General features: G+C 46.1%; 1 protein-coding gene and 2 non-coding genes across 4 annotated transcripts; all 3 read left to right on the top strand.

The window, feature by feature from the left end:
* Nucleotides 1–41,998: 41,998 nt before the first annotated feature.
* nop58 (NOP58 ribonucleoprotein homolog (yeast)) lies at nt 41,999–100,758 on the top strand. 2 transcript variants are annotated; one of them, XM_085980518.1, is made up of 15 exons: nt 41,999–42,126; nt 52,864–52,940; nt 58,975–59,027; nt 60,479–60,603; nt 63,302–63,438; nt 67,369–67,433; nt 71,933–72,067; nt 77,070–77,215; nt 82,995–83,121; nt 84,173–84,336; nt 91,216–91,350; nt 91,540–91,601; nt 94,734–94,885; nt 95,766–95,890; nt 100,421–100,758. In XM_085980518.1, exons 1-15 carry the CDS (start codon nt 42,082–42,084, stop codon nt 100,475–100,477), a joined length of 1,605 nt encoding a protein of 534 aa, XP_085836644.1. In that variant the 5' UTR covers nt 41,999–42,081; the 3' UTR covers nt 100,478–100,758. The 2 variants fall into 2 exon arrangements, with proteins under 2 accessions (XP_085836644.1, XP_085836645.1); XM_085980519.1 differs by lacking the exon at nt 58,975–59,027 and having other exon boundaries at nt 42,000–42,126.
* LOC147082035 (small nucleolar RNA SNORD11B) lies at nt 53,299–53,383 on the top strand. The gene has a single exon (XR_015076333.1). It is a non-coding gene; the product is annotated as a small nucleolar RNA SNORD11B (small nucleolar RNA).
* Nucleotides 77,556–77,640, top strand: LOC147082034 (small nucleolar RNA SNORD11B). The gene has a single exon (XR_015076332.1). It is a non-coding gene; the product is annotated as a small nucleolar RNA SNORD11B (small nucleolar RNA).
* Nucleotides 100,759–144,179: the final 43,421 nt, after the last annotated feature.

The raw sequence follows: 144,179 nt of genomic DNA, 5'->3' as shown, positions 1-144,179 counted from the left end.
GCTGCGATTGCTGATGATTTTTGGAGTTGCTAGTCTAGCCCTTGACTAGGCACGCTCCCCTTGTGCACAAGTAAAATAAAACTAACAATCTGACGGTACTGCTTGTGTGATAGAGTCTTACTCGGAGTCGAGATTTTGACAGTATTATTTGGAGGTTCCACTGAGATCGCTTACTACTTGCCGGTGAGTAAACGGACAAAAACACGGTGACTCTCTAAGGAAGGACCCTAACTGGCCAGTTATCGGTGATATTTTAGTCACTAAAGGGGCCCTTCCTTGGACGGTGTGCGAGTGTAGTCTGTTTGTCTCGGCAGGAGTACTGCGATCTGTAAGACTCATTTCAGGGTTGAGTTGAAATTTTTGTAATCACTTCCTCTTTCAGCTTGATGGTAAAAGGAGACAGATTCCGAAAACTTGAACCCTGAAACAGGCCGGGCAGATTATATAAGGGGAAGGTAAGAAAGACGTCGCCAGGTTAAGAAGGTCCCTGTTTCTTGTGTGATGGAAACAATTACCCTTGTGTGATAGGACAAAAATAAGAAGGGACGTGATCCTTGTTTGATAGGATCGATCCTTGTGTGATAGGATCTTAAGTTGCTGTGTTAAGGACTCAGTCTGTAGGGGCGTACAACGCAGACTGAGAATTGACTATATGTTTAGTTAGAGCATAAGGATTATGATCTGTATACCCCTTTGGGTTTTCGCGGTTTTTATTATCTTCGTAATATTATTATGTGCGTATTTTTGTGCGTCAATTGTCTGTGAGCTCGTAGGAAGACATAACAGGGAACTCAATAAGGGAGGTTGTGTCTCAGAAACACTTAAATTGGTGGCGAGTAAACAGTGATCGGTTGATCGACACACCCGTGGTCCGTGTCCAACAGTATCTCACACACCCAGACTGAGCCCGAATTAAGAGCCCAAATGGGTCACATGATGGCCAGGTGAAGTGCGCGTCGAGAACTCGGTTGGAACGGAAGGATTGTGATACCGAATACTTGTGATAACCTCAACCATTAAGAATGGGTGCCGGAGCAAGCAAAATACCAGAAAAAGGCACACCAGCCTGTTATATGCTCCAGAATTGTGGTCAGACATCAATAAATGACTTACCAAAATGGGTAAAATGGACCAAAAAGGGAAATAGGCCATTTCCACCAGATGGTACATTTAACCTCGACAGGATAACATGTCTCGAGGAGTGCCTCTTAAATAGAGACCCAGGGAGGAGTGGTAAGAAGAAGGTGAATTGGTCAGCATTTGGGGACTGGAAACGAGAAGCTGAGAAAAGACGTGAGCGAAGTATCGAGGCTAGTAATGCAGGCCGTAGAAAGAAAAAAAAAGCAAGTCAGGAAGGTCTTGGGGTTGTTTAATTACAGCAGGAATTTCATCCCAAACTTTGCAGCAATAGCAGAGCCAATTTAGAGACAGGTAAAAGGAGGGAACCCCGGTAATGCCGGGATTGACTGGGGACCTGAGCAGGAGAGCGCATATGGGGATTTGAAACAAGCCTTAATGGGAGCCCCCGGGCTGGGATTACCCGATATGGAGAAACCCTTCCATCTCCACTGTGAGAATGAGGGAGGATTCTACGCAGCAGTGGTGACCCAGCAACATGGGGACAGAAGACGCCCAGTAGCGTATTATTCTACGCAACAGTCACCAGTTGTGGCAGGACTATCACGGTGTGTGGCAGCACTGGATTGTGCGGCCTGGGCAGTAAAAGTGAGTGAACCAACTGTGATAACTGGGGATATTATTTTACACACTAAGCACACTTTGGTAGAAATGTTAAACAATAACAAATTACGGTCAGTGTCCAACATGCGCAGAGCGCATTGGGAGGCAGTCCTGATTCCCAGAGACTGAGTGCGAGGTCAGCAGAGAGTGCTGTGAGTTTGGGTAAGTGTGAGAGTTCTTTCATTGTTATTTCTCTTTAAATCATTCTTGATAAGATTACTTAAGCAGTTTAATTAAAGGGGAAAAGTTAAGTATTTGGGATTCTGTTGGTTTAAGAAGAGTAAAACAAGGTTATACTGCAGTAGGAGTAAATTGGCACAGCAGGCAGTGAAAACCAGTTTTCTAACCAATCAGCAGGGGTGACTCATTTGGCTGTAAACAAACAAACAGTATAAAAAGACCATTGCTAGTGCGAGCAAGCACTGAGTGCGAGGTCAGCAGAGAGTGCTGTGAGTTTGGGTAAGTGTGAGTTAGGGTAAGTTGGGTGTTAGGTGCTCTTTTCAAACTTTAACTCTGTGGGTTGTAGTTAATAAGGCCTTTCTGGTGCAGAGTGACTGTTGGTAAACCATTTAACTGGTGTAACTAGAGGGATTGATTTAATTTAAATCCAATTAATTAAAGGGGATACTAGCATCTAAAATCAGGCAGAGGGTGTCCATAACTAACAATAAATTTTTTAAATTAATTACATAGAATGGAGCAGGTGATGTGCTACTGTTGCGAGATGTGGGAGCCGGTGAACCCCATTGATGCTCACGGTGATTACGTCTGTGACAAGTGTCTGCTGCTACAGGAACTCCAGCTCCGTGTTGATGAGCTGGAGTCTGAGCTTCAGACACTGCGACACATCAGGGAGGGGGAGAAGTACCTGGACTCTGTGTATCAGGAGGTGGTCACACCTATGAAGTTAAGTAATTCAGATGTAGCCCATGGTCAGGGACAGGACAGTGTGACTACGAGTGAGGCAGGTACGGGGATCCAGGAGGTAGAGCTGGAGGAGCCGCAGCCCTTGCTCTTGACCAAGAGGTTCGAGGTTCTTACTCCCTGTGGGGACAGGAGCAGGGACTGCAGGGAGGATGAGCAACCTGGCCACAGCACCGTGGAATGGGGGGCCATTCAAGAGGGGGGAGTAAATAGAAATGTTGTAGTGGTAGGGGATAGTATTATTAGGGGGATAGATAGAGTTCTCTGCAGCCGAGAGCGAGAGTCCCGAAGGCTGTGTTGCCTACCCGGTGCCAGGGTTAAGGACATCTCCTCTGGGCTGGAAAGAAACTTGCACTGGGAGGGGGTGGATCCAGTTGTCGTGGTCCATGTTGGTACAAACGACGTAGATAGGACTAGGAAGCCGGTTCTGTTAAAGGAGTATGAGCAGCTAGGGGTCAAATTAAAAAACAGAACCTCAAGGGTAATAATCTCTGGATTATTACCTGAGCCATGAGCGAATTTGGCTAGGACAAATAAAATTAGAGAGCTAAATGCGTGGCTCAAAGACTGGTGTGGGAGAAATGGGTTTTGCTTCCTGGGACACTGGCACCAGTACTGGGGCAGGAGGGAGCTGTTCCGTTGGGACGGGCTTCACTTGGCCAGTGCTGGGACTAGAGTCCTGGCGGATCATATAACTAGGGCTGTAGAGAAGGCTTTAAACTAACTAGTGGGGGGGAGGTTCCTAGAGAGCAAATAATAAAAATGACAACAGAGAAGGTCATAGACTTAGGTAGCAGTGGGGAAATTAAAAACCAGAGCATGTCAGGAAGGGGCAGAAGGTATGGAGTAAAAGGTAAAGTAATAAAAAGGGCAAAAGCAGGAACTAAGTGTCACAAAACATATTTGAAAGTTCTCTATCTGAATGCACGTAGCATTCATAACAAAATAGACGAGTTAATGGCACAAATAACTACATATGGGTATGATCTTGTGGCCATTACAGAAACATGGCTGCAGTGTGACAATGCCATGGAATTAAACATACCAGGTTATTTAACGATCAGGAAGGACAGGCAGGAAGGAAGGGGAGGTGGGGTGGCTATGTTAATAAAGGAAGGAATCACTGTAATACAGAGAAATGATATTGGGTCAAAAGATCAGGATAATGAAACAGTTTGGGTGGAGATAAGGAATAATAAGGGGAAAAAAACACTAGTGGGCGTAGTCTATAGGCTTCCGAACAGTTGCAACTCTGTTGGACGGAGTATCAATCAGGAAATAGTTGAGGCTTGTAATAAGGGAACATCTATAATTATGGGGGATTTTAACTATCATATTAATTGGACAAATCAAATTGGGCAGGGCTGCCTTGAGGATGAGTTCATTGAGTGTATTAGGGATGGGTTTCTTGAGCAGTATGTAACTGAACCGACCAGGGGGCAAGCAACCTTAGATCTGGTCCTGTGTAACGAGACAGGATTAATTAAAAATGTCCTAGTAAAGGATCCCCTTGGAATCAGTGACCATAACATGGTTGAATTCCATATTCAATTAGAGGGTGAGAAGGTTGGATCTCAAACAAGCGTGCTAAGCTTGAATAAAGGAGACTATGAAGGTATGAGAGCGGAATTGAGTAGAGTGGATTGGGAAAATAGATTAAAGGGTAAGACGATACATGATCAGTGGTGTACATTTAAGGAGTTATTTTACAACTTCCAAAAAATATATATTCCACTGAGAAGAAAAGGGTGTAAAAGAAAAGACAGCCATCCGTGGCTAAGTAAAGAAATTAAGGATAGTATTCGACTAAAAACAAGGGCATATAAGGTAGCCAAATCTAGTGGGAGGATAGAGGGTTGGGAAAACTTTAAAAGACAGCAAAAAATAACAAAAAGATTGATTAAGAAAGGGAAGATAGATTATGAAAGTAAATGAGCAAAAAATATAAAAACAGATAGTAAGAGTTTTTATAGTTACATAAAAAGAAAAAGGGTGGCTAAAGTAAATGTTGGTCCCTTAGAGGATGAGACCGGGAAATTAATGGTGGGAAATATGGAGATGGCAAAAACACTGAATGAATATTTTGTATCAGTCTTTACAGTAGAGGACACTAAGAATATCCCAACACTGGACAAACAGGGGGCTATAGTGGGGGAGGAGCTAAACACGATCAAAATCACTAAGGAAGTGGTACTCGGTAAAATAATGGGACTCAAGGCGGATAAATCACCTGGACCTGATGGCTTATATCCTAGGGTCTTGAGGGAAGTGGCGGTAGGGATTGTGGATGCATTGGTAATAATTTTCCAAAACTCCCTGGACTCGGCAAAGGTCCCGGCAGACTGGAAACTGCTAATGTAACACCCTTATTTAAAAAGGGCAGTAGACAGAAGGCTGGAAACTATAGACCGGTTAGCCTAACACCTGTGGTAGGTAAAATTTTGGAGTCCATTATTAAGGAGACAGTAACAGGACATTTGGATAATCATAATTTAATAGGACAAAGTCAGCATGGTTTTATGAAGGGGAAGTCATGTTTGACAAATTTGCTGGAGTTCTTTGAGGAAGCAACATATAGGGTGGATAAAGGGGAACCAGTGGATGTAGTGTATTTAGACTTCCAAAAGGCATTTGACAAGGTGCCACACAAAAGATTATTGCTTAAGATAAAAAATCACGGGATTGGGGGTAATATTCTGGCATGGATAGAGGATTGGCTATCTAACAGAAGGCAGAGAGTTGGGATAAATTGTTCATTCTCAGACTGGCAATCAGTAACTAGTGGTGTTCCGCAGGGGTCAGTGCTGGGTCCGCAGCTCTTTACAATCTATATTAACAATTTGGAGGAGGGGACCAAGTGTAACATATCAAAGTTTGCAGATGATACTAAGATGGGGGGGAAAGTAGTGAGTGAGGAGGACATAAAAAACCTGCAAGGGGACATAGACAGGCTAAGTAAGTGGGCAGAGATTTGGCAGATGGAATACAATACTGGAAAGTGTGAGGTTATGCACTTTGGCAGGAAAAATCGTAGAGCAAGTTATTATCTTAATGGCAAGAAACTGGAAAGTGCTGAAGTACAAAGGGATCTGGGGGTCCTGGTGCACGAAACTCAAAAGGTTAGTATGCAGGTGCAGCAAGTGATTAAGAAGGCCAATGGAATGTTGGCTTTCATTGCTAGGGGGATAGAATATAAAAATAGAGAGGTATTGCTTCAGTTGTACAAGGTATTGGTGAGACCGCACCTGGAATACTGCATACAGTTTTGGTGTCCATGCTTAAGAAAAGACATACTTGCTCTCGAGTCAGTACAAAGAAGGTTCACTCGGTTAATCCCGGGGATGAGGGGATGGACGTATGAGGAGAGGTTGAGTAGATTGGGACTCTACTCATTGGAGTTCAGAAGAATGAGAGGTGATCTTATTGAAACATATAAGATTGTGAAGGGGTTGGATCCGGTGGATGCGGGGAGGATGTTCCCGATGATGGGTGAAACTAGAACTAGGGGGCATAGTCTTAGAATAAGGGGCTGCTCTTTCAAAACTGAGATGAGGAGGAACTACTTCACTCAGAGGGTGGTAGGTCCATGGAATATGCTGCCCCAAAAAGCTGTAGAAGCTACATCATTACATAAATTTAAAACAGAAATAGACAGTTTCCTAGAAGTAAAGGGAATTAAGGGTTACGGGGAGCGGGCAGGAATTTGGACATGAGTCTAGGTTCGGATCAGTCATGGCCCTGTGGGTAGCGGAGCGGGCCCAGGGGCCGTGTAGCCTGATCCTGCTCCTAGTTCATGTGTCTAATTCTGTTAGATTCAGGAGATGGTTCTGTGATAGTAGATTGGCGGTTAGGATCAGATCAGCCATGATCTTACTGAATGGCAGAGCAGACTCGAGGGGCCGATTGGCCTACTCCTGCTCCTATTTCTTATGTTCTTATTAAGTCAGTTTTGATTGTCCGCGATACAGGGGAAAACCCGGCGGAAGGTATGTTGGGGGCAGGCGACCCCCATAGATGCGCTGACGTAGACAAGGAAGTAGGGGAAGGAAAAATACAAGATGAACCGTTGGAAGGAGCACAAGTCACCTTGTACGTTGATGGGTCTAGAAAGTAGATTGAGGGGGCCCCACGTACAGGATAGGCGGTGGTCAATGGGCAGTTGAAAACCGAGGCGTTATCGGCGCAGGTAGTGGAGATAGTAGCTTTAACAAAGGCATTGGAATTGGCAAAGGGGAAAACAGCCAATATATATACAGAAGATAGTAGATACGCCTTTGGAGTAGTACACAATTATATGACCGCTTGGGGGAGAAGGGGGTTTCTGACAGCTGGGGGGGATTCCATCAAACATGAGGGACGGATAAAGGCTCTCTTGGAAGCCACAGAGGCTCCCTTACAAGCAGCCGTGGTAAAAATAAAGGCACACCAGAAGGTGGAAAGCCCAGAGCAAAAAGGGAATCAGGCTGCAGATTTAGCAGCAAGACAAGCCCTTGAAGAAGAACTAGTTGAGGAGAGAGTGTCAAGCGTCCAGGTAGAACACATAGACATCAGTGAGTTGCACAAAGATGTCTCTGAAGGAGAAAGACAAGAGTGGCATCGCGCAGGGGGCAGGCCAGATTCCGGGGGAATCTGGCGAAAGGATGGAAAGGTGGTGGCTCCGACATGTATCCAACAGATACTCCTGGAATTGCACCACGGGGATACCCACACAGGAAGGGGAGCAATGATTGAGTTATTAAGTAAAGAGTGGTGGTGGCCGGGTTTGGGAAAGGACGCGGCAAAGTACTGTCAACGGTGCCTGAGGTGTGTACAGTATAACCCAGGGCGACCGATAAAGATACGATTAGCCCACCAACCCCGACCACGGGGGCCATGGGAAAATATACAGATAGACTTCACGGGTCCACTTCCCACTTCCAGGGGACGAAAATATTGTTTGGTAATCATAGATCAATTCACCAGATGGGTTGAGGCGTTTGCGACTTGGGATTGTACAGCCACCACTGTAGCTAAAATCATGGCAGAAGAAGTAATTCCCAGATGGGGAGTGCCAGTACAGATCGATTCCGACCAAGGGACACATTTTACAGGAGCTGTAGTGAAAAAGATATGTGAATGGATAGGAATAAAACAAAAATTCCACATCCCCTATCATCCCCAAAGTTCCGGGATGGTGGAACGAATGAATCGAACGACGGGCTTATCCCCGTACGAATTAATGACGGGAAGGGCAATGCGGCTTCCCCATGGAATAATAACTGGTGGGGAAGAGGTAGGCCCCCTCAAGGACAAAATCCATAGATACGTATTGGAATTAAGTGACCAGTTGAAAGAAATGAGGCAACAAACTCGGGATCGGCAGGAGGAAAAGGACAAAGATTTGGAGTTAACTACGCTCCCGTGCATTCCTCCGGCGGGGACTAATGTAATGGTTAAAAATCTACCTGAGAAACCCGGATTTGCACCAAAGTGGTCAGGGCCATACCAAATTCTAATTAGTGGGGATACGTGTACTTGCATTGATATGAAGGGCATGGGACGATGGAAGCACTGGACGCAGTTGAAAGTCTATGACCCTTCATCAGCTTAGCAATGGCTACACCAGAACAGATACCCTTTACAGATAGCAAAAAATATATCAGGCAGTACAAAGAATGGGAATGGATGATAGTATGAACATTGGTTTGGATAATATGTATTATCCTAATGGGATACACCTTGGGGTGCATCCTGAAGTATGTATGGGAACAATCCCGCCGACCCCAACTAGCCCCAAGGTGGGAGGAAATCCCAATGGTTATGTTCAAGGACTTAAGCTAATGATGATATTTTATCCATCCCCACAGGAGAATAGAATCTACAAGCAACAAAGTTAGGGTTGGCGATATAGCCTTTGGGAAGTTGTTAACATAAAGTGATAAGAATTGTTCGATGTTAATGCAAGCGTAATGCATGCGTGATTTCCAATTCTTGTTAAAAAAAAAGGGGACAACTGTTGTAATAATGGAAAAAGGGATACTGCTGTTATGTGCGTGTGTAGTGGGTGCCTGCCTAATTGTTATGATGAGACAGGTCCCCGGACCAGAGAATGATAACAAACGACATAGAGAACTGAAGGTGAATACCTTTTTGTATATGTCCCACAAATATGCTACGGAAAACAATAAGGAAGGAGGTTGTTGGGTATGTACCCAAATCCCTATCCACTCTAAAGGAGGGATTCCTCTTAGACCTGTCCCACTTAATCTGTCAGAAGTAGTAGAGTGGTATATATACCAGAATGGCACACACCAATCCCCCAGGATGATAAGAGTTGCGTCTGTGGTAAAAGATGGAAAGAGAGAGGCATCCTCTACTTTGTCCTTTTACTCCATATCTGCAGAGCCCTGGGAAGCGGGGGGATATTATCTGAACACCTTCGAAGGGTGGTACCAACCAGGGTACGACTGTTCCCAACAGCCTCCCTTCCTCAGCCTCACCAAGGCCACAGGTATGGGAAGGCTACCAGGGACAATATGTTTAGTAAGGAATTTGACTGGGGGAATATTCGTAGGCACTATTCGGTGCGCGTATAATTTTACAGTAACTAGTACTGCTGACGGGTTTCCCCTTTATTCGTCCTCTCAGTATTATGGTTGTACACTGGAAGTCCCATATGCCAACCAGACAGGTACTTTCAACTACTCCCTGGTATCTGCAGGGTTTGATATTGATAAAACCACCTCGTACAATGGGACATACTTTATTTGTGGCCACAAGGCATACCCCTGGTTGCCACGGGGCTGGACAGGATCATGTTACCTGGCGTATGTGGTGCCATACATTTATCACTTGCCCTCTCTAGCGAATCATTATCATTATCGATCCAAAAGAGCTATTACTGAAACAGAACGATTCTTCGCTATCCTATCCCCCGGGTATGGAACAGCCAGGGCAATAAAAGAAATTCGGCTTGTAGCCTCGATTCTTGAGGAAGTAGCCAATGATACAGCTGAGTCACTGAGTAAAATTAACACCGAGATGGTGGCAATACGCACAGTTGCCTTACAGAATAGAATGGCTCTACATTATCTGCTAGCGGAGAAGGGTGGAACATGTGCCCTGATAGGATCTGAGTGTTGCACATACATTCCTGACAGTTCAGAAAATATAACTAATTTGGTCGAACATATTCGGAAGGAGGTGGGAAAACTTAAGACAACCACCTGAATCGACTCTGTGGAATTGGACAACCGGGTGGTTGGGATCAATCGGACCCTCATTGTTACATGGATTGATGTTGGTCTTTGTTATAATAATCCTAATGTACTGTGCATTCTTAGCGATAAAATGTTGTTGTGCCCAATTGGCAAAAGATGCTGTACCTGCCGCACCAGTCGGATAGGAATATTGTAACGTTCGAGGGAGAGCTTTGTTTATTTAGGAGTACAAACAGTTAGATGGAAAATGCTTATGCGCAGGTAACGTTTGTATGAATATTTGTATAAGAAATGTCTTAGAGATAGAGTAGGGTTCAACCAGTGGTTATGGCATAAGGCACAAGAAGAAACAGATAAACAGATGAAGAAGGAAACACGAACAAAAGAAAAGGAGAAAATGGATATCAAAGAGAAGGACATGTTTTCAACACATCAGATAAGAATGAAGGATCAAAATGGACAATAGCCAATAATGGCATAAAGGAATCATCAAGAGTGTCATAAACAATTGTGATCGTTGTTGGATTTCGTAAATGGATAACAAGGAGCTGCGTGCCGCCATTTTTACCCTGGTACATTGGTTCCCAGGACAAATCAAGTTTTGATCAGGGACCAACAGGAGGGACTGTTAGGGTGAAAATTATATTGCTGAAAGCAGCAACATAAAGAGTTAAAGAATGAACTTGTAAATAAGAAACAATGGCACAAGACAAAACAAACTCAGCTTAAGACGGGGCAGGAATTAACTGTTTGTGTCTGCTCCCATTAAAACCATTGTGCTTGACATTATTGTTGACCAGTTATTGAATGTGGGAAACACTAAATATTTCACAGTTATTCAGTGGTGCAGCCTTCTGCAAACTATTTGCTGGAAGCCCTTTGGATGTATTGATGGGTTACAGTAATTGGTAGCTGCAAAACTGCCCATTTTGTAATTAACCGTCCAAAGTTCTAGAAGGTTCCATATCATTCCTGTGAGGACAGGGGAGTTGTTGCTGAGGGAGCGTGATTGGCTGAAGAAATCTGTGTGTAATATTTTGCTATAATGTATAAAAGAAGTTTTAATACCTTGTTGCTGGGGGAACGTGATTGGATGAGGACAAGAGAATTGTTGCGGGGGAACATAATTGGATGAACACATTTGTGTGAAGTTTCAATATCTTGTTGCTGGTGGAACGTGATTGGATGAGGACAAGAGAATTGTTGCTGGGGGAACATAATTGGGTGAACACATTTGTGTGTAGTGTTTTGCCTGTATAAAAGAAGTTTGATATCGCTGTAATGGTGAGAAGGTGACCACTAGGTCTAAGGCTCTTCTCCCAGAACGTTCTGTTAATAAACTGTGTACTTTTACTTTAAGACAGACTCAAGTGAATCTATTTTTCACCAACAGATGGTGATGGAGGAGTTTGGGACATTGGCTGAAAGGTATGATTCTGTGAGTATGACTATGTCAGGCACAAGTCTCCAGATGTTGGTGAGGAGGACTTTGCAGGGTCAACTGGGTTGGATGTGCCGTTGCCATGTCCGTTGCCAGTGCAGAGGTTGATGCCAAGTGGTCCGCCCAATTTCATTCTTCTATGTTTCGTAGCGGTTAGTTGCAACTGAGTGACTTGCTAGGCCATTTCAGAGGGCAGTAGAGAATCAACTACATTGCTGTAGGTCTGGAGTCACATATAGGCCAGACCAAGTAAGGATGGCAGATTTCCTTCCCATATATCAAGTTTCTTTTTGAAAGTTATTATTGCCATGGTGGGATTTGAACTCACGTCTCTGGATCATTAGTCTAGGCCTCTGGATTACTAGCTCAGTGACATTACCACTACACTACCATTCCTGTCTGTGGAAAGAGCAACAGTGTTAACGTTTCAGGTCGATGACCTTTCGTCAGAACTGGAAAAAGTTAGAGATGTAACAGGTTTTAAGCAAGCAGAGGCTGTGAAAGTGGTGACGGGGGGGAAGGAAAGAACAAATGAGAAGGTCTATGATGAGGTGGAAGGCAGAAGAGATTAAAGAACAAAAAGGGATGATGGTGCAAGGCAAAAGGAGATGGTAATGGTCCTTTTGCCTTGTGCCACCATCCCTTTTGTCATTTAATCAAATCGCAGTGTCAGCCATGGCTCAGTGAGTAGCACTCTTGCTGCTTGAGTCAGAAAATTTTGGGTTCAAGGCCCACTCCAGAGACTTGAACACAAAAATCTAGGCTGACACTCCAGTGCAGTATTGAGGGAGTGCTGCATTGTCTAGAGGTGCCCTGTCTGCTCTCTCAGGTGGACGTAAAAGATCCCATGGCACTATTTCGAAGAAAAGCAGGAGAATTATCCCCAGTGTCCTTGCCAACATTTATCTTTCAACCAACATCACTAAAACAGATTATCTGGTCATGATCACAGTGCTGTTTGTAGGAGCTTGCTGTATGCAAATTGACTGTTGTGTTTCCTACATTACAACAGTGACTATACTTCAAAAGTACTTCACTGGCTGTAAAGCACTTTGGGATATCCTGAGGTCGTGAAAGGTGCGATATAAATGCAAGTCTTTCGTTTTCTCTCCACAGATGCTGCCTGACCTGGTGAGTATTTCCAGCATTTTCTGTTTTTGATCCGTTCACCACTATTCTCTGCCTCATATCCCTTGGCCAGTTACGTATCCAAGATACCACCGTCCCTTTAATACCATGTGCTTCTATTTTCTGAATAAGTCTGTTGTGTGGTACTCATTCATTACCTCAGTTATGCCCTCTGCCTCCACATGATAATTCCCTTTTTTGTCCCTAATTGGCCCCACCATTCCTTCAGCTATCCTTTTACTTTTGATATGTTTACATGTCTATTATGTCTACATTTATAATGTAAATTGCCTATGTAAATGTGTCACACTATAATGCCTTTCACCACCTACCCTAACTCTTCTCAAGCTACTGCTCAGTGTTCATTTTCCACTTCTTGGGATGATTTGCTGTAAGCGCCATATAAGTTAGGAACATAGGAACAGGAGTAGGCCATTCAGTCCCTCGAGCCTGTTCCGCCATTATGTGAGAACATGGCTGATCTGCAGAAGTATATGTTGCTGTTTTTCAAAACAAAATACTTATTTTTAAAGATCACGTGTTCCGAGATGGAACATAGAATCATAGAATGGTTACAGCACGGAAGAAGGCAATTCGGCCCGTCGAGCCCGTGCCGACTCTCAGCTAGTCCCACTCCCCCGCCCTTTCCCCGTAGCCCTCTCAAATTTTTTTCTTTCAGATACTTATCCAACTCCCTTTTGAATGATAAGATTTAGTCTGCCTCCACCACCCTTTCAGGCAGTGCATTCCAGATCTTAACCACTCGCTGCGTAAAAAAGTTTTTTCTTGTGTCGCCTTTGGTTCTTTTGCCAATCACTTTAAACCTGTGTCCTCTGGTTCTTGACCCTTTAACGACTTGTGTAGTGTATGTGCCTTTAAGAGCCCCAGGTGTGCTGTAATGCTGGTAATTGCCACTCGGGCTATATAAGCCTGTATATTGTGTATATCCGTTAGAACCCCCCCTAGAATTTGCTTAGTAAACACCTATGAACCAACTCCTGTCTTCAGTGTCTTTATCAACACACGGACACTACAGTGGCGACGAAGTGGAAACGGACTTACCTGCAATTCGGCAGCACCTCAAGGACATCAATTCCTCGGGCGTCCAGAAGACTCAAGAAAGTGAGAGAAGCTGTGGTTTCACCAGCTGGCCAAGCTGGTGGCAGGTACTGTGCTAATCCTTCCTGGGCGTCAGGCTGGGGCTCCAGCGGCGGGCTCTACAGCTGAGACAGGCAGCGAAATCGGAGGCAAACAATAACGAACTGGGAGGGAGCACTCGGGAGATGGCCGGCGCGGCAAGCAGGTCAGCGTTCAGACCTGGAGAGAAAGTCCGGCGGGAACGAGTCTCCAACTGTAAATAAATAAAAAATAAAAAAAAGAACGGAAACCGCGGGAAACAACGTTGTCATCGGCAGCAGCGGCGGGAAAGCGCGGGAAGCGCCATATCTTTGCTGCAGAAAAAAAAGAAAAGCGCGGGAAGCGCCATATCTTTTCTGAAATGCCTAAGTCTAGCAATATTGATGCTTTTGATAGCGAAATAGAGGATTGGACCACATACGTGGAAAGAGTAGAGGTATATTGCACTGCAAATGGAATAGAAGATGAAAAAAAAGCTTCAGTACTGCTGAACCTAATGGGCGCAAAGGCATACGGGCTGTTACGAAATTTAATCACTCCAGCCAAGCCAAAGGACAAGAATTTTAAAGAAATTGTTGATACCCTGCAGGAGCACTTAAACCCAACACCGCTGCTGATAGCGGAACGATTCAAATTCTTCAAGAGAAATCAACACAAGAATGAAAGTAACGCTGATTACCTAACCGAATTAAGAAAGCTATCAAAGTACTGCCAATTCGGGGCAGGACTATCAGATTATCTTCGAGACAAATTCGTTTGCGTTCTCTTAAGTGAAGGAACACAAAAAAGGCTGCTTTCTGAAAAAGATTTAACATTGGACAAAGCTTTCAGTATGGCTGTATCATACGAAGCAGCAGCAAGAGGAGCTGCAGAGATACAACAAAAGACACAGGACTTCGGCACCCATGAAATGACACAGGGTTTCGAAAGATGTTATCGCTGCATCAGATCCACCCATAACCAGAGGGACTGCTGGTTCAAGGACAAAGCATGCAGGCAATGTGGAAAGATTGGACACATTGCACGGGTATGCCGATCTAGACAAAATAAATCCACAGACAGAAAAAAAAAATCAATAAAGGAAAGTACAGGAAGGTACAAATGATGACGGACAGTAGCTCCGAAGACCAGAAGAGCGATAGCGACTCCGAAAAAAAGAGACTAAGCTGTCTCAAATTACATAATGTACTTGCCAAAGATGATTACCAAACCATTTGGGTTACCCTCACGATAGCAGGGTCCCCAGTTAAAATGGAGCTAGATACAGGATCAGCTCTAACCGTAATAAATCGACAGGGTTACGAGAGGCTATTTTCGCATATACCTCAAAAAGACACATCCATTATCTTAAAAACATATACGGGGCAGAAAGTATACCCCAAAGGAAAAATAAGGGTGCCTGTTGTATACAACGGCAAAGAAATACAAAAGTTGTATTTATACATTCTACAAGATGGTGGTCCACCGTTGTTGGGACGTGAATGGATCAGAAAGATACGTTTAGACTGGCACTCCATTCAGGCACTGACGGTGACCAGTAAGAAAAAAAACAATGACGACATCATACCTGAACGATTAAAAGACATCTTGGCCAACGCCAAAGAAGTGTTTCAAGAGAAACTAGGAACCTTGAAAGGCATCACCGCCTCAATAAAAGTGGAAGATGCAGCAATTCCAAAAATTTTTAAGGCTAGACCGGTGCCATACGCAATTCGTCCAGCAGTCGAGGCAGAGCTGGAGAATTTGGAAAAGGCAGGCGTATTATCCAAAATAGATTGGAGCGAGTGGGCAACACCCATCATTCCAGTCATGAAAAAATAATTGAATAATGATAAATCTGAAGAACAGAGAAAAATTTGCATCTGTGGAGACTTCAAGGTGACTGTAAACCCGGTCCTTCACACAGTACAGTATCCTCTTCCGAGGATAGAAGATATTTTCGCCTCACTATCCGGAGGGAAACGTTTCACCAAAATTGACTTGGCACAGGCATATCTGCAGATGGAGGTTGAGGAGGCCTCTAAAAAGTATCTCACGATAAACACACACAAAGGCCTGTACCAGTACAATCGACTGGTTTTCGGAGTAGCATCAGCTCCAGCTATCTGGCAAAGAGCTATGGAGCAAGTCCTGCAAGGGATTCCGGGGACTCAATGCTACCTAGACGACATCCTTGTAACAGGAGAAAACGACAACGAGCACCTTGCCAATTTGGAGCAGGTGCTCACTAGGCTGAAAGAACAGAGCCTATGAGCAAATCGCCCCAAGTGCGAATTTTTCCAAAATCAGATATCATATTGTGGCCACATAATTAATAATGAAGGGTTGCATAAGTCACCTGAAAAAATTGAAGCGGTCATAAAAGCCCCAGCACCTGAAAATGTTTCACAATTAAGGTCGTTCCTGGGATTAATAAATTACTATCATAAATTTTTACCGAACTTATCAACTCTTCTACACCCTCTTAATGAACTGCTACAAACAGGAGTGATTTGGAAATGGAACGAAGACTGTAAACGTGCCTTCCATAAATGCAAAGGCTTAATCACATCCGAAGAAGTTTTGGCTCATTACAACCCATCACTGCCAATCAGACTGGCGTGCGATGCATCCCCTTACGGCATAGGAGCAGTATTATCCCATAAATTCCCTGATGGCTCAGAACGGCCGATAGCTTTTGCGTCACGCTCATTAAACTCAGCTGAGCATAACTATGCCCAAATCGACAGGGAAGCACTCAGCCTGGTATGGGGAGTGAAGAAATTCAACCATTACCTACACGGACAAAAATTTACCTTGTTGACTGACCATCAACCCCTCATCTCCATATTCAACCCTAAAAAGGGTGTTCCCATTATGACAGCGCGAAGGCTACAGAGGTGGTCCCTTTTTCTAGGGGCACACCAATACAACATAGAATACAAAGGATCAAAACAGCATGGGAATGCTGACGGTTTATCGCGCCTACCGTTGCCAACGGTAGAAGAGGCACCTACAGTAGACCCAGTAGAGATGTTCCACTCTACCATAGTGGAATGTCTACCAGTAACAAATTCTGCCATTGAAAGGGAGACGAGAAATGACCCGACTCTCTCACGGGTCTACGATTTAACAGTGAAGGGATGGCCAGCACATGGCGAACTACTGTTGCCAGCATTCTCGCAAAGAAGAGAACAGCTGTCAGTGTGCCGAGGAACCTTGATGTGTGGATCCAGAGTGGTGATTCCACCCAAACTCCACGATAAAGTGCTAAAGGAGCTTCACGAGGGGCATCTGGGTGGAGTGAAAATGGAGAACCTAGCTAGGGCATTTGTATGGTGGCCAGGTATCGATGGAGACATCGAAGAAATGACCAAGAGCTGCCTAGGATGCCAGAAGGTCCAAAACGCTCCACCACAAGCCCCTTTACATCCATGGGAGTGGCCCTCATCTCCCTGGCAAAGGGTGCACATCGACTTTGCTGGTCCATTTATGGACTCAATGTTCTTAATCGCGGTTGATGCACACTCCAAGTGGCCGGAGGTAATAAAGATGTCCTCCACCACCACGGTAAAAACCATCACAGTATTAAGGACCATATTTGCCAGGAATGGGCTGCCGGAACAGATATGTTCTGATAATGGACTGCAATTTGTGTCCGAAGAATTCAGAAAGTTCTTAAAAAACAATGGGGTTAAGCACTACACGTCCGCCCCATACCATCCCGCCACCAATGGATTGACTGAAAGGTTTGTCCAGACCTTCAAGAAGGCCATAAAGGCCATGGGTAATGAAGACATAAAACTTCAGCACAAGGTGGATAACTTCTTATTCGCATACAGGAATGCAACACATATGGTTACCAACCAAACTCCCGCCATGATGTTCTTCAATAGAAACCTAAGATGCCGGCTGGATTTGGTCAAGCCCAACATCAGAAGGGACGTGGAGAACCGGCAGTTTCAAGGCATGAATGAAAGGACAACTAGAACCTTCCAGATAGGTCAACAAGTTTTGGCCCGGGACTACCGTACTGAGAAATGGCAGCCTGGAACTATCTGCACACGACTAGGACCACTGATGTATACCGTGGACATCGGAGAAAGCATAATAAGGCGCCATGCTGAGCAAATCATAAAGTCATCCGAAAAGGGACAACCTACACCACAACTCTATGGCCTAAAAATTCAGTTTGGGCCCGCCAGCTCGCTTGCGCCCAGAAGTTACCGCTGCGCGCGGAGCCACTTGCGCCCACCGGAAATTCAGTTTCAGCACCCCAAGTCGAAGCCGGCCGCTATTCAAGGGTGTGGCCGCCCCCGCTTGGGGCGCTGAAACTGAATTTCGGCGCGCTAGGTGACGCAGCGCCACCCACTGCGGAGCGGCAGGCTGCTGTACTGCAGGCCTTCCTCCCTCTGTTAAGGGGGAAGTGCCTGCAACAGCGAGATCGCCGCTCACTAGTGCCGGCAAATGAGCCCGGCACCACGGAGAAGTGCCGGGCTCCCGGAAAACAGCCGGCAATGCCGCAGGGAGGGGGGTGGAGGAGGCCGGGGAAGGAGGTGCGGGCAGGCGGCCGCTGAAAAAGCGGCCGGCCGCACCTCCGCCTTAACTCACCCCACTAAGGCTGCAGGACGGCCCCGTTTTCAGATCGCTGTTTGCGGCCGCTGCGGAAGAGGCGGCCGCAACTAAATATGGCGGTCGGGCCGGTAGCGGGGCACTGCGCACACCGATGACGTCATCGGTGGCGGCGCAGCGCTACTGGCTAACGCCGCCATTACCGCAGCGCTGAATATCGGCGCAATCTCAGCAAGTGGCGCAAAAGCCCTCTTTGGGCGAAAACTGGGCGCAAAGCCTACTGAATTTCTAGCCCTATATGTCTAACGATGAAGTAGAGATACCCATATCTACCTCCGATCCAGTGATACTGGGACCCGATGAACCCGACACTGGCATTCAAGCCGAATCAGCCTTGCCAAAAGAACCTACTACACCACCAGAAACTACTGCACCACCGAGGCGTTATCCGGACCGAGTCAGGAAGCCTCCTGAGAGACTGACTTATAATTAATTAACTACAGCAATGTGTATATTATTTTTCTTGTAACATGTAATTAATAATTACTTAAAATATGATGTACTGGTTGGCTAAAAGGGGAGGAATTGTAGTGTATGTGCCTTTAAGAGCCCCAGGTGTGCTGTAATGCCGGTAATTGCCACTCGGGCTATATAAGCCTGTATATTGTGTATATCCGTTAGAACCCCCCCCCAGACTTTGCTTAGTAAACACCTATGAACCAACTCCTGTCTTCAGTGTCTTTATCAACACACGGACACTACAACTTGTATTTATATAGCACCTTTAACATAGTAAAACATCCCAAGGCGCTGCCAATGGAACAGTTTCTCTCTATCTACTCTGTCCAAATACCTCATGATTTTGAACACCTCTATCAAATCTCCTCTCAATCTTCTCTGCTCCAAGGAGAACAACTCCAGCTTCTCCAGTCTATCAACGTAACTGAAGTCCCTCATCCCTGGAACCAGTCTTGTAAATCTTTTCTGCACCTTCTCGAAGGCCTTCACATCCTTCCTAAAGTATGGTGCCCAGAATTGGACACAGTACTCCAGTTGGGGCCGAACCAGTGTTTTATACAGGTTCATCATAATTTCCACACTTTTGTACTCTATACCTTTATTGATGAAGCCCAGGGTCCCGTAAGCCTTTTTAACTGCTTTCTCAACCTGCCCTGCCACCTTCAATGATTTGTGCACATATACCCCAGGTCTCTCTGTTCATGCACCCGCTTTAGGATTGTACCATTTAGTTTATATGTCCTCTCCTCATTCTTTCTACCAAAATGTATCACTTTGCACTTTTCTGCGTTAAATTTCATCTGCCATGTGTCTGCCCATTTATGTCTTCCTCAAGTCTATCACTCTCCTCACTGTTCACTATACTTCCAAGGTTTGTGTCATCTGCAAATTTTGAAATTGTGCCCTGTACACCCACATCCAAGTCATTAATATATATCAAGAAAAGCAGTGGTCCTGGAACCGACCCCTGGGGAACCACAGCATACGTTCCTCCAGTCCGAAAAACAACCGTTCACCACTACTCTCTGATTCCTGTCACTTAGCCAATTCCGTATCCATGCTGCCACTGTCCCTTTTATTCCATGGGCTTCAACTTTGCTGGCGAGGCTATTATGTGGCATTTTGTCAAACGCCTTTTGGAAATCCATGTACACTGCATCAACCGCATTACCCTCATCAACCCTCTCTGTTACCTCATCAAAAAACACGATCAAGTTGGTTAAACATGATTTGCCTTTAACAAATCCGTGCTGGCTTTCCTTAATTAATCCACATCTATCCAATTGACTGTTAATTTTGTCCCTGTTTACTGTTTCTAAAAGCTTCCCCACTACCAAGGTTAAACTGACTGGCCTGTAGTTGCTGGGTTTATCTTTACACCTTTCTTTGAACAATGGTGTAACATTTGCAATTCTCCAGTCCACTGGCACCACCCCCGTATCTATGGAGGATTGGAGTATTATGGCCAGTTCCTCTGCGATTTCCGCCCTCAATTCCCTCAGCATCCTAGGATGCATCCCAACCGCTCCTGGTGACTTATCTACTTTAAGTACAGCCAACCTTTCTAATACCTTTTCTTTATCAATTTTTATACTATCAAGTGTCTCCACTACCTCCTCTTTCACTATGTTTATGGCAGCATCCTCTTCCTTGAAGACAGATGCAAAGTACTCATTTAGTACCTCAGCCATACCCTCTGCCTCCATGCATAGGTCTCTTTTTTGGTCCCTAATCGGCCCCACCCCTCCGCTTACTACCCGTTTACTATTTATATGCCTATAGAAGACTTTTGGATTACCTTTTATGTTGGCTGCCATTCTATTCTCATACCCTCTCTTTGCCCCTCTTATTTTCTTTTTCACTTCTCTGACCTTTCGGTATATAACCTGATTCTCCGATCTATTTGCAACCTGACATTTGTCATATGCGCTCTTTTTCTGCTTCATCATATTGGCTATCTGTTTCTTCATCCAGGGAGCTCTGACTTTAGATGCCCTACCTTTCCCCCTAGTGGGAATGTACCTCGACTGTACCCAAACTATTTCCTCTTTAAAGGCAGCCCATTGTTCTACTACAGTTTTGCCTGCCAATCTTTGATCCAGTTTACCCGGGTCAGATCTGGTCTCATCCCACTGAAATTGGCCTTCCCCCAATTAAACATTCTTACTCCAGATTGCTCCCTGTCTATTTCCAAAGCGAATCTAAACCTTATGATACTTTGATCACTGTTCCCTAAATGTTCACCTACTGACACTTGCTTCACTTGACCTACCTCATTCCCCAGAACCAGATCCAGCAATGCCTCCTTCCTTGTTGGGCCGGAAACATACTGATCAAGAAAGTTCTCCTGAACACACTTCAGAAATTCTTCCCCTTCTCTGCCCTTTACACTATTACTATCCCAGTCTATATTAGGATAGTTGAAGTCCCCCATTATCACTGCTCTATAGTTCTTGCACCTCTCTGTAATTTCTCTGCAAATTTGCTCCTCCATATATTTCCCAATATTTTGTGTTCTATAGAATACACCTAGTAGTGTACTGGCATCTCTACTATTTCTTAACTCTAGCCACATAGATGCTGTCCTTGTCCAGGACATCCTCCCTCTCCAGCACAGTAACATTCTCCTTAACTAATACTGCCACACCACCTCCTATCTTTTCTTCCCTATCTTTCCTTATCACATTATAACCAGGAATATTTAATACCCAACCCTGCCCTTTTTTCAGCCAGGTCTCAGTTATTGCCACAACATCATATTCCCATGCGGCTATTTGTGCCTGCAGCTCACTTACCTTGTTTACTACGCTTCGTGCGTTCACATACATACACTGTAAACCCATCTTAGACCATCCTGTATTCGCTCGGAGTTGGACCTCACCTAATACCTTAGTATTTCTTACTTTAGTGCTATCTGTCTCTCCCAATCCTTTGCCCATTGTTTCTCCTGTCTAATGTTACATCCTGGTGCCCATCCCCCTGCCAAATTAGTTTTAACCCTCCCCAACAGCACTAACAAACCTCCCCGCGAGGATATTGGTTCCGGCCCTGTTGAGGTGCAACCCGTCCAGCCTGTACAGGTCCCACCTCCCTCAGAACCAGTCCCAATGCCCCAGGAATCTGAAGCCCTCCCTCCTGCACCATCTGTCCAGCCACGCATTCATCTGCTCTATCATCCTATTTCTATACTCACTTGTGCGTGTCACCGGGAGTAATCCGGAGATTACTACCTTTGAGGTCCTGCTTTTTAATCTCTTTCCTAGCTCCCTAAAATCTGCCTGCAGAACCTCATCCCTCTTTCTACCTATGCTGTTGGTACCAATATGGACCACGATCTCTGGCTGTTCACCCTCCCCCCTCAGAATGTTCTGCAGCCGCTCAGTTACATTCTTGACCCTGGCATCATGGAGGCAACATACCATCCTGGAGTCATGTCTGCGGCTGCAGAAACGACTGTCTGCTCCCCTAACTATAGAATCCCCTACCACTATTGCTCTCCCACTCTTCTTCCTCCCCCCCTGTACAACTGAGCCACCCATGGTGCTGTGGACTTGGCTCTGGCTGTACTCCCCAGAGGAACCATCGCCCTCACCAGTACTCAGAACCGAATACTGGTTGGAGAGCGAGATGCACTCAGGGGACTCCTGCAGTACCTGCCTGGTCCTCCTTTTCTGCCTGGCGGTCACCCATTCCCTGTCTGCCTGCGCACTCCTTATCTGTGGTATGACCTGATGCATTGCTGTGATGTCAGCTGCTGCTCAAGCTCCGAAACCCGGAGCTCAAGCTCCTCCAGCTGACGACACCTCCTGCACACGTGGTTGTCCAGGACATGGGAAGCATCCTGGATTTCCCACATGGCACAGAATGTGCATTCCGTGGGACTGAGCTGCCCTGCCATGCCTCTATTTAATAGACTATTAACTAACTTACACAAACTTAAGACTAAGATGTATTTGATTCAAGTTATTAATATAACAGTTACTAATTTCATATTGTAGGAACGGAGGTTCCTATCTGAATAAGGTATTCGACTCGATGAATCAAATCAACAAGTTTTAATGAACAACGAAGTTAACAGGGAAACTACAGGAGAAACGGTACACAGGTCTAATCAGCTTGCTGGGCACTCGACGACTACTGGAAGATTCTGGAAGCTGACGTCATGACGTCATCGCGTTCTTCGCGCCACTGGTGGTCACGTGATCGGCGTCATGACGTCATCACGTGGAGTGCAGGAAAACACAATACAGTACAGTTAACAGGCAGTTTAAAGGTGCAGTCCGCGGCTGCACTACACTGTAGTTAAAGGGATTATTACTAATTGTTCTGAGACCCTTGGTGGCTCCGCCACAATATAGTATTAACTGTTCTAATCTCCAAGTTTCCGCTTAATTCCTAGCCAGCTATTTAACCCGGGCCCCTAACTTAAAGCAAAAAAGCCGATGTGACCTTTATCAACCAATCAGTTACCAGCTATCCTGTGATGTCACTCCTGGATTTTTTTTCTTTTTTACTCTCTTCTCTGTTCCCGACCAGGTTTGCTGCTCTGCCAGTTCTGACGTTTACCTGTTTTTCCCTTCCCTCTTTGTTCTGCTCAGTCCTATAAAGTCTAACCATAGCAGTTCAAAAGTATGTAAAAAGAAAAAGATTAGTGAAGACAAATGTAGGTCCCTTACAGTCAGAAATGGGAGAATTTATAATGGGGAACAAGGAAATGGCAGAGCAATTAAACAAATACTTTGCTTCTGTCTTCATAGAAGAGGAGACAAATAACTTCCCAGAAATGCTAGGGAACCAAGGATCCAGTGAGAAGGAGGAATTAAAGGAAATTAGTATTAGTAAAAAAGTAGTGCTGGAGAAATTAATGGGACTGAAAGCCGATAAATCCCCAGGGCCTGATAATCTGCATCCCAGGGTACTAACAGAGGTAGCCATGGAAATAGTGGATGCATTAGTTGTCATCTTCCAAAATTCTATAGATTATGGAACAGGTCCTGCAGATTGGAAGGTAGCAAATGTAACCCCACTATTTAAAAAAGGAGGGAGAGAGAAAACAGGGAACTACAGACCAGTTAGCCTAACATCAGTAGTAGGGAAAATGCTAGAGTATATTATAAAGGATTTGATAACAGGACACTTAGAAAATATCAACGGGATTAGACAAAGTCAACACGGATTTATGAAAGGGAAATCATGTTTGACAAACCTACTGGAGTTTTTTGAGGATGTAACTGGTAGAATAGATAAGGGAGAACCAATGGATGTGGTGTATTTGGATTTTCAGAAGGCCTTTGATGAAGTCCCATGTAAGAGGTTAGTGTGCAAAATTAAAGTACATGGGATTGGGGGTAATACACTGGCATGGATTGAAAATTGGTTAACAGACAGGAAACAGAGAGTAGGAATAAATGGGTCTTTTTGGGGTGGCAGGCGGTGACTAGTGGGGTACCGCAGGGATCAGTGCTTGGGCCCCAGCTATTCACAATATATATCAATGATTTGGATGAGGGAACCAAATGTAATATTTCCAAGTTTGCTGATGACACGAAACTAGGTGGGATTGTGAGTTGTGAGGAGGATGCAAAGAAGCTTCAAGGCGATTTAGACAAGTTGAGTGAGTGGGCAGATACATAGCAGATACAGTATAATGTGGATAAATGTGAAGTTATTCACTTCGGTAGGAAAAACAGAAAGGCAGAGTATTATTTAAATGATGATAGATTGGGAAATGTTGATGTACAAAGGGACCTGGATGTCCTTGTACACCAATCACTGAAAGCAAACATGCAGGTGCAGCAAGCAGTTAGGAAGGCAAATGGCATGTAGGCCTTCATTGCAAGAGGATTTGAGTACAGGAGCAAGGATGTCTTACTACAGTTATACAGGGCCTTGGTGAGACCACACCTGGAGTACTGTGTGCAGATAGGATATACTTGCCATAGAGGGAGTGCAGCGAAGGTTCACCAGACTGATTCCTGGGATGGCAGGACTGTCGTATGAGGAGAGATTGGGTCAACTAGGCCTGTATTCACTAGAGTTTAGAAGAATGAGAGGGGATCACATTGAAACGTATAAAATTCTGACAGGGCTAGACAGACTGGATGCAGGAAGGATGTTTCCCCATGGCTGGGGGGTCTAGAATGAGAGGTCACAGTCTCAGGATACAGGGTAGGACATTTAGGACTGAGATGAGGAGAAATTTCTTCACTCAGAGGGTGGTGAACCTGTGGAATTCTCTACCACAGAAGGCTGTTGAGGCCAAGTCACTGAATATATTTAAGAAGGAGATAGATTTCTAGAAACAAAAGGCATCAAGGGGTATGGGAAGAGAGCGGGAATATGGTATTGAGATAGAGGATCAGCCATGATCATATTGAATGGCGGAGCAGGCTCGAAGAGCCGAATGGCCTACTCCTGTTCCTATTTTTCTATGTTTCCAAGATGCTGGAATTCCCTACCTAATGACATTGTGAGAGCGCCATCACAAGGACTGCAGCAGTTCAAGATGGCCCACCACTTCTTCTCAGGGCAACTAGGGGTGAGTAATAAATGCAGTATTGCCAAAGTCAAATACACGCCAAGAATAAAATAAAAGTCCCATCTTGAACATTAACCTATCTTTTCTTTTTCAAATGATGACTGACTTGCTCTGTATTTTCAGTAATTACAAACCATGATTTGTTTACCACCAATCACTGTGTTCCAATCCTTCAATGTGGCTTCTGCATTACGTACAGCACCAAGACTGCCCTGTCACTAATGACATCCTCTATGACTGTGGATGTGGCAATCATTCTTTCTCAACCTCTCCATGTACTTCAATCCATCCTCTTTTACTGCCTCACTTCTTTGGTCTATTACCATGGCATTACCCTCTCATGGTTCCACTGCCAACAGAATAGATACCATCTCCTGCAGTAGTTTCTTAACCACACCTGCACAATTACATCTGGTGTACCCCAATATTCCATCCTTGGCCCAATCATATACCTCATCTACATGTTGACCCTCAGTGACATTATCTGTAAGGATGACATCAGCTTCATATGTATGCAGATAACACCCAGGTTTCACTCTCACCCACAACCGTCAACTCCACAAGAATTACTGTTTGATTGCTTGACCGACATCAAATCATGGATGAGTTAGAACTTTGCCCAGCTTAACACCGGTAAGACTGATGCCATCTGCCTCTGTCCATACCTGACTCCCACCGTATTCATCCCCTAGCTTAATTTCACCAACGCTTTTCTCACCAGCCCTATATTAAGCTCAACTCATCCAAAACTCCAGCACCTGTATCTTATACCATACTAAACCCTGTTCACCTATCACCCCGTCTATGCCAACCTCCACTGGCATTCTGTCCCTCAATGTGCTTATTTCAAATTCTTCCTCCTGGTTTAGAAATCTTTCCATGGTTCTGCCCTACCTCTCCAATCTCCATCAGCCCTACGTGCCTGCTTGAACCTTCCACTCTTCCAGCTCTGGACTATTGCCTCTTCTTCCACTTCACCATTGGCAGCAGGCTTTCAACTATGTCCACAGTCTGAAATGTTCTTTCAAAACTTCTTAGATAGCCTTAAGGACCTTGGTCTATTTACTTTAGGGCAGCATAGACTTGGAGGCGAACTACTAGAGGTCTAGAAAACAATTAAAGGGCTGGATAGTGCCAGATTGGGGAGCACCAGGGAACATGAGTTTAAGCTATGTAAGAGTAGGAATAGACTTGATTTTAGGCAGTTCTTCTTTTCCCAGAGAGCAGTGAACCTCTGGAATGCATTGATGTGGTGGGAGCTGACTCTCTGCACGCTTTCAAGAGGAAGCTGGACCAGTTCTTGACTGGGGCAGAGATCGCAACATAGGAACAGGAGTAGGCCATTCAGCCCCTCAAGCCTGTTTCGCCATTCAGTGAGATGATGATTGATCTATATCCTAACTCCATTTAACCACCTTGGCTCCACATCACTTTATACACTTGACTAGCAAAAATCTATTAATCTCAGTTTTAAAATTGTTAATTGAGCATCTGCTGCTTTTTGTGGGAGAGAGTTCCACACTTCGGCCAACCTTTGCATGAAGAAGTGTTTGCTAACTTCTCTCCTGAATGGCCTGGTTCTGATTTTAAGGTTAGGCACCCTTGTCCTAAATTCCCCACCAGCAGAAAAAGTTTTCTCCAGCTACCTATCAATTCCATTCAAAATCCTAACATCGCCCTCCAAGTCACACACCATCCTGACGTTCCTTCATCATCGCTGGATCAAAATCCTGAAACTCCCTCCCTAACAGCACTGTGGGAGTACCTTCACCACACGGACTGCAACAGTTCAAGAAGGCAGCTCACCACCATCTTCTCAAGGGCAATTAGGGATGGACAATAAATGCTGGCCTTGCCAGCGACACCCACATCCTAAGAATGAATGTATTTTAAAAAGCCTCAATCAAATCTCCCATTAACCTTCTATATTCCAGGGAATACAAGCCTAGTTTATGTAACCTTTGCTCATAATTTAAACCTTGGAGCCCCGGTAACATTCTGTTGAATCTGCACTGCATACCTTTCAAGGCCAATATGGATTGGGGAACATTACTTAAAGGGTTGACGGTGGATAGGCAATGGCAAACATTTAAAGATCGCATGGATGAACTACAGATTTTGTTCATCCCTGTTTGGCATAAAAATAAAACAAAAAAGGCGACTCAGCCATGGCTAACAAAGGAAATTAGGGATAGCATAAGATCCAAAGAGAGGACATATAATGTGGCCAGAAAAATCAGCAAACCTGAGGATTGGGAGCAGTTTAGGATTCAGCAAAGGAGGACAAAGGGATTAATTAAGAGGGGAAAATAGATTATGAGAGTAAGCTAGCAAGGAACATAAAAATTGACTGTAAAACCTTCTATAGATATGTGAAGAGAAGAAGATTGGTGAAGTCAAGCGTAGGTCCCTTACAGTCAGAATCAGGGGAATTTATAATGGGGAACAAAGAAATGGCAGACCAATTAAATACATACTTTGGTTCTGGCTTCACAAAGGAGGACACAAATAACTTCCCAGAGATGTCAGGGAACATAGGGTCTATTGAGAGGGAGGAATTGAATGAAATCAGTATTTGTAGGGAAATGGTGTTAGGAAAATTGACGGGATTGAAGGCCGATAAATCCCCAAGGCCAACGACACAAAGCTGGGTGGGCGTGTGTGCTGTGAGGAAGATGCCGAGAAACTCCAGTATGAGTTGGACAGGTTGGGTGATTGGGCAGAAGCATGGCAGATGCAATATAACGTGGATAAATGCGAGGTTATCCACTTTGGTGTCAAAAACAGGAAGGCAGATTATTATCTGAATGGCAATAGACTGGGAGAAGGGGAAGTGCAATGAGACCTGGGTTTTGGTCACCTTATCTGAGGAACGATGTTCTTGCCATGGAGGGAGTGCAGCGAAGATTCACCAGGCTGATACCTGGGATGGCAGGAATGACGTATGAGGAGAGATTGGGTCGATTGGGCTTATACTCGCTGGAGTTTAGAAGAATGAGAGGGGATCTCATTGAAACTTATAAAATTCTAACAGGACTAGACAGACTAGATGCAGGAAGGATGTTCCCGATGGCAAGGGAGTCCAGAACCGGGGTCACAGTCTAAGGACTAAGGATAAGGGGTAAGCCATTTAGGACAGAGATGAGGAGGAATTTCTTCACCCAGAGTGGTGAACCTGTGGAATTCTCTACTACAGAAGGCAGTAGAGGCCAATTCATTAAATATATTCAAGAAGGAGTTAGATATATTTCTTAAGGCTAAAGGGATCTAGGGATATGGGGAGAAAGCAGGGACCGGGTACTGAATTTGGATGATCAGCCATGATATCATTAAATGGTGGAACAGGCTCGAGGGGCCGAATGGCCTACTCCTGCTCCTATCTTCTATGTATCTATGTATCCTTTCTAAGGAACTGTACACAGTACTCCAAATGTGATCTAACCAGAGCATTGTAGAACTGTAGCAAAACTTCCTCCACTTTATATTCTAGCCCTCCTGATATAAAGGCTAACATTCCATTAGCCTTTTTGATTATTTTTTGTATCTGACCACTATATTTTAATGATCTGTGTACATGGACCCCTAAATCTCTCTGGACTTCCACTGTTCCTAGCATTTCACCATTTAAATAATACTTGGATCTTTCCTTTTTTGGTCCAAAATGGAGGCCTCACGCTTACCTGTGTTGAAATCCATCTGCCACAGATTTGCCCACTCACTTAATGTATCAATGTCTCTTCATAATTTTATGCATCCTGTCTACACTACTTACGATATCACTAATCTTTGGGTCATCGGCAAACTTGGATATATGGCTCTCTATTGTGTTATCTAAGTCATTAATAAATAAACAAGTAGTGAATAGTTGAGGCCCCTTGCACACACCCTTGTGGGACACCACAAGTCACTTCCTTCCAAATCGAGTACATATTCATTATCCCAACTCTCAGTCTTCTCCTGCCTAACCAATCTCCTAACCAGGTCAATAATTTGCCTTCAATTCCATGAGCTTTAATTTTAGAGAACAGTCTCTTATGTGGAACCTTATCAAATGCCTTCTGGAAATCCATATAAACTATATCCATTGACATTCTCCTCTCTACTGCTTTAGTTACTGCCTCAAAAAATTCAGTTAGGTTCGTTAGACATGACCTATCCTTTACAAATCCATGTTGGCTCTCTCTAATCAGCTCAAATTTCTCCAAGTGCTCAGTCACTCTGTCTTTAATTATAGATTCCAATAACTTCCCCACCACAGATGTTAGACCAACAGGTCTATAATTTCCTGGTTTCTCTCTCTCAGATTTCTAAATAATGGAGTTACAGTTGTAATTTTCCAATTCCTGAATCGAAAGCGCTTTGGAAGATTATGGCTAAAGCATCTGCAATTTCCTCACCTACTTCCTTTAAAACCCTAGGGTGGAAACTATCAGGTCCTGGGGATGTGTCAGTCTTTAGTGCCATTATCTTTTCCAATACTGTTTTCTCACTTACGTTAACTCTAGTGACTTCCAGTCCTTGTTTCAGTATTCATTTGTCTGGAAGACTGACAAAGTAATTATTCAACAAGTTTGCCATTTACTGATTTTCATTTGCAATATTACCCTCACCGGTTTTTAAAGGACCCACATTAACCTTGATTACTGTTTTTCTTCTAATATAATTGTAAAAACAGTTTGTGTTAATCTTAATATCCCTCGCAAGTTTCTTTTCGTATTCCTTTTTGCAGCTATTACTTTTTTTTGTCTTCCTTTGCTGTTTTTAATATCTCTCCTGGATCTACACTGTTCTTTGCACTTTTGGTGCTCTTTCCTTTAGTTTTAGGTTATCTCTCACCTTTTTTGTCAACCATGGCTGTTTTATTTGCCAAGGAGCGTTCGTGCCCCTTAGGTTCAATATTGATCCTGTATTAAGCTAAATTCTTTTTGAACACCTCTCACCAGGTAACAGTTTTGACCAGTTCGCTATTGGCAATCTTTGTCTCATCCCGTTAAAGTTAGCCTCACCAAAACTTAGAAACTTAGTAATAAAAACAGAAAGTGCTGTAAAAACTCAACACGTCAGGTAATATCTGTGGAGAGACAAACAGAGTTTACGTTTCAGGTCGATGACCTTTCATCAGAACTGGAAACATTTAGGAGAGAGGAGCTTGGAGGGGGTGGGGGGGGAGTGAGACACTCGGAGAGGGGAGAAGTGAGGAGCTCGGAGGGGGAGGAAGTGAGGAGCTTAGAGTGTGAAGGAATAGCCATGATTCAGAGAAATACACGATACCATGAACAGAATACTGATATTATTAATACAGAATATACTGGGTTTAAAAATCTAAAACCTCAGAGACACAGGCTGTAAACAGAGAACAGGCTTCTGAGATAAGGATCAGTTGATTATAAAGTTGTAAACAAGTTTTGAAATGGGAATTAGTTAAATATACTAAAACAATGAAAGATTGAAGCAAACCATTGGCGCTTCCGAAAAGTCTATGGTTTGCAACAAACACAATGAGAGACTCAGTTTAAGGTGTTATAAGTTAACACATAAAACAGAAACACAAACATTAAAAGAGGCAAGTGACTTTGAACAGATGACATCAAGTAAAGAAACACCTGCTGGTCAAATAGTTTATATGTTAAACTTGGATGACAGGAAACACGATTAAATATGCAACCAATTGAGATAGCTAGAAATGCATGAACCACTCTGGTCAAAGTGTCTTTAATATAGATATAGTAAAAACCATACCAACAAGACTTTGAAGATATGACTTCAATAGATACACCAAGCAATTACATTATGTTTGTATTGAACTTGGAGCAGTAAGGGGAGTCACAATGTCTGCTAAAAACCAATAAAGCCAATATTAAGAATTGAATGAAGAATCTTCGATAAGAATGGCATCAAACAGAAACCATTGCTGTCATTGTTTTTATGATAGTTTTTGGAACACCTAAAGGTAGAGAAATAATTATGCATGCAACAGTTGAATTGATAGTAAGATAGAAAACATTCAAACAGAGGTATCAATAAAGACAATTAGCTGACATCAGCAGAGACCATCAAAGAAGAAACCACTGCCAAAAGAGTATAAAACATAGACCTTTTCAACAGAAAGCCAGAACTCACTGAACGGGCAAAGCATTTCTCAACTCTTCAGAGGCATCTCTGTAAGTCTTTAACTATGAGTCTCGGGAAGTCAAAGTGATTGATTTTGGTGGATGTTCTGGATTTAGAAATAAGTAATAAATAAGAAATGTAATGAAGTAAAGATTTGAGAATAAGGATCTCTGAGAAATAAGAAATGTAAGCTAATTGCATTTTGAATTGTTAATGTTGCGACTGATTCAACAGCTGGTAACTGAATGTCGGCTCTTAAATAAAAATATTTTTAGAATTGTCTCAAAGAGTAATTCTGTATAAACTTGCGAACCCAAATTCTGTACACTCTTTTGTAAGGAGTTGCAGAATTCTGGGGGGTATTCCGGACCCTCATAATATCCGGAAGGTTACAGTCTAGTTCAACTTATTAAAAATGACATGCTAAGGTATGGAAACATTGGTATCGTACCTTCAGCAACTTCCTCGAGAGTGTGGTGAGAATGTTCCTAATAAGTTACGAATACTTGCCAATTATGTATCCCCTCATGTGTTTGACTTTATCGAAGACTGTGTAGACTATGACTCCGCTATCCAAACACTACAGCAACTATATGTTAAGGCCCCAAACGAAATTTTTACTCGGCACCTACTGGCCACAACTCAACAACAACCCGGGGTATCACTTGACGAATTCCTTCAAGAGCTTCGCAGGCTCAGCAAAGATTGTAACCTTAAAGCTGTCTCAGCTGAGCAGTACCGGGAGGAATTAATTCGTGACTCTTTTATTAATGGAATTGCTTTCCCCCTCATACGCCAGTGTCTGTTGGAGAATAAAACCCTCAGGTTACAAGCTGCCTATAACCAGGCATATTCTCTGGACTTAGTTCAAAAAAATTCAGATGCCTATTTTTTACCATATGCACGGACTGCTGCTACTACTTTTAGTGACTCCCCCGGTAAGCCTCAGGCGGAAGCCCTCACTGATGACGACCCTACTCTAGCGGCATCTTGGCAATCCAGAAAGAAGTGTTTCTTCTGTGGAGGTGCATTCCATTATAGGAAATTTTGTCCTGCTCGTAATGCAACCTGCAATCATTGCAGTAAGGTCACTTTTCTAAAGTATGCCGGTCAAGAGCCTCTACTAGTGTTGCAGCTGCTATCTATAAAACTGCTCCTCCCCCAAGAGCCACTACTAGTGTTACAGCTGCTATCCATAAAACTGCTCCTCCCCCAAGAGCCACTACTAGTGTTACAGCTGCTATCTATAAAACTGCTCCTCCCCCAAGAGCCACTACTAGTGTTACAGCTGCTGTCTATAAAACTGCTCCTCCCCCAAGAGCCACTACTAGTGTTACAGCTGTTTCCCCCCAAAGCCTGTCCCATTCAGCCATGAGGGTTTCAGTAAATGGACATATTTTGTGAGGGTGCCGGTTAGTTCCCTCAGTAACCCCTAGATGGCACCTTCACTTGTTTTTTTCCCTTTGCTAATTGTTACTAGTTTCTCCTGTGTTTATTACTTAACTGCCTTTTATCAGGTTTATTGGTTTCACCTGTTTTTGTTTGTATTTAAGTTCTGTGGTTTCTTCCCACTGTGCTCAGTCTTGACAAGCTGTTTGCTTAGTGGTAGCTTGTCTTGAGCTCCTATGTTTGTAACTGTTTACCTGTGTGATTCTGGTAAAGTACTTTTATTTAAGACTGCATACCTGCTTCTCGCCTCGTCTGTCTGCACTTGGGTCCAGAACCAGCCTCGCCCTGACAGCAAGACTGAGCCAGTATGGACCCAGCAGTGATGGAGGAATTTCGTTCTATTCTCTCCCATCACGGTGCTTTCCTCGGCCGCCTTGAGCAACTTCTCCAAAGCATTTCGGACAAGGTAAATACGTGGACTCAGACCATTCAACACCTAGCCGCTGTGGCTTCTGCTCAGGATGTTCCTCCTCAGTCAGTTCCTTTGGGTACTACCCCACCGGTCGCTGACCTCCAGACTCATCGAGAGCCTCGCCTACCTGTGCCAGAGCGCTATGACGGTCATCCGGGCAAGTGTTGCGGCTTCTTGACCCAGTGCTTCCTAGTTTTTGAACTCCAACCCTCCATGTTCCTATCACCCCGCTCTAAGGTAGCGTTCATCATATCACTACTCTCGGGAAAAGCTCTCGCCTGGGCTACCGCTATCTGGGAGCAGTAATCTTTCGCCTGCTCAGACATTCTCCTTTTCGCCGAAGAGATGAGCAAAGTCTTTGACCATCCTGTGAGTGGACGGGAGGCAGCTAAGAGACTTTTGAATCTCTGCCAGGGCAACTGCAGCATAGCCGACTTCGCCATTGAGTTCCGCACACTCGCTACGGAAAGCCGCTGGAACACCGAGGCCCTTCTCTCCACATTTCTTCATGGCCTTTCCGAATCTATCAAAGATGAACTGGCGTCCAGAGAGGTTCCGGAGGACCTTGACACGCTCATCTCCCTTGCCATCAGAGTGGATAACCGCCTCTGGGAGCATGGTAGAGAGAGGAGATTCACTACTTCCACAGAGGTGAGATCTTCCGGTGTTTTGAATCTGTCCAAGAGTTTCCAAGTACCCCCGAGTCCACCTGTTAGCACCGAAGAGGAACCTATGCAACTCGGCAGAACTCGGCTCTCCCAGTTTGAGAGACAGAGGAGATTGAGAGAGGGGCGTTGTCTTTACTGTGGCCTGTCTGGCCATCTCAGAGCCACATGCCCTGAGCTTCAGGAAAAAGCCAGGAGGATTGGGAAAATACTGACAGATCAAATCCCTTCTCCTACCCCTTCTGTCTTCCAAACCCTGCTTCCCACTCGTCTCTCTTGGGAGGGACAACAGTACAACCTCCAGGCGTTTGTTGACTCCGAGGCCGCTGGCTGTTTTATCGATGCCACCCTTGTGCGCAGCCTGAAAATTCTTTTCTCCCACCTTGACAAGCCTTTACAAGTCACCGCCCTTGACGGCAGGCCCCTTGGTTCTGGGCGTATTCATCATATCACCGGAGTATTACATGTCCAAGGGCAGCACGGTGGCATAGTGTTTAGCACTGTTGCCTCACAGCGCCAGGGACCCGGGTTCGAATCCGGCCTCGGGTGACTGTCTGTGTGGAGTTTGCACATTCTCCCCGTGTTTGCGTGGGTTTCCTCCGGGTGCTCCGGTTTCCTCCCACAGTCCAAAGATGTGCGGGTTAGGTTGATTGGCTATGATAAATTGACCCTTAGTGTTAGGGGGATTAAATACGTGGGGTTACGGGGATAGGGTGGGATATGTGTTGGTGTAGGGGTTACGGGGATCGGGTGGGATATGTGTCGGTGCAGGCTCGATGGGCCGAAATGGCCTCTATCTGCATTGTGGGGTTTCTGTGATTTCTGTGATAGGGGAGAGACATCAAGAGTTGCTGCAGTTTCACCTTATCGATTCACCTGAGCTCCCTCTCGTTCTTGGACATCCGTGGCTCTCTCTTCACAACCCTCACATTGACTGGACTACCGGGACTGTGCGGGAGTGGGTTCCTTCATGTCTAGCCAACTGTCTTAAGGTCTTCCCTAGTCTGCCCCGTCCTTCCTCTCCCGAGCCAGCTGATCAGCTGGACCTTGCTCATGTGCCCCCTGAATATTCGGACCTCCATGCTGTGCTTAGTAAGAGGCGGTCCACTACACTCCCCCCACACCGGTCCTACGACTGTACCATTGATCTCCTGCTTGGCACTAGCCCCGATCAGGGTCGGCTCTACTCTCTCTCTGGCCCTGAGAATGTTTCCATGGAAGAATACATCAAGGAAGTCCTCGCTACAGGTTTCATTCGCCCTTCCACCTCCCCAGCGGGTGCTGGCTTCTTTTTTGTAAAGAAGAAGGATGGTGGTCTCAGGCCTTGCATAGACTATCGGGGGCTTAACAAAATTACCATTAAGAACCGCTATCCTCTCCCTTTGATGTCTTCAGCGTTTGAGCAGCTGCAGGGAGCTACCATCTTCTCCAAACTTGACCTCCGCAACGCTTACAACCTGGTCCGCATTAGGGAGGGGGATGAATGGAAGACTGCCTTTATCACTCCTAGCGGTCACCGGGAATACCTCGTCATGCCCTTTGGTCTCACTAACGCTCCTGCTGTCTTCCAAGCTCTGGTCAATGACGTGCTCCGGGACCTGCTGAACCAGTTCGTGTTTGTTTATTTGGATGACATTCTCATCTTCTCAAAGTCCCCCTAGCAGCATGTCCAACACGTCAGACGGGTGCTGCAGAGGCTCTTGGAGAACCGTCTCTTTGTCAAATCCGAGAAATGTGAATTCCACGTCTCTAAGGTCACCTTCCTGGGCTACGTCATCTCCTGTGGAAGCGTCCAGATGGATCCTAGCAAGGTTCAAGCCATCTTGAACTGGCCGCGTCCCACGTCGGTTAAGCAGGTTCAGCGGTTCCTGGGATTCGCCAACTTTTACAGACGTTTCATCGGCAACTTCAGCTCCCTTGCCGCCTCCCTCTCCGCATTGACCAAGGGCTCGTCTTTACGGTTCAGTTGGTCTTCTGAAGCGGAACGGGCCTTCCAGGAGCTCAAACAACGCTTCACCTCTGCTCCCATTCTGGTACACCCTGCCCTTTATCGTAGAGGTGGATGCCTCAGATATTGGAGTCGGGCTGTCCTGTCCCAGCGCTCCCCTAAGGACCAAAATCTACATCCCTGTGCCTTCTTTTCCCGTCGCCTGAAGCCAGCAGAGAGTAACTACAATGTCGGCAACAGGGAGCTCTTGGCAGTTAAGTTGGCCTTGGAGGAGTGGAGACACTGGTTGGAGGGAGCAGAGCATCCTTTTGTCGTCTGGACCGACCATAAAAATCTGACATATATCCAGGACGCCAAGCGCCTCAACCCTCGGCAGGCCAGGTGGGCTCTCTTCTTTAACCGGTTCAACTTTCTCCTGTCTTACCGCCCAGGGTCTAAGAACCTCAAACCGGATGCCCTTTCTCGCCAGTTTGACCCCTCGGAAAAGGACCGGACCCCGGAACCTATCATCCCCAGTTCCTGCATCGTTGCTCCCGTCGCATGGGAGATTGAGACTGTGGTGCGAGGGGCCCAACGTCAGGAGGCTGACCCTGGAGGAGGCCCTCCTCATAACCTTTATGTTCCCAGTCAGGTGCACACCCAGGTCCTTCAATGGGGCCACTCATCTCGATTGACTGGTCATCCTGGGATCCGTCGGACTCTCGAGTTCCTTAAGAGGAGGTTCTGGTGGCCCTCTATTGAAGCCGACACCCGGGCCTTTGTCTCCGCTTGTCCCGTCTGTGCCCAGAACAAGACATCCCAACAACCTCCGCTTGGTCTCCTGCATCCCTTGCCCATCCCCAGCCGTCCCTGGTCTCATATCGCCCTGGATTTCATCACCGGGCTACCTCCATCTGAGGGATTCACTACCATCCTAGTTGTGGTCGATCGCTTTTCCAAGGCTGCTCACTTCGTCCCTCTTGTCAAGCTTCCCTCTGCCAGAGAGACTGCCCAGCTGGTTGTCCAGCATGTCTTCCGCCTCCATGGCTTGCCCCTGGATGTCATCTCTGACCGTGGTCCCCAGTTCTCATCCAGGTTCTGGAAGGCTTTTTGTTCCCTCCTGTGCGCTTCCGTCGGTCTCTCCTCTGGGTTCCACCCACAGTCTAACGGCCAGACTGAGAGGACCAACCAAGATCTGGAGAGGGTGCTAAGAAGCTTTGTGTCCTCCAATCCTTCCACCTGGAGCAAGTATCTGGTCTGGGCGGAGTACGCGCACAATACCCTTCAGAGCTCCTCCACTGGCCTCTCACCTTTCGAATGTCAATATGGCTTCCAACCGCCACTCTTCCCTGAACAGGAGAGGGAGGTAGGAGTCCCAGCTGCCCAGGGGTTTGTCCAACGCTGCCGCCGTACCTGGAGGAGGGTCCGATCCGCCTTGCAGCTCGCTTCTTCTCGGCAGAAAGTGCAGGCTGACCGACACCGCCGCCCAGCTCCTTGGTTCCGGACCGGACAGAAGGTCTGGCTGTCTACCCAGAATCTTCCGCTCCATGTGGAGTCCCGTAAGTTGGCTCCCCGGTTCATCGGACCTTTTAGGATTTTGGAAAAAGTAAACCCTGTGGCGTACCGGCTCCTCCTTCCTCGGTCGATGAAGATACATCCCACGTTCCACGTCTCTCACCTCAAGCCGGTACTTACCAGTCCCTTGGTTCCTGCTTCCAGAACTCCCCCCCCGCCCCGCATGATTGACAGTCAGCAAGCCTACACTGTCCATCGCCTCCTTGATAGTCGCCGGGTTAGGAAGAGCATTCAATACCTGGTCGACTGGGAGGGTTATGGCCCTGAAGAGCATTCCTGGGTTCCGGCCCGGGACATTTTGGATCCTGAACTCATCAGGGATTTTCGCCGTTGCCACCCTGATCGTCCAGGAAGAACGTCAGGAGCCGTTCCCAGGGGAGGGGGTCCTGTGAGGATGCTGGTTAGTTCCCTCAGTAACCCCTAGATGGCACCTTCACTTGTTTTTTTCCCTTTGCTAATTGTTACTAGTTTCTCCTGTGTTTATTACTTAACTGCCTTTTATCAGGTTTATTGGTTTCACCTGTTTTTGCTTGTATTTAAGTTCTGTGGTTTCTTCCCTCTGTGCTCAGTCTTGACAAGCCATTTGCCTAGTGGTAGCTTGTCTTGAGCTCCTATGTTTGTAACTGTTTACCTGTGTGATTCTAGTAAAGTACTTTTATTTAAGACTGCATACCTGCTTCTCGCCTCGTCTGTCTGCACTTGGGTCCAGAACCAGCCTTGCCCTGACACATTTTGAGTGCATTAATCGACTCATGTAGCTCTGACAGCTTCATCAGTGAGCGGGCTGTCAGTAAGTTAAAACTGCGTATTTACCCCTCGGACAGGGAAATTGCAATGGCTCTGACGACACTGACCACCAACTCTTCCAGCTGTTGTCTCGTCAACCTTATTCTCAATGGCCGCACTTATTTTTCCACCCAGCTCGGGCTGCTCAAAAACCTATGCAGTGATGTGCTCCTGGGACAGGATTTCCAGAAACAACAAAAAAGACTCACTTTCGAGTTTGGAGGGTCAAAGCCGGAGCTTACTATTTCCAAAGTACTGTTATGTGCGCTTTCAGCGGCTTCGCTCGACGAGCCCTCCTTGTTTGCCAATCTTTCCCCCCGATGTAAGCCCATAGTCACTAAATCACGACGTTTCAGCCAAGATGATCTATCCTTTATCGAGGCAGAAATCTCTCGCCTTCTAGCTGACGGTATCATTGAGCCATGTTCATCTTCCTGGCAGGCTCAAGTTATCGTTGTTAAAAATCCTCTGAAGCAACACAAGAAACGTCTTTGCATCGATTACTCGCAAACTATTAACCAGTATACCGACCTGGATGCCTACCCACTACCACGCATCGATGACATGGTCAATAACCTTGCCAACTACAGGGTATTTTCAACTTTTGACTTAAAGAGCGCATACCATCAAGTACCGTTAAAGGACTCGGACAAAAAGTATACGGCCTTTGAGGCCAATGGTCGGCTTTACCAGTTTTGTCACCTTCCATTTGGGGTCACCAATGGGGTGGCCGTCTTTCAACGGGCAATGGACAGCCTAGTCAAACAGGAGAACTTAACGGACACTTTTCCATATCTGGATAATATCACCATTGCTGGTCATGACCAGAACGAGCATGATGCCAACCTCCAGAAATTTCTTGACGTTCTCCGTCGTCGCAACTTAACCTTAAATGAGTCCAAATCTGTGAAATCAGTACCATCAGTCAACATCCTTGGCTACTGGGTGGGCAATGGTGTCATCAAACCGGATCTGGAACGACATTGTCCGCTTCAGGAGCTCCCTCCTACGAATCTCGGCTTTCTTCGCCGGGCCCTCGGCATGTTTGCCTGTTATGTGAAGTGGATACCCCACTTTTCCGACAAGATCCAGCCCTTGCTTCACGCGAAGTCATTTCCGTTGGACGCGATGGCTATTTCAGCTTTCGACCTCCTCAAGCAACAACTGGAAAAAGCCACGCTTCATTCCATCGATGAAAGTCTCCCTTTCATGGTCGAGTGCGATGCATCGGAGGCGATCTCGGCTACCTTGAATCAAGGCGGTTGACCCGTTGCATTTCTGTCCAGAACTTTGCAGGGTAGCAAGCTCCATTATCCTCCTGTCGAGAAGGAGGATACGGCTATCATCAAAGCAGTACGTAAATGGAGTCATTTTCTCGCTCGTCGCCATTTCACGCTCATAACTGATCAGCGCTCTGTGGCCTTTATGCTGGATAACCGTAAACGCACTAAGGTCAAGAATAACAAAATACAGCTCTGGAGGATGGAATTGGCCGCCTTTGGCTACACCATACATTATCGACCCGGCAAAGAGAATGTGGCCCCAGATACCCTCACGCGTGCATTCTGCTCTTCCATGTCAACTTCGACTCTTACGGATCTTCATACTGACTTGTGCCATCCTGGCGTTACCCGTATGTTGCACTTTGTGCGATCTAAAAATCTCCCATTTTCTACGGAAGATGTGAAAAGAACATGCTCCACTTATAGAATTTGCGCAGAATTAAAACCGCAATTCCTCCGTCTGTCGGTTGGCTCGCTCATACACGCTACACAGCCTATTCAGCGACTCAGCATTGACTTTAAAGGGCCATTGCCTTCAACGTGAAACACCTATTTGCTTACTATGGTGGACGAATATTTACGCTTTCCCTTTGCTTTCCCCTGTCCCAATATGCTTACTTCCACAGTGATCAATTGCCTTGATCAGGTCTTTTCCCTTTGTGGTATGGCCAATTTCATCCACTCTGATCAGGGTCCCTCCTTCATGTCAAGTGAACTCAAAAGTTATCTTTCCCAACGGGGAATCGTCACAAGTAAAACGACACCGTATCATCCTATTGGAAACGGACAGGTTGAGAGATACAATGCCATAGTTTGGAACGCTGTTCGTCTTGCACTGAGGTCACACAACCTATCAGACCAGCAATGGGAAACTATGCTCCCTGACGCGTTGCATTCCATCAGGTCTCTTCTTTCTACATCCACCAACGCTACTCCTCACGAACGATTCTTCAGGTTCCAGCGTTGCTCCACTCATGGGACGTCCCTACCATCATGGTTGGCAGCTCCTGGCCCTGTGCTGCTCCGAAGATTCGTCCAATCCTCTAAGAGTGATCCCCTCATCGATGAAGTGGAACTGATGGATGTCAATCCCACGTATGCGCACGTGCGGTACCCCGATGGCCGGGAATCCACAGTGTCGCTTCGGGATCTGGCTCCCTGTCCAACCGGTCCTACGGACCCAATCAATAGTGGGATCCGTATTAATGACGTCGATACACTGCGCTCCTCTGAGGATGACGCCCTACCCGGGACGTCAAGGGATCTGCCAGCTATTCCGCCGGATCAACCCAGGGAACAGAGCGGTCCCCGCGAGATGGCCACCCAAAGTCAGGACGCCGGTCAGTCACCAACTACTGAGCAGAGTAAAGCCAGCTCTGCGCCGGTGGGGGCCCGCACCCGGAGCCACGATCTCCCCAGTCCCCCTCAGGTCGATCAAGGCAACACGGACTCTGCTGGCCCGCCGGTACGAACCAAACGACCCAGGGACCAAAACACAGGAGACGTGCCTTCCGGCCTCCAATGGAGATCCAAATGACTGCATCTATTCTTAGTCCGATTAATTCAGTAGAAGGAAGCTGCCGGACTTCCAATCTTTCAGGCGGGAAGAATGACATAAATCTTGCCATTCATGTGGAAATGACTTATGAAGTAATACTGGGTGGCCTGCTGGTGGCGCTGTCCAGGGAGAGTATAAATACTCGGACATGGGCCCAGCTTGCTCAGGGCATTCTTTAACAGGAACTAGTGAAGGACACAACTAGATCTCCATGTTGAAAACTAGTTGATTAAAGCCTTGTTTAATACTCAGACCAAGTGCCTCGTAGTTTTCTTACGTCAAAAAGTACTATCTGGAGGACGGTAATATCTTCAGTCGTTCATTTCCTTTAGGGAGAGATACCCTGAACTTTTAGACCCATTTAAGCGTCTTATGGAATTCGGCTATCTCTAACTTAAGTTGAGGGTGAATGTCTGGGGAATACGCCTGGTTTGGGACAGCCCAAAAGGGCTAGGACTGTAATTATCCCTTCAGAAGAGGAGGGAAGTGTGGAGCTCGGAGAGGAGGGAAGTGAGGAGCTCGGAGAGGGGGGAGTGAGGAGCTCGGAGAAGGAGGAAGTGAGGAGCTCGGAGAGGGAGGAAGTGAGGAGCTCGGAGAGGGAGGAAGTGAGGAGCTCGGAGAGGGAGGAAGTGAGGAGCTCGGAGAGGAGGGGAATGAGGAGCTCGGAGAGGAGGGGAGTGAGGGGCTCGGAGAGGAGGGGAGTGAGGGGCTCGGAGAGGAGGGAAGTGAGGAGCTCGGAGAGGAGGAAAGTGAGGAGCTCGGAGAGGGGGGAAGTGAGGAGCTCGGAGAGGGGGGAGAGAATGATGGGGAGAGAATAATGGGGGAAAGAGGAGCTCGGACAGCCCCACGCACCAAGTCCTATTGACCCATCACCCCTGTGCTGGTTGAGCTACATTGGCTGATGGTCCACCAACAACTTTCCCGCTGTGCTGCGCGCCCACTGACGCAAGCAACCTCGTGTCTTTTCAAGAGTTCAATGTAAAGAGTAGAAACCACTGTCAACCTGCAATTTTATCCTGGGGCTCCTCCTCTTTTGGCGATCTGCGCCTGCGTGTTAATAGCTCCGCCCCTCCCGGGGTGCCGCGTGGTGCGGGTCAGCAGTTGCAGGCGCGGGGCTGGAGCGCGAGGAGCAGTCGCCATGTTGGTGCTGTTCGAGACCGCCGCCGGGTACGCAATCTTCAAGGTAAGGTCTGTTCCCGGGCCGCCGAGCCTCCTCCTCTCCCCCGGGCCGCCGCCGAGCCTCCTCCTCTCCCCCGGGCCGCCGCCGAGCCTCTTCCTCTCTCCCGGGCCGCCGCCGAGCCTCTTCCTCTCCTCCGGGCCGCCGCCGAGCCTCTTCCTCTCTACGACCGGCTAGCTTATGAGCGGAAGCGCGCTGGCCTTGTTCCCGGCCCCTGGGGTGGGTGCTGAGACACCGAGGCCTGCACGCAGTGTGGGGGGACGAGAGGGGAACTGGGCCCGGAGCCGGTGTCCAGCCCCGCAGGAACCATGGCGGATCACTCCGTCCTCCCCAGGCTTAAAGCTGCCGGTGTTCCCCGCCCGCGTGTCACCCGGTCTCGGTACCAGGTTTTATTCGATAATCGCTCCATGAAGCGCCTTTAAATGCAAGTTTTTTAAACAGTCACTAGGTAGCAAACATGGTTCATCAGAGGCTATCCCTCTGATTTGTCCATTGCGCCCTCTGCAACTCTTTGACAACCCAAGCCAGCTGAACTCGGAAACTTGCATTGTGCAGCAAGGGCATATCAAGGTGTATATCCAGTACACAATGCCAACCTTTCCACTTGTTGCAGATGTTTGTTTTGTTTTTAAAGTTGGATTGAAGTGAGCTACAGTTAATTCGTTATAAAGTGCCTTGAGGCTGATAGTTCTCCATATATATGTCCCATGCTGGAAAATGCTGCTAGATTGTGGACCTACTCTGAATTGCATATGCAGTAAGCCATGAGCTTCCCCCGGAGGTTGGGGGCGACATCGTTCTATGTTTACTTGGGGTTATCAATTATTAATTTACTCCTTACTTTACGTCTACAAGGTTATGATTCCACAGGTGCCCTCCACTACTTTACCTTAACTGTTTCTTCATCTTTAGGCCTTTGGCGAGTTGCTGCAGTGCATCTTGTAGATGGTACACACTGCAGCCACGGTGTGCCAGTGGTGGAGGAGGGAGTGAATGTTTAAGGTGCTGTATGAGGTGCCAATCAAACATAAGAACATAAGAAATAGGAGCAGGAGTAGGCCAATCGGCCCCTCGAGCCTGCTCCGCCATTCAATAAGATCATGGCTGATCTGATCCTAACCGCCAATCTACTATCACAGAACTATCTCCTGAATCTAACAGAATTAGACACATGAAATAGGAGCAGGACCAGGCTACACGGCCCCTGGGCCCGCTCCGCTATCCACAGGGCCATGACCGATCCGAACCTAGACTCATGTCCAAATTCCTGCCTGCGCCCCGTAACCCTTAATTCCCTTTACTTCTAGGAAACTGTCTATTTCTGTTTTAAATTTATGTAATGATGTAGCTTCTACAGCTTTTTGGGGCAGCATATTCCATGGACCTACCACCCTCCGAGTGAAGTAGTTCCTCCTCATCTCAGTTTTGAAAGAGCAGCCCCTTATTCTAAGACTATGCCCCCTAGTTCTAGTTTCACCCATCATCGGGAACATCCTCCCCGCATCCACCCGATCCAACCCCTTCACAATCTTATATGTTTCAATAAGATCGCCTCTCATTCTTCTGAACTCCAATGAGTAGAGTCCCAATCTACTCAACCTCTCCTCATATGTCCATCCCCTCATCCCCGGGATTAACCGAGTGAACCTTCTTTGTACTGACTCGAGAGCAAGTATGTCTTTTCTTAAGTATGGACACCAAAACTGTACGCAGTATTCCAGGTGCGGTCTCACCAATACCTTGTACAACTGAAGCAATACCTCCCTATTTTTATATTCTATCCCCCTAGCAATGAAAGCCAACATCCCATTGGCCTTCTTAATCATTTGCTGCACCTGCATACTAACCTTTTGAGTTCCGTGCACCAGGACCCCCAGATCCCTTTGTACTTCAGTACTTTCCAGTTTCTTGCCATTAAGATAATAACTTGCTCTACGATTTTTCCTGCCAAAGTGCATAACCTCACACTTTCCGGTATTGTATTCCATCTGCCAAATCTCTGCCCACTTACTTAGCCTGTCTATGTCCCCTTGCAGGTTTTTTATGTCCTCCTCACTCACTACTTTCCCTCCCATCTTAGTATCATCTGCAAACTTTGATATGTTACACTCGGTCCCCTCCTATTCGTTAATATAGATTGTAAAGAGTTGGGGACCCAGCACTGACCCCTGCGGAACACCACTAGTTACTGATTGCCAGTCTGAGAATGAACCATTTATCCCAACTCTCTGCCTTCTGTTAGATAGCCAATCCTCTATCCATGCCAGAATATTACCCCTAATCCCGTGACTTTTTATCTTAAGCAATAATCTTTTGTGTGGCACCTTGTCAAATGCCTTTTGGAAGTCTAAATACACTACGTCCATTGGTTCCCCTTTATCCACCCTATATGTTACTTCCTCAAAGAACTCCAGCAAATTTGTCAAACATGACTTCCCCTTCATAAAACCATGCTGACTTTGTCCTATTAAATTATGATTATCCAAATGTCCTGTTACTGTCTCCTTAATAATGGACTCCAACATTTTACCGACCACAGATGTTAGGCTAACCGGTCTATAGTTTCCAGCCTTCTGTCTACTGCCCTTTTTAAATAAGGGTGTTACATTAGCAGTTTTCCAGTCTGCCGGGACCTTTGCTCAGTCCAGGGAGTTTTGGAAAATTATTACCAATGCATCCACAATCCCTACCGCCACTTCCCTCAAGACCCTAGGATGTAAGCCATCAGGTCCAGGTGATTTATCCGCCTTGAGTCCCATTATTTTACCGAGTACCACTTCCTTAGTGATTTTGATCGTGTTTAGCTCCTCCCCCCCCCCCCCCCCCCCCCCCCTATAGCCCCCTGTTTGTCCAGTGTTGGGATATTCTTAGTGTCCTCTACTGTAAAGACTGATACAAAATACTCATTCAGTGTTTTTGCCATCTCCATATTTCCCACCATTAATTTCCCGGTCTCATCCTCTAAGGGACCAACATTTACTTTAGCCACCCTTTTTTTTTTATATAACTATAAAAACTCTTACTATCTGTTTTTATACTTTTTGCTCATTTACTTTCATAATCTATCTTCCCTTTCTTAATCAATCTTTTTGTTATTTTTTGCTGTCTTTTAAAGTTTTCCCAATCCTCTATCTTCCCACTAGATTTGGCTACCTTATATGCCCTTGTTTTTAGTCGAATACTATCCTTAATTTCTTTACTTAGCCACGGATGGCTGTCTTTTCTTTTACACCCTTTTCTTTTCAGTGGAATATATATTTTTTGGAAGTTGTAAAATAACTCCTTAAATGTACACCACTGATCATGTATCGTCTTACCCTTTAATCTATTTTCCCAATCCACTCTACTCAATTCTGCTCTCATACCTTCATAGTCTCCTTTATTCAAGCTTAGCACGCTTGTTTGAGATCCAACCTTCTCGCCCTCTAATTGAATATGGAATTCAACCATGTTCTGGTCACTCATTCCAAGGGGATCCTTTGCTAGGACATTTTTAATTAATCCTGTCTCGTTACACAGGACCAGATCTAAGGTTGCTTGCCCCCTGGTCGGTTCAGTTACATACTGCTCAAGAAACCCATCCCTAATACACTCAATGAACTCATCCTCAAGGCAGCCCTGCCCAGTTTGAATTGTCCAATTAATATGATAGTTAAAATCCCCCATAATTATAGATGTTCCCTTATTACAAGCCTCAACTATTTCCTGATTGATACTCCGTCCAACCGAGTTGCAACTGTTTGGAGGCCTATAGACTACGCCCACTAGTGTTTTTTCCCCTTATTATTCCTTATCTCCACCCAAACTATGTCATTATCCTGATCTTTTGACCCAATATCATTTCTCTGTATTAGTGATTCCTTCCTTTATTAACATAGCCACCCCACCTCCCCTTCCTTCCTGCCCGTCCTTCCTGATCGTTAAATAACCTGGTATGTTTAATTCCCAGGCATTGTTGTGTCTGTGTGTTGATAGAGACACTGAAGACGAGTTGGTTTCATAGGTGTTTACTAAACAAAGTCTGGAGGGGAATTAACTGATACAACACAATATGCAGGCTTATATAGCCCGAGTGGCCATTACCGGCATTACAGTACACATGGGGCTCTTAAAGGCACATACACCACAATTCTTCCCCTTTTAGTCAACCAGTACATAATATTTTAAGTAATTATTAATTACATGTTCGAAGAAAAATAATCTACACATTGCTGCAGTTAATTAATTATAAGTCAGCCTCTCTGGAGGCTTCCTGACTCGGTCCGGATAACACCTCGGTGGTGTAGTAGGTTCTTTTGGCAAGGCTGATTCGGCTTGAATGCCAGTGTCGGGTTCATCGGGTTCCAGTATCACCGGATCGGAGGTAGATATGGGTATCTCTACTTCATCGTTAGGCGTATAGAGTGGTGGTGTAGGTTGTCCCTTTTCGGATGACTCTATGATTTGGTCAGCATGGCGCCTTATTATGCTTTCTCCGATGTCCACGGTATACATCAGTGGTCCTAGTCGTGTGGAGATAGTTCCAGGCTGCAATTTCTCGGTACGGTAGTCCCGGGCCAAAACTTGTTGACCTATCTGGAAGGTTCTAGTTGGCCTTTCATGCCTTGAAATTGCCGGTTCTCCACGTCCCTTCTGATGTTGGGCTTGATCAAATCCAGCCGGCATCTTAGGCTTCTATTGAAGAACATCATGGCGGGAGTTTGGTTTGTAACCATATGTGTTGCATTCTTGTATGCGAACAAGAAGTTATCCACCTTGTGCTGAAGTTTTATGTCTTCATTACCCATGGCCTTTATGGCCTTCTTGAAGGTCTGGACAAACCTTTCAGCCAATCCATTGGTGGTGGGATGGTATGGGGCGGATGTGTAGTGCTTAACCCCATTTGTTTTTTTAAGAACTTCCTGAATTCTTCGGATACAAATTGCGGTCCATTATCAGAACAGTTCTGTTCTGGCAGCCCATTCCTGGCAAATAAGGTCCTTAATACTGTGATGGTTTTTTCCGTGGTGGTGGAGGACATCTTTATTACCTCCGGCCACTTGGAGTGTGCATCAACTGCGATTAAGAACATTGAGTCCATAAATGGACCAGCAAAGTCGATGTGTACCCTTTTTCAGGGAGATGAGGGCCACTCCCATGGATGTAGAGGGGCTTGTGGTGGGGTGTTTTGGACCTTCTGGCATCCTAGGCAGCTCTTGGTCATTTCTTCGATGTCTCCATCGATACCTGGCCACCATACAAACGCCCTAGCTAGGTTCTTCATTTTCACTCCACCCAGATGCCCCTTGTGAAGCTCCTTTAGAACTTTATCCTGGAGTTTGGGTGGAATCGCCACTCTGGATCCACACATCAAGGTTCCTCGGCACACTGACAGCTGTTCTCTTCTTTGCGAGAATGCTGGCAACAGTGGTTCGCCATGTGCTGGCCATCCCTTCACTGTTAAATCGTAGACTCGTGAGAGAGTCGGGTCATTTCTAGTTTCCCTTTCAATGGCAGAATTTGTTGCTGGTAGACATTCGACTATGGTAGAGTGGAAAATCTGCACTGGATCTACGGTAGGTGCTTCTTCTACCATTGGCAACGGTAGGCGCGATAACCCGTCAGCATTCCCATGCTGTTTTGATCCTTTGTATTCTATGTTGTATTGGTGTGCCCCTAGAAAAAGGGACCACCTCTGTAGCCTTTGCGCTGTCATAATGGGAACACCCTTTTTTTAGGGTTGAATATGGAGATGAAGGGTTGATGGTCAGTCAACAAGGTACATTTTTGCCCGTGTAGGTAATGGTTGAATTTCTTCACTCCCCATACCAGGCTGAGTGCTTCCCTGTCGATTTGGGCATAGTTACGCTCAGCTGAGTTCAATGAGCGTGACGCAAAAGCTATCGGCCGTTCCGAGCCATCAGGGAATTTATGCGATAATACTGCTCCTACGCCGTAAGGGGATGCATCGCACGCTAGTCTGATTGGCAGTGATGGGTTGTAATGAGCCAAAACTTCTTTGGACGTGATTAAGTCTTTGCATTTATGGAAGGCACGTTTACTGTCTTCGCTCCATTTCCAAATTACTCCTGTTTGTAGCAGTTCATTAAGAGGGTGTAGAAGAGTTGATAAGTTCGGTAAAAATTTATGATAGTAATTTATTAATCCCAGGAACGACTTTAATTGTGAAACATTTTCAGTTGCTGGGGCTTTTATGACTGCTTCAATTTTTTCAGGTGATTTATGCAACCCTTCTTTATTAATTATGTGATCACAATATGATATTTGATTTTGTAAAAATTCGCACTTGGGGCGATTTGCTCGTAGGCCCCGTTCTCGGCCTAGTGAGCACCTGCTCCAAATTGGCAAGGTGCTCGTTGTCGTTTTCTCCTGTTACAAGGATGTCGTCTAGGTAGCATTGAGTCCCCGGAATCCCTTGGAGGACTTGCTCCATAGCTCTTTGCCAGATAGCTGGAGCGGATGCTACTCCGAAAACCAGTCGATTGTGCTGGTACAGACCTTTGTGTGTATTTATCATGAGATTTTTTAGAGGCCTGTTCAACCTCCATCTGTAGATATGCCTGTGCCAAGTCAATTTTGGTGAAACGTTATCCTCCGGATCGTGAGGAGAAAATATCTTCTATCCTCGGAAGAGGATACTGTACCGTGTGAAGGACCGGGTTTACAGTCACCTTGAAGTCTCCACAGATGCAAATTTTTCTCTGTTCTTCAGATTTATCATTATTCAATGCTTTCTTCATGACTGGAATGATGGGTGTTGCCCACTCGCTCCAATCTATTTTGGATAATACGCCTGCCTTTTCCAAATTCCCCAGCTCTGCCTCGACTGCTGGACGAATTGCATATGGCACCGGCCTTGCCTTAAAAAACTTGGGAATTGCCGCATCTTCCACTTTTATTGAGGCGGTGACGCCTTTCAAGGTTCCTAGTTCCTGTTGAAACACTTCTTTGGCATTGGCCAAGATGTCTTTTAATCGTTCAGGTATGACGTCATCATCGTTTTTTTTTCTTACTGGTCACCGTCAGTGCCTGAATGGAGTGCCAGTCTAAACGTCTTTTCCTGATCCATTCACGTCCCAACAGCGGTGGACCACCATCTTGTAGAATGTATAAATACAACTTCTGTATTTCCTTGCCGTTGTATACAACAGGCACCCTTATTTTTCCTTTGGGGTATACTTTCTGCCCCGTATATGTTTTCAAGATAATGGATGTGTCTTTTAAAGGTATATGCGGAAATAGCCGCTCGTAATCCCGTCGATTTATGACGGTCAGAGCTGATCCTGTATCTAGCTCCATTTTAACTGGGGACCCTGCTATCGTGAGGGTAACCCAAATGGTCTGGTAATCATCTTTGGCAATTACATTATGTAATTTGAGACAGCTTAGTCTCTTGTTTTCGGAGTCACTATCGCTTTTCTGGTCTTCGGAGCTACTGTCCGTCATCATTTGTACCTTTCTGTACTTTTGATTTTTTTTTTCCTGTCTGTGGATTTTTTTTGTCCAGAACGGCATACCCGTGCAATGTGTCCAATCTTTCCGCATTGCCTGCATGCTTTGTCCTTGAACCAGCAGTCCCTCTGGTCATGGGTGGATCTGCCGCAGCGATAACATCTCTCGAAACCCTGTGTCATTTCATGGGTGCTGAAGTCCTGTGTCTTTTGTTGTATCTCTGCAGCTCCTCTTGCGGCTGCTTCGTATGATACAGCCATACTGAAAGCCTTGTCCAGTGTTAAATCTTTTTCAGAAAGCAGTCTTTTCTGTGTTCCTTCGCTTAAGGGACCGCAGACGAATTTGTCTCGAAGATAATCTGCTAGTCCTGCCCCAAATTGGCAGTGTTTTGATAGCTTTCTTAATTCGGTGAGGTAATCAGCGTTACTTTCATTCTTGTGTTGATTTCTCTTGAAGAATTTGAATCGTTCCGCTATCGGCAGCGGTGTTGGGTTTAAGTGCTCCTGTAGGGTATCAACAATTTCTTTAAAATTCTTGTCCTTTGGTTTGGCTGGAGTGATTAAATTTTGTAACAGCCCGTATGTCTTTGCGCCCATTAGATTTAGCAGTACTGAAGCTTTTTTTTTCATCTTCTATTCCATTTGCGGTGCAATATACCTCCACTCTTTCCACATATGTGGTCCAATCCTCTATCTCGTTATCAAAAGCATCAATATTGCCAGACTTAGGCATCCTAGAAATAAAATGGCGCTTCCCGTGCTTTTCTTTCTTTTCTGCAGAAAAGATATGGCGCTTCCCCGCCGCTGCTGCCGATGACAACGCTGTTTCCCGCAGTTTCCGTTCTTTTTATTTATTTACAGTTGGAGACTCGTTCCCGCTGGACTCTCTCTAGGTCTGAACGCCGACCTGCTTGCAGCGCCGGCCGTCTCCCGAGTGCTCCCTCCCCGTCTGTTACTGCTTTCGCTGCTTGGCCCAGCTGTCGAGCCAGCCGCTGGAGCCCCAGCCCGACGCCCAGGAAGGATTATTGCAGTACCTGCCACCAGCTTGGCTAGCTGGTGAAACCACAGTTTCTTTTTCTTGATTTTTCTTCAACTTTGGACGCCAGAGGAATCGATGTTCTTGAGGTGCTGCCGAATTGCAGGTAAGTCCATTTCCAATTCGTCGCCACTGTTGTGTCTGTGTGTTGATAGAGACACTGAAGACAGGAGTTGGTTTCATAGGTGTTTACTAAACAAAGTCTGGAGGGGAACTAACTGATACAACTCAATATACAGGCTTATATAGCCCGAGTGGCCATTACTGGCATTACAGTACACAAGGGGCTCTTAAAGGCACACACACTACAATTGTCACCTTGCAGCCATGTTTCTGTAATGGCCACAAGATCATACCCATATGTAGTTATTTGTGCCATTAACTCGTCTATTTTGTTACGAATGCTACGTGCATTCAGATAGAGAACTTTCAAATATGTTTTGTGACACTTAGTTCCTGCTTTTGCCCTTTTTATTACTTTACCTTTTACTCCATACCTTCTGCACCTTCCTGACACACTCTGGTTTTTAATTTCCCCACTGCTACCTAAGTCTATGACCTTCTCTGTTGTCATGTTTATTATTTGCTCTCTAGGAACCCCCCCCCCCACTAGTTAGTTTGAAGCCCTCAAAGTTCCCTCTGCCCACCTGGGGCTCTCTTGCCGTGCCGGAGCTCCGAGTAGAGCGCTTGTTTTGGGAGTCTCGTATCGGACATGCGGACCATGTGACCCATCCATCGGAGCTGATTGTGGTCAAAGCTTCGATGTTGGGGATGTAGGCCTGAGCAAGAACACTGCTGTTTGTGCGCCTGTCCTGCCAATGGATTTGCAGGATCTTGCGGAGGCAGCGTTGGTGGTACCTCTCCAGTGCTTTGAGGTGCCTGCTGTACATGGTCCATATCTCTGAGGCATACAGGAGGGCGGGTATCACTGCTGTTCTGTAGACCATGAGCTTGGTTCCGGGTTTGTGGTCCTGGTCTTCAAACACTCTCTTCCTCAGGCGACCGAAGGCTGCACTGGCACACCGAAGGCGGTGTTGGACTTCGTCGTTGACGTCTGCCCTTGCTGACGGTAGGCTCCCGCGGTATGGAAAGTGGTCCACGTTGTCCAAGGCCTTGTCGTGGATTTTGATAATCGGGGGTGGGGGGGCAGGTAAAAATAACACATTATCTGGCGGTTATGGACAGGTTGGGTGATTGGGCAAATGCATAGCAGATGCATTATAATGTGGATAAATGCAAGGTTATCCACTTTGGTGGCAAAAACAGGAAGGCAGATTATTATCTGAATGGCAATAGATTGGGAAAAAGGGAAGTGCAACGAGACCTGGGTGTCCTTGTGCACCAGTCGCTGAAGGTAAGCATGCAGGTGCAGCAGGCGGTTAAGAAGGCAAATGGTATGTTGGCCTTTGTAGCGAGAGGATTCGAGTACAGGAACAAGGATGTCTTGCTGCAGTTGTACAGGGCCTTGGTGAGACCACACCTTGAGTATTGTGTGTAGTTTTGGTCGCCTTATCTGAGGAAGGATGTTCTTGCCATGGAGGGAGTGCAGCGAAGATTCACCAGACTGATACCTGGTATGGCAGGAATGACGTATGAGGAGAGATTAGGTCGATTGGGCTTATACTCGCTGGAGTTTAGAAGAATGAGAGGGGATCTCATTGAAACTTATAAAATTCTAACAGGACTAGACAGACAGGATGCATTCCTATGCAGGAAGGATGTTCCCGATGGCGGGGAGTCCAGAACCAGGGGTCACAGTCTAAGGATAAGGGGTAAGCCATTTAGGACAGAGATGAGGAGGAATTTCTTCACCCAGAGAGTGGTGAACCTGTGGAATTCTCTACCACACAAGGCAGTTGAGGCCAATTCATTAAATATATTCAAGAAGGAGTTGGATATATTTCTTAAGGCTAAAGGGATCAAGGGATATGGGGAGAAAGCAGGGACCACCGGGTACTGAATTTGGATGATCAGCCATGATCTTATTAAATGGCGGAACAGGCTCGAGGGGCCGAATGGCCTACTCCTGCTCCTATCTTCTATGTAAACATTGATTAGTCAGCAGCCCTCTCAGTTGTAAGGGCATTCCAGCTGAGCCATATCTTCTACGCCCACTTTCTGCTGGATATCAGCCTGCTTGTTTTTCTCTTTCTCTGGCTCAGCTGCAGAGGTCAGTTTTGGAAAGTTTGTTACTGTGCTGATTATCACGCAGCCATTTTGAACTGTTGTCACTTGACATTTTTTTTCTACCCACAGGTCCTGGATGAGAGTAAACTCCGGGAAGTGGACAACTTATGGCGGGAGTTTGAAACGGCAGAAAAAGCAAATAAACTGTAAGCTATTCAAAGCTGTAAGAATAATCCAGTTTTAAGAAAATCAAATCAGATTTCTGAAATTAGCCCAGAGGCAACCATTCCTAGCCATCTGAATCTTGGGTATACCACGTCACATCTGCCAAGTAACAATGTTAACATATAGATATGATGACAGTGAGTGCTGTTTTTTATTGTATGTGGCACTTTGCTGCTAAGTGCTAGAAGTATCCTCGCAGGCTGAGGTTGGACTATTAATGTGTAACCTGCCATATCAACTTCTTCTGTTTTAAGACAAGATGACAGTAATTGCTGTCTTAGTCACATCACTTCCATGAGTTCTTATTTGTGAGGAGATGGCCAGTGTCCTGTCCAGCACTGGCACCAGTGATGATGATGACTTTGTCACTCTTCCTGATTAAATGCTGAGGGTTTTTCAGTCACTACCTCATCTGAGACTGCCAGTGCTGGATTGCTTGAGTGTTGGATAAATTAGCATTTCAATTTGTGTATTTTGCACATATCCAGATGTGGGAGAGGAAGTCTCCCACGGACACTGGGCTCACTGTGGTACCCAGTCCAACGATCCGTTATTCATGTGAGTATTCATGCTGAATGTGGGTGGCCTGTTGGATGGGGCGATCGCAGCTGACTTGATTCTATCCTTGCCTAACACATCCTTATAAATGCAGTTCTAGCAAGTGTTGTATCCGTGTGTTAATGGAGACACGGAATGCAGGAGTTGGTTTAACAGGTGTTTACTGAACAAAGTCCGGAGGTGAACTAAAAGATACAAGACGCTATACAGGCGCTTATACCCGAGTGGTCACTACCGGTATTACAGTACACAGGGGCTCTTAAAGGTACAGACACTACAATTCCTCCCTTTTTAGATAATTAGTACATAACATTTTAAGTAATCCTTAATTAACATGTTTACAAGAACAATAATCTACACATTTGCTGCAGTTAGTCAATTATAAGTCAGTCTCTCGAGGCTTCTTGACTCGGTCCGGATAATGCCTTGGTGGTGGTGTAGGTTCTTTTGGCAAGGCTGATTCGGCTTGAATGCGAGTGTCGGGTTCATCTGGTTCCAGTATCACCGGATCGGAGGTAGATACTATGGGTATCTCTGCTTCATCACTCGGCGTATAGAGTTGTGGTGTAGGTTGTCCCTTTTCGGATGACTCTATGATCTGGTCAGCATGGCGCCTTATTATGCTTTCTCCAATGTCCACGGTATACATCAGCGGTCCTAGTCGTGTGCAAATAGTTCCAGGCTGCCATTTCTCGGTACGGTAGTCCCGGGCCAAAACTTGTTGACCTATCTGGAAGGTTCTAGTTGGCCTTTCATTCATGCCTTGAAATTGCCGGTTCTCTACGTCCCTTCTGATGTTTGGCTTGATCAAATCCAGCCGGCATCTTAGTCTTCTATTGAAAAACATCATGGCGGGAGTTTGGTTTGTAACCACATGTGTTGCATTCCTGTACGCAAACAAGAAGTTATCTACCTTATGTTGTAGATTTATGTCTTCATTACCCATGGCCTTTATGGCCTTCTTGAAGGTCTGGACAAACCTTTCAGCTAATCCATTGGTGGCGGGATGGTATGGGGCAGACGTGTAGTGCTTAACCCCATTGTTTTTTAAGAACTTCCTGAATTCTTCGGACACAAATTGCGGTCCATTATCAGAACAGATCTGTTCAGGCAGCCCATTCCTGGCAAATATGGTCCTCAATACTGTGATGGTTTTTTCCGTGGTGGTGGAGGACATCTTTATTACCTCCGGCCACTTGGAGTGTGCATCCACCGCGATTAAGAACATTGAGTCCATAAATGGACCAGCAAAGTTGATATGTACCCTTTGCCATGGAGCTGAGGGCCACTCCCATGGATGTAGAGGGGCTTGTGGTGGGGCGTTTTGGACCTTCTGGCATCCTAGACAGCTCTTGGTCATTTCTTCGATGTCTCCATCGATATCTGGCCACCACACAAACGCTCTGGCTAGGTTCTTCATTTTCACTCCACCCAGATGCCCCTCGTGAAGCTCCTTTAGCACTTTATCCTGGAGTTTGGGTGGAATCACCACTCTGGACCCACACATCAAGGTTCCTCGGCACACTGACAGCTGTTCTCCTCTTTGCGAGAATGCTGGCAACAGTGGTTCACCATGTGCTGGCCATCCCTTCACCGTTAAATCGTAGACTCGTGAGAGAGTCGGGTCATTTCTCGTTTCCTTTTCAATGGTAGAATTTGTTACTGGTAGACATTCCACTGGTTGAGTGGAACATCTCCACTGGGCCCACTGTAGGTGCCTCTTCTACCGTTGGCAACGGTAGGCGCGATAAACCGTCAGCATTCCCATGCTGTTTTGATCCTTTGTATTCTATGTCATATTGGTGTGCCCCTAGGAAAAGGGACCACCTCTGTAGCCTTTGCGCTGTCATAATGGGAACGCCCTTTTTAGGGTTGAATATGGAGACGAGGGGTTGATGGTCAGTCAACAAGGTAAATTTTTGTCCGTGTAGGTAATGGTTGAATTTCTTCACTCCCATACCAGGCTGAGTGCTTCCCTGTCGACCTGGGCATAGTTACGCTCAGCTGAGTTCAATGAGCGTGACGCAAAAGCTATCGGCTGCTCCGAGCCATCAGGGAATCTGTGCGATAATACCGCTCCTACGCTGTAAGGGGATGCATCGCACGCCAGTCTGATTGGCAGTGATGGGTTGTAATGAGCCAACACTTCCTTGGACGTGATCAAGCCTTTGCATTTATGGAAGGCACGTTTAGAGTCTTCGCTCCATTTCCAAATTACTCCCATTTGTAACAGTGCGTTAAGAGGGTGCAGAACAGTTGACAAGTTCGGTAAAAATTTATGGAAGTAATTTATCAATCCCAGGAACTAACTTAATTGTGAAACATTTTCAGGTGCTGGAGCTTTTATGACCGCTTCCATTTTTTCAGGTGACTTATGCAACCCTTCTTCGTTAATTATATGGCCACAATATGATATTTGTTTCTGGAAAAATTCGCACTTGGGGCGATTTGCTCGTAGGCCCCGTTCTCTCAGCCGAGTGAGCACCTGCTCCAAATTGGCAAGGTGCTCGTTGTCGTTTTCTCCTGTTACAAGGATGTCGTCTAGGTAGCATTGAGTCCCCGGAATCCCTTGCAGGACTTGCTCCGTAGCTCTTTGCCAGATAGCTGGAGCTAATGCTACTCCGAAAACCAGTCGATTGTACTGGTACAGGCCTTTGTGTGTTTATCGTGAGATACTTTTTAGAGGCCTCCTCAACCTCCATCTGTCGATATGCCTGTGCCAAGTCAATTTTGGTGAAACGTTTCCCTCCGGATAGTGAGGCGAAAATATCTTCTATCCTCGGAAGAGGATACTGTACCGTGTGAAGGACCGGGTTTACAGTCACCTTGAAGTCCCCACAGATGCGAATTTTTCTCTGTTCTTCAGATTTATCATTATTCAACGTTTTCTTCATGACCGGGACGATGGGTGTTGCCCACTCGCTCCAATCTACCTTGGATAACACGCCTGCCTTTTCCAAATTCTCCAGCTCTGCCTCGACTGCTGGACGAATTGCGTATGGCACCGGCCTTGCCTTAAAAAACTTGGGAATTGCCGCATCTTCCACTTTTATTGAGGCGGTGACGCCTTTCAAGGTTCCTAGTTCCTGTTGAAACACTTCTTTGGCGTTGGCCAAGATGTCTTTTAATCGTTCAGGTATGACGTCATCATCATTTTTTTTCTTACTGGTCACCGTCAGTGCCTGAATGGAGTGCCAGTCTAAACGTATCTTCCTGATCCATTCACGTTCCAACAGCGGTGGACCACCATCTTGCAGAACGTATAAATACAACTTCTGTATTTCCTTGCCGTTGTATACAACAGGCACCCTTATTTTCCCTCTGGGGTATACTTTCTGCCCCGTATATGTCTTCAAGATAATGGATGTGTCTTTCAAAGGTAAATGCGGAAATAGCCGCTCGTAATCCTGTCGACTTATGACGGTCAGAGCTGATCCTGTATCTAGCTTCATTTTAACTGGGGACCCCGCTATCGTGAGGGTAACCCAAATGGTCTGGTAATCTTCTTTGGCAATTACATTATGTAATTTGAGACAGCTTAGTCTCTTGTTTCCGGAGTTGCTATCGCTCTTCTGGTCTTCGGAGCTACTGTCCATCATTTGTACCTTTCTGTACTTTTCCTTATTGATTTTTTTTCTGTCAGTGGATTTTTTTTGTCCAGATCGGCATACCTGTGCAATGTGTCCAATCTTTCTGCATTGCCTGCATGCTTTGTCCTTGAACCAGCAGTCCCTCTGGCCATGGGTGGATCTGCCGCAGCGATAACATCTCTCCATACCCCGTGTCATTTCATGGGTGCCGAAGTCCTGTGGCTTTTGCTGTATCTCTGCAGCTCCTCTTGCTGCTGCTTCGTATGATACAGCCACACTGAAAGCCTTGTCCAGTGTCAAATCTTTCTCAGAAAGTAGCCTTTTCTGTGTTCCTTCACTTAGGAGACCGCAGACAAATTTGTCTCGTCGAGAATCTGCCAGTCCTGCCCTGAATTGGCAGTGCTTTGACAGCTTTCTTAATTCGGTGAGGTAATCAGCGTTACTTTCATTCTTGTGCTGATTCCTCCTGAAGAATTTGAATTGTTCCGCTATCAGCAGCGGTGTTGGGTTTAAGTGCTCCTGTAGGGTATCAACAATCTCCTTAAAATTCTTCTCCATCGGTTTGGCTGGAGTGATTAAGTTTCGTAACAGCCCGTATGTCCTTGCGCCCATCAGATTTAGAAGTACCGATGCCTTTTTATCATCCTCTACTTCATTCGCTGTGCAATATACCTCCACTCTTTCCACATATGTGGTCCAATCCTCTATATTACTATCGAAAGCAGTAATATTGCTAGTCTTGGGCATCCTGAAAATCAAAAATGGCGCCTCCCGCGCTTTCCTTTCTTCCCTGCCGAGAAAAAATGGCGCCTCCCGCGCTTTCCCGCCGCTGCTGACAACGCTGTTCTCCGCGGTTTTTATTTACACAGATATTTTTAATAGTTGGAGACTCGTTCCCGCCGGACTCTCTGGGACTTTTCCCTCCCTCTGCTTGGTCTGAACGCCGACCTGCTTTGCAGCGCCGGCCGTCTCCAGAGTGCTCCACCCTCCGTCTCTGTTTGCTTCCGACTCGCTGCTCGGCCCCGCTGCAGAGCCACCCGATCGAGCCCCAGCCCGCCGCCCAGGAAGGATTAGTGCAGTACCTGCCACCAGCCCGGCTAGCTGGTGAAAGCACAGTTTTTTTTTTTTTTTTTCTTTCTTCGACCTTCATCTGAGGAATCGATCTCCTTGAGGTGCTGCCGAATTGCAGGTAAGTCCGTTTCCAATTCATCGCCACTGTTGTATCCGTGTGTTAATGGAGACACGGAATGCAGGAGTTGGTTTAACAGGTGTTTACTGAACAAAGTCTGGAGGTGAACTAAAAGATACAAGACGCTATACAGGCTTATATACCCGAGTGGTCACTACCGGTATTCCAGTACACGGGCTCTTAAAGGTACATACACTACAGCAAGGGTTACTGGAAAGCAAACAGGGGGACTGAACAATTTTTATTTTCTCTTACCATAACCTAGAGATGCTGAGTCCAGTGTAATGTACTGACTGCTGCCTTGGCTGAGAGCATCTAACTCAATGCAGATCAGAGTTCCTGGTCAATGCTGAGTTAACTCATTTCACCCAATGTGGCAAGTCCCATCTCTCCTGGCCCAAGGGGAAAGTCAGCCAGGATTTCTGCTGATTCACGTCCACTGTACTCCTGCTGGAATGTGTATGCATGTGGCTATTGGGTGTGAATTAGGTTGGATTTGGCTGTAATACTACTATGATGGAATAATGTAGAACATAGTAACAGTGGTAGGCCATTCATCCCTGCGAGTCTGTTCTGCATGAAGAATGGCCACTTGGGTAAGGTACTGGAGGGGAATTGGCATCAGTGAAACCATAACCCAGTACGAGTTGTTGCATTTTCATCTCTTTCTGTCCACAGTGTGAAGCTGAAACATTTTGAAAAATTTCAAGATACCACAGAAGCTCTTGCAGGTATGGAAATCTTCGTCCACTATCATCCGCACTGAAAAGTACTTTATTGAGTCAGTCAAGCCTGCTTGAATTAAGCCATGATTCCTGCCCCACAACAGAAATATTGCACAGCGAAGCTCCGGACTGTTGTCAACGAGCGTTCAGGACTTCAGATTCCGAGTGCTCCTCTTTCATCTTAACACTTAATAAAAAGCGATCGAATCAGTGAGAACAGAGCAGAAATCGTCAAGAACTGGCCAAGCTTCGGGCTTTTGATTGTAAAATAGTGGAGAGCAAGAAAGTTGGGAGACAGTGAAGGTAGTAAGGATCGTCTATTCTATTGCAGTGACTAGTGGGGTACCGCAGGGGTCGGTGCTAGGACCCCAGTTATTCACAATATATATTAATGATCTAGACGAGGGAACTAGATGTAATATCTCCAAGTTTGCAGACGACACAAAGCTGGGTGGGCAAGTGTGCTGTGAGGAGGATGCCGAGAAACTCCAATATGATTTGGGCAGATGCATGGCAGATACAGTATAATGAGGATAAATGCAAGGTTATCCACTTTGGTGGCAAAAACAGGAAGGCAGATTATTATCTGAACGGCAATAGATTGGGAAAAAGGGAAGTGCAACGAGACCTGGGTGTCCTTGTGCACCAGTCGCTGAAGGTAAGCATGCAGGTGCAGCAGGCGGTTAAGAAGGCAAATGGTATGTTGGGCTTCATAGCGAGAGGGTTTGAGTACAGGAGCAAGGATGTCTTGCTGCAGTTGTACAGGGCCTTGGTGAGACCACACCTTCAGTATTGTGTGCAGTTTTGGTCGCCTTATCTGAGGAAGGATGTTCTTGCCATGGAGGGAGTGCAGCGAAGATTCACCAGACTGATACCTGGGATGGCAGGAATGATGTATGAAGAGAGATTGGGTCGATTGGGCTTATATTCGCTAAAGTTTAGAAGAATGAGAGGGGATCTCATGGAAACTTATAAAATTCTAACGGGACTAGACAGACTAGATGCAGGAAGGATGTTCCCAATGGCGGGGGAGTCCAGAACCAGGGGTCACAGTCTAAGGGGTAAGCCATTTAGGACAGAGATGAGGAGGAATTTCTTCACCCAGAGAGTGGTGAACCTGTGGAATTCTCTACCACAGAAGGCAGTTGAGGCCAATTTATTAAATATATTCAAGAAAGAGTTAGATATATTTCTTAAGGTCAAAGGGATCAAGGGATATGGAGAGAAAGCAGGGACAGGGTACTGAATTTGGATGATCAGCCATGATCTCATTAAATGGCAGAACAACAGGCTCGATGGGCCGAATGGCCTGCTCCTATCTTCTATGTTTCTATGAAGAGCCTTTCCTTGTATTCTGTTGAGTGGAGGATCTGTGTATCGTGAACTTTTAAATAAAATTGCTGTATTGCTACTATGGTATTTTTTTCAGTCCTTTTCTGTAACTTCCTGTCTTGCAGCTGCTACTGCCCTAGTGGAAGGTAAGCTTGGTAAAAGCCTAAAGAAAGTACTGAAGAAGATTGCCGCAAAGGAAGCTCATGAGCAACTGGCTGTTGCAGATGCCAAACTTGGGGGCGTCATCAAAGTAAGAGAGCTATAACCTGACGTTTCCAGTACAGTTGAGCAGCACGTTTCAGTTAACAAGTGTGATAAACAAGCATAGAAATGAATGTCTGGCTGCTGTAATCTTCCTGTCGCCTTTACACATGCAGAGTTTGGGGCATTGCTGCCTTGTTTTCCTTGGTGTTAAATGTGCAATCTGATGAACTAACATCTCTTTCCAAATTGCTCTTCTGACATTGAGATGGTGAACCCCTCTTGTCAGTCTCGCTGTAGAACTGACCCACTGAAAGTGACAGCATACACGTGGCAAAAACAAACTTCCCAAGTTGAATTCAGTTGTTAGGTACTACTGATGAGTAGAATTTTCAGCACTCTGTTGATGAAGCACTTCTGTAAGTCTGCCTCAGTTGTGATGAACCTTCAGACTTTGTCACTACCTCTGCGATGGCATAGAGTACTGTTCAACATACATTTAAACCTCTAATCTGTCCCTATGCCAATATGCGTGTGGCTCAGGGAACAATCCCAAGATTATTACCTTTTTGAGGTTCTGCTTTTTAATTTGTATCCTAGCTCCTCAAAACTCCCTCAGTAGAACCTCATTTCTAGTTCTACCTATGTTGTTGGTTCCTACATGGACCACGACAACTGGATCCTCCCACTCCAAGTTCTTCTCCAGCCGCAAGGAGATGTCTTTAACCCTGGTACCGGGCAGGCAACACAACCTTTGGAACTCTTGGTCACGGCTGCAGAGAACATTATCTATCCCCCTGACTATACTGTCTCCAACCACAACTACATTTCCTTTCACTCCCCCCGCTTGAATGGCCTCCTGCACTATGGTGCCATGGTCAGCCTGCTCACCAATCCTTCAGACTTTTCCCTCATCCACACAGGCAGCATGAACCTCATACCTGTTGGACAAGGGCAAAGGCTGAGGGTCCTCCAGCACGGCACGTGGTGTCCCCTTACCTGCCTGAGCTGCAGTCATGCCCTCCTGTCCCTGACCACGAACTAGACCTGTACTACTACCTAACCTAAGAGCTGTGTCCAGGTAACTCTCCCCATCCCTGATGGCCGCAATGTCTGCACCTCAGACTCCAGCTCAAAAACTCTGAGCTGAAGTTCCTCAAGATGCAGGCACTTACTGCAAATGTGATTGTCCAGGATCACAATGCTCTCCACAAACTCCCACATGCTGCAGTTGCGGCACACCGCCTGCACTGCCATTCCTATATGACCTTGATTTCTTAATTAAATTTGTAATTAGGTAACTTAGTTTACAGTGTAGTTTCCTGACTACTTACTTGATCTAGATTAAGTTAAGGGTACTGAAATTAAATATCTACCTGTAACACAAAGCACTACAAGTAGTGTCGGCAAAAAAACTACTCCTTCCCTCTCTTCAAATTCCCACTCTCTCCAAATTCCCAACCAAAGCACTGGTCAAGTCCACTCTCTGTGCTCTGTAGAAGCTCCGTGGGAGAGAGCCCATCACTGGATCCATGCTGGCTGGGGGAGGGGGAAGAAGAGGTCAGGAGGCAGGTGCATATGTGGCAAGTGACGTCATTGGACTGGACGAAATCATGCCACTGTCACTGTTCACTTCATACTCACTAAATCTGTTAACAATCCGTGACACACACAATGCCCCATCTATGGATGGGGAGGTCAGGAACCTGGGGGCGGTGAAGGGGCAAGGAACTTTGGCAGGGGGAGGTCAGGAACCTATTTTGGGGGGGGGGGGGGGTGTCAGAAACTTAGAGGGGGTAGGGAGGCGGTCAGAAACTTGTTTTGGGGGTGGGAGAAGGTCTTAACCCTCGAGGGTGAGCCCTGTCTGTTCCAAGTGAACTCTGTTCTGTCGGGAGTCAGAATGGCTCGAATTGCACTTTGCAAAGTAACTGTTTACATAGGCAGGGAGGATCTAATTACACATTCCAGAGAAACTGCTGGGTGTGTCTTGTCATCCAAGGGGACCAATCAGAACTTTGGTGTTGCGAATAGACATGTCCTTGCTTATTCCGTTGTTCCCGTCAATTTCACTGAATTAGCACACTTGTTAGCAGGAGTTCAATGACTCAAATAGAAGAGGACAGTGAACTGCTAAGTAATTATACTGGTAGTTAGTGCTTCATTAATAGCGATCACTTTGCACATCAGTACGTTGCAGCAGCATTCTTAATGCAATTTGAGGACTCTACTTGGTATTCTCACATCGTTCGTGCTGTGTGAGCCAGTATTAATGAATTAGAGGGAACAGTAAGATTATTGTATGTGATTGGAGTAAAATTTGAAGATGACCCTGCTTAGATTGTTTTCCCCCTCTAGGCTGATTATTAAATTAAAAATAGTAAAACAACCATTTCACAAACTTGCTTACTATATTTCAATGCTGCAGATGAACAGTGTTGTAAACATTAGACATAACTTAAGAAATAGGAGCAGGAGTAGACCATTTGAGCCTGCTCTGCCATTCGTGGCTGATCTACCTCAACTCCACCTTCCTGCATTATCCACAGATTTTTGGATATTAAAGGAATCAATCGATCTCTGACTTGAATATACTTGAATAAAATATACGCTTGTTACATGTAAAGAATGTTTGTCCCACATAAGTTCGTTATTGGAGGTTACAGCGTACTTGAGAATTGGGCTTCCAAGTGGTTGAATGGAGATGGGGAGAGCACGACTAATCAGAGCAACTATTTTTTTGTATGCAGGACAAAATTAACCTGAGTTGCATTCACAATGCTACTGTCGCAGAGTTGATGAGAGGAATCCGGTCTCAGGTGAATGGACTGATTACCGGCTTGCCACCTCGTGAGATAAGCGCCATGTCTCTTGGTCTTGCACACAGGTCTGTATGAGTCCCGTGTGCCAAAATGAAAAGGATACCTTCACTAGTCATAGTTATACAGCACAGAAAGAGGCCCTTCGGGCCACCGTGTCCGCGCTGGCCGTCAAGTCCTATCTATTCTAATCCCATTTTCCAGCAATTGGTCCATAGCCTTGTATGCTATGTCGTTTCAAGTGCTCATCTAAATGCTTCTTGAATGTTGTGAGGGTTCCTGCCTCTACCACACTTTCAGGCAGTGAGTTCCAGATTCCAACCACCCTCTGGGTGAAAACGTTTTTCCTCAAATCCCCTCTAAACCTCCTGCCCCTTACCTTGAAACTATGCCCCCTGGTTATTGACCCCTCTACTAAGGGGAAAAGTTCCTTTCTATCTACCCTATCTATGCCCCTCATAATTTTGTACACCTCAATCAGGTTCCCCCTCGGCCTTCTCTGCTCTAAGGAAAACAACCCCAGCCTGTCCAGTCTCTCTTCATAGCTGAAGCGCTCCAGCCCAAGTAACGTCCTGGTGAATCTCCTCTGCAATCACATCCTTTCTATAGTGTGGCGACCAGAACTGCACACAGTATTCCAGCTATGGCTTAACTAGCGTTTTGTATAGCTCCATCATGACCTCCCTGCTCTTGCTTTCATTAGCTGAGGCATAGAATATAAGTATCCCATATGCCTTTTTAACCACCTTATCTACCTGTCCTGCTGCCTTCAGGGATCTATGTATATGCACACCAAGGTCCCTCTGATCCTCTGTCCTTCCTAGGACATTCATTGTGTATTCCCTTGTCTTGTTAGTCCTCCCAAAATGCATCGCCTCACACTTTTCAGGGTTAAATTCCATTTGCCACTGTTCTGCCCATCTGACCAACCCGTCTATCGTCCTGTAGACTGAGGCTTCCCTCCTTGCTATTTACCACTTCACCAATTTTCGTGTCATCTGCGAACTTACTGATCATACCTCCTATATTCATATCGAAATCATTAATGTACACTACAAACAGCAAAGGACCCAGCACCGATCCCTGCGGTACACCACTGGACACAGGCTTCCAGTCACAAAAACAGCCTTCGACCATCACCCTCTGCCTCCTGTCACTAAACCAATTTTGGATCCAATGTCCCAAATTGCCCTGGATCCCATGGGATCTTACCTTCTTGACCAGTTTCCCATGTGGGACTTTGTCAAAAGCCTTACTGAAGTCCATGTAGACTACATCAATTGCACTACCCTCATCCACACACCTAGTCATCCCACGAAAAATTCAATCAAATTGGTTAGACATGATCTCCCCCTGATAAAGCCATGCTGACTATCCTTGATTAATCCTTGCCTCTCCAAGTGGAGACTAATTCTGTCCCTCAGAATTTTTTCCAATAATTTCCCTACCATTGATGTTAGGCTCACTGGCCTGTAATTCCCTGGTTTATCCCTACTACCCTTCTTGAATAATGGTACTACGTTAGCTGTCCTCCAGTCCTCGGGCACCTCCCCTGTGGCCAGAGGGGTTCTGAAAATTTGTGTCAGAGCCCCTGCAATCTCCTCCCTTGCCTCACACAGCAGCCTGGGATACATCTTGTCTGGGCCTGGGAATTTGTCCACTTTTAAGCCTGCTAAAACTGCTAGTACCTCCTCCCTCTCAATACTAATTTGTTCAAGTATATCACAATCCCCCTGCCTGATTTCTATGCCTACATCGTCCTTCTCCATAGTGAACACAGATACAAAATATTCATTTAAAACCTCACCCACATCTTCTGGCTCTGCACACAGATTGCCACTTTGGTCCCTAATGGGCCCTACTCTTTCCCTGGTTATCCTCTTGCCCTTCATATACTTATAAAACACCTTGGGATTTTCCTTTATTTTGCCCGCCAGTGTTTTTTCATGCCCCATCTTGGTTCTCCTAATTTCTTTTTTAAGTACCCCCCTGCACTTTCTAGGGTTCCACTGTTTTTAGTCCTTTGTATCTGCCAAAAGCCTCCCTTTTTTTCCCTAATCCATTCTTGTATATCCTTTGACATCCAGGGTTCCCTAGGCTTGTTGGTCCCACCCTTGACCTTTACAGGAACATGTTGGTGCTGTACTGTCTCTATTTCCTTTCTGAATGACTCCCACTGCTCTGATGTGGATTTTCCTACAAGTAGCTGATCCCAGTCAACTTTGGCCAGATCCTGCCTTATCATAGTAAAATCGGCCTTCCCCCAATTTAGATCCTTTATTTCCGGTCCATCTTTGTCCTTTTCCATGACTAGCTTAATCTCACCGAATTATGGTCACTGTCACCAAAATGCTCTCCTGCTGACACTTTATTACTTGCCCGACTACATTCCCTAGAATTAGGTCCAGTACCGCCCCCTCTCTTGTAGGACTTTCTACATGCTGGCTCAAAAAGCTCTCCTGGATGCACTTTAAGAATTCCACACCCTCTAAGCCTTTCACACTCTTGACTATCCCAGTTAATATTGGGGAAGTTGAAATCCCCTGCTATTATTACCCTATTATTTCTACACTTCTGAGATTTGCCTACATATCTTCTGTCTCCCCTTGACTGTTTGGGGGCCGATAGTACACTCCCAGCAAAGTGCTTGCCCCCTTTTTGTTTTTAAGTTCTACCCGTATGGCCTCATTAGAGGAACCTGCTAAGATACTATCCCTCCTTACAGCCGTAATCGACTCCTTGATTAATATTGCTGCACTTCTTCTTTTACACCCCCCTCTGTCTCGCCTGAAGATTCTATACCCCGGAATATTGAGCTGTCAGTCTTGCCCCTCCCTCAAACATGTCTCTCTGATAGCAACAATATCATACTCCCATGTGTTTATCAACACCTTCAATTCATCTGCCTTACTCACAGGATTCCTTGCATTAAAATAAATGCCATCCAGCCTTGCCATACTCCCTTGTGCCGTTACATATTTGCTCTGCCTTCCAGGCTGACTTGTTTTTTCCTCTATATTTGGCTGTGCATCACCCCCTACTAGAGCTCCACTCTGTATCCCATCCCCCTGCCAAGTTAGTTTAACCCCCCCCCCCCCCCCCCCCCCCCCCCCCCAAACAGTACTAGCAAAATTCCCCACAAGGATGTTGTTTCCGGTTCAGGTGCAACCCCTCCGACTTGTACAGGTCCCACCTTCCCCAGAAGCAGACCCAGTGATCCAGAAAACTAAAGCCCTCCCTCCTGCACCAACTCTTTAGCCATGCATTCAACTGCTCTATCCTCCTATTCCTATATACTCACTAGCACATGGCACTGGGAGTAATCCAGAGATTACAACCTTTGAGCTCCTGCTTTTTAATCATCTACTTAGCTCCCTAAATTCTTGTTGCAGGACCTCCTCCCTTTTTCTACCTATGTCATTGGTACCAATGTGAACCATGACTGTTTGCCCTGCAGCTGTTCAGTGACATCCTTGACCCTGGCACCAGGGAGGCAACATACCATCCTGGAGTCACGTCTGCAGCCACAGAAACGTCTATCTGTTCCCCTTACGATAGAATCCCCCATCACTTTGAAGCAGTTGTCCAGTAAATTCCAGTTGCTGTTGACCCAACACTATGGATAGGCTTCTAACCAGTTAGGGGCTACATGTGCACATAGAATGCTCAAAGTCTCCCAGGCTACTGTAATATGTAAAACATGGAACCTGTTGCAGCTCATTTCTGTGTCCAACCTGTACCAAGGAGATGGGATTGTGCAGGCTAGTGCGATGTATAATTGGTACTGTTAGAGGGATTGATTGAGGCTGGTGCTGTATATAACCTGTATTGGGCAGAGGACAAGTTTGGGTGGCCTGGTACTGCGTATAACCTGTATTGGACAGATGGTTCCGGTACTCTGTATAATTTGTAGGCTCGTACTACTTAGAACCTATACTGGGAGGAAATGAAAATAAATGTCAGGCAGTATAATGCGTATGTTTCCTGTTTTGTTGCAGTCTGTCCCGTTACAAGCTGAAGTTCAGCCCTGACAAGGTGGACACTATGATTGTGCAAGCGATCTGTAAGTTCAAGTTTAATATGCATAGGCACCAAATGTATGAAGTGTTTGTGCTAATATTGCATACATTTGATGTAATCGTTCAGTGTCTTATTGTTTGCAAATTCAGTCAATTGCTGGAAACAATCTAATTCATGGAAAGAGGCTTCATTGTTTCCTTCCCACAGCACCACTCATCCTGTTGTATCCGTGTGTTAATAGAGACACGGAAGGCAGGAGTAGGTTTCACAGGTGTTTACTGAACAAAGTCTGGAGGTGAACTAACAGATACAAGACAATATACAGGCTTATATAGCCCGAGTGGCCATTACCGGCATTACAGTACACAGGGGGCTCTTAAAGGCGCATACACCACAATTCCTCCCCTTTTAGACAACCAGTACATAATATTTTAAGTAATCATTAATTAACATATTACAAGAACAATAATCTACACATTGCTGCAGTTAATCAATTATAAGTCAGTCTTTCTGGAGGCTTCCTGACTCGGTCTGGATAACGTCTCGGTGGTGTAGTAGTTTCTGGTGGTGTAGTAGGTTCTTTTGGCAAGGCTGATTCGGCTTGAATGCCAGTGTCGGGTTCATCTGGTTCCAGTATCACCGGATCGGAGGTAGATACTATGGGTATCTCTGCTTCATCACTAGGCGTATAGAGTTGTGGTGTAGGTTGTCCCTTTTCGGATGACTCTATGATCTGGTCAGCATGGCACCTTATTATGCTTTCTCCAATGTCCACAGTATACATCAGCGGTCCTAGTCGTGTGCAAATAGTTCCAGGCTGCCATTTCTCGGTACGGTAGTCCCGGGCCAAAACTTGTTGACCTATCTGGAAGGTTCTAGTTGGCCTTTCATTCATGCCTTGAAATTGCAGGTTCTCCACGTCCCTTCTGATGTTTGGCTTGATCAAATCCAGCCGGCATCTTAGGCTTCTAGTGAAGAACATCATGGCGGGAGTTTGGTTTGTAACCATATGTGTTGCATTCCTGTATGCAAACAAGAAGTTATCCACCTTATGCTGAAGTTTTATGTCTTCATTACCCATGGCCTTTATGGCCTTCTTGAAGGTCTGGACAAACCTTTCAGCCAATCCATTGGTGGCGGGATGGTATGGGGCGGACGTGTAGTGCTTAACCCCATTGTTTTTTTAAGAACTTCCTGAATTCTTCGGACACAAATTGTGGTCCATTATCAGAACAGATCTGTTCAGGCAGCCCATTCCTGGCAAATATGGTCCTTAATACTGTGCTGGTTTTTTCCGTGGTGGTGGAGGACATCTTTATTACCTCCGGCCACTTGGAATGTGCATCAACTGCGATTAAGAACATTGAGTCCATAAATGGACCAGCAAAGTCGATGTGTACCCTTTGCCATGGAGATGAGGGCCACTCCCATGGATGTAGAGGGGCTTGTGGTGGGGCGTTTTGGACCTTCTGGCATCCTAGGCAGCTCTTGGTCATTTCTTCGATGTCTCCATCGATACCTGGCCACCACACAAACGCTCTGGCTAGGTTCTTCATTTTCACTCCACCCAGATGCCCCTCGTGAAGCTCCTTTAGCACTTTATCCTGGAGTTTGGGTGGAATCACCACTCTGGATCCACACATCAAGGTTCCTCGGCACACTGACAGCTGTTCTTTGTGAGAATGCTGGCAACAGTGGTTCGCCATGTGCTGGCCATCCCTTCACCGTTAAATTGTAGACTCGTGAGAGTCGGGCCATTTCTCGTTTCCTTTTCAATGGCAGAATTTGTTACTGGTAGACATTCCACTATGGTTGAGTGGAACATCTCCACTGGGTCTACTGTAGGTGCCTCTTCTACCGTTGGCAACGGTAGGCGCGATAAACCGTCAGCATTCCCATGCTGTTTTGATCCTTTGTATTCTATGTCATATTGGTGTGCCCCCTAGGAAAACGGACCACCTCTGTAGCCTTTGCGCTGTCATAATGGGAACACCCTTTTTAGGGTTGAATATGGAGACGAGGGGTTGATGGTCAGTCAACAAGGTAAATTTTTGTCCGTGTAGGTAATGGTTGAATTTCTTCACTCCCCATACCAGGCTGAGTGCTCCCCTGTCGATCTGGGCATAGTTACGCTCAGCTGAGTTCAATGAGCGTGACACAAAAGCTATCGGCCGTTCTGAGCCATCAGGGAATCTGTGATAATACCGCTCCTACGCCGTAAGGGGATGCATCGCACGCCAGTCTGATTGGCAGTGATGGGTTGTAATGAGCCAAAACTTCCTTGGACGTGATCAAGCCTTTACATTTATGGAAGGCACGTTTACAGTCCTCGCTCCATTCCCAAATTACTTCCGTTTGTAGCAGTTCGTTAAGAGGGTGCAGAACAGTTGACAAGTTCGGTAAAAATTTATGGTAGTAATTTATCAATCCCAGGAATGACCTTAATTGTGAGACATTTTCAGGTGCTGATGCTTTTATGACCGCTTCAATTTTCTCAGGGCACTTATGCAACCCTTCTTCATTAATTATGTGGCCACAATGTGATATTTGTTTCTGGAAAAATTTGCACTTGGGGCGGTTTGCTCGTAGGCCCCGTTCTCTCAGCCTAGTGAGTACCTTCTCCAAATTGGCATGGTGTTCGTTGTCGTTTTCTCCTGTTACAAGGATGCCATCTAGGTAGCATTGAGTCCCAGGAATCCCTTGCAGGACTTGTTCCATAGCTCTTTGCCAGATAGCTGGAGCTGATGCTATTCTGAAAACCAGTCGATTGTACTGGTACAGGCCTTTGTGTGTGTTTATTGTGAGATACTTTTTAGAGGCCTCCTCAACCTCCATCTGTAGATATGCCTGTGCCAAGTCAATTTTTGTGAAATGTTTCCCTCTTGAACTCTCTCTTCAAAGTTCTTTTCAACATTCCCTTACGGTACTTGTTGACTATCGGTCTCGTGCCAGTATTTAGCCTTAGATGGAGTTTACCACCCGCTTTGGGCTGCACTCACAAGCAACCCGACTCCAAGAAGACTCGATCCTGATGAGCTGGGGGCCGCTACCGGCCTCGCACCGTCCACAGGCTAAGCCTCGATCAGAAGGACTTGAGCCCCGGAGCGTCGTCAGAGAAAGAGGTCTTCTATACGCCACATTTCCCACGCCCGCCAGGCGAGCGGGGATTCGGCGCTGGGCTCTTCCCTCTTCACTCGCAGTTACTAGGGGAATCCTTGTTAGTTTCTTTTCCTCCGCTTAGTAATATGCTTAAATTCAGCGGGTTGTCACATCTGATCTGAGGTCGTGCAGACCCCACCCGTTTGTTTCTGCTTGCCTCCGCCTTCGCTGCTTGGCCTCGCTGCAGAGCCAGCCGATGGAGCCCCAGCCCGCCACCCAGGAAGGATTATTGCAGTACCTGCCACCAGCTCGGCTAGCTGGTGAAACCACAGGGTTTTTTTTTCTTCTTGCTTTTCTTCGACTTTGGACGTCTGAGGAATCGATGTCCTTGAGGTGCTGCCGAATTGCAGGTAAGTCAGTTTCCAATTCGTCGCCACTGTTGTATCCGTGTGTTAATAGAGACGCGGAAGGCAGGAATAGGTTTCACAGGTGTTTACTGAACAAAGTCTGGAGGTGAACTAACATACAAGACAATATACAGGCTTATATAGCCCAAGTGGCCATTACCGGCATTACAGTACACAGGGGGCTCTTAAAGGCACATACACCACACATCCCAACCTCCATATTTTGGAAGGTACACAAGAAATGTATACACTTGAGACAATTGGCTGGGGTTTCTGCTCCTACTTGCGTTCCAGCACCCCTCTGCAGGTGTGTGGGTGTTCGCAGAGGGAGGGCTCCGCCTCGACGATGGTGCCATCTGAATGGCCTGCCAGCAATCACTGGCTTGGCTCAAGTTGGAAAAAATGGCTACTTGGGTGAGATACTGGAGGGTTAACAGCCCCCATGAGCAAGAATCAGAGTTTTCAGGCGAGATGGGGAGAAAGGTTGGGGGAGCAGGGCAATGGCAATTTCCTGTGTATCTTAAAATGCCTTGTTATATGAAACTGAGGGTAAAAAATTCCACTGTTTCAGGATCTGTTGGTTTTTTTTGTACAGCACTGCTCCCAACTCGTGACTGAGGATATGGTTATTGAACTAACTAGTCCTGGGAGTGACTTCCCAGTCTTTTCCCTATGGTTTTTTGGCACTTGGGAGTGGTGGGGGAGGGGGCGGTGAACAGCTTGATGGAGTCGAACAGAGTGACAAAAGCCTGAGCAGGTTGCCTGCCTGTTTTCTTTGCCTGGGAGTGGCACTGGTTTGGAGACGGGCAATAAAGAGTACAAATGGTATGTCATCTGATGTATATTCTGCAGTGAAAGAATGTACAGGAAAATAGCCAAGTACCCAACCGCAGAGATGACGTATACAAAAATCAGAGCTCAAGTTCATTTGTTCTGTGAGGAGGGGACTGAATTATTCTAAAAGCATCAATATAATGAATAAACGACAGTCTGTGATTTTTGTGGTTGTTCTCATTGAACTCTCCGTTGTCTGTAGCCCTGCTGGATGATTTGGACAAGGAGCTGAACAATTACATCATGCGCTCCAGAGAGTGGTACGGCTGGCATTTCCCAGAACTTGGAAAAACCGTCACTGATAACTTGGCATACTGCAAGTGTGTTCAGAAATTAGGTACATGTCTTTTCTTCTCGCTTCCAGTTCTTTCTGCATCGTGCACCCATTAAACTAATGAAGGGGCAGGGATGGGAGGATTCAGAAAAGGGTAAATTCAAAAGCAATAAGAAAAATCAAGGCTGTGGAGTAGTGAATTGGGTAAAATAATCAGTGTGGGTCAGGAAGGGACATAGAGCTTAACAAAGGTAATAAGGCATTTGTAACTGCGGTGACCTCGGAAAAATACAGAACAGTTAAAGCTAAAGGCACTAAATCTGAATGCACGAGGCATTTGCAACAAAATAGCTGAATTAATAGCACAGATAGAAATAAATGGATTTGATCTAATAGCCATTATGGAGGTGTAGTTGCAGAGCGACCAAGGTTGGGAACTAAATATTCCACGATACTTGACTTTTAGAAGAGATAGGCAAAATGGAAAAGGTTGGGGGAGCCCATAAAGGATGAGATGTAGAGAGAAAGGATCTTGGTTCAGAAAATCAGTTTGTGTGTTGCTAAGAAACAACAAGGTGCAGAAAACACTGGTGGGAGTAGTTTATAGTCTCCCTAACAGTAGTTGTCGTGTTGGGCAGAGTATAAATCAGGAAATTAGAGGTGCATGTAACAAGGGTAATAGAGTAATCATGAGGGACTTTAACTTTCATATAGACTGGGCAAACCAAATTTGCAGTAATAATGTGGAGGACGAAATAGTTTACTAGATAGTATGCCGAGGAACCAACTCGGGAACAGGCTATTTTAGATCTAGTATTTTGCAATGAGACGGAGTTAATTAGTAACCTTGTCGTAAAGAAGCCTCTCGGGAGCGGGGATCATAATATGAAGTTTTATATTGAGTTTAAGAGTGATTTATGTAAGTGCGAAACTAGGGTCTTAAATCTGAACAAAGTAAACTATGTAGCTATGAGGGCGAGTTGGCTACGGTAGATTGGGAAACTAAATTATAAGATATGACAATAGATAAGCAATGCTAAACATTTGAAGAAAAATTCATAATTCACAACAAATATACATTCCCTTAAGGAATGAAAACCGCACGGGAAGTGGTCCAGCCGGGGTTAACGAGAAGTTAAAAATAGTATTAGATTAGAGGAAGAGGCTTATAATGTTGCCAAAAAGAGTAGTTAGCCTGAGGATTGGGAAAATTTTAGAATTCAGCAAGGATGACTAAGAAATTGAGAAAATAGAATGAAAGTAAACTAGCAAGAGACATAAAACAGATTATAAAAGCTTCTATAGGTATGTAAAAAGGAAGAGATTGGCAAAAGTAAACATGGGTCCCTTACAAGCTGAGACAGGAGAAATAATGGGGAATAAGGAAATGGCAGACATTAAATGAATACTTTGTATCCGTCTTCATGGTAGAAAACCCAAATAAATTCCATCAATAGTGGGAACCAAGGGTTTAGTGAGAATGAGGAACTTGATGAAATTAATATTAAAGAAATAGTGCTGGAGAAATTAATGGTACCAAAAACCGACAAATCCACTGGACCTGATGGCCTACATCCTAGAATTTTAAAAGAGATGGCTACAGAGATAGAGGATGCATTGGTTTAGAATTCCCTAGATTTTAGAATGGTCCCTGCGAATTGGAAGGTAGCAAATGTAATAATAATTCAACTTTATTATTGTACAATGCACAAGTACATGAACAACAAAATGTGATCTTGCAAGCTCCCATGAGTCCAGTACAAATAACATTAACATTAAACGTAAATAGCACCGTCCTGGGAGAAGCAAAGCCGCTGCGTCTGTGCGCGCCGCCATTCCATTTCCACCATTCCTCCTGTCTGACAATCTTCAGCCCAACGCCCGGGCCTGCTCACCAGCCGCCCCTCCCGGGGCTCCTTCTGTGACCTTCTGCGCCTGGTCTTCCCTGATGGTCACCCCTCCAGGTACTAACCAGGCCTGGCTCTGCTTAGCTTCCAAGCCTTGCCAGTGACCCTGTCCCTAGTCCCAGGAAATGTAACCCTGCTATTCAAGAAAGGAGGAAGAGCGAAAATGGGGAATGATAGGCCAATTAGCCGGACATCATTCGCAGGGAAAATGCTAGAATCTATTATTCGGACGTGGGAACTGGGCACTTCGAAAATCATATGATTGGGCAGAGTCAACACGGATTTATGAATAGAAAATCGTGTTTGACAAATCTAATAGTTTTTTTGAGGTAACTAGCAGGGTAGATAAGGGAGAGCCAGTGGATGTAGTATGTTGGATTTTAAAAATGCATTCGATAAGGTGCCACACGAGATTATTACACAAAATTAGGCCTCATGGAATTGGAGGTAATGGCATGGATTGAGGCTTGGTTAACAGACAGAAAGTAGGAATAACGGGTCATTTTTGGGTTGGCAGCCTGTAACTAGTGGGGTACCGCAAGGATCAGTGCATGGGCCTCAGCTATTTACAATTTGTATCAATGAGTTGGATGAGGGGACAGAGTGTAATGTAACCAAGTTTGCTGACGAAACAAAATTGGGTGCGAAAGCAAGCTATGAGGAGGACGCAAAGAGGCTGCAAAGGGATATAGACAGATTAAGTGAGTGGGCAAGCTCGTGGCAGATGGAATATAATGTGGAGAAATATGAAGTTATCCACTTTGGTAGGAAAAATAGAAATCAGTTTTTTTTTTTTTTTTTTTAAAAAGGTGAGTTACTAGAAAAGTTGGTATTGAGGGACCTGGGTGTCCTTGTACACAAAACAGAATTAACATGCAGCTACAGCAAACAATTAGGAAAGCAAATTTTATGTTGGCCTTTATTGTAAGAGGGTTGGAGTACAAGAGTAAGGAAGTCTTACTGCAATTATATAGAGCCTTGGTGAAACCACACCTGGAGTATTGTATACAGTTTTGGTCTCCTTACCTAAGGAAAGATATACTTGCCTTAGAGGGAGTGCAACGAAGGTTCACTAGACTGATTCCTGGGATGAGGGGATTGTCTGATGAGAGATTAGGCTTCTATTCCCTGGAGTTTAAAAAGTTTAAGGGGCTTGACTGGATAGATGCTGGAGGATGTTTCCCTTGGCTGGGGAGTCTAGAACTAGGGGCCATAGTCTCAGGATAAGGGGCTGGCCATTTAGGACTAAGATGAGACATTTTTACACTCAAAGGGTTGTGAATCTTTAGAATTCTCTACCCTAGGGGGCTGTGGATGCTCAGACATTTAGTATATTCAAGACACAGATCAATAGATTTTTAGATTCTAAGGGAATCAAGGGACATGGGGATAGTGCGGGAAGGTGGAGTTGAGGCAGAAGATCAGCCATGATCTTACTAAATGGTGGAGCAGGCTCAAAGGGATGACTGGCCTACTCCTGCTTATATTTCTTGTGTTTTCTTTGTCCTTTTTTGACAGGGAATATCAAACTGCTCATAGGCCATAGGAACATGAATAGGCCATTTAGCCCCTTGAGCTTGAACCTGATCTGCCATTTAATGAGATCATGGCTGATCTGTGACCCAACTCGATATACCCACCTTTGCCCCATATCCCTTAACAAAAATCTATCAATCTCAGATTTAAAATTAAGATTTGATCTAGCATCAATTTCCATTTGCGGAAGAGAGTTCCAAACTTCTGCCCCCTAGTCCTAGACTCCCCAACCAATGGAAATAGTTTCTCTCTCGCTACCCCATCAATTCCTATTAATATCTTGAAAACTTCGATCAAATCACCCTTTAACCATCTAAATTCCAGGGAATATAACCCTAGTTTGTGTAATCTTTCCTCTTAACTTAACCATTGGAGTCCATGTATCATTCTGGTAAATCTGCACTGCACTCCCTCGAAGGCCAATATATCCTTCCTATGGTGTGGTGCCCAGAACTGCTCACAGTACTCCAAGTATGTAGTCTAAACCGGGCTTTGTATAGCTGTAGCATAACTTCTACCCCTTTGTATTCTAGTCCTCTGCCAGCATTCCTTTACCATTTTTGATTATTCTCTGTACATGTGCATGACATTTTAATCTATGTACATGGACCTCCAAGTCTCTTTGGACCTCTGCTGTTTCTAGCTTTTCACAATTTAGAAAGTACTCTGTTCTGTCCGTTTAAGGACCAAAGTGGATGACCTCGTATTTGCTTACCATCGAAATCCATTTGACAGTTTTGCCCATTCGCTTAATCTATTAATATCTTTGTAATTTTATGCTTCCATCTACACTGCTTACAATGCCGCCTATCTGTCATTGGCAAAGTTGGATATGTGGCTTTCTATTCCATCATATAAGGTGAATAGTTGCGGCCCCAACACAGATCCTTGCGGGACACCACTAGTCACATCTTTCCAATTAGAGTACCTGCAGCTCAGCCACTTTCCTAACCAGGTCAGTGATTTGTCTTTATTTCATGAGCTACATCTTTAGCTAACCGTCTCTTCTGAGGGACTTTCTTAAATGTCTTCTGGAAGTCCATATAAATAACATCCATAGCCATACCCTTGTCCACTACTTTAGTCAGCTCTTCAAAAAATTCAGTTAAGTTTGTCGGGCATGACCTACCTTTTCATACATGCATGCTGGCTCTCTGATCAACTGAAAATGTTCAAGGTGTCAGTCCCCCTATCCTTAATTATAGACTCTAGCAATTTTCTAACAAGTTAGGCTAACTGGTCTATAATTCCCTGGTATCCCCCTGTCACCTTTCTTAAATAGCAGAGTGACACGCACAGTTTTCCAATTTAAAGGAATGGTTCCTGAATCAAGAGAACTTCGTCCATGCAATCGCTCTTTGTGTCTTAGCATCAACATGACAGCAGTATTACAGGAGTTAGTGTACTGATCAACCAGCCAAGCACAATCTTGCCTGAGGTATGCACCTTTGCACTTTCCAGCAGAGGCACAGATGTCAGTTGCTACAATGCCCCAACCTCCGCTAACTTGGCACAGACCATGAATTGAACCTGGGAATTCACAATTTCATCAACAGCTGTTTCAATTTATTGGAGCAAACATTTAGTTGATTTTCAGTCCTTATGTATTTATCACTCAACAGGAGACCGAACAAACACTGCCACCACAGACCTTTCAGACATTTTACCAGAGGAGGTGGAAAGTGCAGTGAAGGTTGCAGCTGAAATATCCATGGGGACAGAGGTGTCTGAGGAAGACATCGAGCACATTATACACCTTTGTGATCAGGTTGGTGTTGCTGATTATTTTGTTGGGCTCGTGTAGTGTACTTTAGGGATGTGATTTTGTTGAATTTTCCTTTTAAAGCGAGAGGGATTTTAGCTTTGGGAAATGGAAAACTTTTTTTATTCAGAGCCAACTTATGGCACTGTTTTGTGATCTGCAACTGGGTTGAGGCTGGCCAAACTCCTTTTACCTGGAGGAATCATCCAGTGGGCAACATCAATTCATGACAAGTTACCTGGATTCTGTTAAATGGTGTGATTATTTATCCCGTGTGATACGTAATCATTCTTTAAATATGTTTTCTTCCTTGCAGAGAGATGGCCAGTGTCCTGTCCAGCACTGGCGGCAGTGATGATGATGACGACTTTGTCACTCTTCCTGATTAAATGCTGAGGGGTTTTCAGTCACTACCTCATCTGAGACTGCCAGTGCTGGATTGCTTGGTCACCCTTACAGACGCACCCTTGTCAGTGCTGTAATCCTACTTCTACACTGATGCAAATGTTGTACAAAATGGCTTTCTGCAGATATCCGGATATGTTCTGGAGTAAGCCTGTAATGTACCACTCGGAAAGTCATATTTCTATTGCCCTTTTTCGCTAATTTTTCCCCTTGTCTCTACTGAAGGTGTTGAATCTTCGCTGTACTACAGTTCCGTGGATCCTGAGCCTGAATGGCAATTTTTCATGTGAACCTAGACAGGGCATTGCAATCAAGGCCAGTCCTGTCCTCCTCTGAACACATGCACTGTCCAGCAGGAATCACTAGGTGGCAGTCTGGTGCAAGAACCCCAGCTGATATTTCCTTAGCCCAAGTGTTGGTCAACTCCAGGTGCCTGGGGCTGCTTTTCCTTAGAGGTTGGGGGGGTACCTGACCTAATGTGCTTCTGTAGCTATGAAAATGTTTTTCTTTGATTAGAGTAACGAATGGGACAGTACTTTGAACAAAATATACTTTTAACTGCATTTTTCTTTCCCTTTTAAGTTGTATGCAGCCTTGAACTTGTCTCGAGCTGGTATATTTAATCGGGAACAGTAGCAGAGTGGTTATGTTACTCGACTAGAGGCCTGTACTAATGATCCAGAGACACAAGTTTAAATCTCACCACGGAAGCTGGAATAAAAAGCTGGTATAAGCAATGGTGACTATGTAACTACCAGATTGTCATGGTCTAGGGGGATAGAATATAAAAATAAGGAGGTATTGCTGCAGTTATACAAGGTATCGGTGAGACCGCACCTGGAATACTGCATACAGTTTTGGTGTCCATACTTAAGAAAAGACATACTTGCTCTCGAGTCAGTACAAAGAAGGTTCACTCGGTTAATCCCGGGGATGAGGGGGTGGTCATATGAGGAGAGGTTGAGTAGATTGGGACTCTACTCATTGGAGTTCAGAAGAATGAGAGGCGATCTTATTGAAACATATAAGATTGTGAAGGGGCTTGATCAGGTGGATGCGGTGAGGATGTTCCCGATGATGGGTGAAACTAGAACTAGGGGGCATAATCTTAAAATAAGGGGCTGCTCTTTCAAAACTGAGATGAGGAGAAACTTCTTCACTCAGGGTGGTAGGTTTGTGGAATTTGCTGCCCCAGAAAGCTGGAAGCTACATCATTAAATAAATTTAAAACAGAAATAGATAGTTTCCTAGAAGTAAAGGGAATTAAGGGTTACGGGGAGCGGGCAGGAATTTGGACATGAGTCTAGGTTCGGATCGGTCATGGCCCTGTGGGTAGTGGAGCGGGCCCAGGGGCCGTGTAGCCTGGTTCTGCTCCTACTTCTTGTGTTCTAATTCTGTGTTAGATTTCAGGAGATGGTTTTATTCCTGTTCCTGGCTGGGGTGGAGATCGCCTTTACAGAAGGTAAGTACTGTAGAAAATATAGGGACAGAGTGATCTCCTGGAAGAGTTTCGATCGCCTAGATGGGTCGGAGAGGAATTTCCCCGGTTTTTTCTCCCAAATTGGCCATTGGGTTTTTAATCTGGTTTTTCACACCTCCCGGGAGATCACATGGGTTCGGGTGGATGCAGAGTGATAGAAGATTTGAGGTTAGGATCAGATCAGCCATGATCTTATTGAATGGTGGAGCAGGCTCGAGGGGCCGATTGGCCTACTCCTGCTCCTATTTCTTATGTTCTTAAAAACCCATCTGGTTCACTAATGCCCTTTTAGGGAAGTCAATCTGTCACCCTTACCTGACCTGGCCTACATGTGACTCTAGACCCACTCTTAACTGCCCCCTGAAATGGCCTAGCAAGCAACCTAGTTGTGCCAAACCACTACAACAAAATATAAGAATAAAGCCGGATGGACCACCCGGTATCAACCTAGGCATATGATTCGGACACGACAAAGGCTCACCCAGCCCAGTCAACCCTGCAAAGTCCTCCTCACTAACAATTGGGAGAGCTAGACTAATCAAGCAGCATCCTGACCAGTGTTCCTGCTAAGGTGCGTGGCTGCAATGTAATCTCAAAGATCTTGTGCAGGTCGCTTACCGGCTTTTACATTGTAAGTACCGTGCATGTGCAGAAATTTCAAGTGATTGCACGTTAAAAGAAATAGGCCGCGCAGAACAAAGTGTGGCTTACAGGGAACATTGACCATGACATACAGGAAACTTTTGATTTACTGGCACCTAAATAACCGGAAATCTCGGTTAACCGGCAAAATTCAAGAGTAGGTTCAGGTAAGTTTTATTTCATATTACTTGCCTTCCTCGATCTGTTGTTGTGCAATTGGGTGTGGCTGCAGCTGTTGCTAAGCTACAGAGGTGCTTGGAACTTGCGGCCATTGTTCTGCACGTGTTTGTTGCTTATACGGAGCTCTCAGCTCTCTGTATCTTTTACTATAGCTCTCGGTTATCTGGAATTTTTGATGAACCGGCACCACGTCGGTCCCGTTGGTGCCGGATTTAAAAAAAAGTTTCCTGTAGTTATACTCGCATAATGATACCTTTCAGCCAATGTCTTGGACTCCCATCACCACCACTGGTATGTCTTATCCCAGCGGCAGGACAGACCCACCAGAGGTGGCAGCACATTGTTATACAATTGGGAGAGAGTGGCTCTGGGAGTCCTCATTATTGACTCTGGACACCATGAAGTCTCTGGCATCAGGTCAAACATGGGCAAGGAAACCTCCTAACCTCCTGCTAATTACCATCTACTGGCCTTCATCAGCTGATGAATCAGTATTCTTCAATATTGAACATCACTTGGAAGAAGCAGCAAGGGCACAGAATGTACTCTGGGTGAGGGACTTGAATGTCCATCACCAAGAGTGGCTTGGTAGCACCACAACAGACTGAACTGGCCGAGTCCCGAAGGACAGAGCTGCCAGATTGGGATTGCAGCAGGTGGTAAGAGAACCAACATGAGGGGAAATCTACTTGACCTCGTCTTCACTGTCTACCTGTCACAGATGCATCTGTCCATGACAGTATAGGGAGGAGTGACCACCGCATATTACCAAGTACCATATTCAAAATTGAGGATAACCTCCATCGTGTTGTGTGGTACTACCACAGTGCTAAATGGGACAGATTCAGAACAGATCGAGCAGCTCAACTGGGCATGCATGAGGTACTGTGGGCCATCAGCAACAGCAGAATTGTATTCCTCCACAATCTGTAACCTCATGGCCCACATATCCCTCACTCTACCATTAACATCAAGCCAGGGGACCAACCCTGGTTCAGTGAGGATGCCAGGAGCAGGACCAGGTGTACCTAAAGATTATGTGCCACCCTGGTGAAGCTACAACACAGGACTACATGCATGTTAAACAATGGAAGCAGCATGCTATCGACAGAGCTAAGTGATCCCACAGCCAGTGGATCAGATCAAAGTTCTGCCACACACAGTCGTGAATGGTGGTGGACAGTTAAACAACTAACTGGAGGAGGCGGCTCCGTAAGCATCCCCATCCTCAATGATGGCAGAGCCCTGCTCGTGAGTGAAAAAGATACGGCAGAAGTGCTGAGTGGATGATCCATCTCTGCCTCCTGACGTTCCCACCATCACAGAAGCCAGTCTTCAGCCAGTTTGATTCATTCCATGTGACTTCAAGAAACAGCTGAGCACACAAGATACAAGAAAGGCTATGGGCCCTGACAACACCTGGCTGCAGTGCTGAAGACTTGTGCTCCAGAACTAGCTGCGCCTCTAGCCAAGCTGATCCAGTACAGCTGCAACACTGGCATTTACCTAAGTGGAAAATTGCCTAGGTATGTCCTGTCCACAAAAAGCAGGACAAATCCAATCCGGCCAATTACCACCATCAGCCAACCCTAATCATCAGCCAAGTGATTTGAAGGTGTTGTCGACAGTGGTATCAAACGCCACTTATTCACCAATAACCTGCTCAATGCTTCTCAGTTTGGGTTCCGTCAACACCTCCCTGCTCTAGACCTCATTACAGCCTTGGTCCAAACATGGACAAAAGAGCTAAATTAAGTCAATGAGAATGGGGTGGGGGGAAACTTTCCACTGGCTGGAATCATACCTAACACAAAAGGTGGTTGTTGGAGGCCAATCATCTCAGCCCAGGAGATCACTGCAAGAGTTCCTCAGGGTAGTGTCCTAGGCCCTACCATCTTCAGCTGCTTAATCAATGACTTCCCTCCATCATAAGGTCAGAAGTGGGGATATTCGCTGATGATTGCATGTGGCAAATAACGTTCGTGCCAGGCATTGACCATCTCCAAAGAGAGTCTTAATCACCTCCCATAACATTCAATGGCATTACCATCGTTGAATCCCCCACCATCAACATCCTGGGGGTCACTATTGACCAGAAACTTAACTGGACCAGCCACATAAATACTGTGGCTACAAGAGCAGGTCATAGACTGGATATGCTGCGACGAGTGGCTCCCCAGACCTTTACCACCTAGAAGGACAAGGGCAGCAGGTGTATGGGAACACCATCACCTCCAAGTTCCACACCATCCTGACTTGGAAATAAAGCACCATTCCTTCATTGCTGCTGGGTCAAAATCCTGGAACTCCCTACCTTACAGCACTGTGGGAGTACCTTAATCTCAGACTGCAGTAATTCAAGAACGTAACTCTCAACCACCTTCTCAAGGGCAATTAGAGATGGGCAATAAATGTTGCCCTTGCCAGCAACGCCCACATCCTGTGAATGAATTTTTTAAAATTACTTGAGGCTACACCGCTTGTGCATGTGTTGGTCCTTGACCCAACTCTGGATTTGTGTGGCAGGAGACTGCATTAGAAAATACATATACACAGAGCTTTCTAATCAAGGATATTGATTTACTTCCTAGCTTCAGAACAGTTCCTTTATTGGGGCCTCCATTGACAACAGCATAGTCATCTTCAGATTTTGTTTTATGTACTCCAGTTGGGGTGAGGGGTGAAACGTTTTCTATGTTGGAACGCCCACTGTTGGCATCAACTACTTCCAGGTTTGGTATAACAATCTTAGTTGTTGAGTAAAGCTCCTACTCTGCCCTAACCTGAGAAGAGTTCCCCATACTGTACTGTCATTTTCTATTTCCCACACCAGCCAACTTGTGGCTTCACTGAATGAGATTGTTGTAGTTTTGTGCTGTGAACCTATGCCTGCTAGGAGCTGGATTGCGACTGTCCAGTGCTAAGCCTTTGTGCTACATTGTCCCTGACACTTTCATTTTTAGCAAAGTTTCTGGATGTCGTTCATTCCTATTGCAAGGTGCTATGTATTAGAACAGAGTTCATTGTGAATAAATTCTGAGAGATAATGGCAAGTTTCATTTATCCTGTCTCTTCAAGGTAGTGCAGATCTCCGAATACCGCGCCCAGCTCTACGACTATCTGAAAAACAGAATGATGGCCATTGCTCCCAACTTGACTGTGATGGTTGGAGAACTGGTTGGAGCCAGACTGATAGCACATGCTGGTGAGTTCTTGTATAATTTATGTACATTTTACCTGAGAATCTCTGGGTCTTGCGGTGTCTAGTAATTGAGCTCCACCCCTATATTATGATGCCTACAATACTGGAGACGCCAGTAAATTCAAAGGGAGAGGTAAAAGAAGCCCCTTCCTAACACTCATGGTAACCGAGAGCTGTAAATCCTGCTTCCTGTTGGAAAACGTGTATGAGAAGCAAAGATTTTATGAAAAGAAAGTCCAACAATACTTTAGTGGGTTAGTACATGATCAGTGTGCTACTGAGCTATTTAAAAAAAAAAAAAAAACCCGACAAGGTGTCAGGTTTAATACCTGTCTACGTTGTTAGCTGAACTTAGCTGTGGCAGCATTTGGAGCACCACAGGTGGCCTCAGTATTCTCTGGGGGGGGGGGGGGGGGGTTGGGGGTGGAGGAATGAGCCAGAGTTCCTGTTCTAGATCACCATCCAATGACAATGATACCAGAGTCTCTTTCTTACTCCCAACGTTGGAAACTGTGGGACTCGGCAGCAACTGCATTACTGGCTGTTAATAGTACCAACTGAGTGATTGAAGTCTTCTGGAGCTCGCATTGTTGCTGCACCTTTGGTGTGGTTAATGGAACTATCCAGTACAAATGCCTCCTGTTCAATATCAATCAAAACTTTCACACTGAACACGATACTATTGGCAGTGAGCAGTACAGGAAACCAGTTGTGGATAACAAATGTCTATTGGTACATTGGTGTATGTGAAAGGCATCAACCATCTTCTGCTGCAGGTGGGCTTTCCCAGATTTCAGTAGGCTTTCTTTTGATTATCCTCTGGCTCTCTCCAGATGTATATGTATATTCTCCCCCTCCTTCCCCAGTAAAGGTGATTGGGTAGTGATCAGGACTGCGAACCCTGGCTGGTTTTTGAAAGCCCAGGGTGACCAGTTGCAGCAAATTAATTATTTATAATGAAATTTTAATCTCAATCCTTTATCCTTCATCCTTCCCCCTCATATTCCGATTAGTGTGACGTATATGGCCTATTGACTGGTTGCACTCTCCATAGGTTCTTTGTTGAGTCTAGCAAAACATCCTGCGTCCACTGTGCAGATCCTGGGTGCAGAAAAGGCACTGTTCAGAGCACTGAAGACTAAAAGAGACACTCCAAAATATGGTCTTATTTATCATGCATCACTGGTTGGACAGACCACTCCAAAGAACAAGGGCAAGGTAAGCACTGAAACCTGTCATTACTGCAAACAAACGGTGTGTTTTTGCTTGCTTGTGAATTTTGTGCTAATTATGGTGAAGGCTTTTGGGGCTGGAAAATGGAACACTTGGCTTTTCAGGTCCGGTGTCGGCAGTAAATGCTCCCCGGCCAGGTATAGCACAGGTTAGATACAAAGTCAAGCTTCCTCTACACTGTCCCAACCTCAAGAGCATCCTCTTGTTATTCCAGTATGACAGTTTTCGCATTTCCCACACAACCTATGCTATAGCTCCTTTGAGCTTACACATTTTGTGCCAAATTGGTGCTAAATTAGAACTGATCAGTGCTGTACTGGAATATGATTGGAACATGGCCCTTTTGGCTCAGTCCTAGCGTTTTATGTCACTCGAAGGTGGAGATGGGCCTTCTCTTTGAAGCACTGCAGTCCTTGTAGAGTTGGGGAATTTCCAGATATTGACTCTCTGATTATGAAGGAACAGTGATATGTGCCTAAGTCAGGATAGAATCTCACTTGGAGATGAGAGTTGATATTGGTGCTAATGTCCTCCTTGGTGGTAGAGGTCCCAGGGGAGGGAGGTGCTGTTGAAGTTTCTTTGAGTTGCTGCAATGCAGTCTGTAGATTGTACATATTGTAGCCAAAGTGCACCAGTGATTGAGGGGATGGGTATTGAGCCTGTGAAGCAAGCTGCTTTGCCCTGGATGGTGGTGAGTTTCTTGAGTGGTGTTGTGGCTGCACTCATCCAGGTGAATGATGAGTATTCCATCATGCTGCTGTTTGAGCATTGTAGGTGGTGGAGAGACTTTGAGGTAACAGGTGTGCTACTCATTGGCATGTCCAGCTCATGCCCTGGCTTTGTGGCCATGGTGGTGTTTTGGTTAGGCTGGTTAAGCTTCTGGCCAATGACGATGAAGGTCTCCCAGTTGACAGTTTTAAAGTGAAATGGGTTTAGAGTCATAGAGTTATACAGCACAGAAAGAGGCCCTTCGGCCCATCGTGTTCGCGCTGGCCATCAAGCCCTATCTATTCTAATCCCATTTTCCAGCACTTGGTCCGTAGCCTTGTATGCTATGGCATTTCAAGTGCTCATCCAAATGCTTCTTGAATGTTGTGAGGGTTCCTGCCTCTACCACCCTTTCAGGCAGTGAGTTCCAGATTCCAACCACCCTCTGGGTGAAAAAGTTTTTCATCAAATTGAGCAGTCTCAATCCAGTTCCCACATCACAACTCTGGCAGTCTTATGCAGATGTCATGTAGAAAATGGAAAAGTTGGCATCACCTAGGTCACTAGAGTCATAGAGTAATACAGCACGGATAGAGGCCCTTCGGCCCATCGTGTCCGCGCCGGCCATCAAGCCCTGTCTAATCTAATCCCATATTCCAGCATTTGGCCCGTAGCCTTGTATGCTATGGCATTTCAAGTGCACATCCAAATGCTTCTTAAATGTTGAGGGTTTCTGCCTCCACAACCCTTTCAGGCAGTGAGTTCCAGACTCCAACCACCCTCTGGGTGAAAAAGTTCTTTCTCAAATCCCCTCTAAACCTCCCGCCCTTTACCTTGAATCTATGCCCCCTAGTTATTGACCCCTCTACTAAGGGAAAAAGCTCCTCAGCATCCATCCTATCTATGCCCCTCATAATTTTGTACACCTCAATCATGTCCCCCCTCAGCCTCCTCAGCTCCAAGGAAAACAAACCCAATCTGCCCAGTCTCTCTCCATAGCTGAAGCGCTCCAGCCCTGGTAACATCCTGGTGAACCTCCTCTGCACCCTCTCTAACGCGATCACATCCTTCCTGTAGTGTGGCGACCAGAACTGCACACAGTATTCCAGCTGTGGCCTAACCAGTGTTTTATACAGCTCCATCATAACCTCCTTGCTCTTATATTCAATGCCTCGGCTAATGAAGGCAAGTATCCCATATGCCTTTTTTACCACCTTATCCACCTGTTCCGCCGCCTTCAGGGATCTGTGTACTTGCACACCCAGATCCCTCTGACCCTCCGTCTTGCCTAGGGTCTTTCCATTCATTGTGTATTCCTTTGCCTTGTTAGTCCCCCCAAAGTGCATCACCTCGCACTTTTCCGGGTTAAATTCCATTTGCCACTGTTCCGCCCATCTGACCAACCCATCTATATCGTCCTGCAGACTGAGGCTACCCTCCTCGCTATTTACCACCCTACCAATTTTTGTATCATCCGCGAACTTACTGATCATACCCTTTACATTCATATCCAAGTCATTAATGTAGACCACAAACAGCAAGGGACCCAGCACCGATCCCTGTGGTACCCCACTGGCCACAGGCTTCCAGTCACAAAAACAACCTTCGACCATCACCCTCTGCCTTCTGCCACTAAGCCAGTTTTGTATCCAATGTGCCAAGGCACCCTGGATTCCATGGGCTCTTACCTTCTTGACCAGTCTCCTGTGCGGGACTTTATCGAAGGCCTTACTGAAATCCATGTATACCACATCCACTGCGTTACCCTCATCCACACACCTAGTCACCCCCTCAAAAAATTCAATCAAATTAGTCAGACATGATCTTCCCTTGACAAAGCCATGTTGACTATCCCTGATTAATCCTTGCCTCTCCAAGTGGAGACAAATTTTGTCCCTCAGGATTTTTTCCAATAATTTTCCTACCACTGATGTTAGGCTCACTGGCCTGTAGTTCCCTGGTTTTTCCCTACTACCCTTCTTGAATAATGGTACTACATTAGCGGTTCTCCAGTCCTCTGGCACATCCCCTGTGGCCAGAGAGGTCCTGAATATATGTGTTAGAGCCCCCGCAATCTCCTCCTTTGCCTCACACAGCAGCCTGGGATACATTTCATCCGGGCCTGGGGATTTATCCATTTTTAGGCCAGCTAAAACCGCCAATACCTCCTCCCTCTCGATGTTAATATGTTCGAGCATATCACAGTCCCCCCGCCCTATTTCTATGTCTACATCGTCCTTCTCCATAGTGAAAACAGATGCAAAAAATTCATTTAGAACCCCTCCTACATCTTCCGGCTCCACACACAGATTGCCACTTTTGTCCCTAATGGGCCCTATTTTTTCCCTAGTTATCCTCTTACCCTTAATATACTTATAAAACATCTTCGGATTTTCCTTTATTTTGCTCGCCAGTGTTATTTCATGGCCCCTCCTTGATCTCCTAATTTCTTTTTTAAGTATCCCCCTGCACTTTTTGTACTCCTAGGGCTTCCTCTGTCTTTAGCCTTTTGTATCTACCAAAAGCCCTCCTTTTTTTCCTAATTCATTCTCATATATCCCCTGACATCCAAGGTTCCCTGTGGTTTTTGGAACCACCCTTGACCTTTACGGGAACATGTTGCCATTGTATGATCTCAATCTCCCTTCTGAAAGCCTCCCATTGCTCCGATGCGGATTTTCCTACAAGTAGCTGATCCCAGTCCATTTTGGCCAGATCCTGCCTTATCCTATTAAAATCGGCCTTCCCCCAATTTAGAACCTTTATTTCCGGCCCATCCCTGTCCTTTTCCATGGCCACCTTAAATCGTACCATATTATGGTCACTATCACCAAAGTGCTCACCTACTAGCACTTTTTCCACTTGGCCGGCCACATTCCCTAGAATTAGGTCCAGTACCGCCCCCTCTCTTGTAGGACTTTCTACATGCTGGCTCAAAAAGCTCTCCTGGATGCACTTTAAGAATTCTGCACCCTCTAAGCCTTTCACACTCTGACTATCCCAGTTAATATTGGGGAAGTTGAAATCCCCCATTATTATTACCCTATTATTTGCACATTTCTCTGAGATTTGCCTACATATCTGTTCCTCTATCTCCCCCTGACTGTTTGGAGGCCTATAGTACACTCCCAGCAAAGTGCTTGCCCCCTTTTTGTTTTTAAGCTCAACCCATATGGCCTCATTGGAGGACCCTGCTAATATATCATCCCTCCTTACTGCAGTAATTGACTCCTTAATTAATATTGCGACACCCCCTCCTCTTATACCTCCCCCTCTGTCTCGCCTGAAGATTCTGTACCCCGGAATATTGAGCTGCCAGTCTTGCCCTTCCCTCAACCATGTCTCCGTGATAGCAACAATATCATACTCCCATGTGTTTATCAACACCTTCAGTTCATCCACCTTATTTGCAAGACTCCTTGCATTAAAATAGATGCCATCCAGCCTTGCCCTTATATATTTGCCCTGTCTACCAAGCTGACTTGTTTTTTTCTCTATAATTGGCAGCACATCCCCCCCCCTATTTCAGCTCCCCTCTGTATCCCATCCCCCTGCCAAGTTAGTTTAAACCCCCCCCCCCCCCCCCCCAACAGTGCTAGCAAACCTCCCCGCAAGGATATTTGTCCCGCTCTGGTTCAGGTGCAACCCGTCCGACTTGTACAAGTCCCACCTTTCCCAGAAGCAGGCCCAGTGATCCAGGAAAGTAAAACCCTCCCCCCTACACCAACTCTTCAGCCACGCATTCATCTGCTCTATCCTCCCATTCCTATACTTACTAGCACGTGGCACTGGGAGTAATCCAGAGATTACAACCTTTGAGGTCCTGCTCTTTAATCTGTTACCTAGCTCCCTAAATTCTTGATGCAGGACCTCATCCCTCTTTTTACCTATGTCGTTGGTACCAATGTGGACCACGACCATTGGCTGTTCACCCTCCCCCTCCAGAATGCCCTGCAGCCGCTCAGTGACATCCTTGACCCTGGCACCAGGGAGGCAACAAACCATCCTGGATTCACGTCTACGGCCACAGAAACGCCTATCTGTTCCCCTTACTGTAGAATCCCCTACCACTATTGCTCTCCCACTCTTTTTCCCCCCTTCCTGGGCAGCAGGAGCACCCCCAGTGCCAGGAAGTTGGCTGCTGCTGCCTTCCCCTGGTGAGTCATCCCCCTCAACAGTATCCAAAGCGGTATACTTGTTTGAAAGGGGGATGCCCGCAGGGGTTCCCTGCACTACCTGCCTGCCTTTGTTGCTCCGCCTGATGGTCACCCCCTGTGCTGCCCTGCCCTGAGGCGTGAACAACTCGCTAAACGTGCTATCCACGAGCCCCTCCGCATCGCGCATGCTCCAAAATTCATCCACCTGCAGCTCGAGCGCCGCAATGCGGTCTGCAAGTAGCTGCAGCTGGATGCATTTCCCGCACACATGGTCGTCAGGGACACTGGCAGCGTCCCTGATTTCCCACATGGAGCAAGAGGAGCAAAACACAGGTCTGAGCTCTCCTCCCATGACTTACTCCTTTAATTAATTAAAAAATTTATTCAATACCCCAGTTACAGGTATACTCTAGGGCGCTTTATTTACCAACTGTCCCCACTACACCAGAGACCCTAGAAATTTAACACCACAGAAGTCAAGCTTGTATTGAAAAGAGAACTACTCACCAACCAATCACTTACCTGCTCCCTGGTGACGTCACACACTGATTACTTTTTACCTCTCCTGCTGTTGATTTGGTATGCCTCTGCCTTCGCGCCGGTTTTTATACCGGGCTCACCTCCTCCGCTGCTGCTCTCCCCCGAACTGGTCGGGCCTCTGCCTTCGCGCCGGTTTTTATACCGGGCTCACCTCCTCCGCTGCTGCTCTCCCCCGAACTGGTCGGGCCTCTGCCTTCGCGCCGGTTTTTATACCGGGCTCACCTCCTCCGCTGCTGCTCTCCCCCGAACTGGTCGGGCCTCTGCCTTCGCGCCGGTTTTTATACCGGGCTCACCTCCGCTGCTGCTCTCCCCCGAACTGGTCGGGCCTCTGCCTTCGCGCCGGTTTTTATACCGGGCTCACCTCCTCCGCTGCTGCTCTCCCCCGAACTGGTCGGGCCTCTGCCTTCGCGCCGGTTTTTATACCGGGCTCACCTCCTCCGCTGCTGCTCTCCCCCGAACTGGTCGGGTCTCTGCCTTCGCGCCGGTTTTTATACCGGGCTCACCTCCTCCGCTGCTGCTCTCCCCCGAACTGGTCGGGCCTCTGCCTTCGCGCCGGTTTTTATACCGGGCTCACCTCCTCCGCTGCTGCTCTTCCCCCGAACTGGTCGGGCCTCTGCCTTCGCGCCGGTTTTTATACCGGGCTCACCTCCTCCGCTGCTGCTCTCCCCCGAACTGGTCGGGCCTCTGCCTTCGCGCCGGTTTTTATACCGGGCTCATGTCAGAAGATCCCAGGGAAGTAATTGCCCTCAGTGCCCCTGAGCTAGGGAAAAGAGGATCAGCCAGGGTCCGCGCACACAATATCTATATGATGGTAACAAAAGCAAAATACTGCGGATGCTGGAGATCTGAAATAAAAACTGAAAATGTTGGAAATACTCAAGATGGTCAGGCAGCATCTGTGGCGAGAGAAAGAGTTAACGTTTCAGAACTATTCTGACAAAAGGTTCTCTCTCGCTCCATAGATGTTGCCTGACCTGAGTAGTTCCAGCATTTTCTGTTTCTATCTATATGATGGTCCTGCAGCAAGGTGCATGTATGTAGATGTCGGGGAAGGAAAGGGTTATGCGTGACTGCGATGGATCTCTCAGCTGAAAAACTGCTGACACTTGCTAGACTCACAGATGAATAATGGGTACTTCCACCAGAGGGGAATGGGATATGAACTGTAAGTGACAGCGACTTCAAAGTGAGTTGGTGGGGGGGGAAGGGTGTGAGGAGGAGGAATTGAAAACGAAAAAGGACAGGAAAATGGCATGCTTGTTCGTGGGCTAATCTTTGAGGTTTGGGTTGATTCATTGCATGGACTTGCATTTAACCTGTACTGTACTTGACCTGGAAGCTAAATGTGAAATTTGGTGTCGGGAAGGGAGAAAATGTCCCATATCTCCAGTACTGACAATTAGCGGGTACAGCACAAAAGTTCTACAAAATATTGATCCTGGACTTGCCTCTTCAACAGATCTCCAGGATGTTGGCAGCCAAGTCATCTTTAGCAATCCGGTATGATGCACTGGGTGAAGATACAAATGTAGAAATGGGTGTGGAGAACAGAGCCAAGCTGGAGATCCGGATACGGCACTTAGAAGAAAAAGGGGTAAGTGCACTGCTGAAAAGCTCATCAGTGAAGCCCTGGCACGATGGATGTTTGGTCAGAATGTGAAGCACCTGGTCTGAGACTCCTGTGACTGTCTTGAACTTGTGCGAGTGTTGGCCTTTGTCAGTTGTATTGTCAATACAAACGGTTGATTTGTGTCTCAGTGCTGCTTTGGCTTTTGTCTTGTAGATGAGAAGGATAAGTGGTACAGGAAAGGCTCGAGCAAAATCTGACAAATACCAGCATAAGAGGTATGTGTCCAAAATCAGTGTTTCTCAAACTGGGGTCCGCAGACCCCTGGCTGTCCGTAGAGACTTTCCGGGGGTCTGCAGCTGGAGGTAATTAAAAATGATTGAATGATGCATATTCTGTAATTCAAAAGTTGAAAACTAAAAAGTCCAACACGTCTCAAAGGAAATGAAAGCGGATATAAAGATACAGATTGTAGCCAGGATACAATTGCACAGGAAGTCTCGTGGCACAGAATGAGCATAGCAACACATTATTAAATCGTCGCTAACTACCAATTGGGTTGTCCTTTTCAGTGGCACTTGCATTCAGTTCTGCGTCAAGCACTGTCTGCTCTGGCTGTTTTCGCAAGATAAACAGGCACATTTTTCTTGCCTGAAAATACTTTGCGCGCAGCTTCAATTCTATAAGCTCAGGGTTAAGTTAATTGGGTAGAGATCTGTGACAAAGGAAGGTAACCCTTCACTGGGAATTGCTATGGATCGCCAAAACTAAAGAAGGTTAATCAGGTGGAGGGACGGGGAATTTCGACCTCCTTTCCTATCTTCTCTCGGGGCCCAATATTAACCTTTTTAGCAGGCAAGCAGGTCCCTGCATTAAATGTGACAGATAATTAAAGTGACCCATAGTTTATTTTGGTTCTTGGTGGAATGAACCTTCAAAATCTCATTAGCTGCATTCTATGGGGAGGGCATTGGAGGGTGATGTTTCCTTTATAAAGGTTAAATATTTAAAGATAATTAAAAAATATTTAAAAATAATTGAGCTAATCTTTATAAAACTGACACTGACTCATAGAAACATAGAAGATAGGAGCAGGAGTAGGCCATTTGACCCCTCGAGCCTGTTCTGCCATTTAATGCGATCATGGCTGATCATCCAAATTCAGTACCCTGTCCCTACTTTCTCCCCATATCCCTTGATCCCTTTAGCCTTAAGAAATATATCTAACTCCTTCTTGAATATATTTAATGAATTGGCCTCAACTGAATTCCACAGGTTCACCACTCTCTGGGTGAAGAAATTCCTCCTCATCTCAGTCCTAAATGGCTTACTCCTTATCCTTAGACTGTGACCCCTGGTTCTGGACTCCCCTGCCATCGGGAACATCCTTCCTGCATCTAGTCTGTCTAGTCCTGTTAGAATTTTATAAGTTTCAATGAGATCCCCTCTCATTCTTCTAAACTCTAGCGAATATAAGCCTAATCGACCCAACCTTTCCTCGTACGTCATTCCTGCCATCCCAGGTATCAGTCTGGTGAATCTTTGCTGCACTCTCTCCATGGCAAGAACATCCTTCCTCCGATAAGGTGACCAAAACTGCACACAATACTCAAGATGTGGTCTCACCAAGGCACTGTACAACTGCAGCAAGATATCCTTGTTCCTGTACTCGAACCCTCTCGCTATGAAGGCCAACATACCATTTTCCTTCTTAACCACCTGCATGCTTACCTTCAGCAACTGGTGCACAAGGACACCCAGGTCTCGTTGCACTTTCCCTTCTCCCAATCTATTGCCGTTCAGATAATCTGCCTTCCTGTTTTTGCCACCAAAGTGGATAACCTCGCATTTATCCACATTATATTGCATCTGCCACGCTTCTGCCCAATCACCAACCTGTCCAAATCATACTGGAGTTTCTCGACATCGTCCTCACAGCAGACTCACCCACCCAGCTTTGTGTCGTTTGCAAACTTGGATATATTACATCCAGTTCCCTCGTCTAGATCATTAATATATATTGTGAATGACTGGGGTCCTAGCACCGTACCCCACTAGTCACTGCCTGCCACTCGGAAAAAGACCCGTTTATTCCAACTCTTTGCTTCCCGTCAGTTCTTCTGAATTATTATTAACGGCTTGGTCCGCCTCTACAGAGACCCACACCTCTCACTCACTTTGCAACGAGCGCTCCCTACCAGTCAAGCTGGTTCTTCTCGCTGGCGCCGCGACCCTGTGCCATCCTCTGACACGTGATGAGAGCCTGTGGGGCCATTCAAACACGTGCCTGAACGTGTTCACGCAAACACGTACAATCCCACAGTGCAGCTGTTACAGAACATGCCAGTGGGACAGTATGGCGGTGAGCCATGCTTCCAGCAGCTTTCCAGCATGTGCATGGGTGATCGTGCCCTCACTCACCTTGGCCAGCCTGCTGACAGCTTTAAAAATTGTCCAGCACTCAGTGACGAATAGTGACCATGTGTTGCTGTGGAGTGCCCAGAATTCGTGAGAAGCAGCTACACCCATCTGGCTGATATTTAAGTAAATACCTGTTTTCCTAAAAGCATTATTAAAACACTCTTTACATGCAGCACTTTCATATTATGAGTGTTATATAGTATCATTTATAGGGGGTGTCTGTGATTACTAATTCATTTGAAAAGGGGTCCTTCAACCAAAAAAGTTTGAGAACCACTGTCCTAAATAATTTAATGTCTTGCTGTTTCCCTACATGTGGTATGTTCCTGTTCTCAATTACATTGGTTTGATGGGAAAGATACAGATTGGGGGTTGTGCATTTGGGGGGGGGTGGGGTTGGAGAGTAGAAAGGCAAGTTCTTGCCTGGACTTCCTGTTAGGGTGCTCTTGATGAGGCTTGACTACCATTTCTCTTGGTGGTGTAATAGATTTTGAAGTAACTTGTGTTTAATTAGCTTCTAGGTATTCACCTCTGCTTATTTTTTTGTGGAAATATTGCTATTTTAACCCAGTTCCATGGAAGAGAAGTGTGTTTGATTGCTCCCACAATGGCCGAAGCAGTAGAAGGCACCTTCTGGTTTGGCACCAAGCCATCCACACCAGACAGCCCCAGGCAATATTCCTGTCTCTGCTGAGTTAGCTGATCTCTCAGGGCAGGAGTTGGGGAGTTGCCGTTGACCTAGGCACTGTTGTAAAGTGTGTGGGGATTCCGCGTGAGAACAGAATTGGGCTTGGCTGTGATGCCAATACTGCATGTCTAGGTTCATGCATGATGATTCAGGACTTGGGTGAAGTACTATTGGATTGCCAGTGTTGTTGGAATGTATCCCAGTCATAATTAGCACCTTCAGGAGAAAGACTGCAAGGAGGGAAGGGGAAGGAAAAGAAGTTTTGTTTTGAATCGTCCTAAGTTACATTATTTCTTTCAAGTGAGGTGAAAACGTATGACCCATCTGGGGACTCGACTCTACCTTCTGTCCCAAAGAAGCGGAAAATCGAGGAAGTGGATGATGAGGAAGAGGAAGAACAAAAAGAAGTTAAGCCCAAAAAAAAGGCCCGACTTTCAGAGCCTCCTGCGACAGGTTAGTCTCCAGGAAGGTTGTAACCGTGCATTCGGATCTTCAGCCATGTAAGCACGTTTAGTCTTTTCGGTGGATCCTGTACTGGTGCAAGTAACACTCTAATTGTACAGCAGGTCAGGATGCAGGTTGGGATTCCTGGCTGCGATGAGGATATCTCTTAAGCTTGAAACTCTTGACTCCAATGTGAGCTGGTTGTGTAAATCTGCTGTCCTGCATTTTCAGGATTCTCAATCTCATTCTTGTCTGGATGGCAGGTGGAGGAGATTAGGTTTTCCCACACGGAGGTAGGGTTACTCCTGCTCCTGGCAGCTTGTTCAAGATCAGCTTGGATCAGGCTACCTGAACTTGGCTATGGGTGTGCAAGGCATTTTTTCCTCTGGATCTCTAACCATAAAAGAGCATTTCATCTCTTAACAGGCAATACCTCTGAAACAAATAGTAAATTCACTATGTAATTGTAGTGGGTAGTGATTTTGCCATTTCCCCCCCCCCCCCCCCCCCCCCCCACCCAATCTCCCCCGAAAGCACCGACTTGCTGGGTTCAGAGATGCAGAGGTGCTGCCTGTTCTCTGGTACCTTGTGCAAGTGGCCATTCTTCCTGTGCTTCAGCTGCTCACTGCCCTTGCCTGCTATCCTGATACTTGATTTTAAGTATAAAATTGTAGCTCTTTCATTTTAAAACTGAGTTACTCCCTGTTTCAAAGTTTGGAGCTTCCAAGTGATGTGGTTTTGGGTTTTTGATCTTAACTGTCAGGCAAGGGGGCAGTGAGTTGCTTCCTACCATACGCACGCTCCTGTTCCTGACTGGACAGGTTCTACAAACCCATGAAGTAGTACTGGTCCAGATGCGGTCATACTAAAATACTACTTGTTTTCATAGAAGCAGTAGAAGAGGGTGAGCCATCCACAAAGAAGAAAAAGAAGAAGAAAGATAAGAAGCAGGAGGTGGTAGTAAAACTGGAAGAGGAGGAGGAGGAACCGTCACCATCTTTTGTTACAGAAGAGGTAAGAACATGAGAATTAGGATATAGATGTAAGTAGTATTAATGCCATTACTCTCTCTAACCCTGGTCATTCCCCCTGATATACCCCGCATCTCTGTTCCCTTAAGTCAAAGGGACGCAGATTTGAACATCTATAGTGGGCAACTGGTTTAGCCATCCATCACCAGATCTGGCTGGACCACATAAAGCATTATCGGGTCCTGCTTTCCATTGCTAAAACAGCTCACTATTCAAAGATCATTCTGGAATGCAAAAATAACCCCCAGCTATTCTTCATCACAAACCGTCTTCTGAAACAACCCACCCGTGCCTCCTCCACCCTCTGCTCCAACAAGAAGTGTGAGGAGCTCATGGACTTTTTTTGTCACAAGGATCAAGACCATCTGTTAAGCTGCCTCTGCTGCTTCCCTCCCTTCCCCTAGCCCACTGGACCAAACTTCCCCTAATTTTCCCTGCTTCCCTGGCCCTGAACTCGCATCTTTCTTTAGATTCTATCCCATCTCCTGCCTTGCTCTGTCTGAGACTCACCTCCTGCTCCCTCAACTCTATTCTGACCAAACTGTTGACCACCCAACTTCCTTTCCTGGGCCCCAAGTTAGCTGATATTGTTAACGGTTCTCTCTCCTTGGGTACTGTCCCCTCCCCTTCAAATCTGCTGTCATCGCCCATCTCTTTTTTAAAAAAAAACACCCATGACTCCTCTGTCCTTGCAAACTACTGCCCCATTTTCAACCTCCCTTTCCTCTCAAGTCCTTGAACATGCTGTCGCCTCCCAAATCTGTACCCATCTTTCCCGCAACTCCATGTTTGAATCCCTCCGATCCCTGCCACAGTACTGAAACAGCCCTTATCAAAGTCACAAATGACATTCCGTGTGCCTGTGACCGTAGTAAACTATCCCTCCTCACCCTTCTCTCCCTACGTGCAGTCTTTGACACAGTTGACCACACCATCCTCCTCCAACGCCCTTCTCTGTCGTCCAGCTAGGCGGAACTGCCCTCGCCTGGTTCCATTCTTACCTATCGAATCGTAGCCAGTGAATCATCTGCAATGGCTTCACTTCCCACTGCTGCACAATTACTTCTGGTGCCCCCCAAGGGTTTAATCCTTCGTCCCCTTTTATTTCTCATCTACATGCTGTCCTTCAGGGATATCATCTGAAAGCACAACATCAGGTTCCACATGTGCACTGACGATACTCTGCTCTATCTCACCATCACCTCTGCACCACTCCACTGTCTCTGATTTGTCACACTGCTTGACATCCAATGTTGGATGAGCAGAAATTTCCTCCAACTAAATATTGGGAAGACTGAAGCCCTTGTCATTGGTTCCTGCCACAAACTCCATTGCCTGACCACTGTTTCCATCCCAGGAAACTGTCTGAAGCTGAACCAGACCGTTCGCAGTCTTGGTGATGTGTTTGACCCGAGTTGAGCTTCCGACCACACGTCCGCTCCATCACCAAGACTGCCTCCTTCTACCTCTAACATCGCCTGACTCTGACCTTGCCTCAGCTCATCTGCTGAAACCCACATCCATGCCTTTATTACTTCTAGACTTGACTATTCCAATGCTCCCCTGGCCGACCTCCCATCTTCCACCCTGCATAAACTTGTGCTCATCCAAAACTCTGCTGCCCGTATCTTAACTCGCTTCATGTCTCATTCACCCATCACCCCTGTACTTGCTGGTCTGACAATGCCTCAATTTTAAAATCCTCATCATTGTTTTCAAATCCTTCCATGGCATCGCCCCTCATCTCTAACCTCCTTCAGTACTGCACTGAAGTGTCCGCCTGGATTTTGTGCTCAAGTCCCAGAGTGGGGCTCGAACCCACAACCTTCTGACTCAAAGGTGAGAGTGCGAGCAGTGAACTTGCTGACTCTGGATGACTGTGCAAGCATTGGTGCATTTATCCTTAAAGTTATCAAGGAACTGCTTGCATTTTCAATAATCAGAAAATATTAGAAATACATAAAAAGGTTAAATGAACAACTGAAAGATGAATCTCGACTAAAGCTGCCTCTTTTTCTGATGTCAAGCTGATCTGTTGTGTACTTCCAGGCCTTTCTGATTTTTATTTCAGATTTCCTCAGTTCTGTTCTACTTTCATTCTTTTGTTCAGTCCTTTCATTCACTACTGTTTCTGTTAGTGAATTCTCATCCCCCCCCAATGGCCTCACCCCTTCGTATCTCTAGTCTCCTCCAGCCCTACAACCCTCTGAGATACCTGCACTCCTCCAGTTCTGGTCTCTTGAACATCCCTGATTTTAATCACTCCACCATTAGCGGTTGTGCTTTCAGCTGCCTGGGCCCGAAGCTCTGGGATTCCCTTCCTACACCTCTCCACCCCTCTCTTTTTAAGATGCTCCTTAAAACCAACCTCTTTGACCAAGCTTTTGGTCACCTGCCCTAATAACTCCTCCTGTGGCTTGACGTCAAAAATGTTTTAATTGTTAATGCTCTTGTTAAGTGCCTTGGGGTGTTTTGCTACATTAAAGGCGCACTATATAAATGGTAGTTGTTGTAGTGGGTAACTTGGTGCCGTTATCACAAACACATCAGTATCATTAATGTTAAAAAAAAACAAAAAAAACACAAAAAAAACAAACAAAAAAAAACTGGAGAAGTCTATTTATGCAGCTCCCTTGTATTCCTCCATTGGGGCAGTTGGTATGGAATAGATGTGATGTGTTGGGTTGATGTCTGTGCATATATCCACTCCATTGAATGAGAATTTGCTTTTGCTCAACTGACCACTCGGTGGTGAGTAGGGGCGCAGTGTGGATTCCTTTGCCCTCCTGGGGCTGCACTGCATGAACGGGCCACTTGCAGAATCTTTTAAAAATTACAGCACAGGAGGGACCATTCGGTCCAACTCCCTGAAAATTTAGTCCCATTCCCCTGCCCTTTCTCCTTTTCCTCTTTTCTTTCAAGTGTTTATCCATTTCTTTTTCACAAGCTACTATGGATTCTGCTTCCACTGTTTTTGGGAGCGTATTCCTTGTGCTTTTAACTCTGCTCGAAAAAAGGGCTGTTTTAGTGAGATTTCTACCTTCTAGGTATCAATTTATCATATGGTGGAAATGTTTTTTCTGCTGTTTGCATTGCTAAGACACTTAATTTTGAACAGCTCATCAAATCTCCTTAACCTTCTTTGTTATAAGGATAAGACCCCCAGTTTCTCATTTCCTAACTAAAGCCTCTCATCTCTAATATTTGTGAGTCTTGGGCACCGTCTCCACAGCCTTGACGTCTTTCCTAAAGCAAGGTGCCCAAAACTGAACCCATTGTTCTAATTGCAGACTAACCAATGATTTATATAGGTTTAGCATTAACTCGTTGCTTTTGTACCCATTTATAAAACCTAAACTCCCATATCTTTTTACAACTAAGTTTTCTATATATGTATCTCTCCTTTTATAAAAAAAAATTCCCATTTAGTGTATATTTCCTCTCAGTTCTTCTTCCCAGCTTGCATTTCTCCACATTAAATTTCATCTGACATCTGTCCAGTCAACTATGCCCTCTTAAATCTGCTTACAGCCCTCTCCACAGTTAACCACTCTTTGTGTTGCGTGCAAATTTTGATAATCATGTATAGGTGTGATGTATATAATATTAGTAGTGATCCTGACACTGACCCAGGAGGACTCTGCTGTTTGCATCCTTCCAGTCGAAAGACATCCATTAACCAGTACTCTATTTTCTGCCCTATAATCAAACTTCCTATCAATGCTACCACACACCCGCTGTGATTTTATCCATAAGCCCCTTATGAGGCGCCTTATCAAATGCCTTTTGCATATCATTACCTTTTTCAATTCATTGTTAGTGCACCAAAGAAATTTATTAAATTTGTTAGACATGACTGGTCTTTTATAAATCCACACTGGCTGTCCTTAATTAACCCTTGTCTTTCTAATTTTATCCTGTTAGGACCTCCAGAAATTTATCCTTGCATACTTGAAGAGGAGTTACATGAGCTTACTTATGATCATCTGTTCTTGGCCAGACCGTCCTTTAGCTCCCACAGTGACTACATTGGTAAACCAGTGAGACTCAAACATCCCAGGCTGAATCCATACTCTGTGCTAAGCTACCTGATCTCAGCCAGGGCTGCAGTTGGTGATGCTATAATTCGCCTCTGTTACTGAATTGGGGAAGAGGCAAAATTGGCCATGGTTCCCTCCTGCTCCTGATCCCTGTTTGGTGACCCTTGCTAGAAAGTGCACGCGTATGGACATGCAGTGAGAATAGGACCTGTGTACGATGTACCCAAATACATGCTGCAACAAACTGTCTGGGGTGACTTGTGAAGAGTAATGACTTGGGTGTGGAACTGTTCTACAAATGGGATTAACATCTTTGAGAGAGCTGGGGCATTTTGCCCTTTTTCACAGGGTTCCTGCTGTATGTTGCAAACCTATGGGAACCTGTCTTGGATGTTTGGCTTCCTCCCTCATGGAGGGAACACGGTGATAGAGGGGTAATAATTAACAGTTTTGATTTCCTTTTCTTTTCACAGACCCAAGAGAAAGGGAAAAAGAAGAAAAAGAAAAAAAAGAAAATTAAAGACGAGTGAAGTGTCTCCAGTCATGAGGCTGTTTGAAGCTCTACTGAGCCCTGACAAAGTGCTCATTTTTTTAAAAACAAGGGAAATGTTTTCATAATGCAGGACATTTGCATTGTGACTGCAGTTATCAGAAATGTTCTATTGAAACAAGTCCTTGCTATTGTATTTTTCTGTAAAAATTGTTCACCTTGTAAGTGAGAAATGCATCCTAGTTTTTTTTTTTTTAAAAAGGCTTCCTTTGTTGATTCCTGTCCTCCTTGTCAAATATAAACTAACCCAAAACAACTGGCCATTCAGTGTCTGCTTCAGTAACATTCACACTGAGTAATATCTGTGTTTTATCAAATACATTTCCTTTGTGCAGATAGAATGCACTGGTGATGGGACAGAAATCCTGTTTTTAAAAATTGGAGTTCATTTTTTTAAAATGGGTATTAGTATAAGTGACCATGAAGCTGTCCGATTGTCTTAAAAACCCAACTGGTTCACTGATGTCCTTTCTGGAAGGAAACTGCCATCCTTACCAATGTTGCCCATAAGCTGCACTCCCCTGCGCTGCCTGCCTCCCCCAGCCCATTCAAACTTTTGTGCATGCGCAGTATCTACAATGTAAAAGCCGGTGACCGGCCTGCAGATGACTGTGCAGCTTAACGGGAACATTGGTCCTTACCCAATCTGGCCTGTATGTGACTCTCGTCCCACACCGTGGTGGACTTTTAACTGCCCACTGAAGTGGACTAGCAAGCACTCAGTAACCACCACCTTCTCAGAGCAACTAGGGATGGGCAATAAATGCTGGCCTTGCCAGCGACGCTCGGATCCTGAGAATGAATTTTTTTTTTAAATAGGCCTAGAAGGTCCCAGGTTCAGCGGAGGTCGTTGGCTTCATCCTCCTCAGCTGCACTTCATGTGTGTGTGAACCAGATTGCTTATACACCAGTTTACTTGTTCATGGGGAAACCTAGAACCATGATGACTGTTAGTAAAGTAGCCAATAACAGCCATGGTCTTATGCTGAGTTGGCTCATCTTAGCCAGGGTGGGGATTGGGGCATTGTACTTGGCTAGGAATGGGAAAGAATTTGGCAGTCTTTGGTCCAAGTCACTGTAGAGTGATTCCTGCAAGGAAATGGCATGTGTGGACAGAATCCGTGTTCTAGTGCACCTGAAGGTTGTCCATTTGGACAAGATCACAGAGAGCTGCTGGTGACCATTGGAATGTACTCCACTTGCTTTCAGAAGATGGGAGAAAATTGGCAAAATACAGCATAACATTGGGGTACAGTACTGGTGGGTACAAGTCTGTCGCTAACACTGGTACAGTACTGCTGGGTACAGGTCTTTCACTAACATTGGGGTATAATACTGGTGGGTACAGGTCTGTCACTAACACGGGTACAGTACTGGTTGTAATAGCTGCCTGGTGGACTAGTAATGTATATAATAAAGCCATGTGCAGTGCAGTTCTTACCGGAAGCCATGTTGTGCTGTAGTGGTGTATGCTGTGTCTCAAGATATCTCAGAATTGGCGATTGAGGATTACCCAGCTGAAATTTTTGTTGGAGGATAATCCTGCCAACCGATAGAGGGACTGTTGGAAGTTCTTCATTTTGCAGAAAAACTTATAAATCCAACTGTCGACGTTGCCTGAGGGTGCTTGGTGAGTTCCATCGCGACCGAGACACTTTTGGAGTGTATGGAGCGGCTAGAAATGTTTTTCACCGCGAATAGGATCATCGAAGTTCCTGATGATGTAAACCGTAACTGGGCAGTTTTAGAAATGAAACGGGCTTTTTTTTGATTGAAGCGGGCCCCAAGGTATATGAAACTGAAAAATGTGTTTGTTCCCACTAAGCCAAAGGACACACCACTGAAGGAGATCCTAACCAAGTTCAAACAGCACTACAGTCCTGAGCCCCTGGAAATTGGAACACGTGATGAATTAAATGATGAGGGTATCGGAGTACATTAGTTTTAAAAAAGCTATCCACTCAATTTTGGCAACTTTCAGGACAGCTTTGCATGTTGAAAAATGAACGTATCCAAAGTAAATTATTGACAACCCCAACTTGACTTTTGATTAGGCTTGTCAGACACCTATGTCGATGGATATGGCCGACCAATACTCCCGAGAGTTCCGCGCCATTTCCAGTTGGACAACCGAGGTGAATCGGCTGCAGGCTAAAAGTAAAAGGCAGCTGGGCTCCAAGGCTTCAGCAACTGGCCATGGTAACAGTGCATTGAAGCCATGCTATCGGTGCCTGGGACAACACTTCACTCAAAGTTGTCCTTATGTGAAGGCAGTGTTTCTACTGCAAGGAAACTGGACACCTTGCGAAGGCATGCCAACACAAGAGTAAACTGACAGGCAATGCTAGAAGTAGAAATCGGCAGACACTACATACCGTTGAAGAGAAGCAGCAGGACGAGGAGTTTCTGGAGATTCACGTCATCAGGAGCACGAAGGTATCTTAACAGCAATTCGCGAGGTATTGTCATTCAAGTAGATGTCGCAGGAACCAGGATACCCATGGAAATCAACGCTGGTGTATCCATGAGCATAGTACCGGAATCACTATATCGTGACAAGTTGCGTGATTATTGACTAGAGAAATTGAAGGTAGAGCTGCGAGGCTACTCAGGAGAGCAAATCCCTGTAGTAGGAAGTGCCACCTTACCAGTGAAATATAAGGCTTCGTGGCAGGAGACAAGCCTGCCTTAATAGGTAGAAATTGACTGGGATCACTGAAGCTGGATTGGAATGAGATTGTTAGTGTGGAAGCGAAATTTGCATCGAAAAGTCGTCATCAAGCAGTAGCCGAAGGTGTTTAGTGAAACGGGCAGTCCAATCCAAGACTTCAAGGCGAGTGTCAGAGTGCAGAAGGACGCAAGACCAGTTTACTGCAAGCCACGTCCCGTACCATACACACTCGAGAAAATTGAGCAAGAACTCAAAAGACTAGAAACTGAGAACATTATCTCTGTGGTAAATCTGAGTAATTGGGCTACATCCATTGTTTTACCTAAGTCAGACGTACGGTTGTGGTGCTTATAAGGTAACCATAAACCAGGTTCTAGAGTAATTACCCAATACGTTGCCAAATGTGGAAGATTTGTTCACGGCGCTGACAAGTGGCCAGATCTTTGAAGTTAGATCTAACAAACGCCTACCTACAACTTGAGTTAGATGAAGAGTCCAAATCATGCTGGATACCCACCGAGGCCTGTATCGGTTCAATAGGCTACCATTTGGAGTGTCTTCTGCCCCTGACATATTCCAGGGGGTGATGAACCAAGTTTTGCAAGGGATTGAAGGGGCAGTGTGTTATTTGGATGGCATACTCATTTCAGCATCAAACAGGCAAATCCATGATGTGTTGAATGAAGTGCTCAAACGGCGAGAGAAGCACACCGTACGAGTGACAGCTCACAAGTGTGAGTTTCAAAACTCAGTGGAGTACTTAGGGCACAGCGTAGACAAAGATGGTTTACATCCAACCAAGGGAAAGCTGGATGCAATCAGAAATGCACCCATTCCCAAGAATGTCTCTGAACTTCAATCATTTTTAGGTCTTTTGAATTATTACAGGAAGTTCTTCCAAACTTGGCTACATTATTACAGCCACTGAATGAGCTGTTGAGAGAACAGGTCCCTTGGAAATAGTCAAAAGAATGTGACACAGCATTCAGAGTGTAAAAGCCAGTTCACCATGATGCATCTTAGAGATCAAGCTAGTGTGTGACACCTCTCCATATGCAGTTAGGGCAGTGATCTCTCTTGTACAAGATAGGGGGGAGGAGACCAATTGCTTTTGCTTCGCGCACTCAAGTGCCAATGAGCGGAATTATGCGCAGATCAAAAGGGAAGCTTTGTCATTGATTTTTGGGGTCAAGAAGTTTCACATACTTGTTTGGTCGTATGTTTACCATAGTTACTGACCATAAGCCCCTGACAGCAATCCTCCATGCAAAGTCCCCAGATCCAACCTTAGCTGCAGCCCGAATGCAGAGAAGGGCTTTGATTTTGTCAGCATATACGTATGACATTTGAGTACAGACGAGCAGCTGATCACAATAATGCTGATGCTATGTCCAGCTTGCCATCCCCATCACAAGTTACACCCAATAAGGAAAAAGTGTTCTATTTCTCATACATTGATGAGCTGCCAGTCACAGCTGAAGAGATTGGTAGGGCAACCTAAAGTGACCCAATTATGTCAAAGGTGCATGATTACATAGCAAATGGATGGATGGCCAAACCAGATATCAGAGGAAGATAGCCATCCATACTTGCTTCGTAAGAATGAATCGTCAGTGGAAAAAGATTGTATCATGTGGGGAGCAAGAGTGGTTAACCCAAATAAGTTCAGGTCTAAATTGTTCGTAGATCTTCATGACCAGCGCCTGGGAATATACTTGACCAAGAGCTTTGCACGCAGTTACTTATGGGGGCCAGGCTTAGATAAAGAGATAGTGTACATAGCCAGTCAGTGTACAACATGTTAATCAGTGAGCAAGAAACCACCATCAGTACCATTACAGCCATGGAAATGACCTCCCAGAATGTGGCAAAGTTTACATATAGATTTTGCTGAGCTAGAAGGATAGCAATTGTTCATAGTGATAGTCACTCGAAGTGGGTAGAGGTGTTTCCGATGTGGATAATAACAAGCAAAACACGAGACAATTTGCGAAGATTGTTTTCTTCATACAGCTTCCCAGAAGAAATTGTGTCTGATAATGGGCTGCAATTTTGTTCAAAAGAGTTCACACAGTTCATGAGCAGAAATGGTGTGAAACATAGAAACATAGAAGATAGCAGGAGTAGGCCATTCGGCCCATCGAGCCTGCTCCGCCATTCAATGCGATCATGGCTGATCATCCAAATTCAGTACCCTGTCCCTGCCTTCTCCCCATACCCCTTGATCCCTTTAGCCTTAAGAAATATATCCAACTCTCTTGAATATATTTAATGAACTGGCCTCCACCGCCCTCTGTGGCAGAGAATTCCACAGGTTCACCACTCTCTGGGTGAAGAAATTCCTCCTCATTTCAGTCCTAAATGGCTTACCCCTTATCCTTAGACTATGACCCCTGGTTCTGGACTCCCCGGCCATCAGAAACATCTTTCCTGCATCTAGTTTATCCAGGCCTGACAGAATTTTATAGGTTTCGATGAGATCCCCTCTCAATCTTCTAAACTCCAGTGAGTATAAGCCCAATTGACACAATCTCTCCTCCTACGTCATTCCTGTCATTCCTGCCATCCCAGGTATCAGCCTGGTGAACATACCAAAGTTCCACTGTACCACCCTGCTTCAAATGGTGCAGCAGAGCGCACACTACAAATTGTCAAATGCGCCCTCATCAAGCAAATGCTGGATCCAAATCCAAAGAAACGTCAGTTGTCTTTGAAAGTTCTGTTCAAGAAAGAAGGTATCCTCTTCAAAACAGAAAACCAGTGGTAAAGTTTAATCTGTAAATATGGAAAATAAGTTTGTGTTACAGAATTCTATAGTAGAATTTGGAAATATAAAATGGGATCCATTTGAGAAATGTATACCAAGAGTTGTGTATACCATGCAAGTCATGTACAATGATTATTTGCTATGATACACTTCTCCCTCCTTATTGAAGAAGTTAAATAGAGCCACCTGGTGGACTACTGATGTATATAATAATAAAGCCATATGCAGTGCAGTTCTTACTGGAAGCCATGTTGTGCTGTTACATATATATATATACTATGTCTCAAGTGTAGGGGTTTGCAATATCCCTCAGCCCCGAAAATACTGGAGATATTAATCCACATCGTGGACGGAGACTGTGCGTGATTTTAAATTGTCTCTGGGTTGGACAATGTTTTAAAACATGCCCAGAACCGCAAAAGGCTGCGTTGAGATGGACAGCACGTGGACAACACCGGAATCAAGGAACTTCGTGGAAAAAATTCACACACTTTAAGACAGCACATTTTATTTTTAAAAATGTACTCTTGAGTTTTGAACTGTGTAAATTGCAAAGGGGTTTAAAAATGGCCGTCAGAAAAGCATGGCCAAGGATAAAAGGCTTCGAAGCAGCTCGTGGATGTCTGTGAAAAGTGGGAGGATCAAGCAGTGGCAGTCAGATTCTGTCAATCAAAAAAAAAGGGAGTTTCCCTTCCCTACAGAGGCAATGTTTGTTCAGGATGTTGACATAAGGGATTATCCACTTGAGACTGCAGTTTCGGTGACCGCAGGACAAAGGGGCTTCTGTTTACATAGTAATCCAACTCCATTCAAAGCCCAGCACACAATTGAGACACACCTAAACTACGGAAGAGATTTTTTTTTAGACTAAGAAAAGGAATGAATGGGTTTGAATCACCCATTACTCAGACAATAGGGCAGTTGGGTCCCTTTTGTTTTAGCCAGATGAACTCCGGATGTGAGCGGGAACATTTCGGCCCCAGAATGAAGACACATTCAAACCACCCCAAGCTTTATTCAAAACCCATTCCAGACAAAGGAAGCAGTTTGGCCACTGGGAAATAGCCCATTTGAATCAGCCAATCAGGGCCTTTCTCTTGTGTATTCGAACTTTTTGGCGCGAATTTGCACACAGACCTTTTCAGCACCAAAACAGCAGGAGCTCACAGGATATAAAGATAGCTTCTCAGAAGCATCTCCCGCTCTTGTTCCTTGGACTGCAGGTGAGCTCTTCTCTCTCTATGGACCACAGGTGAGCAGGTTTCTGACTCCTCAGCAAGGCAATCTAGTAAGGAGTTAGAGAGGTGGTAATTTAAGGGAAATTGCTAAGATTGTAAGACTTACATTGTAGCCATTTATCCCTCATTTTTGCCGTCTGCCTTCCCCTGTTAAGCAATTTTATATTGATCGTGTGGTGTAGTTTTCTTTAGTTAATAAAATTTGACTTTCTCACATCCAGACCATTTGTCCGTTTTAATATATCATTAACTATAAGTTCCTCCAGTCAGAACTGGAAGGGTGGGTTTAGCGATTCGAAACTGCTGTTTGGTATTGGTCTCAGTGCGGTGGGAAAAAAGGCTGCTTGACCAGGTAAATTACCGTACACCAGGTAAAGGAAGGTAAATTACCGTAAACCAGGTAAAAGATGCCCCCTGCAAACTGGTGATGGTGGCAGGACTGGAGGCAGTTTTTGATATGATGTGGTCTGGATCTGGAGAAAGCATCAGCTTTTGCCTTTCTTGCTCACAGTCTGTGGGCAGTCCTGCGGAAGGTAGCAGCAGTGTGTAAGCTGACCTATTATAGTATAGGTGGCCAGGTTAAAGAGGCCAAGAATCGGGAGTCCGAGTTTGGAAAATGCCAGGTGGAGGTAGATGAGGCCAGAGATAGTGGGATGAGGCTGCGGGAAGAAAATGCACGCCTCACACTAGAGGTCACGAAATGCCAGACAGAGATAGAGCGCCTTGTGCAGGAAGTCACAGAGGCTAGGGACAGTGAGATGAGGCTACAGGAGGAAAACGCACACCTCACCCAAGAAGCTAGCGAGGGCAAAAGCCATGTGAGGCACAAGATAGAGTTCCTAAAGTGCCAGTTTACAGAAGCAAGGAGTAACGAGATGAGACTGCGGGAAGAGAATGCCCGCCTCACCTCAGAAGTAACAGAGCAGGAGGAAATGGTTAGGGAGGTAAAGGCAGCTTATAAGCTGGCCTGCGACCAAAGGTTTGAGGAAGCAGATCATGGCCCATGTAGGGCAGAGATAGAAAGCCTGAATATGGCTTTAAAAAGAGCAAAAGGGATGATTTGTCTGATCAGCCCGAAGGCAGGTCAGCTGGATTTTACTGGCAACCTAAGTAAAACAGCCCCACAGGCAACACCCAGGGAAAGGTTGGCTAGGGAATTAAAGATCCCAAGACAGCAGCCCACAGCTCCGAGTTTTGAGGAGCTCTGGCAGCCAGAAGGGGTGGTAGGAGAACGCCAGCAGGACCCGCTAGGCAGGCGGGGACCAGGACCAGTGTACCCCCTCCGACAACGGAGGGACGGTCCGCCCGTGAACGATAAAGCCAGGGCCCTCGCAGCCCCAATTCAGAAGGCAGAGACAGAAACTCCTCCCGATACAGTCGAGTCCATCTTGGAGGCGATAAAATCTTTCCTCAGGGCCAATCAGGGAAAGGTAGCAGCCATCAGTGGTGCTGCAGCCCCCTCGCCCACCTCTGCCTCCCCACTATGACTGGAGCCCGCGCAGCCTGTCCGTCTGTGTAATCTCCGGTACGATGAATGGAAGAGACCGCTCGTACAGATGGATGTAGAGAAGGTTACAGGGACTTATCTATTGGATACGGGGGCATCATGCACCGTGATCCATACGGATAATCCCACCACCTCACCTCTGTCTGACAGGGTTCCATACATACTATCAGGATTCACTGGTCAGGAGCAGGCGGGGGTATACTCCAGACCCCTCTCAGTCCATCTGGGCATGCTCCAAACTAAGTGGACGTGCATCCTAGCAAGGTGGGAGGCGGAGGGGGGAAAGGGGATCCTAGGAGCCGACTTCATGGTGAGCCATGGGATCCTCGTGGATCTCCGCAACCATTGCCTTTGGGGGGCTAGCACAGACAGGGAAGAAGGTGTAGTGGTCATCCCGGGCAAGGAGGGTAAGGGGACCTTGTGTACTGTGAAGCCCAAAGAAGGTTACGACCTCGGGCTCATGGTAAATGGGGTCCCGGAGGCACTGCAGGCAGTCGTGCAGGCAAACCTCACAGTGTTTACCACCCATAAACACGACTGCGGGAGGATCACAGGGTTTGAGGTTAAAATAGATGGGGACCCCATGACCCGACCACAGAAGCAGAACAATTTCCCCAAGGAGGCAGAACCCGACATGGAGGCAGCCATCACTTCCTTAGTTAAACAGGGAGTGTTGAGGCCCATAGCCACACATGTTAATTCTCCGCTTTGGCCGGTTAGGAAACCGGACAATTCATGGAGAGCCACGGTGGACTATCGGGTGCTTAACAGCAATATCCCCGCGTGTGCCCCCACAGTAGAAGCAGTGGCTAATCTTATTAGCAGTATTCCAGCATCCGCGAACACATTCACGGTGCTGGACGTTTCAAATGGGTTCTGGTCCATCCCTTTAAAACGGGAGGGCCAATATAAGTTTGCCTTCACCTTTAAGGGACAGCAGTATACCTGGACCTGTCTGCCACAGGGTTTCCACAACAGCCCCAGCATCTTCCACCAATGCATGAAGGATAGTTTAAAGGAGTTCAGTCAGCCCACTCAGTTACTGCAGTATGTGGATGACCTGCTCTTATTTACCAACTCGGTTGGAGAGCATGGCCCACTGCTGGCTGAGCTGCTGGAGCTGCTGCAGAGAAAGGGGTTTAAAGTCAACCCCAAGAAGATGCAGATTGGTCAGCAAGAAGTTAAATTCCTGGGTCTGACTGTCCGCACAGGAGAGAGGGCCGTAGATAAGGCAAGGAGGGAAGCGGTCCAGGAGTTACCGATTCCCAATTCAGTAAGAGGGGTGAGGTCGTTCCCGGGATTGACGGGGAACTGTAGGGATTTTATAGAGGACTATGCAGCCACAGCGGCCCCTCTGCTCCGTCTCCTACACAAGGGAATGGAGTGGTCCTGGGATGAGGGATGCCAGGCGGCATTTGTTAAGTTAAAAGGAGACCTGCAGACCGCACCAGCCCTAGGAGCGATAGATGGGAAAAAGGAGTTCTTCTTGGAGGTAGCAGCCAGCGGGAATAGTCTGAGTGCTGTGCTGCTCCAAGAGCGGCACAGTAGGCTGAGATCCATGGTCTACTCCTCCAGAGTCCTCACGGATGTGGAGAGGAGCTACTCCAACTGTGAACGGCACCTTTTGGTCACACATTGGGCTGTGAAAAGATCTTTAATTTTCACAGGCACCTCTCCCATCACCCTCCTCACACACCACACACCCACTCAGATGCTTTTGGATGGGAGGATTAAAGATGGGACAGTCAGCAGCATCCACATTGCACGCTGGACCCTTCTCCTCTCACAGATGGATCTGAAGGTAAAGGGCCTTTGCGAGCCAAAGCATGCGGCCAATATGGTATATCCTGGAACAGCCCATCGGTGTTCCATAAAAGGGGTATGGGAGGTGAACATAAGTTTACGGGCCGGGATACATTCCTCAGGCTGTGAGATCTATGTAGACGGTTCCAGCATGGTATCCGCTGGGGTACGACTCACGGGTTGCAGGATCTTTGACCCAATGGCAGACATTGCCTTGGCAATCAAGCTCCCTAACACCATGAGTGCCCAGCAGGCTGAACTGTCCGCGGTGATGTACGTGGTTACACACCCCGACACCTTCCCTACCCCGTATACGATTTGCTCTGACAGCATGTTCACTTGCAACTCGTGTACGGAGTACCTGGCCATCTGGTCCCGTCGTGGGTATACCTCCGCCAACGGGAAGCCCTTGACAGTAAAGCCTTTGCTGGAGAAAATCCTGGCAGCTGTGGGGGAGGAAGGTGCAGTTTTCATCCATAAGGTGAAAGCCCATTCCTCCACAGAACCCCGCAGCCAGGGCAACCAGCAAGCCGACATGCTGGCCAAGGGGGGTGCACACACAGGCACTTTCTGGGACCCGTATGAGTCCGGGCCCATGGCAGCAGTTAGAGGCAGGGATGGGACTCAAGGGATCTCAGGGGCAGTGTTAGCCCTGGACCTTAAGACAGTCCAAGCCCAGGACCCTGTTCTCAAAACTGTTATCAGTGCAGTGATGGAGGGCAGGAAGTTAGAAGGCCCTTACGGCGCAGCCCCCTCTCCATAAGGGAGGGCATGCTGTTCAGAGAGGAACAGTGGGTAGTGCCCCAGCAACACCGGAGGGAGTTCTTTCAACTGGCCCATGAGGGGCCGGGAGCGGGACACCCCGGGCCTGAGACCACCTGGCAACGGGTGGAACAGGCGGGATGGTGGCCAGGACTCCGGGATGATGTCCGCGAGTTCTGTGCTAGCTGTCTTGTGTGTGCAGCAAATAATCCCGATCCCCACAAAAGGAAGGTGCCCATGGGACACATTAGGAGGGTGGAGGGACCATGGCAGTTGATCCAGATCGACTATATAGGGCCCTTGCCCACCACCCAGGGAGGCTATAAATACTGCCTCGTCCTGGTGGATGTGTTTTCCAAGTGGGTGGAAGCCTTCCCCTGCAGGACAGCCACAGCAATGGGGACTGCAATGATCTTGGTGAAGGAGGTGTTCTCGTGGTGGGGACTGCCCCAGTTCATGGAGTCCGACCAGGGAAGCCACTTCACTGGCCAAGTCATGCAGAACACCCTCAGGCTGCTTGGTATTCAGGGGAAGTGGCATGTCGCTCACAATCCCCAGTCCTCAGGGATTGTGGAGCATATGAACCGTACCCTTAAAGAAAGATTGAGGAAAGAGGTAGTGGGGTCGCCCCAAAAATGGGCAGAGACCCTACCTCTGATCCTCATGGGGATCCGGGCCAGCCAGTCCAAAAGTACAGGGTATTCACCACATGAGCTCATGACCGGCAGAGTTATGAGGACCCCCACTCATGTCCTTGCCCCAGTCCTCACTGAAGGACAACTGCAGGAAATAAACCAGGATAAATTCGCCCGAACCCTCCTCGAACACCTCAAATGAATTTATAGGCAGGCAGCAGACAGCATGGGGAGGCAGCATCGGAATAACCGGCTGCGGCTCGAGCCTAGCAAGAGCCACCAGTGGGAGATAGGAGACCTAGTGATGGTAAGAAACTATGCCCGGGTGGGAAGCTTAGAGCCACTCTACATGGGACCCTATAGTATAGTTGATAGGGCCAGCCCCATGGTCTATGCAGTAAAACTACCCCGGTGCACAAAGTAGTTCCATGCCAACCAATGTAAATTGTATAAATCTGACCATACAAGTTCAAGTTCACAGGCTGTAAAGACAGGCACTGTGGCTTGTTCCAAGGGAAAAGTTGTCCGGCCCACCAATTGGGACACTTCCCCGCCCCAGTGGGACCTAAGTTTTGGCCAAAGTTTAAATTTGAACCAGTTATTTGGCTCAGAAACAGAGAAACAGCAACCTGAGAGCAGAAATCTGCAGGCTGCTGCCAGTTCATTCACAGAAAAGACTGCCCGCGCATGCGCAGTTGCTGGTCTGGAGACAGGAATTCCCCAGTCTTTTGAACAACAGGTTCGTGCAGGCGCAGTCGCGCGCCTGAGGGGAGAGGTTTCCCAACACCAGGTTCGTGCAGGCGCAGTTCCCCAGCCTGTGACCCCAGCGGCTCCTCATCAGTTTTCCCACGCAGGCGCAGTCGCCTGTTTGAAGACAGAGGCTTCACAGCTTCTGCCGGGGGACTCCGGGGAGGAGGTTCGCGCAGGCGCAGTTGCCTGTGGGACCACAGCGGCTCCTCTTCGGTTTCCCTGTGCAGGTGCAGTCGCCTGTTTGAAGACAGAGGCTTCACAGCCTCTGCCGAGGGACTCCGGGGAGGAGGTTTGCGCAGGCACAGTCGCCTGTTTAAAGGGACAAGCTTCCCAGCCTGCTTCTAGAGTGATTCCCCCTATGGTGTGGGACTCTGGGGAGGAAGGGATAGCAATTCCTCTTGCAGGGGAGCCAGTACCAGGTTTTGGACCTGGAGAGGAAGATTTTCAGCCACCAGCAGCGGGTGGTGAGGGGATACCTGCCCCCAGTACAGGAGTGGGTAGGGGAAAGGAGACAAACCCGGAGTACCGGCAGGCTGCCAGGTATATTATACAGTCCGGGCTGTTTGCACCAGGGGGAGAAGGTTCCCAGCCAGCTAGGGCTGTGACCCAGGCTCAGGGTCTGTCAGCCAAAGTTCCCCCCACAGAGATGCCCCTCAGAAGGTCTCTTCGGGTGCCCCAGCCCAAGAAAGCATGGTCACCCACTTTACAGTGGGGTAGGGCGGACTCCTGAACCAGGGAGAAGCCTAAGGGCAGAGGTCCCCAATCAGCAGCCATAAGCTGCGAGGGACCAGAAGCTGGAATCAGTCCAGCTTCGCTGCAGGCAGCAGTAATCTGCGACAGTGACACCAGAGATTAGCCTGGCCATCCGGAGATGGGCGGCATTTGTATTATAGCTTTGTGTTAAGTAACTAATGTATATAGCTTGTTTTTAAGGTGTTTGAATTTTAAGTTTAGAATTTACTAGAAGTTTAAAGTTTAAGTTTATAAGTGTGCCAAATGCTTTTATTTTGGTCCGAGGTCGAGGGACCCGACCATGTCTCCACCTAAGGCAGCAGGTCAGTGAGAGACCTGGCTGCATGTCCTTTTAAGTTTTTTACAGGAGAGTGGACAAAGGAGCAGCCCTGTTCGCCCAGCCCAAGCTGGGCATCGAATGAAGATTTACAGAATGTTGGGGATCACCTCGCCACTGGACAAATCCAGGAGGAGACCCCGCAGCGACCTTCGGGAGAAAGCGGACAGGGTCCGGAGGAACTTGCTTACTCATCCTACGCGGAAGAGATGGCCCCAGCTGGGTGGGGCACGGCCCCCAACCCAGCACTATCCTGACCGAATTTCACTTGCGGGAGACCTCGCTATTGAGGAGTCATGGTGGGGAAGCATGGGCGCCTTGGCAGATAGGGACGCGTTCCCCGGGAGTGGGTGGTGATGGCCCGGGAAAGATTGTAAAGGGGAGGGGGAGACCCAAGAGTCACGTGGGTGCGTTCAGGGAAGGGAGGAACTCACCCGGGGCCCATGGGCAAAGTTGGAGTGTAAGTGTGGCTGGGGAGGATGAGTGGGTGGCGGGATCTGGGATCCAAGTTTGAGTGTGGGGCCAGTGAGAGCCGCCACACAGGCACCCATCACTCTCTCCAGCCAGTCGAGGGAAGACGGGAGGGGGAGGGACTGGGAGTCACGATCCCATACTCTCTGGTCTCGGTCTGTGAAACGTGAGGGGTACCCCACCTCCACAAAGGGACAAGGGAACGGCTCGGGGCTGGCGGATCAGACTGTTCTGACAAATCCATTCCGTATGTTTTAAAAGTTTAAGATCATTAAAAGGGGGGTGGAAGGAACATTTACTGCCCGGGTGGGAGGAGCAATACCCACTCGAATTTCGCGACCCATCATTGGCACGTGATGGTCGGGTTTTATTTCAGCATTTTGTTTCATATGTTTAATGAAGATTTTTGTATCTTGTTTTACAGTTCCAAGTGGTACAGTTCCAAGTGGTGCAGAGGCGTAGGACCCTCTCCATGCTTGGAATCATTTTGATTACATTGTATAACCAAGATTGCAACATTTTGTAATATGTTATAATGTAACAAGTGGTGCAGGGGTATGAGACCCCTTGTTGTAACATTTTGTAGTTGATGTATCTGTAGATGCTTACCGTACCACGGTTTTTCTCAGATATAAGGGGAATAGACGGGTCGGGGGATCAGTGACAGGTAGCTATAGGTAAATATAGGGGATGGTTGTTTGGCGGGGGTCAGAAAACTTGGCTCACTTTCTTCAAGTGGATCCTACAAGCAAGTTCGAAGTATCCAAAGGGAGGAATGTAGGGGTTCACAAAATCCCTCAGCCCTGAAGATACTGGAGATATTAATCCACATCGTGGATGGAGACTGTGCGTGATTTTAAATTGTCTCTGGGTTGGACAATGTTTTAAAACATGCCCAGAACCGCAAAAGGCTGTGTTGAGATGGACAGCATGTGGACAACACAGGAATCAAGGAACTTCGTGGAAAAAATTCGCACACTTTAAGACAGCACATTTTATTTTTAAAAATGTACTCTTGAGTTTTGAACTGTGTAAATTGCAAAGGGGTTTAAAAATGGCCGTCAGAAAAGCATGGCCAAGGATAAAAGGCTTCGAAGCAGCTCGTGGATGTCTGTGAAAAGTGGGAGGATCAAGCAGTGGCAGTCAGATTCTGTCAATCAAAAAAAAAAGGGAGTTTCCCTTCCCTACAGAGGCAATGTTTGTTCAGGATGTTGACATGAGGGACTGCAGTTTCGGTGACCGCAGGACAAAGGGGCTTCTGTTTACATAGTAATCCAACTCCATTCAAAGCCCAGCACACAATTGAGACACACCTAAACTACGGAAGAGATTTCTTTTTAGACTAAGAAAAGGAATGAATGGGTTTGAATCACCCATTACTCAGACAATAGGGCAGTTGGGTCCCTTTTGTTTTAGCCAGATGAACTCCGGATGTGGGCGGGAACATTTCGGCCCCAGAATGAAGACACGTTCAAACCACCCCAAGCTTTATTCGAAACCCATTCTGTGGTGTATGTGCCTTTAAGAGCCCCAGGTGTGCGTAATGCCGGTAATTGCCACTTGGGCTATATATGCCTGTGTATTGTGTATATCCTTTAGAACCCGCCCCCCCAGACTTGCTTAGTAAATACCTATGAACCAACTCCTGTCTTCAGTGTCTTTATCTACACACGGACACTACAGTGGCGACGAAGTGGAAACAGACTTACCTGCAATTCGGCAGCACCTCAGGGACATCGATTCCTCGGGCGTCCAGAAGACTCAAGGAAGTAAGAGAAACTGTGGTTTCACCAGCTGGCCAAGCTGGTGGCAGGTACTGCGCTAATCCTTCCTGGGCGTCAGGCTGGGGCTCCAGCGGCGGGCTCTACGGCTGAGACAGGCAACGAAATCGGAGGCAAGCAATAATGGACTGGGAGGGAGCACTCGGGAGACGGCCGGCGCGGCAAGCAGGTCAGCGTTCAGACCTCCGGCGGGAACGAGTCTCCAACAGTAAATTAAAGAAAAAATTAAGAGAACGGAAACCGCAGTAAACAGCGTTGTTATCGGCAGCAGCGGCGGGAAAGCGCGGGAAGCGCCAAATCCTTGCTACAGAAAAGAAAAAAAAAGCGCGGGAAGCGCAATATCTTTTCTGAAATGCCTAATTCTGGCAATATTGATGCTTTTGATAGCGAAAGAGAGCCTAATTTTGGCAATATTGATGTTTTTGATAACGAGATAGAGGATTGGACCACATATGTGGAAAGAGTGGAGGTATATTGCACCGTAAATGGAATAAAAGATGAAAAAAAAGCTTCAGTGCTTCTGGATCTAATGGGCGCAAAGACATACAAGCTGTTACGAAACTTAATCACTCCAGCCGAACCAATGGACAAGAATTTTGAGGAGATTGTTGATACCCTACACTGTCAATTCGAGGCAGGACTAGCAGATTCTCTGCGAGACAAATTCATCTGCGATCCCCTAAGTGTAGAAACACAAAAAAAGGTATCTTCTGAGAAAGATTTAACACTGGACAAGGCTTACAGTGCAATAGGAGCTGCAAAGATACAGCAAAGGCCACAGGGCTTCGGCACCCATGAAATGACACGGGGTTTCGAGAGATGTTATCGCTGCGGCAGATCCACCCATGACCAGAGGGACTGCTGGTTCAAGGAAAAAGCATGCAGGCGATGCGGAAAGATGGGACACATTCCACGGGTGTGCCGATCTGAAAATAAAAAATCCACTAACGGGAAAAGAATCAATAAGGAAAAGCACAGAAAGGTACAAATGATGACGGACAGTAGCTCCGAAGACCAGAAGAGCGATAGCGACTCCAGGAACAAGAGACTAAGCTCTCTCAAATTATATAATGTAATTGCCAAAGAAGATTACCAGACCATTTGGGTTACCCTCACAATAGCAGGGTCCCCAGTTAAAATGGAGCTAGATACAGGATCAGCTCTGACCGTCATAAATCGACGGGATTACGAGCGGCTATTTCCGCATATACCTTTAAAAGACACATCCATTATCTTGAAAACATATACGGGGCAGAAAGTATACCCCAAAGGAAAAATAAGGGTGCCCGTTGTATACAACGGCAAGGAAATACAGAAGTTGTATTTATACGTTCTACAAGATGGTGGTCCACCGCTGTTGGGACGTGAATGGATCAGAAAAATACGTTTAGACTGGCACTCCATTCAGGCACTGACGGTGACCAGTAAGGAAAAAAATGATGATGACGTCATACCTGAACGATTAAAAGACATCTTGGCCAACGCCAAGGAAGTGTTTCAAGAGAAACTAGGAACCTTGAAAGGCATCACCGCCTCAATAAAAGTGGAAGATGCAGCAATTCCCAAGTTTTTTAAGGCAAGACCGGTGCCATACGCAATTCATCCAGCAGTCGAGGCAGAGCTGGAGAATTTGGAAAAGGCAGGCGTATTATCTAAAATAGATTGGAGCGAGTGGGCAACACCCATCATCCCAGTCATGAAGAAAGCATTGAAGGGTGATGGATCTGAAGAACAGAGAAAAATTCGCATCTGTGGAGACTTCAAGGTGACTGTAAACCCGGTCCTTCACACGGTACAGTATCCTCTTCCGAGGATAGAAGATATTTTCTCCTCACTATCCGGAGGGAAACGTTTCACCAAAATTGACTTGGCACAGGCATATCTACAGATGGAGGTTGAGGACGCCTCTAAAAAGTATCTCACAATAAACACACACAAAGGCCTGTACCAGTACAATCGACTGGTTTTCAGAGTAGCATCCGCTCCAGCTATCTGGCAAAGAGCTATGGAGCAAGTCCTGCAAGGGATTCCGGGGACTCAATGCTACCTAGACGACATCCTTATAACAGGAGAAAACGACAATGAGCACCTTGCCAATTTGGAGCAGGTGCTCACTAGGCTGAAAGAACGGGGCCTACGAGCAAATCGCCCCAAGTGCAAATTTTTCTGAAATCAAATATCATATTGTGGCCACATAATAAATAAGGGTTGCATAAGTCACCTGAAAAAATTGAGGCGGTCATAAAAGCCCCAGTACCTGAAAATGTTTCACAATTAAGGTCTTTCCTGGGATTAATAAATTACTATCATAAATTTTTACCGAACTTATCAACTCTTCTACACCCTCTTAATGAACTGCTACAAACAGGAGTAATTTGGAAATGGAACGAAGACTGCAAAAATGCCTTCCATAAATGCAAAGACTTAATCACATCCAAAGAAGTTTTGGCTCATTACAACCCATCACTGCCAATCAGACTGGCGTGCGATGCATCCCCTTACAGCATAGGAGCAATATTATCACATAAATTCCCTGATGGCTCGGAATGGCCGATAGCTTTTGCGTCACGCTCATTCAATTTAGCTGAGCGTAACTATGCCCAAATCGACAGGGAAGCAGTCAGCCTGGTATGGGGAGTAAAGAAATTCAACCATTACCTACATGGACAAAAATTTACCTTGTTGACTGACCATCAACCCCTCATCTCCATATTCAACCCTAAAAAGGGTGTTCCCATTATGACAGCACAAAGGCTACAGCGGTGGTCCCTTTTTCTAGGGGCACACCAATACAACATAGAATACAAAGGATCAAAACAGCATGGGAATGCTGACGGTTTATCGCGCCTACCGTTGCCAACGGTAGAAGAGGCACCTACAGTAGACCCAATGGAGATGTTCCACTCTACCATAGTGGAATGTCTACCAGTAACAAATTCTGCCATTGAAAGGGAAACGAGAAATGACCCGACTCTTTCATGGGTCTACGATTTAACAGTGAAGGGATGGCCAGCACATGGCGAACCACTGTTGCCAGCATTCTCGCAAAGAAGAGAACAGCTGTCAGTGTGCAGAGGAACCTTGATGTGTGGATCCAGAGTGGTGATTCCACCCAAACTCCAGGATAAAGTGCTAAAGGAGCTTCACGAGGGGCATCTGGGTGGAGTGAAAATGAAGAACCTAGCCAGGGCGTTTGTATGGTGGCCAGGTATCGATGGAGACATCGAAGAAATGACCAAGAGCTGCCTAGGATGCCAGAAGGTCCAAAACGCTCCACCACAAGCCCCTCTACATCCATGGGAGTGGCCCTCATCTCCCTGGCAAAGGGTGCACATCGACTTTGCTGGTCCATTTATGGACTCAATGTTCTTAATTGCGGTTGATGCACACTCCAAGTGGCCGGAGGTAATAAAGATGTCCTCCACCACCACGGAAAAAACCATCACAGTATTAAGGACCATATTTGCCAGGAATGGGCTGCCTGAACAGATCTGTTCTGATAATGGACCGCAATTTGTGTCCGAAGAATTCAGAAAGTTCTTAAAAAACAATGGGGTTAAGCACTACACGTCCGCCCCATACCATCCCGCCACCAATGGATTGGCTGAAAGGTTTGTCCAGGCCTTCAAGAAGGCCATAAAGGCCATGGGTAATGAAGACATAAAACTTCAGCACAAGGTGGATAACTTCTTATTCGCATACAGGAATGCAACACATAAGGTTACAAACCAAACTCCCGCCATGATGTTTTTCAATAGAAACCTAAGATGCCGGCTGGATTTGGTCAAGCCCAACATCAGAAGGGACGTGGAGAACCGGCAGTTTCAAGGCATGAATGAAAGGCCAACTAGGGCCTTCCAGATAGGCCAACAGGTTTTGGCCCGGGACTACCGTACCGAGAAATGGCAGCCTGGAACTATCTGCACACGACTAGGACCACTGATGTATACCGTGGACATCGGAGAAAGCATAATAAGGCGCCATGCTGACCAAATCATAAAGTCATCCGAAAAGGGACAACCTACACCACCACTCTATACATCTAATGATGAAGTAGAGATACCCATATCTACCTCCGATCCGGTGATACTGGAACCCGATGAACCCGACACTGGCATTCAAGCCGAATCAGCCTTGCCAGAAGAACCTGCTACACCACCAGAAACTACTACACCCCCGAGGCGTTATCTGGACCGAGTCAGGAAGCCTCCTGAGAGACTAACTTATAATTAATTAATTACAGCAATGTATATTATTTTGCGTATAACATGTAATTAATAATTACTTAAAATATGATGTACTGGTTAGCTAAAAAGGGAGGAATTGTGGTGTATGTGCCTTTAAGAGCCCCAGGTGTGCGTAATGCCGGTAATTGCCACTTGGGCTATATAAGCCTGTGTATTGTGTATATCCGTTAGAACCCCCCCCCAGACTTGCTTAGTAAATACCTATGAACCAACTCCTGTCTTCAGTGTCTTTATCTACACACGGACACTACACATTCAGACAAAGGAAGCAGTTTGGCCACTGGGAAATAGCCCATTTGAATCAGCCAATCAGGGCCTTTCTCTTGTGTATTCGAACTTTTCGGCGCGGATTTGCACACAGACCTTTTCAGCACCAAAACAGCAGGAGCTCACAGGATATAAAGATAGCTTCTCAGAAGCTCTCTCTCTCTTCTTTCCTTGGACTGCAGGTGAGCTCTTCTCTCTCTTACTCTTTGAACCACAGGTGAGCAGGTTTTTGACTCCTTTCAAGGCAATCTAGTAAGGAGTTAGAGGGGTGGTAATTTAAGGGAAATTGCTAAGATTGTAAGACTTACATTGTAGCCATTTATCCCTCATTTTTGCCATCTGCCTTCCCCTGTTAAGCAATTTTACATTGATCGTGTGGTGTAGTTTTCTTTAGTTAATAAAATTTGACTTTCTCACATCCAGACCATTTGTCCGTTTTAATATATCATTAATTATAAGTTCCTCCAGTCAGAACTGGAATGTGAGGTTTAGCAATTCGAAACCGCTGTTTGGTATTGGTCTCAGTGCAGTGGGAAAAAAGGCTGCTTGACCAGGTAAATTACCGTAAACCAGGTAAAGGAAGGTAAATTACCATAAACTAGGTAAAAGATTGGAATTGGTCACAGTGCAGGCAAAGGCTGCTGACCAGGTAAATTACCGTAAACCAGGTAAAAGATGCCTCCCTGCACAAGATATCACACTGGTGGGCACAGGTCTGTCACTGTATAGCACTTGACTGGCAGCAAAGTGAGCTGATGAGGTAAGTGCATTGCACAACATTTGATTACAATCGATTTAGTGCGATATTCCCTTCAGCATATTGGTATGTAGGCACTGACTAAGTGATGACAACACTAAATGATAGTGGGAGAAAACCAAGTATCACGTCACACCAGTATCTTCCAAATATTGAGTTTTTATGTGTGAGCTGGACCAGGAGCATAACAGGACTTCAGATGAGAAGACTGCAGAATGGGAATTTTTTGGCAGTGAGACTATCCCGGATGACTTAGGAAATGTCTATGTCTTGAGTTACTCTGACTCAGTTGTTGAGTTGGAGACACTCCACCACATAGGAGAAGGGGAGGAGTACCTGGATAGTTTACTCTGGAACACAGTCATGCCATATGGACAGGTACAGGAAGAGGAATGTATGACTTGACAGCAGGGTAAAAGGAACTGCAGAATCTAGTCCTCTGCAACAGGTACAACATACTTGCTACCTGAGAGGATAAGGAGTAAGGCTGCATGAAGCAGGAGGCAGTTCAAGCAGGGGGGAGAGGCTAGATTGCATCCTCTGCAGTTACGTTTGAGTCCCAAAGGGTATATTGTCTACCAGGTACTAGGGTAAGGAATATCTCAAAATGGCTGGAAAGGGAGGGTGAAGAACCAGTTATCCATGCTGGGACCAACGACCTAGGAAAGAAAAAGACTTTTACAGTAGCAATCTCAGGATTAGGGGTCCATGTACATAGATTGTTAAAATGTCATGGACAGGTACAGAAAGTAATTAAGGCTAATGGAAAAAGAAAATACTGCAGATGCTGGAAATCTGAAATAAAAACAGAAAATGCTGGAGATACTCAGCAAGTCAGGCAGCATCTGTGAAGAGAGAAACAGAGTTAACATTTCAGGTCAATGACCTTTTGTCAGAACTGGAAAAAAGCAGGAAATGGAACAGATTTTTAAGCAAGTGTAGGAGCTGGGAAATGGGGGAGGGGATGAGAGAACAAAAGGGAAGGTCTGTGATAAGATAGAAGGCAGGAGAGGTTAAGAGACATTAAGATATATTCAAGGCAAAAGGAGATGGTAATGGGACAGGTTAAGAAACAAAGGATGGCTCTAGACGAAGTGTAAATTGCGCTGGTAGAATGAAAGACAGCTGCCATGTGGGAGAGAAGAACAGAAGGCACAAACAAAAAGTGTGGGTAAAATATATATATATGATCTGAAATTGTTGAACTCTATGTTGAGTCCAGAAGGCTGTAAAATGCCTAATCAAAAGATGAGGTGCTGTTCCTCGAGCTTACGCTGACTTCCGTGGAACAATGCAAGAGGCCGAGGACAGTGAGGTCTGAGTGGGAGTGGAGCGGTGAATTAAAGTGACAGGCGACCGGAAGCTCGGGGTCCTCCTTATGGACTGAACGGAGGTGTTCCGCAAAGCGGTCACCCAATCTGCGTTTGGTCTCCCCAATGTAGAGGAGACCACATCGTGAGCAGCGAATACAGTATACTAAATTGCAAGAAGTACAAGTGAATTGCTGTTTCACCTGGAAGGGGTGTTTGGGGCCCTGGATAGTGGGAAGTGAGGAGGTATAAGGGCATGTGTTGCATCTCCTGCGCTTGCACAGGAAGGTGCCGGGCGAAGGGGAAGGGGTGTTGGGGGCGATAGAGGAGTGGACTAGGGTGTCGCGGAGGGAGCGGTCCCTATGGAATGCTGAAAGGGGAGGGGAGGGGAAGATGTGTTTGGTGGTGGGATCACGCTGGAGGTGGCGGAAATGGCGGATGATGATCCGTTGAATGTGGAGGCTGGTGGGGTGAAAGGTGAGGACAAGGAGAACTCTATCCTGGTTCCGGGAGGCAGGGGTGAGGGCAGAAGTGCAGGAGATAGAACAGACACGGTTAAGGGCCGTGTCAACCACTGTAGAGGGGAATCCTTGGTTAAGGAAAAAGGAAGACATGTCGGAAGCACTGGTATGGAAGGTGGCATTGTCAGAGCAGATGCGGCGGAGACGGAGAAACTGGGAGAATGGAATAGAGTCCTTACAGGAGGTGCAGTGGGAGTCAGTGGGCTTGTAGTGAATGTTTGTCAATAACCTATCCCCAGAGATGGAGACGGAGAAGTCGAGGAAGGGAAGGGAAGAGTCGGAGATGGACCACGTGAAGGTGAGGGAAGGGTGGAAATTGGAAGCAAAGTGAATGAAATTATCTAGTTCAGGGCAAGAGCACGCAATGGCACCGAGACAGTCATCACTGTACCGGAAAAAGAGGTGAGGGAGGGGACCTGAGTACGACTGGAACAAAGAGTGTTCCACATATCCCACGAAAAGGCAGGCATAGCTAGGACCCATGCGGGTTCCCATAGCAACAGCTTTGATTTGGAGGAAGTGAGTGGAGTCAAAGGAAAAGTTGTTCAATGTGAGAACAAGTTCAGCCAGGTGGAGGAGGGTGGTGGTGGATGGGGACTGGTTAGGCCTCTGTTCAAGGAAGAAGTGGAGCGACATCAGGCCATCCTGGTGGGGGATGGAGGTGTAGAGGGATTGTACGTCCATAGTGAAAAGGAGGCAGTTGGGGCCAGGAAACTGGAAACTGTTAAAGTGGTGGAGGGCGTCGGAAGAGTCGTGGACGTAGGTGGGAAGAGACTGGACAAGGGGAGAAAAAATAGAGTCGAGATAAGTTCCGTGGGGCAAGAACAGGCTGAAACGATGGGTCTACCAGGGCAGTCCTGTTTGTGGATCTTGGGAAGGAGGTAGAAGCAGGCTGTGCGGGGTTGGGGAACTATGAGGTTGGCGACTGTGGGGGGAAGATCTCCAGAGGAGATGAGGTCAGTGACGGTCTTGGAAATGGTGGCTTGGTGTTCGGTAGTGGGGTTATGGTCCAGGTGGAGGTAGGAGGAGGTGTCAGAGAGTTGGCGTTCAGCTTTCGCTAGGTAGAAGTCAGTTCGCCAAACAACATCAGCAGGTTTAATGACAATGTTGGGGTTGGATCTGAGAGAATGGAGTGCTGCAAGTTCAGAGGGAGGTAGGTTGGAGTGAGTGAGGGGAGCATGTCACGCCGGCATGTTGCAATGAAAAGATCTAGAAAGGGTAAGAGGCCAGAGGGAGGGGTCCAGGTAGAACGAGAACTCTGAAAGCGGGAGAAAGGGTCAGCCGTGCGGGGGGAAGACTCCTGGCCAAAGAAGTGGGCACAGAGATGAAGGCGGCGGAAAAAGAGCTCGGCATCGTGCCAAGCTCGAAATTCATTGAGGTGGGGGCATAAGGGGATGAAGCTTTGCTAAGGACTGATCGTTTGGGGTCAGAGAGGGGAAGATCAGAGGGGATAGTGAAAATGTGTTGGTGTCCAAGAGTTGTTGAAGCTTGCAATCCTTGGCACCTGAAAGGAAGAAAGAAAGGTTTTTGGTAACACACCGGATGAGGCGAAGGATGAAATGGAACTGTGGACCAGGACAGCTTTGAGATAGAGTGAGTCGGTGCAGCTGAAGAGAGAGGTCGAGAGTGTTCATGTGGCGTCGCATGGCATTCAGCGTGGATCTCAGGATACGGCGAGAGCAGTGGTTTGAGGAACGCTGAATATCTTGGAGGCTAATGGAATGCTGGCCTTTATACCTAGAGAACCAGAATACCAGGAGGTAGAAGTTATGCGACAACTATACAGAGCTCTAGTTCAGTGGTTCTCAAACGGGTCCATAGAGACTTTCCAGGGGTCCACTAAAAAAAAACGAATCTGTGATGGAGAGCGTGCCAGTGCAGAGCAGCAGGGTACTGCTGAACGCGGCGCCGAGTGTTTACCATGGCAGTGGCGGCAGTGGCTGTATGCTGCAGGAAAAAGAGGAGGTAGGAAAAAGGAATGTGGGTAGAGCTGGCAGCAGCTCCAGGCGGCAGCAGCATCTGTGCTGCCCATGCCAGTTTGCAGCAGCTGGCTGTAGTTGAGCAGCTGGGAGCCCGACAGGTTTCTGAGGGCTTTGGGAAGGAGCTGTGGAGCAGGCTGGCAGTGGTGGCCCAGGGTTAGAGTGAAAAACATGTCGCTGAAGAAACTCAAAGCCACCAGCAGGTTGGGGAGGCAGGCGAAATCCGCCATCATTTTATTTTAAAGGCCAAAGCTTCCGATTTGGGGGATGATGATGTCAAACTCCATGCCTCACGCGAGTTCTTCCCTTTCTGACTCCAACTCAAGTTTCTGTGGAAAAGATTTATGCACAAAGTCACTGCTGCAGCGTTTGCTATCAAAGCAAGGAGGACAGCACATCTAAGTCTGAGCCCAACCTTACCCAACAAAATTAAATCAAAGCAGTAAAATCAGGTCACACCTCCAGACTGCATTTTGTTTACCAAGGGAGAAGAGTAGACTCATCTATTTCACCTTCAGAACCAGTTCCATTTGGATGGTGACACAGGAGGATAATTGAAGTTAGATGTACAGGTATGAATAGAAACCTGCTGCAATTTGTAATTTGAGACAGTAAGATAATAAATGGGATCAAATACTGTGGGAAAGAAAAGACGGTGGGCCAGCAGCGGTCACAATGCCACCGCCAGCAACAGGAGTTGGAGTGGGAAGAGCGCAGGGCCAGCTGTTCAGAGAGGAACCAATCGTCTGTATTGAAAAAGAGTCCTTCAACCAAAAAGGTTTGAGAACCACTGCTCTAGTTAGACTGCATCTGGAATACTGTGTTCAGTTCTGAGCACCTCTTCTTAGGCACCTTTAGAGGGAGTGCAGCGTAGGTTTACCAGAATGATACCCGGTCTTCAAGGGTTAAATTACGAAGAGAGATTACACAAATTAGGGTTGTATTCCCTGACATTTAGAAGGTTAAGGGGTGAGTTGATTGAAGTTTTCAAGATATGAAGGGGAACAGATAGAGTAGATGGAGAGAAAATCAGAAATTCGGGTCGGGAGCTTCCCGCGGGTATAAGCCCCCGACCTGCACTTACCTTGTGCGCCGGCCGTTGGGCTGTGGGCCCACGTGGGATTCCGATCCTGGGCCTGCTCCAACTGCCAGCACAGTGCTTGCATATCCCAGGGGCGCAGTTAGTTCGATGCGTCCCCTGGGATCACGTGGGCCATGGAGAGCCAATGGTAGCAGGGAATGCCCATTCATAAAATTGACAGGAAGAGCTGTCAAAACTATAAATATTATAAGCCCCAAAACATCACTAAAACTTCAAATACATTTTTTTTTAAATCACATTTTTAAAATAACTATAAATTACATAAAATAACTATTTTAAACAATAATTTAAATTTTTGAAAAAATGAATTACATTTTCTAATGGGGCTAAAAATAAAGTAACCTTTCTTTAAAGTATTTAAAAATAATAAACCTGTGGAAATTTTTTTTAAATTTTAATTAATTCACCACTTACCTTGTTAAAAACAGGCCTTGCGCCTGCTTTTTACATGTGTAACTCCTGGAGACTTACCCTCCCGGAGAAACCTGGAAAAAAAACGTAAGTTCCATGCGCACGCGCTGCCTCTCCGGTGCATGCGTTGGACCTCTGAACCCCTTTCTTTAAGGGAACGGAAGTTCCGGTTTCCCGCGCATGCGCAGTGCATGCATGAAACCAGCACTTCCATTGGGCCTACGGGTGAGTACCCCGTGCGTACTCACCAGCGGAGACCCGAATTTCTGGGCCACTGGAAACACTTCTACACGCAATGGGTGGTAGAAGTTTGGAACCCTCTTCCGCAAACGGCAGTTGATGCTAGATCAATTGTTAATTTTAAATCTGAGATTGACAGATTTTTGTTAACCAAAGACATTAAGGGATGTGGGCCAAAGCAGTTAGGTCACAGATCAGCCATGATCTCATTGAATGGCTTGAGGAGCTAAATGGCCGACTCCTGTTCCTATGTTTCTATTATTACCCGTGCCACGTGCTAATTGGCAGAGTGACAAACTGATCAGGAAAGTGAATGCGTGGCCGAAACTGGTGTGGGGAGAGAGGGTCCCAGCTGAAAGATTAAATAGGGCTTTAGAAAGGGCTTTAAACCAATAAATGGGGTGGAGGCTTCCGCTAGAAATTATGGTAAAACTGATAACAAAGATGAAAAAAGGGATGAAAGCAAAAGTCAGAGTGCAAAAACATTAATCCAAGTTCAGATCGCAAAATCTTGCAGCACAGAAGGAGGCCATTCAGCCCATCTAGCCTGTGCTGGCTCTTTCAATTAGTCCCACTCCCCTGCTTTTTTGTCCATAGCCCTGCATATAATTTCATTTTTTCGTTCAGCCTTCTGGACTCTACATCGAGTTTAACAATTTCAGACCATAACCTCTATTTTTTCAGATGGCAGCTGCTGGGGGTTATGCTTCAACTGTATAAAACACTAGTTAGGCCTCAGCTAGAGTACTGCGTGCAGTTCTGGTCACCACATTACAGGAAAGATGTGATTGCACTAGAGAGGGTACAGAGGAGATTTACAAGGATGTTGCCGGGAGTAGAGAATCTTAGCTATGAGGAAAGACTGGATAGGTTGGGTCTGTTTTCCTTGGAACAGAGGAGGCTGAGGGGAGACCTTATTGAGGTGTATAAAATTATGAGGGGCATAGATAAAGTGGATAGAAAGGATCTATTTCCCTTAGCAGAGGGGTCAAAAACCAGGGGGCATAGATTTAAAGTAATTGGTGGAAGGTTTAGGAGGGGATTTGAGGGGAAATTTCTTCACCCAGAGGGTTGTGGGGGTCTGGAACTCACTGCCTGAAAGGGTGGTAGAGGCAGGAACCCTAACCACATTTAAAAAGTACTTGGATGTGCACTTGGGATGCTCTAACCTGCAGGGCTACGGACCAAGAGCTGGGAAGTGGGATTAGGCTGGATAGCTCTTTGTTGGCTGGCGCGGACACGATGGGCCGAAATGGCCTCCTTCCGTGCTGTAACTTTCTATGATTCTATGAGGTGCTGCCTGACCGGTTGAGTATTTCCAGCGTTTTCTGTTTTTAACCCAAGACATTAATGGGCATGCACAACAAATGATAGCAGCTAGCCTTACCACTAAAAAAGTTAACGATTCAACAGCATATACATAGAACATAATGACATATTGTACCACATTTAACCCTATAAAAGATACAACAATCTGGAGCTCCTTGGAGTTTTGACCTAATCTTGCTGAGACTAGCGTAAGCAGGCAAGACATCACGCTTACGACCTCAGGAGCCCTTAGTATGTGAATTTTAATCAGTACCTATCTCTTATGCACTGCATTGGGTTGTGTTTTATTATCCCGTTGACTTGATTTAATAAAGAGTATTAACAAATGTTTCAGTGTTTTCTAGTTCTTCAACTTATTAGATATATGACAATATCCTATAAAAACCGAACACTACAATTGTTTTCGTTTCAAGTATGTATCCAATCTTTTAACAGTTACTATTTAGTCTGCTTCCACCACCCTTTCAGGCAGTGGCTTCCAGGTCATCATAACTCATTGCGTGAAAACAATTCTCTTTGGCTTCCCCCTGGTTCTTTTGCCAATTGTCTTTAATATGGCAAGTCAACCTGGTACGCCTATACTTACATGCGGGGCTATGGGAAAAGAGCAGGGGAGTGGGACTAATTGGATCTCTCTTTCAAAGAGCTGCACAGGTACGATGGCCTCCTCCTGTGTTGTATGATTCTATGATCTGATCGATGTCCTCTGGCTACCGACCCTCCTGCCAGTGGAAACAGTTTCTCCTTATTTACTCTATCAAAACCCTTCATAATTTTGAACACCTCTATTAAATCTCCCCTTAACCTTCTCTGCTTTAAGGAGAACAATCCCAGCTTCTCTCATCTCTCATCCTGGTACCATTCTAGTAAATCTCCTCTCCAAGGCCTGGACATCCTTCCTAAAGTGTGGTGCCCAGAATTGTACACAATACTCCAGCTGAGGCCTAACTAGTGATTTATAAAGGATTAGCATATCTTCCTTGCTTTTGTACACATAGAATCATAGAATCTTACAGCACAAAAGGAGGTAATTTGGCCAGTCATGCTTGTGCTACTCTTTGAAGGAGCTGTCCAATTTAATTCCACACCCCAGCCTTTTCCCAATAACCTTGCAAATTAGTTGTCTTCAAGTACATGACCAATTGACTTTTGAAAGTTCCTATGGAATCTGATTCTACCACCATTTCAAGTATTGTGTTCCAGATCTTAACAACGCTCTGTGTGTAAAACATTCTCCTCATTTCCCTCTAGTTCTTTAGCCAATTATTTTACAGCAATGACCTCTGGTTGCCAACACACTTGCCAGAGGAAACAGTTTCGCCCTACTTGCTCTATCGAAACTCCTCATAATTTTGAATACTTCTATTAGGTCTCCCCACAACCTTCCCTGCTCTAAGGTGAACAATCCCTACTTCTTCAATCTCTCCACATAACTGAAGTTCCTCATCCCTGGTATCATCCTGGTAAAACTCTGTACCTCTCAGGTAGCAAAGTGGTTATGTTACTGGACTAGTAATCTGAGGAAGATGAGGTTAAATCCCACCAGGGCAGCTGGGGAATATAAATTCAGTTAATTAAATAAATCTGGATTAAAAAGCTAGCATCAGTAATGGTGACCATGAAACTACCAGATTGTTGTTAAAAACCCATCTGGTTCACTAATGTCCTTTAGGGAAGGAAATCTGCTGGTCTGGCCTATATGTGACTCCAGACCCACAGCAATATGGTTGACTCTTAACTGTCCTCTGAAATGGCTGAGCCAGCCACTCAGTTGCATAAGGTAGCTCAGCACCACCTGCTCAAGGGCAATTAGGGATGGGCAATAAATGTCACTTTGACAGCAATGCCCACATCCAATAAATTAAAAAAAAACTTCTCCAAGGTCTTGACATCCTTCTGAAAGTGTGGTGCTCAGAATTGTACACAATGCTGAAGCCTAACCAGAGATTTATAAAGGTTCAGCCTGATTTCCTTGTTTTTATATTCAATGTCCATATTTAAAAAGCCAAGTATCCCATACGGTTTCTTAATCACCTTATCAACTTGACCTGCCACCTTCAAAGATTTGTGAAAATGCACTCACAAGTCCCTCTGTTCTTGCACCTCCCTCAAACTACCGTTCAGATTATACTGCCTCTCCATGTTATTTTTCCCAAAGTGCATCACTTCACACTTATCCGCATTAAATTGCATCTGCCATGTGTCTGCCCATTTCACCAGTCTGTCTATGTCCTCCTGAAGTCTGCTATTTTCTTCCTCACTATTTACTGCGTTGGCAAGTTTTGTATCATCCGCAAACTTTGAAATAGTACTCCCTATACCCAAGTCCAGGTCATTTAAATATAACAAGAAAAGCAATAGTCCCAATACTGAGCCCTAGGGGACCCCACTGCATACTTCTCTCCAATCAGGAAAGCATCCGTTCACCACTACTCTCTACCTCCTATTCCTTAACCAATTACGTACCCAAGTTACCACCATCCTATTAACATAAAGAATAGAACAGAATGTGCTTCTATTTTCCGAATAAGTCTATTATTTGGAGCTTTATCAAATGCCTTTTGAAACCCCTTATATACATCTACTGCACTACCTTCATCAACCCTTTCTGTTACCTCATCAAAAAACTCAATCAGGTTAATCAGACATGATTTACCTTTAACAAATCCATGCTGGCTGTCCTTTATTAACCCATGCTTCTCCAAGTGAGAATTCATTTTTGTCCTTGACAATGGTTCTAGTAGTTTTCCCACCACTGACATTGGGCTGATTGGCCTGCAGTTTCCAGGTTTATCCCTCTCCACTTTTTTGAACAGTGGTATAACATTTGCAATCCTCTGGCATCCCTCCCATATCCAAGGACGATTGAAAGATTGTGGTCAGAGCTTCTGCTATCTCCATGCTAGCTTCCCTCAGCAACTGGACCGGTTAACTTGTTAACTTTGAGTGATGCCAACCTATTTAGCACCTCCTTTCTATCTACTTTTATCCTATCCAATATCTCTACTCCCCTCTCCTCTACTGTGACATTAACTTCATCCTCTTCTTTAGTGAAGACAGATGCAAAGTACTCATTCAGTACCTCAGTCATGCCCGCTGCCTCCACAAGATTTCCTTCTTTGTCCCTAACAGGCCCTACTATTCCTTTAACTAGCCTTTTATTTTTTTATATATTTATAAAAGATTTTTGGGTTCCCTTTTATGTTACCTGCTAATCTTTTCTCATACTCTCTCTTTTTCCTTCTTGAATCCTTTTTCAATTTCCCCCTGCACTCTCTGTATTCTGCCTGGTTTTCCACTGTAGTCTGTACCTGACATTTGTCATAAACCTCTTTTCTGTTTTATTTTAACCTTTATTTAATTTGTCATCCGGGGAGCTCTAGCTATGGATTTTTCATCTTTCCTCCTTATGGGAATGTACCCAAATGATCTCTGCCTTGAAGGACTGCCTTTGCTCATTTACTGTTTTCCTGGACAATCTTTGTTTCCAGTCCACCTGTGCTAGATCCCTTCTTAAATCACTCAAATTGGCTCTCTTCCAGTTGGGTATTTTCATCTTTGATTTTTCTTTTGTCCCTTTCCATAACTACCTTAAACCTAATTATATTATGATCACTATTACCCACATGTTCTCCTACTGAAACACACTCCACTTGCCCCACTTCATTCCCGAGAACTAGATCCAGCACTGCTTCCTTCCTTATTAGGCTAGAAACATACTGATTAAGAAAATTCTCCTGTACACATTTTAGGAATTCTTATCCTTCTTGCTCTTTACACTGTTTTTTCCCCAAGTCACTATTCACGTAATTGAAGTCCCCTACTATTACTGTTCTATTATTTTTACATTTCTCTGAAACTTGCCTACAGATTTGCTCCTCTATCTCCTTCTCACTATTTGGGAGTCTATAGTAAACACCGAGCAATGTACCAGTTCCTTTTCTGTTCCTTAATCTAACTTAATAGGTTAGATCACTGTAAACTAGTTTGAGAGCTGCCTGGTGACCCAGTGTTGAGGTGTGCAATAATTTATTTTTGTGGTGGAGTGCACAGATATGGAGCATGATGGGTGCACATACTAAGTTTAACCCATGTTCCCATTAACTTCAATGTAACTCAAATTGCTGATACTATCAGATCCTAATTTTCTGGTTGGATTGAGACAACACCGAAAAAACCCCAGCCCTTTCAAAACCCCCAGGGCCAGAAAATTCAAAGAGGGCAAACCAACAAATAATAAACATACAGGCCAAGGCTCGAGGAATGCATGTGGCCGCAGCCTACAGCCTGGGTATTTCTGGCCCATCAGAGGCTCCCAGATTTGGTCTGAGCTGAGTGATCTGATCTCAGTTGGGGCAGCAGTCCGAGTTACAATAGGTCAAGTACCCCTGGGCTAGGGAGGGGCAAATTCAGCTGGGTCTCCTGCCCCTGATCACCATGCAGTGATTCCTGCCCAAGAGTGGGCATGTGGGGTGAGGACAGAATCTAGTGAGGCCACATTACCTCCCTCCACTGCTGAATGGTGAGATACTGGAAGGCACCACCTCCCAGCAACACGGAACCTTGGGGAGATGAGGGGAGAACATTGGCAAGGTGTTGTACAGTGTTGAATCCCTGTAAGGATTGCTCATATTCTTCATGTCTCCTCTGCATTCCCCTGCCCCTCCATAAGATTTTTTTACACACTAACTGATGTGTTTTTTTTCTGTTTTGCACACCAGCAGTTTCCACTATTCTTTCTGTCCAGAAGCGGCAATCTTTTATTTTCCAAATCCCAATATGAGGATTACCCTGAGAAGTTAAGAACAGCTGCAGCCCCTCCCTACTTTAATTTACAAACCTGCAACAGGGTAAGTCAAAACTATTCTTTAATTCTCCCCAACATTACTACTTGAATTACCAATTATCTTTAGAGTGCAGAGAATCAGACAAAGATTTATACTAGCAGTCTAATGAACTAATTCCATGTCCATACGGTGTCAGCCGTGGCTTAGTGGGTAGCTCTCTCGCCTCTGAGTCAGAAAGCTGTGGGTTCAAGTCCCACTCTGGAGACTTGAGCATAAAAGCTAGGCTGACACTCCAGTGCTAGTGCTGAGGGAGTGCTGCACTGTCGGAGGTGCCATCTTTAGAATGAGACGTTAAACCAAGGATCCGTCTGCCCTCTCAGGTGGACATAAAAGATCCCGTGACACTATTTCAAAGAAGAGCAGGGGAGTTATCCGTGGTGTCCTGGCCAATATTTACCTAACAACCAACAGATTATCTGGTCATTATCTCATTGTTGTTTGTGGAAGCTTGCTGTGTGCAAATTGGCTGCTGCGTTTGCTACATTACAACAATGCCTACACTTCAAAAGTGCAGTACTGAGGGACCCTCAGTTACCCTCTCAAGTGGACATTAAGGATCCCACGGCACTAATCGAAGGATGGCAGGTGTCTTGTTTTGCACACTTTGTACAAAAATAATAAATTGCAGGACAACGGAGTATTATAGTTTAAACTCTTTTAAAGAAGCATCAGGTCTGATCTGACTCGCAGCAGTACAGCACTGTGTGGACCAGATGGAGTCCGGACCCCCTGGGTCTTCCAAACAATAGCAGTCCTTACAGATGCCTGCAGGCCAATGACAACTCAGCATGTGATCACATGTAAATATAATAGTTATTCCTTGCAGATGCCTGCGGGCCAATGATAATTCAGTATGCAAATGTTACATCCCCTTTCTTTTAAAAGAAAAATGTTATGCATTACTTTTGAACCTATCTTCTACATAATGTTCTCAGTAGCATCAACATATAAGTAAACTCAACATTTAACTAGCACTGAAAACATCTCAACGTTTCAATAACGATGTACAATTTTTTTTAGGGCAGCGATCCGCCTACACCCTTTGACAGTTCACAAGTCAAGCATAACTCTAATGTGCAGTGGCGGCAGTAGTCTCGCTGACCTGTCATAGTATCTCTTTTGGTGTTGCTGTCTCTGTACACATTTTGCCTGCACTTGCTTGCAGCTGACGACCTGCCAGGGCCTGTCTGGGATACGGTGAGGTATCATGGGCTCTTTGACATTTGATAGGCGGCGTTCTAGACAAATGGAACATTTTCCGACAATGTCCTCAATGTGTTTGCACATTCTGGGCCAAAACATAATGTCACGTGCTCTTTGTTTGCATTTTTCCATGCCCATATGTCCAGCATGAATTTTTGTCAACATCTCTTTTCTGAGACTGGTAGGAATGATGATTTTCTCCCCTTTGAAGACGATTCCGTTGATTTGTGACAGTTCGTCTCTGTGGTTCCAGAATTCAGATATGCTCTGAGGGCATTTCCTCCTTTCCTCAGGCCATCCTTCATGTATGACTTTGCTCAGCAGTGTGAGTTGTGCATCTTTCTCTGTTCCTGCTCGGATCTCCTTCAGTTTTGAGTCACTCACAGGTAAGCTGTTGTACACCATGTGCACCTGCACATCCATGCCTTCACTGAGGCTGTTGTCCTGGTAGCTAAGAGACTTTCTGGAGAGCATGTCTGCGACAGGAATGTCTTTGCCTGGTCGGTGAATGATTGTGAAGTCATACTTCTGTAGCTGAAGGATCATTCTCTGTAGCCTTGGTGGGGCTGCGGCTAGTGGTTTCCTCATGATTGACTCGAGGGGCTTGTGGTCGGATTCCACAATGACTTGTTGGCCATAGACGTACTGGTGGAAACGCTTACATCCAAACAGAATTGCATATAGCTCTTTCTCGATTTGAGCATAGTTGATTTCACTGTCTGAGAGAGATCTGGAAGCGTAGCCGATGGGCTTTCCTTCTTGCAGTAATACTGCGCCTAGTCCGTACTTTGACGCGTCCACTTGTAGTCTGAGCTCTTTGTTGGGGTTGAAGTAGGCAAGAACTGGTCCTGGTTCTCTGGTGATTAGGTCATTCATTTTCTGAAATGCTGTGTCATGTTGTTTGTCCCACAGGAACTCATTGGATTGTTTGAGCAACTGACGCATGGGTGCGTTGATTTCGGAGAGGCTCGGGGCAAACTTGGCTAAGTAGTTAACCATGCCTAGTACTGTCTCTAGCTCTGCGTGGTCCTTTGGCGGCTCCATCTTCTTGATGGCGGAGATTTTCTCTGGATCCGGCTTAATGCCATCGGTTGAGAGGCGATGCTCGAAATAACTGATCTCGGTGGATCCGATTATGCTTTTCTCGGGGTTGAGCCGGATACCTTTCTCCCGTGATCTTTGTAGCATCACACGGAGGTTCCTGTCATGTTCTTCTCTATTCCTGCCATAGATGAGGATGTCGTCTACGATTGCGACTAGTCCATCGAGGCCTTCATAGGTTTCGTCGATCTTCCGCTGGAATTCATCCTGAGCTGAGATAAGACCAAATGGTAAACGCAGAAATCGGTAGCGTCCAAATGGTGTGTTGAACGTTGTTAGCTTAGATGACTCTTCCGTGAGCTTGATAGTCCAGTATCCTGATCGTGCGTCCATTACACTGAAGTAACGTGCTCCCACTAGCTTGGGTGTGATGTCATCTAGCATTGGTAGAGGGTAGTGAGGGCGTTTGATAGCCTTGTTCAAATCTCTGGGGTTGAGACAGACTCTGAGCTTGCCTGTACGTGGTCTCTCAACCACTACTAACGCGTTGACCCACTCTGTCGGTTCTGTTTCCCGGACGATGATTTCTGTATTCTCCATGCTCTGCAGCTCCTCCTTCAGGCAACTATGTAGAGCAAGGGGTATCCTTTTCGGTGGGCAAACCACAGGGGTTGCTGCTGGGTCAAGGTGAATAGTGCATTCACCTGGGAATAGTCCGATTCCTTTGAAAACGTCAGCAAACTCCTCCATGACTGTCTGCTTCTCAACTGGTGCTGTCAATGATAGCACTGGCTTGACGAGGTCCATGTCTAAACATGCCTTTAGACCTAACACTGGAGGTGCTCGAGTGTCAACAATGTAAAAGTTCACCATCATGTCGCTTTCTTTGTACTTGCATTTCATCACGCATGTGCCTTTTACAATGAGCTGCTCACCCCCATAGCCGGTCAGTCTGCATGAGGTGGGCTGTAGCTCACACTCATCCTTCAAGCTGTGATACTCACTCAGAGGAATTACGTTAACCTGAGATCCAGTGTCTAGTTTAAACTTAAGCTCTTTGCCCTGTTTTCCTATCTCAATATCGGCATAGGCTTGCTCAGTCTCTGAAATCTGTTTTTTCTGTGACACAGAATCAATAAACAGTTCCTCTGCATTTGGCTTTCTATCTGGCATTTGGCTGTCACTCACTGTGTGTACTGCTTTCTGAAAACAGTCCTGCAAACTTTAGCAAAGTGGTTCCGTTTACCACATTTAGTACATTGCCTTCCTTTGGCAGGGCAGTACTCCTTTTCTCCATGCCAGTTGTTTCCACAATATCCACAGTTTTTGAAGCGTTTTACGTCTGTGTCGCCCATTTTTAGAACTCTCGCTGTTCTTTCTGTTCTGAAACACGCTCTCTGGGCAGTGTTCTTTGGTGTGTATCTATTAACTGCGTGCACTGTCTGTTCACTCGAGCTGCTCATGGTGCCGGTTATGGTTTTCAACTGTGCTTGGGCTATCTTGTGCGATCTAGCTACGTCTATAGCTTTGTCCAGCGTTAGCCCGGACCCAACATTCAAAAGTTTCTCTCTCACTTTAGCTGAATGTTTTCCAAACACAATGCGGTCTCTGACCATCTCATCTTTATCTGCATATACACAGTCTTTTACCAGCAGTTTTAACTCAGTCACGAACTGTTCAAACGACTCACTAGCTCCTTGTACTTTCTCCTGAAACTTGTACCTAGCGAATATCGTATTTGTCTTGGGCATCACATATGATTCAAAACAGTCAAAATAACTTTTCAGTACCTTTGCTTCATCCGCGGTGAGAGACCATGTGTTAAAAATGTCTCTCCCTTTTTCTTCGATCCACAGGAGTAGGTAGCTGCATCTTTCTTCCTCCCCTTTGCTTTTCAGTGGACCCGAGAACATCAATTCCATGTGTTGCTTGAACTTGCACTATTCTCTATGTAAGTTCAAAGATCCCCAATTCATTCGAGGTAAGGGAGCTCCAACGATGTCCATTTCAAATCCCTGTTCTGACACCATGTCTTGTTTTGCACACTTTGTACAAAAATAATAAATTGCAGGACAACAGAGTATTACAGTTTAACTCTTTTAATGAAGCATCAGGTCTGATCTGACTCACACCAGTACAGCACCATGTGGACCAGATGGAGTCCGGACCCCCTGGGTCTTCCAAACAATAGCAGTCCTTACAGATGCCTGCAGGCCAATGACAACTCAGCATGTGATCACATGTGAATATAATAGGTATTCCTTGCAGATGCCTGCGGGCCAATGATAATTCAGTATGCAAATGTTACAGCAGGTAGAGTTTTCCACGATGTCCTGCCCAATATTTATCCCTGAACCAACAGATTATCTGCTTATTTATCTCACTGCTGTTTTGGCTGCTGTGTTTCCTACAACAGTGACTACACTTCAAAAGTACTTAGATAACAACAGAAAATGCTGGAAATACTCAGCAGGCCAGGCAGCATCCGTGGAGAGAGAAACAGAGTTAACGTTTCAGGTCTGGGACCCTTCATCAGAACTGGAAAAAGCTGGAGATGTAACATACTAACCAGGTGCAGAGATGGGGGGGGGGGGGGGGAGGGGTTTAGGAGGGGAGGAAGGAATTGAAGAACATACTGTGCTTAGGTAAGAGGCAGGAAAGATAAATGTTGCAAATGGGAGTGGCAAAAATCATACAGCATGAAAAATGGGGGCAGGGGTTATTATCTGAAATTGTTGAACTCGATGTTGAGTCCGGCAGCTGTAAAATGCCTAATCGAAAGATGAGGTGCTGTTCCTCGAGCTTACGGTGAGCTACATTGGAACAATGTAATAGGCCGAGGACAGAGAGATCAGAGTGGGAGTGAAGCGGTGAATTAAAGTGACAGGCGACCGGAAGCTCAGGGTCACCCTTACGGACTGAACGGAGATGTTCCGCAAAGCGGTCACCCAATCTGCGTTTGGTCTCCCCAATGTAGAGGAGACCGCATCGTGAGCAGCGAATACAATATACTTGTACTTCTTGCAATTTAATATACACCTCCATTGTTCCAATGTAGCTCACCGTAAGCTCGAGGAACAGCACCTCATCTTTCGATTAGGCATTTTACAGCTGCCGGACTCAACATCGAGTTCAACAATTTCAGATAATAACCCCTGCCCCCATTTTTCATGCTGTATGATTTTTGCCACTCCCATTTGCAACATTTATCTTTCCTGCCTCTTACCTAAGCACAGTATGTTCTTCAATTCCTTCCTCCCCTCCTAACCCCTCCCCGCCTCCCCCCCCCCCGTCTCTGCACCTGCTTAATATCTGTTACATCTCCAGCTTTTTCCAGTTCTGATGAAGGGTCCCAGGCCTGAAACGTTAACTCTGTTTCTCTCTCCACGGATGCTGCCTGGCCTGCTGAGTATTTCCAGCATTTTCTGTTGTTATTTCAGATTTCCAGCGTCTGCAGTATTTTGCTATTATCTTCAAAAGTACTTCATTGGCTGTGAAGTGCTTTGGTAAATCCTGAGGTCACGAAAGAGCAATATAATGCAAATTTCTTTTTTTTTGGAGTACAGAGATAGAAACATATAATCAGAGAAACTTACAGCACAGAAGGAGGCCATTCGGCCCGTCGTGCCTGTGCTGGCTCTTTGAAAGAGCAGTCGTGCTCAGTCCCACACCCCCGCCTTTTGCCCGTAACCCTGTAAGTTCCTCATCCTCCAGTACCTGTCCAATTCCCTTTTAAAATTATTTATGGAATCAGCTTCCACCACCTTTTCAGGTAGAGCGTTCCAGATCCCCACAACTCTTTCTCCTCATCTCGCCTCGAGATCTTTTGTCAATGATTTTGAATCTATGATTTAGTTATTGACCCACTATCCAGAGGGAATAGTTTTTCTCTATCTACTCTATCAAAACCTCTCATCATCTTGAAAACCTCTATTCGGTCACCTCTTAACCTTCTCTGTTCCAAGGAGAACAGTCCTATCTTTTCCAACCTCTCCTCATAACTGAAGTCCCTCATCCCTGGTAACATCCTGGTAAATCTCCTCTACCCTTTCTAAGGCCTTTACATCTTTCCTGAAGTGTGGTGCCCAGAATTGTCCACAATACTCCAGCTGAGGCCTAACCAGTGATTTATAAAGTTCTCACATGATCTCTTTGCTTTTATATTCTATTCCTCTATTTATAAACCCAAGTAACCCATTTGCTTTTTTAACCACCTTATCAACTTGCCCTGCCACCTTTAAGGATTTGTGTATATGTGTAATGTATATACCTTTAAGGGGGAAACTACTTTTTACAGCTCATGTATACTGTAGTACTGGCAGTGACCACACCTGTATATAGCACTGAGTAGTAATCTGTACAGTCAGTTCCAGTGTGAGCCACGTTGAGTAAACACCTGTTGTACCGTTCTCCTGCAGTCTGTGTCTTATTATACCCGGACACAACATTGGCGACGAGGCAAGTTCGAACCTACCTGCAACTCTGCATCACCTCCCGGGGATTCGTTCCTGGAGATCAGTGGATTGGAGGTCAAGGCCAGAAACTCGGGCGTCGACCACGGGCAACCGCCCAGTCATCCAGCAGAGACTCGAGAATTGCGGGGGAGGCTGTCGAGATCCAGGCTTGGCTTTCCAGTCGAGGTGGTCCAACGAAACAGGCTGGCAACAGGTAGTGCACAGACCCTTCCCGGACAGCGGCGGGCTAGAGCCCGACCGAGCGGCACAGCAAAGAGCCGAGCAGCGTCGACGGGGGAGAGAGAGAGAGGGCAGAGTGCACAGGGCGCAGCCGGTGTTCAGGGGCTGAGCAGCGTTGGAGAGAGGGAGAGAGAGACGCGCAGAAACTCGCGAGGCACCGCCATTGCCACGAGGACCGCCGAGAGTGGCGTTGGCAGCAGCGCAGGAGAAGCGCGCGAAACCTACAGGGCGCCGCCATTGCCACGAGAACCGCCGGGAGTGGCGTTGGCAGCAGTGCAGGAGAAGCGCACGAAACCTACAGGGCGCCGCCATTGCCACGAGAACCGCCGGGAGCGGCGTTGGCAGCAGCGGGGGAGGAAGGAAAGCGCGGGAGACGCAATTTTAAGCCATTGGGAGATGCCATTTTAAACCACACTCAAAATGCCGAAGAGTGGCAGTATCACCGCATTTGACAATGAAGTCGAAGACTGGACTACATATGTCGAACGAATAGAGGTGTACTGCAAGGCAAATGAGGTGTCAGATGACAAGAAAGCGTTGGTATTGTTAAATTTAATGGGTGCAAAGACGTATGGTTTATTACGAAATCTAGTAACCCCAATGAAGCCAATGGAAAAGAGTTTTGAAGACATAGTAACGATACTACAGGAACATTTAAACCCCACACCGCTGCTGATAGCAGAAAGATTCAAGTTTCACAAACGGAACCAGCATAAGGATGAAAGCAATGCTGATTATTTAACATAACTGCGCAAACTATCGAAACACTGCCAGTTTGGAGCGGGACTGGCAGATACCTTAAGGGACAAGTTTGTGTGTGGGCTTCAAAGTGAAGGAACCAGAAACGGCTTTTATCTGAAAAGGACCTTACGCTGGAAAAGGCTTTCAGCATTGCGGTATCATATGAAGCAGCAGCACGGGCGCTGCAGAGATACAACAGAGACCGCAAGAATATGGCACAAACAAAATGTCATATAGAACAGAGAAGTGCTATCGCTGCGGCAGAACAACACACGACCAGAAGGATTGCTGGTTCAAAGGCAAAGTGTGCAGACAGTGTGGAAAAGTAGAACACATAGCACGAGTCTGCAGGTCGGGAAAGAAAACCAGCAATAAGAAATCCACCAAAGGAAAGTACAAGAAGGTACATAAGATGACGGAGAATAGTTCAGACGAACAAAAGAATGATAACGACTCCGAAAGCAGAGAACTGAGTTGTCTGAAACTACATAATGTGATCACAATGGAGGATCACCGAACCATTTGGGTCACTCTCAAGATAGCGGGAGTCCAGGTAAAGATGGAATTGGACACAGGATCAGCCCTAACAGTCATAAACCGACGGGACTATGAGCGGCTATTATCACACATACCCTTGAGAGACACAAAAATTATTTTGAAGACGTACACGGGGCAAAAAGTCTACCCCAAAGGAAAAATAAGGGTGACCGTTATATATAACGGTAAGGAAACACCAAAACTAGACCTGTATGTATTGCAAGATGGAGGACCACCATTACTGGGACGTGAATGGATCCGGAAAATACAACTGGATTGGTATTCCATACAGGCACTGACTGTGGCTGACAAAAAGGATGACGACGTCACACCTGGGTGACTGTCAAAGATCCTAACTGATGTGAAAGAAGTGTTCCAGCAAGGACTCAGAACACTAAAAGGCATGAAAGCGACGATTAAAATTGAAGAAAACGCAAGTCCAACATTTTTTAAGGCCAGACCGGTACCTTATGCGATCCGCCCAGCCGTCGAAGCAGAGCTGGAGAGTCTGGAATGTTCAGGTGTACTGTCCAAGGTAGACTGGAGCGAGTGGGCTACACCCATCGTCCCTGTGATGAAAAAGTCGTTGAGCAACACGCCTGGGGAACCAAGGAAGGTTCGCATCTGTAGGGACTTTAAGGTAACAGTGAACCCGGTCCTTCACACCGTACAATATCCACTTCCGCGGATTGAAGATATTTTCGCCTCGCTATCTGGAGGGAAACGCTTCACTACGATTGATCTGGCCCAGGCATATCTGCAAATGGAGGTAGAAGAAGCATCAAAAAAATACCTCACAATCAACACCCATAAAGGTCTCTACCAATACAACCGGCTGGTATTCGGGGTAGCATCAGCTCCGGCTATTTGGCAGAGGGCAATGGAACAAGTCCTGCAAGGGATCCCAGGGACCCAGTGTTATTTGGACGACATCCTGGTCACGGGCGAAAATGACAGTGATCACCTTGCCAACCTGAAGCAGGTGCGCACTAGATTGCAGGAATATGGGCTCTGAGCTAACCGCCCCAAATGCGAGTTTTTTAGAAAACAGATCTTGTATTGTGGCCACGTTATCGATAAAGAGGGGTTACATAAGTCCCCAGAGAAGATTGAGGCAGTAGTCAAGGCTCCAGCACCGGAAAATGTGTCACAACTGAGGTCGTTCCTCGGGCTGGTAAACTACTACCATAAGTTCTTGCCAAATTTGTCTACAATACTACACCCACTGAACACCCTACTGCAAACTGGGGTGCCATGGAAGTGGAGTGACGAATGTGGACGAGCTTTCCAGAAGAGCAAAACACTAATCACATCGAAAGAGGTATTGGCCCATTACAACCCAGCATTACCAATTCGGTTGGCATGTGATGCGTCACCCTACGGCATTGGAGCGGTGCTGTCGCACAAATTCTCGGACGGCTCAGAGAGGCCAATAGCCTTTGCATCACGATCACTAACCTCAGCCGAGCGTAACTACGCCCAGATTGACAGGGAGGCCCTCAACCTAGTGTGGGGAGTGAAAAAGTTCAATCACTATCTGCACGGGCAGAAATTCACCTTGCTGACTGATCACCAGCCTCTTGTCTCCATTTTAAATCCGAAGAAGGGCGTTCCGGTGATGACTGCGCAACGACTACAAAGATGGTCACTTTTTCTAGGGGCGCACCACTATGAGATTGAATATAAGGGCACGAAACAGCATGGAAATGCTGATGGGCTATCACGCCTGCCACTGCCTACTGCGGAGGAAGCACCAGTAGTGGATCCTGTCGAAATATTCTATTAGACTATAGTTGAATACCTACCGGTAACTAACGCTTATATCGAAAAGGAAACCCGAAATGACCCGACACTGTCTCGGGTATATGATTTGACGGTGAAGGGATGGCCAGCACATGGCGACTCACTGTTGCCAGCATTCTCGACAAGGAGAGAACAGCTGTCAGTGTGCTGGGGGACCTTGATGTGTGGATCCCGAGTGGTAATTCCACCCAAGTTAAGGGATAGAGTGCTCAATGAGCTTCATGAGGGTCATCTGGGAGGGGTAAAAATGGAAAGCCTAGCCAGGGCTTATGTGTGGTGGCCGGGAATCGATAAACAAATCGAGGACCTGACCAAGAGCTGCTCAGGATGCCAGAAAGTCCAAAATGCACCACCACAGGCCCCTCTACACCCATGGGAGTGGCCCTCATCTCCATGGCAACGGGTGCATATTGATTTTGCTGGTCCATTCATGGACTCAATGTTTTTAATAGCCGTGGATGCACACTCGAAATGGCCTGAGGTCATCAAAATGTCCTCCACCACCACGGAGAAAACTATTGCAGTCCTACGGACCATTTTTGCTAGGAATGGCTTGCCAGAACGGATTTGCTCCGACAACGGACCACAGTTTGTGTCCGAAGAGTTCCGGAGGTTCTTGAAAAAGAATGGGGTAAGGCATTATACATCTGCCCCGTATCATCCAGCCACAAATGGATTGGCTGAGAGGTTCGTACAAACCTTTAAGAAGGCAATAAAGGCTATGTACAATGACAACATTCCGCTGCAGCACAAGGTGGACAATTTCCTGTTCGCCGACCGGAATGCGACACATGCAGTCACCAACCAGGCCCCAGCCATGATGTTCTTTAACCGAAGGTTAAGATCTTGCCTGGATTTGCTCAGACCAAACGTACGAAGAGATGTTGAGAGTAAGCAATTCCAGCACATCCATGAGAAGCCAACAAGGAGCTTCAATGTAGGGCAACCAGTCTTGGCCCGCGACTACCGAACAGAAAAATGGCAGCCAGGAACGATATGCACACGGCAGGGCCCACTAATGTACACAGTGGACATTGGGGAGAGCATCGTGAGACACCATGCTGACCAGATCCTAGAGTCACAGGAACAAGTCAACCCCATGCCTCGCCCATACGTACCTGGTGATGAACCCGACATACAGGTCGCATCTACCCCAGAAACAGTAGCATCGGAAGCTGATGATAATCATAATTTAATAG

Source organism: Somniosus microcephalus, unplaced genomic scaffold (assembly GCF_052327205.1).
Source record: "Somniosus microcephalus isolate GS21.2 unplaced genomic scaffold, FLI_Smic_1.0 scaffold224, whole genome shotgun sequence".
In the NCBI taxonomy this organism is placed as follows: Eukaryota; Metazoa; Chordata; class Chondrichthyes; order Squaliformes; family Somniosidae; genus Somniosus; species Somniosus microcephalus.
Note: the sequence above shows the minus strand (reverse complement) of the source record. Positions and strands in the feature narration are given on the sequence as shown.

What these genes read in the sequence shown, in the direction of transcription:
- nop58 (XM_085980518.1), top strand. Translation starts at nt 42,082, where the DNA reads ATGTTGGTGCTGTTCGAGACCGCCGCCGGGTACGCAATCTTCAAG. An exon ending in GCAGAAAAAGCAAATAAACT is followed by an intron (nt 52,941 to 58,974) that starts GTAAGCTATTCA and finishes TTCTGTCCACAG; the next exon opens with TGTGAAGCTGAAACATTTTG. An exon ending in CAAGTGTGTTCAGAAATTAG is followed by an intron (nt 72,068 to 77,069) that starts GTACATGTCTTT and finishes ATCACTCAACAG; the next exon opens with GAGACCGAACAAACACTGCC.